At 33.9% G+C, this 144,179-nt stretch overlaps 6 protein-coding genes, 2 long non-coding RNA genes and 1 pseudogene across 16 annotated transcripts; 5 read left to right on the top strand and 4 right to left on the bottom strand.

The window, feature by feature from the left end:
• Positions 1-9,240: 9,240 nt before the first annotated feature.
• LOC126691852 (wall-associated receptor kinase-like 10) lies at positions 9,241-17,359 on the bottom strand. The gene is made up of 4 exons (XM_050387090.1): positions 17,008-17,359; positions 14,067-15,320; positions 12,387-12,515; positions 9,241-10,568 (listed from the first exon to the last, which is right to left on the bottom strand). The coding sequence occupies exons 2-4, from the start codon at positions 14,935-14,937 to the stop codon at positions 9,376-9,378; spliced, it is 2,193 nt and encodes a 730-aa protein (XP_050243047.1). The 5' UTR covers positions 14,938-15,320; positions 17,008-17,359; the 3' UTR covers positions 9,241-9,375.
• Positions 17,360-20,153: 2,794 nt separating this feature from the next.
• Positions 20,154-22,080, bottom strand: LOC126691854 (uncharacterized). The gene is made up of 2 exons (XR_007644851.1): positions 21,839-22,080; positions 20,154-20,689 (listed from the first exon to the last, which is right to left on the bottom strand). It is a non-coding gene; the product is annotated as an uncharacterized LOC126691854 (long non-coding RNA).
• A 19,524-nt stretch (positions 22,081-41,604) lies between these two features.
• LOC126691853 (uncharacterized) lies at positions 41,605-43,355 on the bottom strand. The gene is made up of 2 exons (XR_007644850.1): positions 43,080-43,355; positions 41,605-41,977 (listed from the first exon to the last, which is right to left on the bottom strand). It is a non-coding gene; the product is annotated as an uncharacterized LOC126691853 (long non-coding RNA).
• Positions 43,356-51,957: 8,602 nt separating this feature from the next.
• On the bottom strand, positions 51,958-64,487 carry LOC126691851 (ethylene-insensitive protein 2). Of its 4 annotated transcripts, none has more exons than XR_007644849.1 (9): positions 64,190-64,487; positions 62,325-62,961; positions 61,649-61,735; positions 61,378-61,488; positions 61,079-61,291; positions 57,679-57,861; positions 54,864-57,563; positions 54,003-54,479; positions 51,958-52,174 (listed from the first exon to the last, which is right to left on the bottom strand). XR_007644849.1 is itself a non-coding variant. In XM_050387089.1 (8 exons), exons 2-8 carry the CDS (start codon positions 62,571-62,573, stop codon positions 54,102-54,104), a joined length of 3,921 nt encoding a protein of 1,306 aa, XP_050243046.1. In that variant the 5' UTR covers positions 62,574-62,961; positions 64,190-64,487; the 3' UTR covers positions 53,823-54,101. The 4 variants fall into 4 exon arrangements, 1 of the variants encoding a protein (XP_050243046.1); XR_007644847.1 differs by lacking the exon at positions 51,958-52,174 and adding an exon at positions 53,823-53,872; XR_007644848.1 differs by lacking the exon at positions 51,958-52,174 and adding an exon at positions 53,823-53,869.
• A 12,188-nt stretch (positions 64,488-76,675) lies between these two features.
• LOC126691850 (synaptotagmin-3-like) lies at positions 76,676-82,935 on the top strand. Of its 2 annotated transcripts, XM_050387088.1 has the most exons (12): positions 76,678-76,975; positions 78,252-78,350; positions 78,480-78,530; positions 78,667-78,790; positions 78,926-79,044; positions 79,402-79,503; positions 79,611-79,685; positions 80,676-80,752; positions 81,051-81,300; positions 81,825-82,196; positions 82,357-82,485; positions 82,564-82,935. In XM_050387088.1, exons 1-12 carry the CDS (start codon positions 76,865-76,867, stop codon positions 82,690-82,692), a joined length of 1,638 nt encoding a protein of 545 aa, XP_050243045.1. In that variant the 5' UTR covers positions 76,678-76,864; the 3' UTR covers positions 82,693-82,935. The 2 variants fall into 2 exon arrangements, with proteins under 2 accessions (XP_050243044.1, XP_050243045.1); XM_050387087.1 differs by having other exon boundaries at positions 76,676-76,975; positions 78,252-78,530.
• Positions 82,936-87,086: 4,151 nt separating this feature from the next.
• Positions 87,087-97,790, top strand: LOC126691848 (pentatricopeptide repeat-containing protein At2g37230-like; annotated as a pseudogene).
• On the top strand, positions 96,251-99,734 carry LOC126691849 (29 kDa ribonucleoprotein A, chloroplastic-like). The gene is made up of 5 exons (XM_050387086.1): positions 96,251-96,682; positions 96,900-97,001; positions 97,591-97,908; positions 98,909-99,017; positions 99,429-99,734. The coding sequence occupies exons 1-4, from the start codon at positions 96,323-96,325 to the stop codon at positions 98,972-98,974; spliced, it is 846 nt and encodes a 281-aa protein (XP_050243043.1). The 5' UTR covers positions 96,251-96,322; the 3' UTR covers positions 98,975-99,017; positions 99,429-99,734.
• A 2,936-nt stretch (positions 99,735-102,670) lies between these two features.
• Positions 102,671-113,510, top strand: LOC126691847 (protein CNGC15b-like). Of its 3 annotated transcripts, none has more exons than XM_050387084.1 (8): positions 102,671-103,335; positions 103,855-103,930; positions 104,096-104,642; positions 105,098-105,310; positions 105,533-105,825; positions 111,373-111,481; positions 111,907-112,143; positions 112,518-113,510. In XM_050387084.1, the coding sequence occupies exons 2-8, from the start codon at positions 103,902-103,904 to the stop codon at positions 113,214-113,216; spliced, it is 2,127 nt and encodes a 708-aa protein (XP_050243041.1). In that variant the 5' UTR covers positions 102,671-103,335; positions 103,855-103,901; the 3' UTR covers positions 113,217-113,510. The 3 variants fall into 3 exon arrangements, with proteins under 3 accessions (XP_050243041.1, XP_050243039.1, XP_050243040.1); XM_050387082.1 differs by having other exon boundaries at positions 102,672-103,335; positions 111,370-111,481; XM_050387083.1 differs by lacking the exon at positions 102,671-103,335 and having other exon boundaries at positions 103,357-103,930; positions 111,370-111,481.
• A 23,099-nt stretch (positions 113,511-136,609) lies between these two features.
• Positions 136,610-141,888, top strand: LOC126691846 (cytokinin riboside 5'-monophosphate phosphoribohydrolase LOG3). 3 transcript variants are annotated; one of them, XM_050387079.1, is made up of 7 exons: positions 136,610-137,082; positions 137,792-137,889; positions 138,055-138,085; positions 138,845-138,944; positions 140,890-140,960; positions 141,149-141,292; positions 141,532-141,888. In XM_050387079.1, the coding sequence occupies exons 1-7, from the start codon at positions 136,963-136,965 to the stop codon at positions 141,622-141,624; spliced, it is 657 nt and encodes a 218-aa protein (XP_050243036.1). In that variant the 5' UTR covers positions 136,610-136,962; the 3' UTR covers positions 141,625-141,888. The 3 variants fall into 3 exon arrangements, with proteins under 3 accessions (XP_050243036.1, XP_050243037.1, XP_050243038.1); XM_050387080.1 differs by lacking the exon at positions 136,610-137,082 and adding an exon at positions 137,457-137,523; XM_050387081.1 differs by lacking the exon at positions 136,610-137,082 and adding an exon at positions 137,511-137,650.
• The last annotated feature ends 2,291 nt before the right edge of the window (positions 141,889-144,179 follow it).

Genomic DNA, 144,179 nt, shown 5'->3' with positions numbered 1-144,179 from the left:
CACAGTCAATTCCATGACGAAGTGGGACAGTCTAGCACCGAAGTTGTTAAGATCTCACCGAAGATAGTGCTTGTGATAAAGACTAAGCTGAATCTACTCTTGAAGACTTCAATACTTTGGGAGCTTTGTGCACGTGTTGCTTATTAGCTTGTGGGTTTTGAGTATATGGGTGCTGTTTTGATAAAAAGGATATTGCTTTTTAGGCAAAGAAACAGCCAAGAGTACAGATTCAAACCAATACATGTTTGAATAACCCCTTGGACAAAAGAATAGTAATACTATTGATTTGTGTTTTGTTCTCATAGAAGTTCTCAAGCAATAAAAAAACCCTAACTTTTTTATATTTGTTATGTTTGTTTTTCCCTAAAAATGTGTTTTTCTAACAGCAAAGGGAGAGGTGGGTAACAGATCCCTAACGGAAGGCACCTCAGGTGGGCAAAATATTAAGTTTTGAACCATAGATAGGTAAAGTGAAAACGGACTTAACCTCAGGTGGGTTTACTGTAATTATCCCAATATATTATATTTACTCTTTTTAAGAGTTAAATGAAGGCGTAAATACACTTTTAGTACCTACATTTTGACTTTTTTTTTTCATTTTAGTCCCTACATTTTTATTTTACCACTTTTAGTTCCTAAACCAGTTAACATGTGACATTTAAATCCTTACCGTCACCCAACTAACATAAAAAACTGACGTGGCTGAAGGCACATTAAAATAATTATTAAAAAATCTATTTTGGCATTAAAAAATACCATGTCAACATCTAAATTTAAAAAATTAATTTATTAATTTTAACTAAATAAACAAAGTTAAAAACAAAAACAAAAACACATGAATTGAGATCTAAGAGTGCCTTGAACAAGAACAATAAGATCACAAATCCAAATTTAAGATCAAGAACATTTTCCTTTATTTGACATTTTCTCTCTTTTATTTTTTCTTAGAAAACAAGCACAAGATTAAGCAAGAACACAAACACAAATCCAATAAGAACACAAACACAATGCAGACAAATCCAGCAAGAACACAAACACAAATCCAATAAGAACACAAACACAATGCAGACAAATCCAGCAAGAACACAGACACAAATCCTGCAAGAATACAAACATAAACCCATCAATCCGTCTTCAGCATAACCAACAACAACCCAATTTGCTTACCTCCATCTACACAAACTCCTAGTACAAACAAGCTCAAATGAAAAAAACCCAATAACAAAAGTCAAATCCCAATCCAAAGATATAAGTAATCGATTCTAGTGGAACCAAAATCGAGAGGCCGAAGTGTTGAACCAGAGAAACCAAACACAAAATCCACCACCAAAACTAGATCTGAAACCACCAAATCATCGATCTGAACGACCAAACCCAAATCCCAGATCCAAAACCCGTCAGGAAAACCTAACGATCTAAAACCTCCAAACCCAAACCTCCATCAATCAGCAACCTCCACCACAGCTCTCAAGGTCCCTCCCTTCTCTCACCACATCCGCAATGTGGCAGACCGAGACATCTCGCACAGAAAAATCTTCGAGACCGGACCGATCGGATTCGACTCCACCACCGAGCTCCACTATCACTGGCCCTGTGTCGTGCCGTCGCTAGCTATACCGCCGCCAGCAACAGATCACAGCATCTCTCTAACCCAGATCAAGCCAATCTCAGCCTCTTTCTATTTCAAACCCATCGCACGTGACTTCACAACCTCACCACCAACAGCTTCGTCATTTCAGCAATGGATTTAAAGAGAGAGCTCACCTTCAATCAACCCGTAGAGAGAGAGCTTGAGAGATTCCAATTGTTATTTTGGGTAAATTTGGGTTTGAAATGAGAATGTGGAATGTGAAAGGACTGTAAATTTGGGTTTGCAATGAGAATGAGAGATTCTAATTGTGTAAGGACTTAGGGTTTGTTAAAGGTGTTTTGAATCTTTGAAGGTAGGAGGGACTGACGGGTTAGAAGTTTGTGGGTTCTTCATGTTCTTCCAAAAAAAAAAAGGGAAGAAACAAAATTAATTTATGCCTTTTTTAAAATAGAACAAGGTTTGAAATTTTTTTTATTATTATATTTGATGTGGCTTTTTTTATATATAAATTACTCTGAAATAAAAGGGCGGGAAGCCCATGTGGCATGGGTGATAATTGCCTGATGGATTTTTAATAATATTTTAATTCTTCTGTTAGTTATGTCAGTTTTTTCTGTTAGTTGAGTGACGGTAAAGACTTAAATGTCATGCGTTAATTAGTTTAGGGACTAAAAGTGGTAAAATAAAAATATATGGACCAAAATGAAAAAAAAAAAAAAAAACCAAAATATAGGGACTAAAAGTGTATTTACGCTTTAAATGAATTGTTTAAATGAATTGTCTATATATTAAAATTAGAATTAATTTCTAACCTTGCATATACTTTCTCATAATGTTTCTCAAATCCACTTCAAGAAATCAGTGAATCAATATTGCTAAGAAGGGAAGATTTGAAAAAAAGAAAAAGATGAATCTTCCATGGGTTACTTGACAAGTCTTATGGTTTATTTCATTCCAAATTTGCCACTAACATTGTTTCCTAGAAAGGCTTCACGTTTTTGATAAGTAAAAAGGAGTTTCATTTTTTTGTTGTTGATAATCTAAAAAAAAAAAAGGGAGTTTCATGTTTGTATGTATTTGTCTTCTTTATTTGGTTATTGGTCATAACAACGGCACATAGAAATTTCTGTAAGGTGGTTCATTCTCAACATTTCAAGTGGTTAAATTGCTATTACTTTATAATTAATGTTGTATAAAACTTTGAGGTTGAAATTAATTTTGTGTAATGGCTTATTTGCAAGAGTATAATCTACCTTCCAGAATATTGGGGGGGGGGAGGGGGGGGGGCGGGAAGGTGCCAAAAATTATTCGGACTGATTGTAATAATAATGTGGTTGACTAACATATTGCATGACAAGGGGTAAGTAATCTAATTCCTATTATGACTTCAAAATTCTAAGAGAACTTAGTGGTTGAATGTCTCTTTAAGGTTTTAATTCCTTTGAGGGGTTATTATTTTTATGTGAGTAATGATTATTATACCTGTAGGGACACGATTATTTAACGGCCCAATAATGATGTTGGGCTCGCACGTGAAAGATCCCTCACAATATGATTTGTAGAGAGTGGGCTTAAAAGGCCTGCCTTTGATCACGGGGCGACGGTCCGGTCCTGACTTTGGGGAGGGAGCTCACGTAGGAGGTGGTTCGGCCTGAACGTCCGGGCCATACAACGATGTAGCCTAAGGGGTTGGACTCCTCGGACTTAGTCCGAGGAGCATCGAGTTCTTCCCCTTCCTCCCCCCCTTTTGTCTCTTGGCTTTCGTTTCTTTTTATACTCGTATTTTTCCCTCTCTTTAGGGTCCACGTGTAAGCTTTACCTTCGGGGCAGAGGACTTGTCCTATCAGCCCGTACCTCAAGTGGTTGGGAGTAGACGTAAAGGTTGAATTGCTTGGTCAAGAATAGGGGCTTGTCAGACACAGAGTTCCCCACTACAGTAGGAGCAGTCTTTTCACTTATCCTATCCATGCATTAAGCTTATCCTTGACAATAGGTTTCCTCAGGTCCTGGGCCTTGATATATAGAGCGGGCCTAGGCCATGAATTTTCTGGCCCACAATAGCCCCTCAAAATCCTGCTGCCCGACTTTTAGTTGGGGGAGGAGGGTTTTGATGACTTTGGGCCCACATCACGACTTGCTCAGGTTCTGCACTCCGTCCATACTTGTGCTTTCACATTCACTCGGGAGACGTGCCAAGTCAAGAGTCATCCCATTGTTCGCTAGTACTTTGGAGTTTCAGCAATCGAAGCTCACCTTCCCGAGGATCTTGAGATCCTACGGTTGTGGATGGTGTGGGAAGTTGAGCCAGAGTTGCTTTGTCTGCAGCGCGTCTTGGGAATCTGCTCAAATTAAATCACAGGTCACCTCTTTACCCTCTATATAAGTGGGATAGGTGATTGCTCTCCTGGCATATAAACCCTTTGTCCATACCCAATTCCCTCTTCCGGTGTCATCTACCCTCTGCGCCGTATGCTTGAGGCTTGGATGGAGATGGGGGAGTTTCACCCGCCACAGGGGCACCGGACCCCTCCAAAACGCAAAGTGATGTGGTCTGGGCAGGGGAGGCACAGATTTAAGGTGTCTTCCCGCTGAGACATGATGGGAACGGTACCCTCCCATCTTTTAGTCAAAATCCGAAGCAGGTTCTGGTCACGCCAGATTTTTGGTGTGTCAGAAGAAAGATTCTCTGCCATCAGCGCCGTCTGCCTTGTCGCAGGCAAGTTTTGGTGTAGGCTCCTCAACTTCTGGCTCCCGGCACCTTCTCTTCGATGGTGTGGGCCTCAAGTTGGGCTCCCTGCACCTTTTCTTCAGCTGCGCTAGCCTGAAGTTGGGCGCTCTCTGCACCTTTTCTTCAATGGTGCAGGCCCCACGCCGGGTTCTTTTGCTGCCCGAGTTATGGGCATGTAAAAGTGTTGAGGAAGAACAAAGTCTCTAGCAGTAGCCAACCTCTCCTCTGGACTTCCTCCTCGGCCTTATCTTATTCTCTTGTATCTTTTGTTTCGATTATGTACCTAGCTATAAGTTGATTCCAGCTTTTCATTGTACGCTGTATTATTTTATTGTTTTAATAAAAGGGAAATTTATTTATTTGTTTTGAATATTATTTTATATATATATATATATATTTTTTTTTTTTTTTTTTGCAACACTACTTTGTGAATGGGTGTGCTCCATGTGTGTTTTTCTTCAATGATACTTAGAGCAGGAGACCTCAAAACATAGTCTAACTAATTTTAATTTACCGACATTACCAGGCATAATAACAATAATTCACAGTAAATTAAACTTAGGAAACTAACCGAGATAGCAGCTGAATATTTCGTAATAAGTGCGAGGAGACCGTCCGAGAACGATAAACTCTAAATAATTCATCCGAGGGGGTAACCGAGCAATAAGGGACTCCGATTGTGTTTTTGGTAACATATTGCCTTATACAGCATCAATCCCTTTGGTATTGAGAATCCGAGGGCAGACGTGAGAGTCCATGCAGTTTAGGAATTAGCACAATTGTTAATGCAGAGATCTCCTCGGATAAATTCTAAGGTCCATGTAATGTAGTTTTTCTTTTAAGCAGTTGGTTTCCCCATAGGCTTGAGTCCGAGGACATGCAAGGCCTTGGTTCTGTCCAAAACTTATAGATTTTTCTTTGTACTTGGTTTCCCCATAGGCCTGAGTCCGAGGACCATGCAAGGCCTTGGTTCTGTCCAAAACTTATAGTTTTTTCTTTGTGTACTTGGTTTCCCCATAGGCTTGAGTCCGAGGACCATGCAAGGCCTTGGTTCTGTCCAAAACTTATAGTTTTTTCTTTATGTACTTGGTTTCCCCATAGGCTTGAGTCCGAGGACCATGCAAGGCCTTGGTTCTGTCCAAAACTTATAGTTTTTTCTTTGTGTACTTGGTTTCCCCATAGGCTTGAGTCCGAGGACCATGCAAGGCCTTGATTCTGTCCAAAACTTATAGTTTTTTTTTTCTTTGTGTACTTGGTTTCCCCATAGGCTTGAGTCCGAGGACCATGCAAGGCCTTGGTTCTGTCCAAAACTTGTAGTTTTTTCTGTGTACTTGGTTTCCCCATAGGCTTGAGTCCAAGGACATGCAAGGCCTTGGTTCTGTCCAAAACTTTTTTGAGTACTTGGTTTCCCCATAGGCTTGAGTCCGAGGACCATGCAAGGCCTTGGTTCTGTCCAAAACTTGTAGTTTTTTCTGTGTACTTGGTTTCCCCATAGGCTTGAGTCCAAGGACCATGCAAGGCCTTGGTTCTGTCCAAAACTTATAGTTTTTTCTTTGTGTACTTGGTTTCCCCATAGGCTTGAGTCCGAGGACCATGCAAGGCCTTGGTTCTGTCCAAAACTTATAGTTTTTTCTTTGTGTACTTGGTTTCCCCATCGGCTTGAGTCCGAGGACCATGCAAGGCCTTGGTTCTGTCCAAAACTTATAGTTTTTTCTGTGTACTTGGTTTCCCCATAGGCTTGAGTCCGAGGACCATGCAAGGCCTTGGTTCTGTCCAAAACTTATAGTTTTTTCTGTGTACTTGGTTTCCCCATAGGCTTGAGTCCGAGGACCATGCAAGGCCTTGGTTCTGTCCAAAACTTATAGTTTTTTTCTGTGTGTACTTGGTTTCCCCATAGGCTTGAGTCCGAGGACCATGCAAGGCCTTGGTTCTGTCCAAAACTTGTAGTTTTTTCTGTGTACTTGGTTTCCCCATAGGCTTGAGTCCGAGGACCATGCAAGGCCTTGGTTCTGTCCAAAACTTATAGTTTTTTATGTGTACTTGGTTTCCCCATAGGCTTGAGTCCGAGGACCATGCAAGGCCTTGGTTCTGTCCAAAACTTATAGTTTTTTTTCTGTGTACTTGGTTTCCCCATAGGCTTGAGTCCGAGGACCATGCAAGGCCTTGGTTCTGTCCAAAACTTATAGTTTTTTTTCTGTGTGTACTTGGTTTCCCCATAGGCTTGAGTCCGAGGACCATGCAAGGCCTTGGTTCTGTCCAAAACTTATAGTTTTTTCTGTGTACTTGGTTTCCCCATAGGCTTGAGTCCGAGGACCATGCAAGGCCTTGGTTCTGTCCAAAACTTATAGTTTTTTTCTGTGTGTACTTGGTTTCCCCATAGGCTTGAGTCCGGGGACCATGCATGGCCTTGGTTCTGTCCAAAACTTATAGTTTTTTCTGTGTACTTGGTTTCCCCATAGGCTTGAGTCCGAGGACCATGCAAGGCCTTGGTTCTGTCCAAAACTTATAATTTTTTCTGTGTACTTGGTTTCCCCATAAGCTTGAGTCCGAGGACCATGCAAGGCCTTGGTTCTGTCCAAAACTTATAGTTTTTTCTGTGTACTTGGCTTCCCCATAGGCTTGAGTCCGAGGACCATGCAAGGCCTTGATTCTGTCCAAAACTTATAGTTTTTTTCTGTGTGTACTTGGTTTCCCCATAGGCTTGAGTCCGAGGACCATGCAAGGCCTTGGTTCTGTCCAAAATTTATAGTTTTTTCTGTGTACTTGGTTTCCCCATAGGCTTGAGTCCGAGGACCATGCAAGGCCTTGGTTTCCCCATAGGCTTGAGTCCGAGGACCATGCAAGGCCTTGGTTCTGTCCAAAACTTATAGTTTTTTCTGTGTACTTGGTTTCCTCATAGGCTTGAGTCCGAGGACCATGCAAGGCCTTGGTTCTGTCCAAAACTTTTTTGAGTAGTTTTTTGTACTTATTCGCTTTTTTCGCAGGTCAGCCCCTTGACCGTGGCGGGGAGAGTTAGCTTGAGGTCGGAAGCCCCTAGAGCTGCTCGTGCCGTTGGCACTGCAGAACGTAGCCCCTGGCCGAAATTTATGTCGGAACAGCGACTGCATGTCACCGGAGACGGGGGAAAACCCGCGAATCTCTGCTTGCTAGAGTTGACTCAAGCGCCACCTGCGCCAACGCGCAAGCCTTCCCACAGACGGCGCCAATTGTAGGGACACGATTATTTAACGGCCCAATAATGATGTTGGGCTCGCACGTGAAAGATCCCTCACAATATGATTTGTAGAGAGTGGGCTTAAAAGGCCTGCCTTTGATCACGGGGCGACGGTCCGGTCCTGACTTTGGGGAGGGAGCTCACGTAGGAGGTGGTTCGGCCTGAATGTCCGGGCCATACAACGATGTAGCCTGAGGGGTTGGACTCCTCGGACTTAGTCCGAGGAGCATCGAGTTCTTCCCCTTCCTCCCCCCCTTTTGTCTCTTGGCTTTCATTTCTTTTTATACTCGTATTTTTCCCTCTCTTTAGGGTCCACGTGTAAGCTTTACCTTCGGGGCAGAGGACTTGTCCTATCAGCCCGTACCTCAAGTGGTTGGGAGTAGACGTAAAGGTTGAATTGCTTGGTCAAGAATAGGGGCTTGTCAGGCACAGAGTTCCCCACTACAGTAGGGGCAGTCTTTTCACTTATCCTATCCGTGCATTAAGCTTATCCTTGACAATAGGTTTCCTCAGGTCCTGGGCCTTGATATATAGAGCGGGCCTGGGCCATGAATTTTCTGGCCCACAATACCATTATGCAAAATTTTCCCATGCATCACTAGAGTCGGCAACTATTCCTAGAAAAGTGAGATCAAATTACAACACATGAGAAAATCATATATTAAAGTCAATGTATATTCAAAATCCAAATTAGCTTATAAATATAGTTTAATTTTGTGTCAAGTGACCTATTTATATTACTCAGTAAGAAAGCTAAAATTACCTTCATTATTACTATTATTCAATATTTTTGTGTAGAAACACAAGTTAAAAGCTAGTTAGTATAGTGTGTACTATGTAACAACATAAGAGTAACCTTACTAAACTTGAGAAGGTCCAAAATTTATCAAAACAAAGAGCTTCTAATGCATTACCACAAATAACAACAAACAAACAAACAAATAAAAAATGGAAACATCAAGATATTCTAATTAAAATACAAGTCTCTTGCCTTAAAAATACACAAATTTAAAGAGCAAAACACTCAAATGCTAAAGAGTTGTCAATTGAAATTCTAACATAAAACAGAAATCTACTAATAAAGCTTTACAATTGAAACTCTACTTACTACACCAAGGCCAAAAGGAACATAGGGGTTCCTTAAAAGCTAAAAATAGTTTTGGCTAATGAAGTAGAATGTTTAAATGTTAGTACTAAAGTTCTTAAGGGCGCTATTCCATTTTTTTAATAAAAATAATGCATTGGCATAACTATCCATTCTTTTTTTTTTTTTTTTCTTTTAAGATACTCAATGACCACTAATTTTTAAGAGAGAGAGCGAGAGCAAAATAATAAGAAGAATAATAAAAAATTATTATTATTATTGAATTAATTAGGTTCAAGTACTAATATATAAAACGTCTTTTGACAATTTGATAGTTACAACTTACAATAGGAATGGGGAATTTAAACCTTAGCTATCTTTATAGAAAAAACCAAGAGGTGCCATTTGAGCCAAAAACTCTTTATATCTTGTTATGACATCTTTTGTCATTTCTCGCATCTAAAAAGCTTTTTACCAATTTGGTTACCAGCTGTGTAAAATAGTTTCAAAACACTTTACAATCGAAGTTTGCTAAACCCTCTAAATACTAAAATTATACAATTAAAATTATCATAAAAGCAAACAATTAAAATTATACATCCCATGTCATTACCAAAAGGACCTAAACAAAACCAAACAAAGATATAATATCATTACTGCAACTCTAGTAGTAGGAGTTTAAAAATAGGAATATGATTTGATAATAGCTTACAACATAAAACAAAGATGAATAAGTTCATAGTTTTTAATCAATCCGATTAGATGGATAAAAGTGGCAAGACGTCTGATGATGAAGCTGAACCTGATTCTAAGCATGAACTTGCTAAAACTGAAACGTCATTCCGCAGCCCCATTTCTTCATTTCTAACATATTCAAGTTCTTCAAAATTTAGTTGGGCAGTAGAAACTTTTTGAACTCCCTCTAATTCCATCATGATCTCCATCATTGTAGGTCGTTTCTTTCCATTCAAGTGCACACATCTTTTTGCAAGGTTAGCAATTACTATGACTTCATCTTTATTACAAACCTTACTTACTTGAGTATCGAGTATATCAAAGAGGCGGTTCTCTTTTAATGAATGAACAAAATATGTAGATAGATTTCGACCTTCTTGTGATCTTGTCAAAGAAACTGGTTTTTCTCCTGTTAAAAGCTCAATAAGGACCACTCCAAAACTATAAACATCACTCTTTTCTGTAAATTGGCTCGTTTGAAAATATTCTGGATCCAAATACCCAAAAGTGCCATATATTAGAGTGGTTACATGAGTTTGGTCAATGGTCACTGATCTTGAAGTGCCAAAGTCTGCTACTTTTGCTCTATATTTCTCATCAAGGAGTATGTTTGAAGATTTTATGTCTCGATGGTAAATGGGTAGTGAAGCTGCTGAGTGTAAGTATGATAGAGCTCCCGCGATTTCTGTGGCAATTCTTAAGCGCATATCCCATGTTAGCAATGGAAAATCTTCATTTTCTTCATGGAGATACTGAAAAAGTGTGCCGTTAGGAATGAATTCATAAACTAACAAAGGAACTTCTGTCTCTAGACAACATCCGAGTAGTTTAACCACATTTCTATGATTGATTTGTGAAAGAATGATAATCTCATTAGCGAATTGTTCAAGATTTCCCTCATCCACTTTGTTGCACTTCTTAATTGCCACAATTCTTGCATCAATTAACATTCCTTTATAAACTGTACCTTGTCCACCCTTACCAAGTATTCTATTTTCATTAAAACAATTAGTTGCATTTTTCAACTCTTTTGAATTGAATAATTTTGCCTTCTGAACGTTGTTTTCATTTGAAGATAATTGTTGTTGTAATAACAAACCACCATTCCTTTTGAAGAATTTTTGCTTGAGCTTGATTTTGTTTCTTTTCTTTATCACTTTGTATAACCACCAAATAATAAGGAGTAAAAACAATAGCCCAAAGCTCGGACAAATAACTGCATACATCAAACAAATAAAATAGAAATATCACATCAACCTAATTTTTATTTTTATTTTTAAGGTTAGAAACATCGGCCTAAATTTAGGCTATATAAAAATATGAGTTAAGTGTAAATAGATTTGAACATAATTACGATGATTTGAAAACATCTTTCCTGCTAAAAGTTGCCAACTTTTTTTTATTTTACATTAATTAATATGTTCTCACAATATGCACAGCCTAAATAAGTGTTACCTCCTAATTAATTTCTTTAAAAAAAAATTACTGTCAAGTACCTGATTTTTCAGGAAACAGTTCAATGGTGTAGAGCTTTTTTTTTTTTTTTTTTTTAAATGGCACAGTAAGGGACTTGTGAGATTGAGATATTTTGTCGATTATCTAACTTTTCAACATGTCCCTAGGTCAGTCCTGCCTTAAATTGATGAATTCTTATAAAATTAAATTCCAAAAACAAATTATTTGTATACTACTGCTCATCACTAAAATCAACCTATACTATTTTTCGGGACTAACCAAAATCCTTCACTCATTTATCCTTTATACTTTCTTCCAATATTTAACACCTCCCATCTTCTCCTTAATCTTTCCTTAACATGACCCATTTTTAATAGGGTTATATTAATGGATGTCATTTTTTTCTTGAAAGCTTAATGGATGTCATTAAAGTAATTGTTAATAAAATATTTTAGAAAAAATTTGATACAACTTTTATGGAAAATAGAAAAAACTATCAAAACATTAATTTTTTTTTTCCCATAAAAACTTCCCTAAAACATTTCCCTAAAAAATATCCTTAGGGCATCTGTTAATTTTTCCTTTCTTGATACACTCTTTTAAGATTCATCTGTTTCCCTGATCACCACTAATATGCTATGTTTTTTTTATATATGTTGACTATTATCAAAACAATTAATAAGTGAGATTCTTGACCCCTTTCTCGTGAACAAAGGGTGAAAAAGATGAGGTTGTCATGGATCAATTGTGGTGCAATGTGGCTACTTCATTTTGTGTGCAGTTTTAGTTGGTATGGGTGTGGTCGTGCGTTTGAGCAGTTCGGTGAACACCTGTTGTCCTCTTTTATACAATAGTAAGGTGTACAAAAAAAATTTATATAATAATTAATAGATTCAAAAATCTAAATTGAAATGAGGAATTGTACAGCTTTAAAGAGAAAATTTATTTTTTCTAGATAAATTTGTAATTTTCGTGAAAAAATATAGAAGAGTGATGAGTAATGCAATTCAACCAATAGTCTGAAACTATCAAGTTAGAGGATGTATGCCTATATCTTTTAGTGATAGATTGCCAAGAGAACAGAAATTTAAAGCTAATTGACTTTTTACGTACTTCATTTTCTACACGTGCATTTAATTTAGTAAACTAAAAGTGTATGAAATATAGTCTTTTTTTAAAATTAAAAAAAAAAAATTATTCCGTGAACCATCTCAGAAAGTAGAATCAAGTCATTCCCTGTCTGTCATGATCTTTTGAGTTAAGAAAAACCAATAAACTAGAAGTACAAATCAGTTGTACCTTCCCTCTTAAATGTCATGAATCTTGTGCCATAGGGTATAGCGCATCTTAGTAACATATCCATGATATTATTTTTTAGTCATGTTAACGGGGTTCATAGGATAATTATTAATAAATTATATTAAGAAAGTTTTAATATTATTTTCATGAGAAATATAAAAAGTTGACAATAAAATTAATTGTTTTATCATTTTTTCATAAAATATTTCTAAAAATAATTACTAAACTAATACTCTGCATTCGTTAACATTTTACAAATTTAACAGGAATAGGAACATACCTATAATGGCTAACCTCAGTGGAGAGTCTGGAGACTTTCGCTTGTTGCAATTGAAACTGCCTTCTATATTCTCACACTCTAAATAGTAGGGACATTGGTCCAAATTCTTTGATTCGCATTCATTTATATCTGATAGGAATAAGATAACAAACAAATTAATAAATTCATTAAATTTTTTTTGTGCATTTTGATGTTTACATACATATTATTCTTTGCATTCATTTATATCTAGGATGACGGACAAATTATTAAATTCATTAAAATTTTGGGCACAATTTGGTGCTCTCTCATATAGGCAACAAAGGTTTCAAGAGTACCAAGCATGTATTTTGGTAACTGTTAATTTGAACTCTATATTTCAATAGCAGTTAATTTGGTTTATGTTATTTTCAATTTACCATTAATTTTTGTTAATGAGTTGACAGTTGAAACTTGGGACCAAATTTCTGCAAGTTGAAAATATTAGGGACCAAATTGGCTACTACAAAAATGTTGTGATCAAATTGACAATAACTCCAAAATGTGTGAACCAAAATGATATTTTCTCCTTTAAAATAACATGGTATTATGTATAATTCAAAAAATTTTTAAAAGAAAATTAACCTATAAAATGGATAATCTCTATTTCAAAGATGGATCATAGTTCTTCGGCCATATCTTAAGGGACAAAGTTTGATAACAAACTTTATACATTTAAGGCTACAACTTCACTTAATATTTTTTTTATTGGATATGAATTTTAACAAATTCACCATTGAATTACATTTTTTTTCTTATATATCATCCATGCTTGCAAAATTTTCAGAAAATCAAAGATTAATAGCTATATCATCAATCAAATGATTAAATTTCAAGTTTTTTGTAATCTAAAATTATTTATAAAAAAATATGCTTATGGATTGAATACTAAATAATATATGATTGACACAAAAATTTAACATGAGTTAAAAACACAAATAATATGCAATTTAAGATTTTCAAAATATGAAGTCATATTAAGTTTTTTTTTAGTAGAAGTTGTAGCGTTAGACTGCAACCAAATTTGTAATCAAACTCTATCTATCTTTTGGCAACCACCCCAGTTGATTATCTTTTATCCCCCTTCTTAACGTAACCAACCATGATTTTATTTAATATAATTACTCTTTAGTAACCATTCCAACAAAACACCAAGCATTATTTCTCAAAAAGCAAAGTTAGTAATACACAGAAAATAGCTGTTACCAAAAAAAAAAATAGATGTTAGACTTTTTTAATGGTCCATGAGTTAGGCAAGTTATTATGTGGGGGTAAAATGGATGGACTATTAAAAAAAAGGGTAAAATATTATTTTTGTCTTTAAATTTTATCAAAAATTTGTTTTTCATTCCTAAACTTTAAAAAAAAAAAAATTTCATTCTTATACTTTGTAAATAGTTTTTCCAATAGTTTTGGAACAAAAATAGGTATAAAAAAAAAATTTAATAGTTTAGGGATAAAAAAATAAAAAATAAATCTTTTTTAAAGTTTAAGGACAAAAATAAAATATTTTCAATAGTTTAGAAATGAAAGAAGAACTTTTCTATAGTTTAGAGATAAAAAATGATCTTTTTAAAATTTAGGAACCAAAATAATATTTTATCAAAAAAAAAACAAGTTTTAGAAGAAAAAACAAAGAAATATAAAACTGGTTTTACTTACCTTTACATCCCCTGGGAAGATAAGGATTTCCTTGGTATCCGTAAGCACATTCGCAAGTAAAGCTGTCGAAGTCCATGTCCTCGTCTGAGAAAGAACAACTGACATCGCTTAGGTTCTTGTGGGATTCAAACATGTCTCGTGAGTTTTTGGTCCGCTTTGATATCGCCCATTCCAGCACTACGGGAACGGTTTCCCAGTATTGCACAGAAGAGGGATCTGGTTTGTTTGACTTTAACCAATTTTGGTCCATTAGGAAAGCATACTTGCACTCTTCTTCCTGTCTTACTTTTGATTCACTGATACTTCTGAATTCTACATGAAATTCTTGCTGGTTTATAGGGAAATATTCTGACTGGCAGCAGTTGAAACCGGAGCATCTAGTTCCTTCGACAATATTGCCTTTATTGCAATGCGATTTGCACCCAAAAACCACAGGACCAAGTCCGGTTATTGTTGCAAAGTTGTCACAGCCAACAGAAATGAATGTGTTATAATCGAAGGAGAAGTTAAAGGGACTTCCTGAAATGTTCAAAGCTTCACCACTTCCCGAGCTCGAACAACCGTTCGAATATATGATTGGCATTTGGACCTGAACCGTAGGATAAGAATTATAGGCACCGCTACTAATATTGATTTGCAGCACCTCCTTGTCAATACTAGTTAAGAAGGCTTTAACAGAGCTGCCAGTTCCATTGCAAACAACTTCGAACATCTTGTCCATGTAGCAATGAGGTCCGATTCCAAACGGGTATGGAATTTCAAGATTTCCACAACTACTATAACATGCTGCTGCTGCTTCTGCTTCTGCTAATTCATATGTCAGCAGAACTAAAATAGTAATTCGCATTACAAATTGCACAGCCATTTTCATTTTTGGGTGTCTAAGATGGTGTTTGGATTGGAAGTATCTCAAAACTCAAAACACATAACTCAAAAACATCACTCATTTCTCAAAACTCTATCTCACTCAAAACCCAAAACTGAAAATTTTTGTTTGGCTCCAATATCTCAAAACCGTGCCCCACATCTCAGTACTCAATTTTTTCACTTTTCGGTGGAGCCCACAGCCTGCAGGGGTCAGAAGTTTGGTTTCCTATCGCGCATGTCCTCTTCTCTTTCCTTTCACCCAAAACACTATTTTGTCTTCCTATCTCCACAGACACACACACACCGAATGTAAGAGAAAGGTTTGTGGTTTTTTCTTTTCCATTTCCTTCTCTATACTTCTGCCTCCATATCCTGAAGGCCCATCACCTGCAAACAGCATTACTGAAATATCAACATTTTCACAAATGTCACCAAAACTATTTTATAAACTCATCAAATACATAAATAAAGAGACCTTAATTGCTTTAATAGTGATATCTTCACATACACATTGGATATATATATCAAATACATAAATGTCACCAAAACTATTTTATAAACTCATCAAATACATAAATAAAGAGGCCTTAATTGCTTTAATAGTGATATCTTCACATACACATTGGATATATATATCAAATACATAAATAACCTGTGCATTATCAACAATGCTTTGACATAAATAACTAATCAAATACATAAATATCAACATTCTGACATAACCTGTACGTTATCAACAATGCTTTGACATAACCTGTGCATTGTAAACAATCTAATTTGTTTACATATCCAGGAAACAATATATATATATATATATATATACCAAAAAAAAAAAAAACATACATTTCTTGTAATTAATAAACTATAGTTTAATCAAGGAAACAATATGTATCATTTCTTGCCTGAATCCAGATCTGCTACCAGGCAGCCTTATTTTTCTTTAATCAAATAAACTATAGTTTAATCAAGTAAATGGCAAACATGTTATATTTAATTTAAACACCATGTTATGGAGTAATGCATAGAAACTAATCAAAGTTATTTGTCGTTAATAATCCCAGGTTGTAATTAATACATTCTATCCGGTTCTGAGCTTCAATCAAATTTTCTTTAGAAATATTTTAAGTGGTGGTCTAAACCAACTAGACCCTTATTGGTTCTTCGTAGAAGTAGTCTCCACCACTGTCTACTCTCAAAACTACAAAATCTTGCAACTTCAGGAAACAATTTCCACAAAAACCAATTGCTGTGTATGATAACCTTGGTCAGATTTACGCTAGGAAGTAAACATGACACTTATGCTAAAAACTACAAAAGCAGACAATCTACGAGAGAGAATAAAAATCATTTCCTTACTAAGATAACTTTCTGAAATCTGTGAGGCTACAAAGTGTAACAAATATGTATCATTCAATATTACATGCTCAGGTATTTTCTCAGTTGGATAACTTTTAAAATTGCCGCATAACAAATCCAGAGGATGCAACCTCAAGTTTTATAGAATTACAAAACAAAGTTACAAAATAAAAGTGATGGCTCAATCTGATCCAAGAGAAAGAATAAACCCAGTTGTACACTTTGCTATTAGAAAGAAAGCAGCCACTCTTGTCAAGAAGAAATGACCATAGATATTGAATTTATAATAAAGCACACACAGAGTCCCTTCAAGTGATTATAAGGGAGTGCTTCAAAATAGGAAATTTCTGATAAACCATCAATATGAAGAAAAGAAGGGAGACAGAAGTAACGAAATAATTATTAAAAACTCAGCACACCCAATGGCAAACAAAATCACAAAAAGATGGGATTTTTAGCATAAACCAGTGCTGACCCATACAATAACCCATAACATATACACGAATTAAAGTTTCTCAATCCACATTTCATCACAGACAAAGTCGATTATTTTACAAAACCCATCAATGTTTAGAGAAATTGAAAAAAACATTGAAATACAAACAAAATCAAAACAGAACACCTGAACAAAAACTTTGAAATACAAACATTGAAATTTAGAGGAACACAAAACAGAGCTAGGTGGGTTTACGGAGGGAGAGAGAGAAAATGTGGTCACCTGGACAGAGGTCGGAGCTGATGAACTGACTGATGTCGGCGCAGGTGAGAGATGACGATGTTGGTGGTGCTAGGTCTTTGCTTGGATGGGTTCTTCTCTCAACCGTGCCCCACGCGTGAGATTATGATATGAACAACACCACTGGAGTTTGATATAAAGGCTGGGTCTCAGAAAAAGTCAAGGAAGTGATTTTATGTTGGTTCAGAGAGGTGGGTGAGATGAGTGTAAAAGTCAAGGAAGTGATTTTATGTTGGTTCAGAGAGGTGGGTGAGATGAGTGTGAATGGGGAGGTTGGGTTATGAGTAATGTCATCTGAAGGAAGAGAGCAAAAGCCGAGGGAAAAAGGTTGTATGGGAACAATGTGATCACCAATTGTCATTATGCAGCGCCTTAATTTTTTTGACTCTCTTTTACCTTTCATATTGAGCTCCTAGACAAGTTTGTCCATGTGACACCCTGAGAGTTAAGAGAGCAGAGTGCCTGACGAGTCTCCCATTAGGAGAAAGAAATATTACCAGTCTGTAGTAAACGCCAATGGTTTTATTTCAAGGATTCTGACACTCTGCTGTAGAACAAGAAGATAGCAATAATTTGTATGACGTTGGGAAGGTGAGGTGAGCACTTCTGTTTGGCTGAGCTGTAGGTTCACGTTAATGACTATGAGATTGAGGGATTGAGATCCCGTGCAATACCTAGGGTATTGCACGGGGTGCAATAGCTGTAATATCAGCCTTTGATTTAATCCAACGGTTGTAAAGAGTTGCCACGTCATCGATCCGTGTCTCACCAATTTTTTACTCCACTTTCTCGCCCTTTCACTCCCTTTCACTTCCTTTCTCTTTCAGTTTCACTAACTTTCAAAATTTTGCTCTCTTCTACCAAACCTTGCTGTACGTGGGACACCAGCATCGATTCTCCATGACCATGGCTACAACTGGAAGCCTCCAAGGCTCACACGAACACCACTGGCAGTGCTTGCTGGCCTGACCTTCTCCTCTCTTTAGGTCTCTGTTTTTTCGCTCTCTCAAGTCCAGCCGTGGCCAAGCTTCTTGGTTGCACCGCGACACCACCATTTCTGGTAATGCTTCTCACCATATATACCACCATTGGTTTAAATATAACAATAATTCATTTTCATCATTCGGGTTTGGCAGTAACTCAATGTTCTAGTTTATTTTAATGTTGATTTTAGAAATACACAAAAGATGTTTGTGAAAATGTTTGATAGAAACTTTGAAGTAATGTTAAGCTCACTGATGATAAAAATAATTAGGGTTTTTGTCAATTTCTGTTGTTTTGGTATATGGGTTTTTTTTCCCCTCTTGTTTGCTCACCGATTTTGGGTAAAAGGGATGAGATTTACTCTTCTAATAATGTGACTTCATTTATGCATACTTGCTGGATATGTGCGCTTTAGTCTGGTCAAATATTGCATGATAGGCTCTTACTTGTTACTTATGGATCAATGTCCCCTGGTATTTTTATAGTACCTTTTATATTCTCTACTTAGAAAAACATGATTATGTATAAACCATGGCGGTGCTTTTGTCTTGCTGCTGAAATTGTAGTGTTCAACCGTGGCTTCTGGTCATTTCTTAAGGTGTATTCTTCTTTATACACATCTACATGGCGATTAGTTCATAATCAAAGACAATCAAGTTTATTTTCTTTTATAGAGTTCTATTATCTTTTATTGGTTTTTTTTCTGTCTGAATTCCCCTTTTATTAGCTAGTATTTTTTTGTTGGCACAAATATTTTGTCTTTACATTCTTGTATTTGGGTTTCCTTTAGTTGCAGAGAAAATTTATAGATGACTAGCACCTTATGCATGGTCAAATGTTAGACACTCTTTTACCTCTCAAGGATTCATTAGCTCATAAAAATTATTCAATGTTCATGTGTTTGAGATTTTGTCTATTTCTTCTGTATTGTGCAAAAGTGAGAGCAACAAGAACATTTTACTAATACCTCTGTCTTGTTATTGTTTCCTTTGTTTTCTTAATAATTTTTTCTGTTATTGATGTTTCATCTTTATATTGTACTAGGGGAAAGGAATTAGAGAAAACAATCAATGCTTTGGATTTTAGACTTTTCATGACTGCATAGCCTAGGAAATGAAAAAACTTCTTTCAGTTAGCTTATTGCTACATATATGACCATTTTTTTCTCTTGAACATGGAGTAGCACAGGTCAAAGAGTTTCTAGATAATTTGTGCAAAATGCACCCACAAAGAGATGGAAATCAAAATTTTGGTTTTTGTGTTAAAGGATTATCCAATGATTAAAATGAAGTTGTTGGCCACATTGTGATTTTTGTTTCCCTAGATTCTTACATATACACATGAACAACATGCTTGTTGAAATTCCATTTTGAGTACATGGGTGGAAGTAAAAGGGGCTCTCTGTCAAGAGTAGAACAACTAATCTCTTTAAGAATTGGAAATATTAATGCTAGCAGAACCTATGGAGGGCTGGGGGAAGTTGTAATTCCAAGATATGTTAAATATATGTAAAAGTTGAAAATAAATAAATAAATAATGCTTTTAAATTGGAACACTGAGTGCCAAAGAGGTTATATAGGCTTCTTTAAATTTAAAAGGTTTACTTTGCTTAATTTTATGCATGTGATGTGTGGCTTAGTTATAAACTTATAATTTCATTTGTAGAAGAACTTGATCAAGAAGCTTACAAGACCTTCTTCTTCTTCTTTTCTTTTGTGGGATTTATGTATTATGAATATATGATGATGGGAAGATTTGTTTCTTGTTAAAGTGTATATTTCAACAAAACTATTGTTATATGGCCTTGTGGTCAAAGATGATGGGAAGATTTGTTTCTTGTCTACTCTCTTGAATTAAATTTTGATTGTAAAATTGGCCAAGCATCCTTTGAAGACTCTTGATATGTGTTCCTTGTTTTTAAAAGAATAAGAGTCATGTAAGCACTTTGATATAATTTGTGTTTTTGAGTTATTATCAATTTTAGTACTTGTTCAGTTGCTCCAAGCAAATTCATGCACAAAAAACAATTCCATTTAGTCTAGTTAAAAATTCGAAATGCATTAAGAAAGCGTATAACATAAACAAAATTGTATACATTACATATATTTGTCAACACAAAATCAACTTAGCAGCACAAAATCAACTACAACATGAAGATGCAACAAATTGCTCAGTTATTCAATTCCGTAGCAACAACAAAAAGCAAAAACACAACACCAGCTACCCAGAACAAGTCCATTTCGTACTTCTCAAGATATATGATGATAAATACAAGATGTCCTCATTATTGTTGACAAAGCTGTATATGGAGATAAATACAAGATGGCCAGCAAAGGCTAAATTTTTTTCTTGTTAACAAGAATCAAACCACAACACTTCTCTAATTGTATTAACTGCAGTTTGTAACCCCAAGAGAGAAAGCCTCTTATACAAATTAAATTTGCCATAACACTCCACTTATTCAGGAGTTGATATGCCAAAGTTGGTTTCCAAATTGTTTTGAGGAGTCTTCTGTTGCACGCACACCTCACCAAGCAAAAAACAAAAAACAATAGTCGGCTAGATCCTATAGAGATACATGTAGCTTTAAACCAATGGACATTCATGCTTCCAAATCATCAGGATTAGCATTCACAACAACTACCCTCCCAAGTACGGAATGAGATCCAATGAATGGTATCTACATGAAAATAAAGTTTATGAGAAAAAATTAAGATATTCAGGCTAACAGTTTAAGTAAACTAACAAGTAATAACAAGCAATAAGCTAACTGAAAGAAGTTTTTATTTCATTTCCTAGGCTATGCAGTCATGAAAAGTCTAAAATCCAAAGCATTGATTGTTTTCTCTAATTCCTTTCCCCTAGTACAATATAAAGATGAAACATCAATAACAGAAAAAATTATTAAGAAAACAAAGGAAACAATAACAAGACAGAGGTATTAGTAAAATGTTCTTGTTGCTCTCACTTTTGCACAATACAGAAGAAATAGACAAAATCTCAAACACATGAACATTGAATAATTTTTATGAGCTAATGAATCCTTGAGAGGTAAAAGAGTGTCTAACATTTGACCATGCATAAGGTGCTAGTCATCTATAAATTTTCTCTGCAACTAAAGGAAACCCAAATACAAGAATGTAAAGACAAAATATTTGTGCCAACAAAAAAATACTAGCTAATAAAAGGGGAATTCAGACAGAAAAAAAACCAATAAAAGATAATAGAACTCTATAAAAGAAAATAAACTTGATTGTCTTTGATTATGAACTAATCGCCATGTAGATGTGTATAAAGAAGAATACACCTTAAGAAATGACCAGAAGCCACGGTTGAACACTACAATTTCAGCAGCAAGACAAAAGCACCGCCATGGTTTATACATAATCATGTTTTTCTAAGTAGAGAATATAAAAGGTACTATAAAAATACCAGGGGACATTGATCCATAAGTAACAAGTAAGAGCCTATCATGCAATATTTGACCAGACTAAAGCGCACATATCCAGCAAGTATGCATAAATGAAGTCACATTATTAGAAGAGTAAATCTCATCCCTTTTACCCAAAATCGGTGAGCAAACAAGAGGGGAAAAAAAACCCATATACCAAAACAACAGAAATTGACAAAAACCCTAATTATTTTTATCATCAGTGAGCTTAACATTACTTCAAAGTTTCTATCAAACATTTTCACAAACATCTTTTGTGTATTTCTAAAATCAACATTAAAATAAACTAGAACATTGAGTTACTGCCAAACCCGAATGATGAAAATGAATTATTGTTATATTTAAACCAATGGTGGTATATATGGTGAGAAGCATTACCAGAAATGGTGGTGTCGCGGTGCAACCAAGAAGCTTGGCCACGACTGGACTTGAGAGAGCGAAAAAACAGAGACCTAAAGAGAGGAGAAGGTCAGGCCAGCAAGCACTGCCGGTGGTGGTTGTGTGAGCCTTGGAGGCTTCCAGTTGTAGCCATGGTCATGGAGAATCGACGCTGGTGTCCCATGTACAGCAAGATTTGGTGGAAGAGAGCAAAATTTTGAAAGTTTGTGAATCTGAAAGAGAAAGGGCGAGAAAGTGGAGTAAAAAATTGGTGAGGCACGGATCAATGACGTGGCAACTCTTTACAACTATTGGATTAAATCAAAAGGCTGATATAATAGCTATTGCACCCCCTGCAATACCCTAGGTATTGCACGGGATCTCAATCCGAGATTGAGCGTGATGCACAAGTAATAAGGTCTGATCTTTTTTATTCTTTTGCTGTCGTCCCACACATTTGAAGTTTTTCTATTATTTCTGTCAAACTTTCCAGTTTTCACACTCTCAGTCATTTTCTTACTAAAAATTTGTCGGTTCATATAATAATAAATTGTTATTTATAGTTTCTCGATGATATAAAGAGTTACTCGTAGTAAAAATTCATAAAATTTTGAAGTGGTGAAATGTTTTAGTTATAATTTTACAATATATAGGAAAAAATAGATTAATAATTGTATCAAATTATCTAAGCTTTCAAAATTTGTTTTGTGAAAATACTTTCAAAGAATGCTTATTTTATTTTTAAAATATAAAATCTGTAATTATGTAATTTCTTTGTCTCTTAATATTTTATTTCAAATATTAAGAGGCAAAGAAATTATGTAATTTTTTGCATTACTAGACTTTTCATTTTTACTCTTTTGCTCTCGGCCACATATTTGATTTGAATGTGAATCATGTGATTTAACTAAATGACATTTTTCTATTATTTTCCTTTAAACCTCCTCAATTTTTAAAGTAGTCCCTACCCATTAATATGTAATAAGTAATCAATTTTGTAATATTTTCATTACTTTTTTAATTTATTAGAGATAATAAAAATATTACAAATTTGATTACAAACAAATAATGACAACTATATAAAAATAAAAATGTTATATAAACATAACAAAATAAAATAGTCACATCTACCCACATTGATAACATATAATGACAAATGATAATGAATTATCTTGTAATAATTTTGAAATATGAAAACTTGTTGAATGAAATTGTAAAGCTTAATGTAATTACATTTTTTTTTTTTTGTGTTAACAACTCAATATATTTAAATTATCTTTTTATTAAATTTTGTTTAATTAAAATTTCTTAATGATCATCTTAAAAAAATTTATAGAGCTACCACTAAATAAAGTGGATGGAGTTAATGATGTGTGAAGATAGATAAACAACTAAAATATCATGAAATTTTAATATTTTAATAAAATAGACAATATAATAAATAATGGTTATATAAAAATAAAAAAAAAAAGTAGATTCTTATCTAAAATAAAAATAAATTTTTGGACAAGGTAATACAAATGTTCTTAGCGATAAATCCATATTTATTCATTTTTAAATAAAATAATAAAATCTAATAAATACATTATTATACATGCAGGTACATCCACATGAGAAGACAAAAAGAAGGATTTCATTCACCCCACAATTGATGAATTGAATGAAGCTAGGAAGTAAGGGTGTATTATTTCAAAGATTCTCTGACTATAGAATCCAATCCACAAAGATAGCAATAATTTGCAAAACGGCATTTCTTGTTTGGCTGAGCTGCTTTTTTTAATCAGTCATCAATGAGATTGAGCGTGATGCACAAGCAATCAGGTCTCTTTTGCTCTCATCGCCCGCATATTTCTCTCCATATCTTGAAAAAAAAAAAAAGACACGCTTAACACCAATTTTCAAAAACCAAAACACTTTTGTGACAGGAAATGACATAGCTCATTCATTGAGCTCTTGAGTCTTTGACAAAACCGTGAGCTGGACTTCTTTGGTAAAGGAGGTTAAGTAATATTGTTTATATTTTTTGAAATATATGTAGATGAAAATGTATGTAATGTTATTTAAAAACAAAAAATATGTTATTTAACTACTTTACCAAACATGGCCCAAAGTTCTGGTTTTTTCATAAGAAATCTTTTATTGTTTAGTGACCAAATTGTTGGTGAAAATAGCTAAATACCACGTTTTGACAAATTTTGTAGCAAACTAATACTGTTTCGGAAATATTTAGCAATCTATCATTTTTTTAGTACTTGAATTTCTCAAAATCGAGTTCTAAATAGTACTCGAGTTCAATCAACTCAAGTTCCTAGAGAGTCCCCACCGTGGCACTGCTGACTTGGAATTTGCGCAATTAAAAAAAATAATGTAGTACTTGAGCTTGCTAAACTTGAGTTCTATGCAACATAATACTCAAGCGTACCAAACTCGAGTTCTTTGTAAATAAAATGTTGTTTATTTTTCTTCTACAATACTGGAGCTTACCAAGCTCGAGTTTCTTGTAATATGGAACTCAAGTTTGGTAAGCTCGAGTTCCATATTACAATCATTAAATCTCTAACCCAGAAAAAATCATTAAACCTCTAATCTAGAAAAATCATCAAACCCCGAAACCTCTAACCCAGAAAAATCATCAAACCCACATGAAAAAACCAAACCTAGAAATTTAAAACAAATCAACACCCACAGGGAAAAACAAACCCAGGTCAAAGAGAGAGTGATCTGATTGGTTCTTTTCCCCACCCTCTTAGTAGCCAAACACCAAAATAAATAAATAAAAAATCATCTCCTTCAATTTCGTAACCCTTTACCAGACCTGATCTATGACCCACATGCCTCGACCTGGCAACGGAGCTCCGATGCGGTGACTCTGGTCTCGTGCAATGGAGGCGATGCACATGCCAATCTACTCCAAGTGCTACGACATGCACGACGACATAAAGAGAGTCCCCAAAGAATTCATGAACTCGATCAAGAAGAACAAGGTGGGTTTCTAGGTTGATCAAAGAAAGAGTGTTGATTTATTTGGCCATGAGTGTCTGGGTTTGGAGCTTGGTGTCTTTTGCCATGGGTCTCTCGGTTTGGAGCAGAGGGTTTGGAGTGGAGCAAATCAAAGAGAGAAACGAAGAGTGAGAGAATTCAAGGGGAAGAGAGAGATATTTGGGTTAGGTTTTTGACTTTGGTTTTTTTTTTTTTATAATAAGTTTTTTTATTTAATAAAGTATTAGGTTGATTTTTTTTCCCTTTTTTTGTCTAAAAATTGGAAATTTTAATTTTTGTGATGTAATACTGGTTGACTAAGAAAATTTTAGAAAATTGTTATAAATTTTTTTTATCAAATTTAAAAATTGATAAAGCTTTTTCGTTTTTAATTTTTTCAGTTTAAATTAAAATCAAGAAATTAAAATTTTTTGTTTTTATTTTTTTATAAATTTATATGCTGGTGTGGCATTTTAAATTCTGACATGGCACTTAAAAAATGCCTAATCAAAATTTTTAATATTATTTTATTAGCCACGTTAGCATTTACTGTGCAAATAGTGCATTCCGTTTGCCACCTCAAATTTTTCTATTACTAGGTTGATAATAGGGACCAAAATAAAAAATATTTTCTGAAATCAAGGACTAACCTAGGAGCAAAATTAATTTAGGAACCAAATCGAGAATCGGCTCAAAATGTAGGGACCAAAAATGCATTTACGCCTTAATTAAATTAGGGGTAATTTTGGAAGTAAAAAATGTAACAACTAAATTTCTCAATCATCTTCACAATTGATGAGAAACCTAATAGGTACTCCCCTAGGTCTTCACTAATTAAGTAATTAACCTACTTTTTCTTTTATGGAAATTAACCTTCCTGCCTCTCCAAAATTGGTTCTTGGTTTAGAACAATCATCGATATTAAATTTAGGCTATTATTTGTTAAACACATATTACCATACACACCTTTTTTTGAACTAAAATTGTGAATCGTGCCTTCAACTCATGATTTCAATTCAAAAAAATAATGTTTGTAATAGATAACAGGCATGTGTAATAGGTTTAGTCCTTAACTTTAACCCAATTGCTACACCAAAAGTTCCATTCAACAAAGATCTCATTCTTCCTTTTTTTCTTTTGTATGTGAATGCAATATTGACCAAACACTTGCTTGTTTTGCCATTTCCATCAACCTCTACCAAATCTCGAATGCATACTTCCCTCAAATTAATTAGATAAATTTTATTAAGCAAATTAACAACTTAGGTTAGTTGCTGGTGAACTTTTCTAAGTTAGCATATCACTTCCACCTTAATTATATTAGAAAAGAGAATGTCTCAAATTGTCAAAGTTATGGTCTGGTTGTTAGAATAGGATCTCTGTATTTTCATTGAGAATGGAAAATGAACTTAATGTTTAAGATTTCATTTTATAGGTTTGATGGTGTACAGACGTCATTTAAAATTTTAAATGATGTGACACTAAAAATACCTTTAAATTTATGATATTTAATTTAAAATATGAAATAGATTCATTTGAAACGTATACCTAATAGTTTGGCTCATTTATTAAGAAATGTGATACTTTAAGCTAGTGAAGATTTTCTTTTAAGTAAGTTTTATATCACTACAAAATTTCACAATTTGTTGAGGTGTCAAATTGTGATTAGTACAATATCACTTTCATATATAACTATATATCTTCAACATTCATTTTATTGTAAACTAATCATAACATGTCATTTCAACAATCGTGAAATGTATTGTGTCAGCAGACTTATTGTTTAGTTTAATTCTTAATGAATCTCATCTTTTGATATTTTTTATCTTCTTCGAACTTCAAAAAGTACTTTCGCGAAGTGGCTGGAGGGGATTAGAAACACGATAACAATATCATTGGTCCAATTGGTAAAACAATTTAATTTAAATTGGCACTAAGAAGGTATTAGATTTTGTGAAAAAAATGATAATTATAATTTTAATATATGCTTGTGCAACTTGTGAACTATTTGACGGCCCTTAAAACAATCATTTTATATATCTAGGGTTAGGAGAAAAGAAAACCCAAAGACACATTCACAGATCTCAAGAAAATCATATCAGAATTCTGAAATTCTTAAACCTCGACAGATAGGAGGTATCGAGCAGCTGTCGATCACACGGGCTGAATAGCTTTCTTAAACCTCGACACATGCTAGCTGTCGAGCATTAGTAATTCTGCACTTTCAGCTTGTTTTCTTGGACAGACTTGAAGGCTTCAACCCTTGATCTTGAAACATGATTTCTTGAAGTATTTAAACACATCATAAATCTACCCAAATACAAGTAAAGTGCGTTTTGTCAAAAAATTAGCCAATTACATAAAATCATGTCATATGTTCTTAACATGTGAAACACATATGTCCTAACACGATTCATGCAACTCAGTGACAACTATTGGTTTTCATCAAAGTCAAGCACTAACGGATCAATATTTATTATTAGTGTCTTTCTACTGACAGTTTTAAATTATTTTGTGAAAAGTATTGTAACTCTAAACTTATTGAAAAAAAATCCATCATTAAGGTTTGAATTACAATCTTTAGGGATGGAAGGACCACATTATGGTGTTTGCAAAGTTTGTGGATGAAATTGACAAAATCCAAATTTTCTGGTATCAAAATGACATTGAACAAATTACCCAATAATATCTACAACATCCCCCAAATTCCTTTTTTTTTTGGTTTTAGAGAAACAAACACACACAGGGGAGAGAGAAAGAGGTTCTAACACAAAAGCACACCACAACTCCACTCAAAATTACTGGAAAATGAGTAATATTTTAAGAACTATTTTCTATAAAACTATTAAATTTTCTTATGTTTGGTAGCAACTTTAAATGAGTCGAAAAACAATCTCTTACCTTCATTTATTTAGTTTATTGTGAAATAGAGTTGTTTTCTAAAAAAAAATTACTGGAAAACAATCTTTAAATATAAGTCATACTTTTTCTATTGACCAAAGATATTTTTTTTAACTCATTTTTTTTTTATGCTACCAAATACCAGAAAACACAAAAATCTATTATTACGCAAAGTTTTCCATCTAAACAAAGAGGTTAAAGAGTTTTACTTTTTTTTACTTGTGTATAATTAAAGGTTTTTTTCTTTACTTTAACCTTTTAACATATAGAAAGAATTTGATTTTCATATTTTTAAAAGGTAGTACAATTCAAACTTTAGGCCAAATTTATTTTCCATCCTATCTCCCATGATTTGAGGAGACGTGAGGCTTTATCAGTTATCACTTTCCTATACTACGTCCAATCGCATTAAGTCTTATCAATAAGTTCTTTGTATTCATCAGGGAAAAAAAAAATCAAGTTCTTTGTTTTTTCTTTCATACAGTACAGTGTACAGCCACTACTGCATGCATTCCAAACCCAACTGATTATATTTCCACGTTTTTTATACTAAGATTCGAAGTCGGTGACATCCTACCAACCTCATCGATGAGGCTTTTTTTTATTTTTTGAGTTTAGTATCGAAAATTTTCATTTATAACCAAATTTTCTATGACACTTCTTATATATAGTTCACACATCATAAAGGTTATAGAGTTATCAATTCACGATATATATAGTTGATATACAATACATGGTATAATTCAATTAAAAAAATAGTATAGAAATTATGTTCATAGGCTTACAATTTTGACAAGAAAGCACCTGGCCATTAAGATAGGAACATGTATTTTATTTTATTTTTTTTTAATAAAAGGAACATGGGGTAGTTTTGGTTATGTACATGGGCGTAGGGGGAAGTTTATTTGTGTGTGATAAACATTGGGCAAGAATTTTGTATCTATTTACTATCTAGTGAAGAGTTATTATATATACCGTAGGTTTTCTGTTTTTAATTTTTGTCTATTTATAGTTTTTTTTTTTTGAGGGGGGTCTATTTATAGTTTTAACCTCATTTCTTACGTCTTAAGAACAAGAATAAGTTAATTAAATTAGAGATATTTTTGGAAGTAAAAAAGGTAACAACTAAATTTCCCAATTCTCTTAATATATAGAGATGATAATGTCTTTGCAACTAGCTAACACTTGAACAAATTCCAAAATCAACTGATGAGAAACCTAATAGGTACTGCCCTAGGTCTTCACTAATTAAGTAATTAACTTACTTTTTCTTTAATGGAAATTAACCTTCCTGCATTTGCAAAATTGGTTCCTGGTTTAGAACAATCTTCAATATTAAATTAAGGGTATTATTTGTTACTCACATATTACCATACACACATTTTTTTGAATTGAAATTGTGAATCATACTTTCAACTCAGGATTTCAGTTCCAAAAAAAAAAAAAAAAGTGTGTAACAATTAACATGGGTGTATGTCATTGGTTATATCCTTGAGTTTAACCCAATTGCTACGCCAAAAGTTCCATTCAACAAAGATCTCATTCTTCCTTTTATTTCTTCTGTATGTGAATGCAATATTGATCAAAAACTTGCTTGTTTTGCCACTTCCATCAACCTCTACCAAATCTCGAATACATACTTTCCCCAAATTAATTAGATAAATTTTATTAAGCAAATTAGGTCATGTTTGGTAATGATGTTTAAACAACGAAAACTATTATTTAAACACTACAACACGTATTTTTACACACTTTTTCACTCATACATATTTCCACAAAACTTAAATAACATTACTAGAAATCTCTTACCAAACGGCCCCTAACAACATCGGTTAGTTGTTGGTGAACTTTTCTAAGTTAGCGTATCACTTCCCCCTTAATTATATTAGAAAAGGGAATGTCTCAATTGTCAAAGTCATGGTCTGGTTGTTAGAATAGGATCTCTTTATTTTCATTGAAAATGGAAAATGAGGTTAATGTTTAAGATTTCATTTTATAGTGATTTGTTTCAAAAAAAGATTTCATATTTTAGATTTTATGGTGTATAGATGTCATTTCAAATTTTAAATGAAGTAGTAGTGAATATGCTTTTAAATTTATAATATTTAATCTGAAACTTGTAATTGATTCATTTCTAATGAATATCTAGTTATTTGGCTCATTTATTAAGGAATGTGATACTTTATTTGGCTCATTTATTTGGCTCATTTATTTAGGTAAGTTTTATATTAGTGAAATATTACTTTTTAATGTGACTATCTTTGACATCAAATTTTCTTTACATTAATAAATGTAATCATAACATGTCACTTCAACAATGCCAAAATTGGGAATTAATCCTGTTTGCCAAACAATATAATTAGTAGGCAGTATTACAAAATTATATTTTTTACTAACATCTCAAGTTTAAAGGACTCGATTTAAGGCTTATAAATTGAGTCTCAAAGACTCAGTTTTAGTACTCTGATCATGTCTGATTTGATATTTTTTCCACGTAACATCTACCTAAAAATCGAGTCTCTAAGACTCGATTTATAAGCCGACCCAATTTAATTCCTAATTTTGGCCGCAAATGAAGATACAAAAGAGACCCTGTGGACATAGGAAAATTCTTAGGTAGTCCTGGAATATAGTGAAATGGTGCTCCCTCCTCTCACATTCATGGTGGAGCCCACAATGAATTTAATGAACGGACCCCACCATAAATGTGAGAGAAAGGAGCACCATTCTCCGTGCTCCGGAAGTACCTAAGAATTACTCGTGGACATGACCCCTCCATCCAAGCCAACTGGCCATAATAGACTGAGCCTAGAATTATTGAGTCCTGGTCCTACCTACTCTAATAAATATGCCTGAATAAAGCAAACCTCAAACGTAGAAAAAGAGAGAAGTTTTGAGCATCATCAACCCGTGACTCTGCAAACTCAGAAAAAATAAATTATGTTCTTTGAAATTTTTTTTTCCTACCTACTCCTTTAAATTCTGCACGACAAACCAATAGCATTCACTCTAATTTTTTTCCCTGTCCACTGTAGCTTTGCTATCTGCTAGGATGGTACAGTTCAGTGTCAGAGATGCTTTCAGTTTAGTTTTCACCCACTAATTGTTTTACGGATATAAATCGAGTTTCTAAGACTTGATTTTCAGATGGACGCCTTGTGGAAAAGCGTCAGCTTAGACCTGATTAGAACATAAAAACTGAGTATTTGAGACTTGATTTACAGGCCCTAAATCGAGTCTTTTAGATTTGAGATGTTAGTATGAAATATAGTTTCAAAACAATGCCTACTAATTATATTGTTTGGCAAATAAGGTTAATTCCCAATTTTGGCCCTTCAACAATCATGAAATGAATTGTGTAATTGGACATATTGTTTAGATTAATTCTTAACTGATATTATCTTTTGATTTTTTTTCTTCAATCTTCCAAAGTTTTTTTTTTTTAAACTAACAAAAGTACCAGTATTTTTTAGAATAACTGAAAAGTACTTTCACCTTAAAAACACGATAACAATATCATTGGTTCAATTGGTGAAATAATTTAATGTATATTGGCACTTGTGGGGCCAGGGAACTTATGATCTGGCCCACGCTCTACTAGGGCCCAAGGCCCGTGCCGAGGAGGGTATTTGCCGAGGACGAATGGGGAAAGGCCGAAATGCCGGGGGCACAGCCGAGGATGACCCTGTCCTCGGCACTCCAAGACTTCAAAGGGAAGAGCAACATCTCGTTGAAGGCTGCCCCCAAAAAGCCCCCTGAAGGAGATGCGAGTAGAATGGAACCCACGTGGGGGTACGGTGCGAAACTGGTTCAAGGTAAACACGTCCCCTCCACATTAAATGCACCCGCCAACATCCTAACCATATTAATGAGAAAATACGCCTGAACAGGGTGACTTCGATCATCGCAACTAACAAAAAGCAAGGGGAGGCAGCTGATGGAACGGGTACTGAAGTAGGCACATGTCTGATCAACAAGTGGAGGGCTAAGATCAACCAAGAAGGGCTATATAATGTGAAGGTTGATGCGCCAAAAAAGGGGGCTGGGAGAAAAGGCCAAGAACCAGAGCCTCCCAGACCGCCTCAAGGAGAAGGACTTCTCAAGCGAACACGGCCTAATTCTGTACGAACAAGACGACTAACCCTCGTCCGGTGACCAAGGCCTAGCCTTTCAAACCCACGCTCTATAAGTGATATTATTTGGGCCTTTTTACGTGCGAACCCAACATCATTTTGGGTCATTACAAATTGAGTCCCTACAGCACTAAAAAGGTATTAGATTTTGTGAAAAAAATTATTGTTATTATTATTATTTTAATTTGTGGTTAAATTATTGAGTACATGATTTTAATATATTTTTTAAAATGAATATTTCAAAATGAACGAATAGATAAACAATTTGATAACAAAATTACCTTCATAATTTTAGGGTATCTTAATTCATATTAACACCAAATAGGGAGTAGGGACAAAAAGAAGGTAGGTTGAGACAAGGACGAAACTGCTATTGTCAATCAATATATTTAACGTATGCAGTCATATTTATGCGTTATGCATAACATTACATTTGGTACCTACTGGAAAAATTCATGCAATTGTTTTCTATTTTTTTTTTGGGTCTGGAACTGGGTTAGAAGGAGGATGCAACTCTTTCATAATTATTGGTTCTTATTTAAGTCCAACATTAACGCTTCAATTTATCATTTACCATTAATATCTTTCTATTGACAGTTTTGAGATACTTTGTGAAAATTACTGTGACTCTAAAACCTATTTTATATAAAATCCATCAGTTTTGAGATATTTTGTGAAAATTACTGTGACTCTAAAACTTTGTGAAATAAAATCAACCGCAAAGGCTTGAATTACACCCTCTAGGATGGAAGGAGCACTTTGTATTGTTCACAGCATCTTTTTAAACATTGTGGTGTTTGCAAAGTTTGTGGATGAAATTTACAAAATCCAACTTTTATTGTATCGAAATAGCATTGACAATTATCCAATAATTTAAAGAGTGTTACTTTTTTACTTGTATAATTAAGTTTTTCTCTTTACCATTAACTGTTTATAACATACAGAAAGAATTTGATTATCCTATTTTTAAAAGGTCGCACAATTTAAAGTTTTAAAATTTAGGCCAAATTTATTTTCCATCCTACTTTCAATGTCTCCTATGTCTTGAGGAGACGTGAGGCTATCAAGTACCTATATTATCAAGTTCTTTGTATTTATTTCGTAAGTACAGTGTACATCAGTATATCCACTCCTGAATGCATTCCAAACACAACTTATTCTATTTCCACCATTTTTTGTACCAAGATTCCAAGTCGGTAACATCACATGATAATGACTCCACAATTGACACTCGAGCAAATTCCAAATTCGACCGATGAGAAACCTAATAGGTACTTCCTTAGGTCTTCACTAATTAAGTAATTAAATGTTCAATTCAACAAAGATCTCATTATTCCCTTCTTCTTCTGTATGTGAATGCAATATTGACCACACTACATTTGCCTGTTTCATCATTTCTATAACCTCTACCAAATCTCGAATACTAGCTTCCCTGAAATCAATTAGATAATCTCCAGATCATTCATTATTGGAGATGGACCAACGAGTCCTATTAACGTGGCTTTTGGACATTCTCTCATACATTTTCCAAGGAGAGCCGGGCTATTGAGCCACAACGAGCCGAGGTACGAGTGATGAAGTCAGAGATCCACATTGTCTAATAATGCTATGAGTGAGTAGGTAATATAATATAGTTAGGTCCCTATGGATGATACCCTGGTGAAAGAAAGAATCTCATTGGGAAAGAGAGAGCTAGTAGGTAAAACTTGTTCATAGTCTATAGAAAGGTAATAACTTACACGTGAAGGAAAGATTGTTAGATATACATGTGAAAATAAAGTTTCAAACTTATAAGTTAAAACATTTTTCCGTAAAATGTTCTTGTATTTTATATTAACATCTCATTAATTGAAATCTTCCCCATGATTCTCCAATACAGTTGTTGATGGGGCTTGGAGTTAAGGTAATAGTACTGATATCTAAACATATTAGAAGAAAACGCATGTGTTGGTTTTTATTTTTATTTTTTAGGATAGTAAGTTCTTCAATTAACCATGTATTTGAATTTAATTGGAAAATTTGAGGCCATGATGCCTAAGTAGCTTTTCCTAATTTTTGTCATTTTTCTTGTACCAATCTATCACAATATTTGATTTTACTGACATTTGAATTTTTTGATATATTGATGATTTTACACAAGCACATTACAAATTTACAATAGTTGTATAACACAAATACAACAAAATAGTACTCTTCTAAGTACAACCACCTCCCAAATTTTCACAAGCTTTCACAAGCACATAATAAATACGAATCTAGACCTGTGGTGGCTTATTATGGGCCGGAGATTTGGATTGGAATGGAGAAGGGATGGAAGTAAGCTTGGGCTTTGGCGAGCAATGCCCCCTAATTAAAAAAAAAAAAGTACATATATATATATATACATAGATATTATTTTTAGTAATTTTATTTTTTAAAATTACACTATGTCCCTCTAGCAAATTCCTATTAGTTTGTGTCTAAGCACATCACTTTTGTCTCTTTTTTACTTATTAATAACACTTACCACATCTTTAATTTATAAAACAAGTTTGTATTGTTCACATTTTTCTATTTTTAAAGGTCATAAAAAAAAATATAGATCTAAAATCTAAAACAAAATATATAGATTGGGAACAACAAAAATTACTAATGGCAAAACTAAAAAATAGATATGTCCAACCAACAAATTTTATACAAAACAAACCCCCTGACCCTTCAAAAAAATTTTAGCAAAATAATTTTATTCTTACTTAGTAGCATACACACACATCAAAAAAAAAAAACCCTCAATATCTAAGCAGCAAAGCTGGAGGCTGGAGTTACCGCACATGACTGGAGTCGCCTCCCCTAACTCCCTCCTAGCTCCATTTCCTAACGACCTTCTTCATTTCGACCACGTTTCCTACCAAGATAGTAAAATACAAATGCTACGATTATAACTATCACTATCCCTGGACCCCAAATGTAGCCATGTGCTTGGAACCCACATCTGCATGCACAGCATTGTAATTCACAGCATGGTGCTGGGGCCATACTTCTGCATTTTCATGAAAGATACAAATTGTTCAGTCAGCAGTTTCAAATTATATCAACATAAATATGGGAAAATATATATATCAACACAAACATGAAATCAAAAAAGAAATCATAGCTTGTCACTTCATACTTGCGTTATATTTGCATAATTTTAAAAAAATTTCATAGAAAGGCAATAGGCTTTTGGCAATATTTATGTAGAGCATTGGTAGCAACAGGGGTGTACACGGTTTGGTTCACAATGGCAAACAAAGAAGGCAGTAATAAACCATCAATTAAAAACTCAGCACACAATGGCAAACAAAGTCACAAAAAAGATGGGATTTTTAGCATAAACCAATGCTGACCCATACAATAACCCATAACATATACCCGAATCAAAGTTTCTCAGTCCACATTTCATCACAGACAAAGTCGATTATTTTACAAAACCGATCAGACACAAATTTCATTATTTTTACAAAACCCATCAATGTTTAGAGAAATTGAAAAACACAATGAAACACAAACAAAATCAAAACAGAGCACCTGAACAAAAACTTTGAAATACAAACATTGAAATTCAGAGGAACACAAAACAGAGCAAGGTGGGTTTACGGAGGGAGAGAGAGAGAGAAAACGTGGTCACCTCGGCAGAGGTCGGAGCTGATGAACTGACTGATGTCGGCGCAGGTGAGAGATGAGGGTGTCGGTGGGCCTAGGTCTTTGCTTGGATGGGTTCTTCTCTCAACCATGCCCCACGCGTGAGATTATGAGATGAACAACACTACTGGAGTTTGATATAAAAGCTGGGTCTCAGAAAAAGTCAAGGAAGTGATTTTATGTTGGTTCAGAGAGGTGGGTGAGATGAGTGTGAATGGAGAGATTGGGTTATGAGTAATATCATCTTAGGGAAGAGAGCTAAAAAGGAGGGAAAAGGTAGTGTAAAACTCTCTTTTTTTTTTTCTTTTTTGGTAAACAGTGTAAAACTCTTGCTTAAGAGCACCCACATTAGAGGTGGGATATGTGCCAAATGCTAAATATTTGGCACATATCCCACACCAAACCCAATTTTAGCCCATTTAGTAGATGTGGTAAATTTTTTTTTTTTTGCAACATTGAACAGTACCGTGGCAAATTTGCCACGGTACGGAAGAGATGTGGTATATTGTTTGTTGTTTGTTTATTGTGTTGATGTGTAGTAAATATTATTTTAATGTATAGAATTGAATTATAAAACATCTGATAAATGGGATGTTGTAAAATGATGTGGTAAAATAATAAAGTAGGCATTTGATGTGGTAAAATGGCATAATTTTTGGAACATCTGCTACGGATGCTCTAAGCTAGAGAGAAGCCAAAAAAGAGAGAGAGAGTTCCAACGGTCTGAAATTTGATGTGACTATAAACTGCACTGGGTTCCACATAGTTGAATGTAATAACCAAAATGCCATCCTACTCTTTTTTGAAAATCGGAGGAGTGTTTGGTGAGTGTTTTTAAATAATATTTTACATATTTTTATATATTTTTTTATTCGCGTGTATTATTACAAAAAAATTTCAACAACCACCTTTAATTTTTAAACATATATACCAAACGGGTCAAAAACACCAAAACCTGTTATCAGTTTTCGTTCTTATATCTTAAATTGGTTAGAAACAAGTTTTGGAAACAATGACCGAAAACAACGCCAAACAAAATGTAACTCAGTGGGGCCCACGATATCAGTTTTGAGTTAATTTGTTCGGCAGGAGGGGTTGGAAGAAAATGAATGTGACTGATCTGAGTGAGTGATTGATGGCCCGTTTAGTATATGTGTTTAAAAACTGAAAATTGTTGTTTGAAAATATTTATAAAAATGCATATGAGTGAAAAAATATGTGAAAATATGTAAAATGTTGTTTAAAAATTAAAAATAGTTGTTTGAAAACACAAACCAAACACCCTCTGAGTGAGTTGAGTCTGAGAGCGAAAGTTAAAAAAGAGAGAGAGAGATAAGTTAAGGGCCGTTTGGATTGAGTTTTTTGATAACTCAATTCTCTGTTTCCATAACTCATAACTCAAAAATGGTGGGACCCATAGTAAAAAGGTTGTTTGGCCAAACGATAACTCTGTTTCCATAACTCTGTTTCCATCACTCAATTCTCTGATTTTTGAGTTATGAGTTATGGAAACTGAAAACAACAAAAGGCTGTTTTCAGTTTCCATAACTCATAACTCAATGGCATTTCCGTAAATAAACACACATGAGGGACCCACAGCAGCAACTTTTGACCACTTCTTTTTTTTCTTTTTTTTTTTTTCCTGGGTTGGCGTTGGCTGTTTTTTTTTTTTTTTTTCCTTTTCTTTTCCTGGGTTGGCCGTTCAGTTTTTTTTTTTTTTTTTTTTTTTTTTTTCTTCTGGGTTGGCGTTGTTTTTTTTTCTTTTTTTTTTTTTTTTTTTTTTTTCTTTTCTGGGTTGGCGTTGTTCTTTTTTTTTTTTTTTCTTTTTCTTTTTCTTTTCCCGGGTTGGCTGTTCGATTTTTTTTTTTTTTTTTTTTAAGCTTCGGTGAGTTGGGTATTAATAAAAATAAATAAATAAAAAAAACTACTATACTGGCTGACAGGTGTGGGACCCATGAATAGTGTGAAAAAATTGAGTGATAAAAATAAAAGTGATGTTGCCAAATGAGTGTGAAAAAATGAGTGATGAGTGATGAGTGATGAGTTATGAGTTATGAGTGATGAGTTATGAGTGATGAGTGATGAGTGATGAGTTATGGAAATTGAGTGACGGAAATTGAGTGATGAAAAAAGGTTACCCAAACAGGCCCTTAGAGTCCAACTCAGTCAGGGTACGTGTGTGGCTGGGAGTAAACAAGAAAAAAAAAAATCTTTTACAGTGACCTATAGCTCCAGAAACCTCCTGCTTTTTTTCTTTTCTTTTTTAAATGCAAGACAGCTTTTTAGCCAACACTTGAATAAGATTGAGTGAGATTATTCAAACTTTAGGACTGACACACGCTAACATTTTTTAATTTTTGAAAGACACACTAAAAGTTATATTTTTTGACTTCGCACGCGGGTGAGATTGTGAGAAACTGAGCCTATTGAGAGTCACAGCGTCACAAATCCGTTTGGCTTGCGTTCACGTCCAGCGCCTTTTTTTTTTTTTTTTTTTTTTAGGGTACCAGATGCTCGTTTTGGCTTCTTTTGTGAGTTTTTTACACTGTTCTTAGATCCATAAATCTCTTTTTTAACCAAAATTTTCATTAAAAATATCAAAAATTTTATTAAAAATAAATTTCACGATATTATTTATATATTTAAAAATTATTTTATTATAATATTATCAATTTTTAACAAAATAAACAGTATCCAAACAAGCATATATCTTAAATATATTCAATGCAATTCGATTCTTGACGGTGTGCATATCTCAGCACCGATGGCCACACTGGTCTGACGTTGGTACTGAAAAGATACCGCCGACCACCATGTCAGAAACTTTCGACAGAACCCTGAAGGGGGCGAATTGGTGCAGTCAAACCGTTTTCAGTCGGTGCTGGTGAATCAAGGTGATAACAACTTCCATCAGATTTCTTCCTATTTTAAACTAAGAGCTTATTTTTCTTGTTTTAACTAATCACTTTTTTCTTTTCATCTATACCAAATTCCTTATTCTATACCTTATTTTATTTAAATATCATTCTTTATTATTTCTCACACTTTTCAAAACACTCACTTTATTTTCTCACAGTTACCAAAACACAAGAACAATAAACAGAGTGTAGGAAATAAACAGTGTTCCCTAAATATAGGAAGCCATTATTCATATAACCCATTTGCAACAGTGGAGCTAAAAAGCTATAATACTATTTTAGCTCCACCAATATAACAAAAAGAACCTGCAGCAGTGGAGCCATAGGTAAAAAATTTAGCTTATTTGCTACAGTGCACATTACAGTGCACATCTATCTATAGATGTGCACTGTAGCACTCATCTAAAAAAAAAAAAAAATTTTACTCCCACTACCGAATAAAATAATCAAACTAATCTTATTTTTTTCATCCTTTTATTTCATTCCTTCACTGCCGTGCACTCTCATCTCCCTCAATCATCAAACAGACAAACACTCATCTCCCTCACCCATCTCTAGCTCGCCGGCCTCTCTCATCCCTCAGCTCGACAATGACGGCCATGGGACCCACACGGCCAGCATTGCTGCCGAATCCCCCGTGGGGAACGCTTCTCTTCTCGACTACGCTCAGGCCACGGCGCCTGGAATGGCGAGTCGGTCGCGCGTCGCAGCTTACAAAGTTTGTTGGAGCATTGGGTGCTTCGGATCCGATATTCTTGCGGGTATGGATCAGGCCATAAGCAACGGCGTGGACATGCTTTCGCTCTCTCTCGGCGGTGGGTCCGCTCCGTATTACAGAGACACCACCACAATCGGAGCTTTCACGGCGGTTGAGAAGGGCATTTTCGTCTCTTGCTCTGCCGGAAATAGTGGGCCTATCAGAGCCTCATTGGCCAACATGGCACCCTGGATCATGACCGTTGGAGCCGGTACTATAGACCGGGACTGCTAGCTCTGATGTGGGTTTTTTTTTTTGTGCTCGTTGTGGGTTTTTTTTTTTTTTTGGCTGTGGACTGCCGGTAGTGGTGGTGGTGGTGTTTTCCGATCTGTTGTGGGCAAGTGGGCTTGTATTTGTGTTTGTGGCAGTGGGCTTGTGCTCGTTGTGGGTTTCTTTCTTTTTTTTTTTTTTTCTTTTTTTTGCTGTGGACTGCCGCCGGTGGGGATGGTGGTGGTGGTGGTGGTGGTGGTTGTGCCTGTGGTTGACGGTAGAGGTGATTGAGGTTGGTGGTGTAATATTTTTTTTGGTAGTGGAATATATTATTTTATTGTAGTAGATATAATATTTTATTGTGACGTTTATATTATTTTATTATGTTGAAAGCTAAAATAGATCCACTGCTGCAGTATGTGTGTAGGTAAAATAGATAAAGTAACTTTTAATGGAGCTAAATTGCTAAAAATTTAACTCCACTGCTGTGGATGCTCTAAGCTCATGCAAAATGTTTTTTCTTTTTTTTTTTTTCTTTTTTTTGGATTTTGGTTATTCACCCCTTAATAATAGCCTATTTTAGATAATATGCTACAATGTGCTAATTACATGAATAGCTATAGTGCAACTTTGAGTCTTTGACCATGTTTCTTGCATATCCAGATTGACAAGATTGTATTTGTATTTAGTCTTCTTCCAACATTTCTTTCTTCTAACCTTATGCCAAAATCATCAAGATCTATAAGTTATATACACATGAAGGTAATATTCATTATTAAAAAACAGCAAAAAAAAAAAAAAAAAAAGACAAGACAAGACAAAACCTTTCATGAATAGTACATCTAATTGAAGAACTTTTATGTGGGCTTATTTTGTCGAGGTGTTTTCAACTACACACATATTTCAGCTAGAAGCCGGTGTTATCAAAAAGATAAACCAACCTTCTTGTTATTAGTATTTTGGAAATAAAACCAGAATTCTAAGATTACATTTTTGAACATTTTCTATGTTGGGTGTAAACGTACAAGTGATGAAGTCAGAGATTCACATTGACCAATAATGCTGAGTGAGTAGGTAATATCATATAGTTGGATCCTTATAGTGTCTCGGTGAAAGAAAGAAACTCATTGGGAAAGAGAGAGCTAGTAGGTAAAACTTGTTCATAATCTATAGAGAGGTAATAGCTTACACGTGAGGTGAAGATTGTTAGGTATACACGAATGCTGAGTGAGTAGGTAATATCATATAGTTGGATCCTTATAGAAGATGTCTCGGTGAAAGAAAGAAACTCATTGGGAAAGAGGGAGCTAGTAGGTACAACTTGTTCATAATCTATAGAGAGGTAATAACTTACACGTGAGGTGAAGATTGTTAGGTATACACGTAGAAGTGAAATTTTAAACTTATAAGTTTAAGCTTTTTCGGAAAATGATGTTCTTATATTTTATATTACATCTCATTAATTGGAATCTCCTCCAAGATTCTCCAATACAGTTGTTGATGGGGCTTGGAGTTGAGGTACAAGTACTAATATATAAACACATTAGAAGAAAATACATGTGTCGGTTTTTTATTTTTTAGGATGGTACATTATGTTCTTCAATTAAATTCAAATACATAATTGTATTAAAGTTAATTATCCTTAAAAAAGATAAAATTATTTGTATTTTATTGGTCTACGTAACCATGTATTCGAATTTAATTAAAAATTTTGAAGCGATGATGCCTAAGTAACTTTTCCTAATTTTTGTCATTTTTCTTGTACCAATCTATCACAACAAGAGCCATGCAATCAAGGACGGACCTAAGATTTCAAGCTAGGGGGCCGGAGATAAGCGAAAAATAAAAAATAAAAAAATTTCAAATACACGTCTATATAGTATTAAGAAACTTTCAACCAAAATAAATACATAAAAACCATTGTTTCTTAATATATTAAGATGTAATCATCTACTAACAAAAACAAAAAACACAAAACATTATTATTTCTTAATACACAGGACACTATTGTTTTTTTACATTTTTTTTTTTTTTTTTTAAGATTTACATGAGCTGAGTTAATGATTCGTGATTTTGAAGGGGCCCAAGCTATAAAATAAGGGGCCCAGTCTAAATTTTTTATTTTTTACTAAAAATTAAACTACTAAAAAAAAATTTTGGGCCCATGGGGCCGGGCCCCACCTGGGTCCGTCCCTGCATGCAATACAATGGAAACAATATTTGATTTTATTGATATTTGAATTTTTTTGATATAGATGATTTTACACAAGCACGTTACAAATTTACAATAGTTGTATAACACAAATACAACAAAATAGTACTCTTCTAAGTACTACGACCTCCCAAATTTTCACAAGCACATTAAAAATACGAATCTAGACCTGTGGTGGTTTATCATGGGCCGGAGATTGGGCTTGGAATGGAGGAGCTGGAGGCCCATAATACTGAGGAACAGCTTCGCTTCGACCACGGGCCCTGCCGAGAAGGTAAAATGCAAGTGCTATGATCAAAATTAACAGTATCACTGGCAATGAAATCACAATTATGTAACCCATTTTCAGGCCCACTCCTTTCTATACTTCTGCATTTTCATGAAAGATACAAATTGCTCAGTCAACAGTTTCCAATTATATCAACATAAATATGGGAAAAAATATATATATCAACATAAACATGAAATCAAAAAAGAAATCATAGCTTGTCACTTCATACTTGGGTTATATTTGCATAATTAAAATTTTTTTTTCTTATAGAGGCAATAGGCTTTTGGCAATATTTATGCAAGAGCATCGGTAGCAACTTCCCTAAAATTTCTTCCTATTTTAAAATAAGAGCTTATTTTTCTTGTTTTAGCTAATCAATTTTTTCTTTTCACCTATACCAAATTCCTTACTCTAAACCTATTTTATTTAAAATTTTTTTATTTATTATTTCTCTCACTTTTCAAAACACTCCCTCCTTTACTTTGTCACAGTTACCAACACACAGTAACAATAAACAATTACTTTAGAAAATAAACAGTGTTTCCTAAATATAGAAGCCACTGTTCATATAACCCATTTTGGGAGTGAAATAGCCTATAAGCTCGTGCAAATTTTATTTTTTTGGGTTATTCACCCCTTAATAATAGCCTATTTTAGATAACATGCTACAATGTGCTAATTACATGAATAGCTATAGTGCAACTTTGACCATGTTTCTTGCATATCCAGATTGACAAGATTGTATTTAGTATTCCTCCAACATTTCTTTCTTCTAATCTTATGCCAAAATCATCAAGATCTATAAGTTATATACAATTCTTACATGAAGGGAATATTCATTATTAAAAAACAGCAACAAAAAAAAAAAAAAAAGAGAAAACAAAACCTTTCATGATTAGTACATCTAATGGAAGAACTTTTCTGTGGGCTTATTTTGTCGAGGTGTTTTCAACTACACACACTCATTTCAGCTGGAAGCCAGTGTTATCAAAAAGATAAACCAACGTTCTTGTTACACTCCAAGTCTATATATACCTCAAAACCCAAAAATTAAACATTAATAAAATAAAATTTCCAATCCAAGCAGCTCTCGAAGATAATCAAAGCACCAAAAAATAAAAAAAATCAAAATCAAAATAGAAATTTAGCTCTAAATTATGTATAGTAAATAATTAGACACTGAATTCAATTGGTACTTACCTTTTGGTAACCCAGAGCTACGCAATAAAACGCAGGCTTTCAAAGTTCAAACCAAACCAAGGAAGCAAAAGAAAATGAGAGATAATAATCCATCACAATGAAATAAGGAACACAAAAGAGAAGGGAAAATAATAAATAATAAAATAAAAAAAAGTGGGCACACGAGAAAAAAATGATTGGAGCTGAGGTGGCGTGTTACAAGTCCTCCAGGTGTCTGATTAGGCATTAAATGGTGATGTGAAAGTTTGAAAGAGAGATAAGCATGGTATGCCTACCGACTACATTTGAGTCACACAAATCACAATACTATTTTTCTGATCTAAACTTTTACTGGCTCCCACTATCCATTCATTTTTGTTTTTGGCACAATTACACTTAAGACTTATGTCAATTATCGATTTATTTAGAATGATATTTTAATTTTTGGTCAGATCATTCTACCTTTTGTGCATAAACATATTGTTGATCTTTAATTTTAAAATTTGCATTTTATCTATATGTGGATACCTCCATCATACTTATGTAACTCATCTCTACTCTAACAAAAATAAAATAAAAAATTGTCAGGGTTAATTAATTTAGAGTGTTAACAAACCCATATCTAAAACTTTATTCGTGTAATTGAGTTGTAGTTTTAGTGTCTAGATGTGTGTGTTGAAGATCTACGGTGAAGACACAAGAAATCAACTCACAAAGACAAGTTTTTGCTACCTCAAATGTAGTTGGATCGATCAAGGTTAAGTAAACCTGGACTCTAATCGACTGATCAAGCTTCAATTTTACAAACTTTTAAGTTTGTGGCCCATGATGACTAAAAAAAACCTAGGAATCTATACACTCGAGTTCCATAATGTATATAAAGTTAAGTCATTATAAATATAGAGTAAAACCATGCAAGTTGGGGAAGCTATTACATCATTTGTGCTCTTAGAGTTTTGTATGCATCTCTAGTCTCCATTGAAGATCCATGCATCGAAAAGATTCACAAAGTAGAAGAGTCTAATCATGTTGGAGCTACGTGTAATCATATGAGTAAGTTTTATTGTAGGTTGCAATATATGATCGAGTATATTCTGTATTATTGTAACTTTTATTCTATTATAGTGGAAGTTGGTGGTGACTTTCAAACCACCCATTAGGGTTTTTCCCATATTTTTGTATTAATTTATTTTCTGTTGCACACTAGTTTTGGTGATATAGTTGTATCAACTATAAACCGAATTGGACCTTGGCATAATCTAACTAATAAATCAACTTGGGTAATTGGTTAATTAACTTAGGGTCTAACTTAACCCTCTCAAAATCATAAAATCTATCAAAGCTAAGTCCTTAAAACTCAATCACAGGTCACATCATTATTTTAATGTAACTAAAAATTATATTACTGTAAGGACTCAATTTGTAACGATCCCAAATTGGTATTGGGTTCGAACGTTAAAGGCCCAAACAATAAATTTGTAGAGAGTGGGCTAAAAGGCTAGGCCTTGGTGAACGGACAGTCATTAGTCATGGTGTTCATAACGATCGCACAGAGGTGAACTGAATTTATCCAAGAAGACTTGCTCCGCGGCACGGCCTAAGTGGCTCCGGTCCTTGGACCTCGTCCGAGGAGCTTAATGTTCTTCTTATTCCATTTATGCTAGGTTTCAATGGTCCTGGAGACCATCCTTCATGCTCCTCCCCTTCTCTCCTTTTATACTAGCTTTTCTCCTTTCTTGAACGTCCACGTGTAGGTTCAGCTTTATAGGGCTGATACTTGTCTTATCAGCCCATACCTAAAGTGGTTGGGGGTGGTTGTAAAAGCTGAAGAGCATGGCTCTGTCAGGCGCAGAGTACTTAATTGTAGTAATGGCAGCCTTTACCTTGTTCTTTGTTGCCACACTGTTCAGGGGTCCTTTCCCCTTTAAAACGGTCAGGACATTTGTTGGCGCATTTAATGCGAAGGTGACATCTTTTCCTTGAACCGCTTCTACACTGTACTCGCCCTTTCTTCTGGGAGCACTCTAGGGGCTGCCTTTGATGGCGTGTCGTTCTTTCCTTTTAAGTGTTGGGATGCTGAGGACAGGATCGTCTTCGACTACATCTCTAGGCCATTTGGATTTTCGTTGCATGTCCTCGACAACATCTCTCTTCGACGCGGGCCTTGGGCCCTAATGTAAAGTAGGTCGGGATCACAAATTCTCTGGTCCCACAATAGCCCCTCAAAATCCTGCTGTCCGGCTCCTCGGACAAAGAGGAGGGTTTTGGTGACATCGGGCCTATGTCATGGCTTGCCAAGTCTTGTCCTTCATCAATGCCGGAGCCTCTTCGTTTGCCTGGGACACACTCCTGGTTGTGAGACATTCTTTTAGTTTACCCACGCCGCGTTCCTGCCGTTTCGGTACACGAGGCGCGCCTTTAATAAGGTCTCTTTACGAGGCGACGCAAATCCAACGGCTGAAAACTGCTTTGGGAATTGGGCGGGACATATCTCATTTGTAGTTTTTCGTGGAGATTTGTACAGATTAAATGCCGCCAGTCTTGCCCCCCCCATATAAGAAGCACAGTGGGACGTCATTCCCTTTATTTGCAGACCCTTTAAACTTTTCAAATCCCTAACCCTCCAATTGTGCCCAAAGTCCCCATTACCAGTGTGACTGAGCCTTAGGGGGTGACATAGTCAAGGCCAGGATGAGGGTGAAGAGACCACACCCTCTTCAGAAGCCATGGGTACCTTCAAGATTCAAGATGGCCCGGTCAGGGTAAGGGAGACAAAGACCCAAAACATTCCTATTCCTCGATAAGGCAAGAAAGGAGCCTCTTCTTCCTTCAGCCAAAATCCGAAGCAGGTGGAGGTCGTATCAGACTTTTGGTGCGACAACACCGAGATTTCCAATCCCCGATACCATCCGTTCTCGCTCGACTGCTGCTAATATGATACTTGCTCGATAGCTGTCAGAGCTGGTACGGGGATTTGGCATCCCTGCTTCTTCCTCTCTTCCATCACTGGTGTCATCCAAACTTACTTAGTCGCTACTAGAGTAAGGTTGTGGACCAGGTGCCTCTGCTTCTTCTTTTCTTCCATCAGTAGTGCCATCCAGACTTGCTTAGTCACTGCTAGAGCAAAATTGAAGGATCCATCGTTTCCGTGTATACATCACTTTTTTTTTTTTTTTTTTTTTTTTTTTTCCTGTAGTTAGCTCCAAGCATAGGCTTGTCTAAACCCCTTTTTTGTATGCTGTACTACTTCTTTGTCTAATAAAAGATGACTTTATCACATTCTGCGAGTTCTTTCTTTTCCGCAATTATTTTGTGAATGGATGTGCTGGTGTCCTTTTCTTTCGAACAGTACTTAGGGCCGATGCCCTTGTTAGCAAAGAGTTATCACTTTGAACTTATTAAAACTGATGGGCACAACAATGCCGACTTCAAGTAGGTTAACCATATGAGACTAACCGGGATAATAGCTGAATGTTCTGTATTGCATATGGGGTGATCACCCGAGGACGTGTAACCTAAAATGAACTGTCCGAGGGGGTCGCCGGGCACTAGGGTGCTTTGCCGCGTTTCAGACGATATTCATAGCCTTAACTTGTTTTGGGCATCCGGTCTGAGAACCGAGGTATGACTATACCGGGTCTAAATACTCGGTTGTGTTAGTTTCCTTAGAGCTGGGGGTCCGAGGACCGCGCGGGATTTCCATTCTGTCTAGGACTTAAGCCTTTCTTGATGTAGTTAGTTTCCCATAGGTTTGAGTCCGAGGACCATGCAAGACCTTGGTTCTGTCCAACACTTATATTTTCTAGTGACTAATTTCCCCATAGGTTTGAGTCTGAGGACCATGCAAGACCTTGGTTCTGTCTAGCACTTATATTTTCTAGTGACTAGTTTCCCCATAAGTTTGAATCTGAGGACCATGCAAGACCTTGGTTCTGTCTAGCACTTTCTTTTTGAAATAGCTGGTTTCCCCATAGGTTTGAGTCTGAGGACCATGCAAGACCTTGGTTCTGTCCAACACTTATATTTTCTAGTGGCTAGTTTTCCCATAGGTTTGAGTCCGAGGATCATGCAATACCTTGGTTCTGTCTAGCACTTTCTTTTTAAAGTAGCTGGTTTCCCCATAGGTTTGATTCCGAGGACCATGCAAGACCTTGGTTCTGCCCAACACTTATATTTTCTAGTAGCTAGTTTTCCCATAGGTTTGAGTCCGAGGACCATGCAAGACCTTGGTTCTGTCCAACACTTATAGGAATTCGGTGAATCGAGCTACTAGACCCGCGAGGATTAGCCCCTTGACAAAGGTGTGGGGCATTGACTTGATGTTAGGAGCCCCTAGAACTGCTCGTGCCATTGGCTCTTCGAAGTATAGCCCTAAATAGGAGCTGAGTTAGGGCAACAACCGCGTGCTATTGGAAATGATGGAGAGGCTTTCGCGTAGCTTGCACCACTGCCAAAATTATTTCTTTCAAGGGACCCTTGTTGACAAGGGCTTGATCCTACCATGACTAACCGCCACCTGCGCCAACGCACAAGCCTTCCTACAGACGGCACCAATTGTAAGGACTCAATTTGTAATGATCTCAAATTGATATTGGGTTCGAACGTTAAAGACCTAAACAATAAATTTGTAGAGAGTGGGTTAAAAGGCTAGGCCTTGGTGAACGGACAGTCGTTAGTCATGGTGTTCATAACGATCGCACAGAGGTGAACTGAGCTTATCCAAGAAGACTTGCTCCTCGGCACGGCCTGGGTGGCTCCGATCCTTGGACCTTGTCCGAGGAGCTTAATATTCTTCTTATTCCTTTACACTAGGTTTCAATGGTCCTGGAGACCATCCTTCATGCTCCTCCCCTTCTCTCCTTTTATACTAGCTTTTCTCCTCTTTCGAACGTCCACGTGTAGGTTCAGTTTTATAGGGCTAATACTTGTCTTATCAGCCCATACCCAAAGTGGTTGGGGGTGGTTGTAAAAACTGAAGAGCATGGCTCTGTCAAGCGCAGAGTACTTAATTGTAGTAATGGCAGCCTTTACCTTGTTCTTTGTTGCCACACTGTTCAGAGGTCCTTTCTCCAGTAATGCGATCAGGACGTTTGTTGGCGCATTCAATGCGGAGGTGACATCTTTTCCTTAAACCACTCCTACACTGTACTCGCCCTTTCTTCTAAGAGCACTCTGGGGGCTGTCTTTGATGGCGTGCCGTTCTTTCCTTCTAAGTTTTGAGATGCCGAGGACAGGATCGTCCTCAGCTACATCTCTAGGCCATTTGGATTTTCGTTGCATGTCCTCGGCAACATCTCTCCTCGGCGCGGGCCTTGGGCCCTAATGTAAAGTGGGCCGGGATCACAAATTCTCTAGCCCCACAATTACTATTTATAATTTTGTGAAGGATATAAAAATAAGCAGATTAGAAATTTGTATTTCTATGAAAACCAAAACATAATTAAATAAAAGTGACACACATATTGAACAAATTCAAAAAAAACAAAAATATATTAGTTAATTATGTAATGTAGATTTAAACTCTAGACAATTCCGTTTGAACTTGGCCTAAATTGAAATATAATGCATGTCAATAAGATTTTGTGTTATGTCGCTGATATCAAAAGATTTTCCTTCTTCACTACCTTATTACTATTATTATTTTATAATTCGAAAGTTGGGATTAGGGAATTTGAAACCTGAACATCTTCGTTGGAAATACTAAAAAGCATTAGTTAAGTTACAAGATTCATGGCGCTTCTTTACTACCTTCAACCAATATGAAGTGAACACTTTTAATCAATTTCTTGTCCACTCCTTAACGATTCTAAGCAATAAGTATATGGTGTTATTCTCCTTATGTAAGTGAACAAGATGTATGCATCCTATATTTGTTTTGGCCTAAAGTTGACCAAAAACCCATTAAAAAAAATGATATTTTTTTTGTGAATTTAGTTAATTCCATCGCAAATGGGGTTTATTTTGAGTTTGGAGTATCTTATTGTAGCACTGTCAGATTAATCTACGAGATTATAAAATTTCTGTCTATCAAAAAAATATTATAAAATTGCTAAGGATTCCATTTATGCATATCTAAGACCACAACCAAATAAAGCATTACTAGTCAAAAAATAATAATAATATCAGAATATTAAAATTTCTCCATTCATTAACATTTCCAAAAACCAAGTAACAATACATGCGAAACACATTAGCGATTTATCTGTGTAGATGGAAGATGATTCTCCACAACTCAATAATGTACTTTTAGACAAATATAGTTAATCTTTTTAATGATATTTCAGGTTTTCTTCTAAAAAATTTCCCTCAACTGTCAACCTACATTATTCTTTACAAACCATTGTAAAAATGTGCTCCCCCCTAGATCGAGGGTTTTACAAGGAGTCGCCACTTATTTAATTTAAAAGGAAAAACAAGAAAACCTTTAATGCAAAATACTTCTGTTGTATTAATGTATATGATCATTTACATCGAATTTTGTAACAAAAATTTACAATGCTTTTTGTTTTAGATACAATCTAAGAAAAGTAAATTACATTGCTTTATTTCCTAGTTACATTCTAAAAAAAAAGTAAAATTGTAAATACAAGGGCATTGTCTAGAACCCTTGATCTTGGTTCGGAGGCTAATTTACGAGATGGGAAGGGATTAAGCACCCATCTCGCCCGGTAAAACCGGTCTCCTAGGTTAAGGTGGCCAATGTCATGTCATGTCAAACAAATACAAAGAATATGTCATATAAACATGTGATTTGCAGGAAGTGTAAATAAATATATGTTAGGGGAATTTGACATAAAGAGAAAAATAAATAAATAAAACTTGTTAGGTAACAAAAAATGAAGGTAATGGCATGTTCATCCAAGAGATCAATATAAATAAAGAATTCCTAGCCTAGACATGTTCATCTAAGCATGTGAGGGAAAACAAAATTGTCATGTTATTTGTCATCAACATAATTGCAAAGAGAAGCAAATAAAAATAAAACCTTTAAGCATATTTGATCATCCAAGCAATTATGAAGAGAAGTAAAAGAAAAAACCCTAGACATGTTTATCTAGGCAAAATCAAAATACTTTGACATGTTTGTTCAAGCATTTAAAAATGTAAAACAACTACCTAGACATGTTCATCTAAGTATTAAAGAGAAAGTTGTGTTTTAGCCTAGAAGTGCTCATCTAAGCATTCAAAAGAAAATTGTGTATTGGCCTAGAAGTGTTCATCTAAGCATGTAAGAGAAAACCAATAAGACATAGGCATGTTCATCCAAGCATAGCATAAAAGAAGTGAATAATGATTTGTAAGCATTTATTCTAGCATGTATAAAGAATTAAAAAAAGTTAACTACTTACTAGCATAAATTAAAAGGGGAAATGATCACCTAAAGGGCTAGGAAGAAAGCAAGGAAGTACTCAACTACAACCAAAGTAGGAACAATGGTTGCTCAATAGCTTTTTTTTTTCTGCTTTCTCACTAGCTCTCTAGAGGGAATTTTGGGGTCCAGAGAATGGAAGAGGTCTTCTCTATTTATAGGGGAAGGGATGGCTTAGCTTTAAAGCTAAGTTATTAGCTTTCTTCTGAAGCTAAGGGAGGAGATAACCTGTTTAAATGAGCTGGGACGGATTTGGTGTTGATCCCCATTCAAATTTTGAAATGATGCTGCACCTGCTTCGTATTTTGGCTCTAATTTTCCGCTCAAAATTCCAATTGATTCAAGATGGGTGTTTTTTGAAAGGAAATTCAATTATCTACAACTTTTTCAGAAATAGAGAAAGCCAAATTTCAACGTTATCCATGCCAAAAATGTGTTTCAAATTGCTGTTGAAAATAGTAACGTCTTTTGAGCATTTTTGAATTTTTTCATAGGCTGTATCTGTTTCTTTACCCAATTTATTTTTCAAAAATCTTTCTTCTGAAGCAAAGGGAAAGGATAAGTCTATTAGATAGGCTTGACCAGATTTGATGTTGAACTCATTTGAAATTTTGAGAGAAAATTGAAGATAATGCTGAGTTTGTGTTATCTTCTGCACCTGTTTCGTATTTTGGTCATAACTTGCTGCTCAAAATTCCAATTGATTCGGGATTGATTTTTTTTGAAAGGAAATTTAATTCTCTACAACTTTTATAGAAATAGAGAAATCCAAATTTCAACTTTTTTCTGACCAAAAATGCGATTCAAGTTACTGCTGAAGATAATGACGTTTTTTGAGCATTTTTTTTTAAATCACACTTGATTAATTTTAAATTAATTCTTGTGAGAACCAATCAAAATTAAGTGTTTAGAATAGGACGCGATCAGGCCCATCGTGTAGGCAAGCCATGATTATTGAAAATTGTTTGTATGATAACTTTTGATCAAGTGGTCCAATCAAAACCCATGACATACCATTATGATTGTTAGAACATCAAGATTTGTTTTGTATCACAAATCTGAAGATCTACCGGTTGGTTAAATGCAAGTTGTAAAATGGGGTGTCTACAACCATTTGAATTTAATACATGTCCAAAAGACACCCTCAAATATTTAGAAACGAAACCCTTAACATAGAATACTCCAAACTCAAATAAACACCATTAGAGATGAAATGAACTACATATATGAAGTTTGAAAATATAAATTCCATAACAATTTTTTTTATTTCCAAAACTTCAACACATCAGCGAGTGTGTACCAATTTCAGCCATTTTTTTTAAATGATAATTCAATTTCAAAAAACTTAATCAGTTCCAAAATGACAATATGATTAAAAAAGATGAAGATAATGTGATTTTCTGACTGATTAATATTTGCAAAATCTTTGATTCAAGGGCTAAAACGAATGCTTTGGACTTGTTTTGAGAAAAATCTTATGATTTTTTGTTTGGGGTAATGTCTAAGCAGAGGTAGGTGACAGAAGCATAATGAAGTTAACCTCAATTAGACAAAGTGCTATTTTTCAAACCATGAATAAACAATGTATAAAACTTTCCCAAGCTACATATGAATTAAGTGTATGTTGTTTCGCATCGCCATCCTCCTGGTTAGTGCGATCCCTTGCATTCTCTTAAAACTTTTAAAATTTAGGATTATAATGCAACACAGTTGAACCTCATTGCAATGTCTGGTCTTCCCCTAGAGTCTTTTCCACATAAACAAACAAAACATTAACAGGAAAAAACAAAAGTATCTATCCAAAAATAAAAATGAGAGGAAGTACGTATGATTGCATTGTACTCAATATGGGCTTTTTCTCAACACCATAGTTGGTATAAATGAAGTTCAATAAACGTTTCAAAATTTTTGAATAAAAATTAAAATGAAAAAACATAAACAGAAATGAAAAGTTTAAGATTAAAAAGACAGGTTCATTTAATAGATAATTTATTTTTAACATATTCCAAATTTAATAGCATCTTTATATTACCGTAATATACTTCTGTAAGATATTATTTGAAAATAATTATATCCTCAATTTTTTATCTCATGCAAAAAAAAAAAAAAAATTCATATTTATTTTCGCACATTATTATTAAAATAATCTAAAATTTTATCGAAATCTAACTTCTCTCTATGTGCGGTTAAATCTAGATTTTTTTTTGGTCTATGATAAAAATTCTACTTCAACTTAATTCAAGTATATATGTGTATAAAACTCTCTCCTAAAAATTTGAACCCCAACTCTTGTCTCTCCCTTCCCACTTCACAAAAACTTATACTTGCAACATAATCATCATGACAAAGGTGCGCAGTGATTAAATCTACATGTACTAAGTTTACTGTAGTATTTGAAAATTGGAGAAAAAATTAGCGAGAGGAACATTCACAAACTAGATTTTAGAAAGTTAGAAGTAAAAGACTAGATGTCACTTGTTTTATAAATCTAGCATGTGATTAAGATGTTACATTGCATGTGATAAATGTAAATTAGTTATAGATGATGTCATTACCAAGTACCAACAACAAATTCTTAACTATAATATCCATTTCCAATTTTAATACATGCATAATTTAGATTGAAAGTGATTTAAAATTTTCATATTTGAGTTTGAATTGAGGTGTAAATTCCCTCTCTTTCTCTACCTCTCTCTCTCTCTCTCTGTCTCTCTAGGGCAGGCTTGCATGCTTAAACACAATAAAAAATTTATAATACCAATAAGAATTTTAAAATTTTACTCAAATTAAAATACTTTTGTACAAAACATAATACATATAATACTTTATACTTTTTTGAAAAATAGTTAAAATACTCATTTTCCAAAGTATTTGGATTTCATTTACTAAACATGAGCCTTTCCAAAAAAATTGAAAACTCCATACATATTTATAATATATGATATAATTTAGCATATACGATTTTCATCTAAATTGATTTAAAAGAAATTTCCTCCAACCCCCCACGAGTATAATTACTGAAATTAACATCCACATGTACTTTTAAGTTACATACATACATGACGTATTTAAATCACGTGGTGTAGTTTGACGACTTACTAAGTTATCGGAACAAAATATATACAAAGGTGGTGACTATTTAAACTGTAATAAACAGAAAGAATCAAATGATCACATATCGCAAAGAAAACCATATACTTGCATATTTAGAACTATGCTTAGCTTAGCACTACATAGAGCAGTGTTGTAAAACCTTCCCAAAGGAACTGACTTGACACCCTCCACGCATTGAGATGGTAACCTTAACTAGCAACTAGTGAAATCTGTATTGGCACTTTTAAGCATTCATGGATTTGACTCGTTAGAGGAAGTGATGAAGTACCCAAACAACGCAATTGCGATAATCAATTTTCTACCTTTCTTCTCACCATTTTCATTAATTCTGCTGCAATAACATATCCAGTAATTCTTATCCTATGTATATGTAAAATACATGGAAATAAAATTTGCAGCAAAAACTTTGATACACATTGAGAGAGAGAGAGAGAGAGAGAGAGAGAGAGAGAGGGAGAGACCTCTAACAACTGAGGACAGAGCTGATCAGGAGCATGAGCTGCTTCCCAAAATCAAGCAACCCAATAATCACTGAACCTGTTGGAAACTGAGGGCGGGAGCTACAAGATATATGGGGAAGATGTAGGAACCTTACGTGGCCCAGACCCCTCATGAGCACCAACAGATTTGTTAGATAAACGACGCTTGTAGCGTTTTAGGACAGATGCAAGATTTTCTTTACCCTTTGGGAAAGCCACATCACCAGCTGCAGTGCCTGTTCTGCCCTTTCTACAAGAGATTGCAATCTCTACATCCTTGATTATATCTAAGACCATCACTGCAGTTGTGCATTTCCCCCTGCCCGGTTTTGAAGCAGGGGGTAGCATTCCATTTGAAACAGGTGGACTTGACCTCTGCTGGTACGCCTCAGGGATATGAAGGCAGAAGCATGGGGTCATTGGAGAACGAGGTTTTGAAAATGCTGGATCAATTATCCCCTATCCATAAAAAGATATCACTAAGTCACCAAAAACTAAAAGGATTTGATTTAAAAAAAAAAAACAGAAACAAAAAACAAAACAAAACAATTTAAGAGTAGGAATTTCTTGTGCATTGCAAGGCCTTTTATGTTTCTTGTAATCATTCTTTGAAAAACAGTGCAAAACTCTGTAACAAATGAACTTTAACAAGATACCCCTAAAACTACAGCACAATATTATCATGCAGCACTACCCCACTAATGATATTCAGCACATCATCATTTTTCTTATTGGTCAACAACAGGCAACCAAGACAATGATCTTACTGCAGAGACCATGACTAACAGAAACAAGTGATGCTCACAAACACTTGCATCATAAAAGTGAAAAATAATTATTTACCTGAAGACGGTTTAATACGTATGTATATTTGCCCCACAGCTCTGGCCGGCTTTCCATGAGTGACAGGTCAAGAATCCGGTGGATGCACCACACCCCAAAGCTCACTATCAAATCTAATCTCCAAACACAGCCCTCCCCACAATGAGGAACAGAGGAAATCAAAAAGTTGTTTAAACCTGCATCACTATTCCTCATGGCAGAACCAGACTTCCTATCAGAAGAATACTGAGGCTCACCTATTTGAACCCCCCGATTCATCTCTCTAGTTTCAGCTTCATAAAGAAATTTCTCTCTTGCGGCCACTCGGTCAATTAGATCCTCATCAGCCCCATCATTTTGTTTAAATAACCAATCAGATCCTTCCAATTTCAATAGCTTCACAATACAATGTCTGAAAGACTGAAGAAGTTTGGCCTCTGAATCCACAGTAGAAGTAGCTTCTTGAGTAATTGAACTTGACCTACTTCTAACTCCTTCACTCCCAACAGTAAGATTTTTGTCAGCTACACCAAACTGCTCAAAAGGTTGTCTAGACCAGAGGGATCTGGAACTAGAATTCAACTGTGAAGAGAAACCATCTCTGTAAACTTTTGTTGGAGAGAGTTCATCAAATACCAAAGGAGCTCCTGTTCTTGATCCAGAATTTGGATATAAGGACTGTTCATAAACTGTTCTACTAACAGAGGGTCCATATTGAATAGGATTGTCCCATTGTGCACTCTTATCAGACATGTATAAGTCCCGTTGAGGGACAGAGTATCCTGACATGTCCGGCAAGCTATGGTATTTCTTCGTGTTGGCTGAACTTACAACAGTATCAGCAGGTCCAGAAGAGCAAGGATCATAATACGATCTTTCGCATTGCAACTGACTCTCTCTGGATATTGCCGGATTCTGGAAACTAGAGTTATGACTAGAGCTTAACCCATTTTGCAACTTTTGCCCTAAAGCAAAAGCCATCGAATCTCTACTATAGCTTGTAACACCCAATGGTGGGGATCTCAAAGCTGTTGACTCCATTTGACTATTCAAGTGATCAGAGTTTCTGTCTATAGCCATTCGATAGGATGCAAGCTGATAACCATGTACTGTAGCGGGCTGATAATCCAAACTTTCCACGGAAGGTAGATTGCGCACACTAGAATAGCGCCTCTCGCTGGAGTCTGGGACATTGCGGCTTGAATTCTGAACATATGCATCCAACAACTGCACATGGTTGGACCACATTGAGGAAGATCCCCTTTGAACCCCATATGCTGACTCTGTACTCCTTTGCACATTCTGCTGCTTGGGAGAGTTGTATAAACTTGAGTTGCTTAAATGATCAGATCCCCTGCCTCCCACCGATGTGAAGTATCCAGAAAATTCCTGTGCAGTGGTATCCACTTTCAGTGATGAAGAGGAAGGCTTAGAATCCACTCCCAGCAAAACATCCAGTTTCTTAGTCTTTGCTTCTTGAGTAGTTTGCCCATGGAAATCAAACAGTTGTCCCCAAAACTCATCAAGAACTCCAGCTAGCTGACGCCTTGCAGCACGTCCTAATCCTGCTAATCTTGAAAGACTTCCAGTACCACTTCCTCCTTCATCACCTCTCCCACTGAGACTCCTAAATGATCCTGGACCCTCAGATGTCAAAGATTGTGTGCTCCCAGAAACCCCTTTACCTGATTCATCATGTTCCCAAGTATCTGCCTCATCATCATCTTTTTCAGTTTGTAGATCTCCCTCCATTCCCAGAATCTTCTCAACAGGGTCCATTGATTCTGACTTCACACTTCTAGTGTCTAGCAATTTAACATCAGAAAGCACATTAGGAACAACTGAGACAGGGACTGACCCTACCGCCACTGGCATTTCCTCCACACCACATGTGAGGGAGCTAGTAAATGTAGAATTGGAATGATTTTCCTCTACAGTAGTCAACTGATGCCTGTGATCAGGCTCAGTAATAGTTTCAGGCAAGTTGATACGAGGATCTGCAACTAGTCCATCTGAATGACTCTCCAAACCCTTGCTCTGTGCCAGTGATGGTTCCTGCTTCTGAATGGGTGCCTCGCCGTGATATGCACTTCCAGTTAAATCAGATTCTTCTCTCTCGGTGGATGTATCAGGTACAGCCTTTGGCACGCCCCAATCCCACGCCTGAGCATCTAATCTAGCACTAGCAGATTTTAATGGGGTGGCTAATAGCCAAAGCATCAAACAAAGTGATGCACAAGCAGTGACAAGAAGAACTACATATGAGAAAGATATACTGCTTCCCATATTCCACTTCAAATTAGTTACCCAATCACTATTCCCAAATATCATTTCTACCACAAATATAAGCTTCAAGCCTAGCATCCCAATAAATGTGACAATGGCTAAAAACTCCACAATCTGAGAAATTTTGTAGACACCCATTATTGATCTTGATGCAGCAACACGGAAAAGGGGGATCACAGAAGATGGAAGCAGTAAAGCTACCATCACCTGTGTGAATATAAGTAGTTGATACATCCCTTCAGCTCCTAAACTCCACACACAGTAAAGGGCAGGAACAATGGCAATAACTCTGATTGTAACACAATGAAGCCAACCAGGAATATCCAACTTCAAGAAATCATGCAAAACTACTCGTCCACATAGACTCCAGGTTAATGACGTGATTTGATTTGAGAAAAACAGAACAAATAGATAGACAAAGGGGCTCATAAACACCTGTAATGATAATATGGAAAATTAAACCTGATCAGTATCTATCACTTGATTCTGAACAGTATCTTCTAGTGATACTCATCATAACAATTGCATATAAAAAAATTAAAATTTTAACCTGTTCCATTAGTGTCATTGCATCCTGAAAAGTAAGCATAACAAGGCCGGAACTGTTAAAGACAGATGCTGCTGAGATCATCAGCGCATAATTCACCACATAAATACCACTGAACACGCCAAAGATGGCAAAAAAATGGTTATGACACAAAGCATCCTTGGAAATGTTTGGTGATCCCAGATGCTGCAGGAACATAACACACAGCAAAGTCTCAGAAATTTAACAAGCACATCTTGAATGTAAGACCAGCATTGTTGCAGTCAGATTTTTTTTTGGTGGGCAGGGGAAGAGATAAGCTTGGGAAATTAGTCATATGAGTTTACATGTACAGTAAAGAAGATTATAAGGGATGACCAAGTTATGAAAATATTCTTCGGCATGTGTGTGTATCAACATGAACAAATGACTAAAGATAATCTATTCTGTAGAATATTTCCAAATTATATTTTAAATAACATATACCAATTAAAGGAAGAGAATGAATCCCAAGCATGTTGCACTTCTAAGTTATTTCAAACAGGACATGGACTACCCAGTATGATGCACTAAAAGTGTAGTAAAGTAAGATTACAAGATAAAAGCATTCAGAAAAACATTTATGGTACAATGTGTGCAATAATAGAATAGTCCAGCATTGATAGTAATAAGAACAGCCAATGCACCAGAAGAAACCATGTCAATGGTTTATTTAAAATTGCAATTTCCTGAAGTTTATCCATAGAAAATAACTGGCATACAATGAATAAGCAACATTAAAAGAAATTTCTTATATAAATAATTTACAACCAAGAGTGATATCCACTAAAGTTTTATCTCGAAATTCACAATGAGAACAATAACGTTCAATCTTCCCCAATGAAACAAACTTGTGTATCTTCCTCTATCAAAAAATTCTGTCATTAATCTTTAGCCATTTAAATCTATTTCAAGAAAGTCTTATCAAGAAGATGATCCCTGTACCCTGTGCCACTCCAAAATTCAATGAGTCAACTTTCTGCAAGCATGTATTACACAGAGGCACTAGCATTACTGACTACAAACCCTAACAAAGGGCAGAGATAGTAATAAATGAATCCACCTAAAGTGCAGAGTACTTAGAATATACAAGGATATCCGTGATGCGGGAAGCAAGAAAAATTTTATTTTAATTTACTTTTATTTAATTGTGAAGTCAATTGTATTTTTATAGGTCAATTGGATTTTATTTTAGGCCTTATTAGTTAATTAGGTTTTTAGTATTTCATTTAATTTCCTAGAGTCAACGGTATTTTTATAATTCAATCAATTTGTTTTAGAATTAGGGTTTCTAAATCTAGTAGTCTATATAAGCAGGCTATTGTACTTCTATTTGGAAACAAGTTTATCACGAATGAAATTTCTCAGGGAATTATTCCAATGGTCTGGTGTGGACTCCTGCGCTATCTGTCTTTCTTCTTCTTCTTTTTTCCTTTTTCTTTTTCTGTTCTTAAATTTTGTTATTGCATCCATTTTGATTTATTCCTGCTTCAAATTTGGTATCAGGTTTTGTTTTTCTAAATCAATCTCCTATCCCAATTGTCAGGACATGAGGCCTATCTCAGCGTGTATTCTTTTCCAACTATGTGAGGTTACAATAAATTCATTGTACTTGCCCTCAACATTAATTCCATCTTTTATCAATTGTTAAACTACTTAAGAGTCAGCTTGCTACTACATTTCCAGCGTTTCCAGTCTCATGTTCATGAGGGCCTGTATTGATTATCTAACTTAACCTCCTTTAACAAAGATTGAGATTGACTCTAAAAGATAAGGTTCTCTAAGCCAATATGAACACATACATATTGCTATGGAGTGCAATTTAGAACTCATACCATCATATGGTATGTCCCATATCAGAATCTTATAGCCTATTTGAACTCTAGTTGTGCCCTTTCTGCCACATAAAGACCTGTTTTAGATCCTTTACCCAGCACAAACACAGTGCTAACTAGAATTTACGCCCTCATTGCAAATTAAATTATGTATTAACTAAGGTGATCACAAGCATAGCCAGTGCCCTAAGAAAGCTGTACCCTAAAAAATGGTTACAGGTTCCTCTCACACTCAAAAAATTACACTTTCTTAACTCTGGTATCAAGTGTGTGATTTAATGATTTCTACCGTACAATGAAGTAGAAGGTGTTTGGCAAATTCCATTCTTACACATACAACACTAGTCGATGATCTATATGCTATGCTTCCAAAGACGATCCACTGTCAAAACGTTATCCCACACTGCTGCCCAGGCAAAAAAAAAAAAAAAAAAAAAAAAAAACCTTTCAAGGCACCTTGACACCCCATAGCTCATGCATCCCCTCCAACATGGGTATTAGTACGGGGGTACAACATTTCTTGGAAAACTAGGGTACTGACATGTCTGGGGTACAGCAATTAATTAATAATTTTTTTAGGTATATTTTATATATTTTTAGACATAATATGTTTATTTTCAGTTTTAAAATTAACAACAATAAAATGCTTGAAAACATATCTAAAATTAATTAAAGGCAATAATAAATAGCAAATAAGCACAATGACACACATAAAATGTTGTCTTAAGTACAAACCAAGAATTCAAATAAACTGAACATCTAAGTTGCACAGGTACCCACATGGGTATGGGTACGGTACTGGTACGTGGCCATTTTAGCTGTGTCCATGCAACATAGCTTTGGATGCCCCATAACTCATGCATCCCATCCATCCTGCAAGGGAGAACATACCATCCCACACAATCTACTAAGTGAAATTTTCTAATGCCCCCCATGATTAGCTATACCTATGGTCCTATTTAGCCTTCTGGTCTTATCTGACACATCAGAAATGGACATGCTGGATACCATTAACAAGTCAGAGTGCTGGCCAAACATGTTTTGACATGGAAATATTAACATTGGATTCTTAGGATTTTGCAATTATATCAGATGCGTCACATCCTAGCGAATACCTTGTTAACAATCCAAGCTCAAATCTTACACCGGTCAAACTCAACAGAAGAAGACAAGCACTCTAACTTAAGTGAACATGCATGCATGCCCATAACTCCAAGCTAACATTGTTGAAACAAGTCAAGGCTTGTATCAAAAGGCAAAAACAAGATTCAATGTTCAGACTGTGGCAACGAGGAATCCCTCGCATAGGCATTAGTGAAACACAAAGTTTCTGAAGCCAAGCATCGTCCAAGTTTAACCTCAAAGCTATAATGGCAGTCAATCTAAAGGAAATATGAAAATCCAATTTTTTTCAAATACCAGTAAGATATTTTGAAAAATGAATAGATGCCGATGTGTGTATGCAGATTTGATACATTATGTGAGGGGAAAAAACAGACAATGTGTATAGTTACAGGCAGATAAAAGCAGAGTATAGAAGGCAGAAATACCTGTACAATAGAGGAATGAAGAAAAAAATTATGAGGCATGATACTTGCCCCAAGAAGACTCATCAGTGCAAATGCACTCTCCCCACTTGAAATTGTTAGCATCCCATTCATTGAAGGTGAGATTTCTGGTTGACTAATGAGTACTCCAAGAACAATAAAAAGAAAAATAAAGCCTGACATGCATATGCATAGGAACTTTACTTTGCAGTTCTCCTACAAAATCAAAAATGGTAAAATTATACATCATAATGCAATGCGAAACAACCTTCCCAAAAGGGTATGCAATTGATCACACTTACCAAAAGGATTGCAAAAGGTGGAAATAAAACAGCATTGACAGCAGTCAAAAAGACACAAGTGAACAAGTCCCACCCAAAAAGAAGATTAAGTCCATGTGCAAGGCCCAAGATCTAGTCAATTCAGTGTAACCTTATGTTAGGTATAAAGCAAAACTGGTATTCAATAATGAAAAACACAGATAATAGCTCATGCCTCAGTTCCACCATAATTCAAGAGTTAAACATCCAAAAGAATAAAAAAAAGGCTCAGCAATATTGAATGAGAAATTACCATGGTAAGGTCCAGCGCAATCACAGAAACCTCTGTTTGGACTCCTAAGATTATGCATGTGAACTTATCGTACTCATCACTGCAAATCTATGGCATAACAATTTGGAAAGAAAAAATATTAAAAATTTACTAGCATAACAAGTACACATGCACAGGGAGAAATTGTGCAGTCAGCAACTATGAGCATTAGTTGTGAATATTTGGGTGGGTGAAGTGTTGGTTAGGGGGGGAGGGGAGGGGGGCACAGCACTTAATAATCTATCAGATAACCAGAACCAAGTAGAAGAAATTTACAACTAAGGTTGTAGCCTGGCATTGCACGTAGACCTATGTTCTGAAAACCATATTGTGGACAGATATTTATGTGTATACACCTATTCACCTAACAACCAATCTACCTAAGGACCTAAGGACCTACAGATGGAAAAGAGAGGTCTTATAACAACACTGTTGTGTCTTCTTCACATTGCAATTAACGGATCACATTGACAATAGGGTAATAGATAAAATAGATCCATACAAAATTGCAATCATTAATTACTTATTCCAAATTTATTTTATAATTTTAAGGGGAAAATTTCTGTAGAGTGACACATTTAAGAACAAGAAAAACAACCATATGTCTAGAGAGAGAGAGAGAACAATAAAAGTAAAATCTGATAGAGAGAAATGATACCTGAGCAAGATCTCTTCCAGTGACCAAGCCAATCCGAGCCGACAGGTATTGACATAAAATAGCAGCAAAATTGAAAATTAACATTAATACTACCAGCTCAGACCCAAAACGGGCACCACCTTCAACAGTTGCTGCCCACTTCCCAGGGTCAACATATCCAACTGAAACCAGAAGCACAGGTACAACAACAGGAAGTAGCCGATTAATACCATCTGGCAGATGGTAAGAATTAAAATTCTCAGCTTCCATGTTATGGATTGGTACTTTGCACAAAACAGAAGTACCAGGTTTTTTTTTTTTTTTAAAGGTACCAGTATGATACTTAAATCACATGGCTGCTAACCCTGTCTTGAAGAGACAAAATACAACATCCAAAAGACATTCACAGAGACATTGCAAATTCTGTGATAAATTATAGTTGAACTCAGTAAAGCGCAAGCCTAAGCCAAATCTCTGGAGAACATAAATAACGAGTCTGCCAGGCCCTATGGTGCAACTTGCTTGAATCGGACAACACAGCTTCAAATTGCAACTGCTATTCCAACACTAGCTGTGATCTTCAGACACCTTCAACCAAATTCACATGAATGCCACCATAGACTGACGTTGATACCCAATTGAAATTTCTATACACAACCTGAACATAACCAAAAATTTAATCCAATTTATGTTACACTTACACCATTTAGGCATTTACTTGAATCAAAGAGTATATAACACACACACGCTCTCAAACCTAACAAAATTTCACAGGAAAAATTCTGTAAAATGAATCATCTTTTTTCATGCCCCTTGTTTACGTCTAATCCTGGCTCTACAAATCACATCAATTTGCAACCAAAGAGACAAGAAACAGAATCTCAACTTCAAATAAAACAATCAAAACTTTGGGCACCAGCTGTTTAAAAAAAGCATTTCGATATTTTCAAGAACGATGCCCAACTGAAGTTACCAAAATTCAAATGCTAACAAGAAATCATCGCAAATCAGGTTCCATGTGGGTTTTATTCTGGGGGGAAAAAAAGAGCTGAAAAGATTTACAGCTAAAAACGACCTGGTGTAAAATTACAAAACTATTTGATCATTCAGATATAGAAATGACAGAGGAGCACCTTATTCAACATATTAATGTCGCTAACTCGTTCCGTTTTTACAACAACTAAAATGCTCCAGAAAAGTTCATTTTGGCCAACACAAAGGCCTTAATAATCACATTCCTTACAAGCAAATCATAAATCACCGTGGTAATTTTCTATGTATGTTCCAATTTCGTAGGAACTCCAATTCATTTGGAAGTAATAAACCAAGCTTAATTGCCCCAACAGCACAAGATTAGATTAGCTTACCAGTGAGGGAAAAAAATTAAATAAATAAGCCCAAAACAACACAAAGCAAATCTTCACTAGATACTTACCTTAAAAACTACTCACTTAGTTATTAACAGCTATAAACATAAGCTAAACAATAAATATAGCAATTAGCAAATCCAACAAAATTCAAACCCCCCCCCCAAAAAAAAAAAGTGAGAGAGAGAGAGAGAGAGAGAAAAACCCCAAGAACCCATTTCAGATCTTCACACAGAAACACTAAAAAACCAACAAAGACCTCAAATTTCCTAACACAAAAACCTAAATTTTTCCAAAACAAAAAAAAACCCAAAAGCTCCATAGAATCAAAAAGATCAGAAAGCGCCGCCATGGATCTGAGAGTAGAAGAAAAAACTGAAAAAAAGTAGCAAAGGTAGGAACTTGCACGAACACCAAGGATGAAGATGATGATGATATATATAGATAGATAAAGATTGAAATCAAAAAAATCAAAACATGGGGTTCCGTACAGCTAGGGTTTTCGGAAAATGGGTTTACCTTGCTTTCCTATTCTGGGTTTTGCAAAGCTTTTATCTTTCTGTGCCAATCTCTGTCTATCTCTGAAGTCCTACACACTTCACAACTAGTAGTGATTGTAGATCTCAGAAACGCCACGAGTTGGATTTTTTTTTTTCTTTTTCTTATATATATAGAGAGAGAGTGTGTGTGAGAGAGAGAGAGAGAGAAAGAGAAAGGCTCAAGTTTTCAGAGAGAGGAGAGAAGGAAAAGGAGATTTATGGGTGGGGATTGAAAAGAGAGAGAGAGAGAGTGGAAGTGGGGAAAAGTTCCACAAAAAAATGTGTTAAAAGGCTAGAAAGCTCCAAAGATAGTTAACGTTTCATCTACTTTTTCATTTATAGCTCAGCTCACAAGTTACTACTTGCCCATCCCTCTCTCTCTCTCACTCATATTATCCTTTCATAACCAAAAAAAACCTTACTTCTTTCTCTGTCTCTCTCCTTTTATGACAAACACAGCTTCTCTTTATTCTCTCTCGTCTTTAATTCTTGATTTTATTTCTTTCTCTTTGCTCGGTTTATGATGGCAAAGTTTCAAGAGATTTTTTTTTTTTTTTTGGTGAGAAAGAAGTTTCAAGAGATTAAACGAGCGATAAGTATACAAAATTTTCATAATGTTTTCATAATAAAGCGGTAGTAAATTATTATTAGTTCTAATTTTAATCTATAACTTAAGTTATATTTTTCCCGCCGCTCGTAACAATTTGTCACTAAAAATTTATTGCGAAAATATTGTGAAATTAGAATTTTTCTAAAGATTAAACAATAATTGTAAGACATACTCTTTTACACATTCTTTTCCACAATGTTTTTATATGGCTAATTGCGAGAATAGAAAGAAAAAAAAAAGTTTATGTATAAATGATAAATAATTAATCATAATTTATCACATAAAATAATTACAATAAAAAATTTGGTATAATTTTTTTTTAAGAACAGTATTTGAAAGTATTTCTTTTAAAAAAAGTGTAGTGTTTAATGCTTCACTCTTTCTAGAAAAGGAAAAAAAAAATCCAATCGGTCATTAAATTGGTGGAGATTGTTAATGAAACTTTTACATAAATACCGTACCTTACCAATTGTACATTTTTTTTTTTCGCTAAACACCGATTGTACATTTGTAGATCTTTGTATGGGTACAAAAATATGTCAAATCTGTTTTATTTGTAAGAGAGTAAGGTGATTTTATTAATTCAAATCAATCAAGTACAAAGGAATAAAGATCCAAAAGTTTTCAATCTTGAGATTCTTTAAAGCTCTACAAATTATAAAATTTTCGTGGTGGACCATGTCACTTGTCTACTATTTTATTAAAATAGACAAAATTTAGATATAGTATTTTGGTGTTGTTCTTTAAGTTTCTCTCTTAAGATTCTGTCAAGCAAATTTTTTCCTCATGAGAAAGAAGTATATTTTTTAGTTAAGTAACCACGTGGCAAAATCTTAAAAAAAATATCTAAAAAAGAGCACCTAAAGTACCGTACCTAAATTTTGTCCTACTAAAAAACGCTCATCTATTTAAAATTATTAAATCAAAAAATATATATATATAAACTGACTACTAACTCAGCAATTTTAAACAGGTGTGAGTTTTTTAGTAAAATGGTGAACAAATAACGTAGTCTACCATAAGAACCGTATAATTTATCTCCTAGCTAATGAATATGCTAAGCATCTATTTGGCATTCTGTAATTTCGATAGTTTATTTACTAAATATAATAAAAAATATATATTTTTAGTAAGTTTTATACTAAATATGTGACAAAAACCCAAACGTTAATTTTTTTTAAAGCTAATTTTATTATAAACAAATTAAGACAAAAGGCAAATGCTAAAAATTAAAAGTATTTTACATGAAAGAATAAATGAGTCTAGAAAAATTGAGCCAGTATCTGAATTTCAGTGATGAAGTTGTCGTAAAGAGTCAACTATGGTGATCGCTTCTTCAAAATATGTCGATCAATATAATATCTAAATTCAATAGGACTTTAATACATATGTTATCTTATTATATCTAGATCATTCTTTTCTTTTCTTTTTTGTTATCTTATTATATCTAGATCAATTTTTTTTTTTTCTGGAAATAGATCATTCTTATTTAGTTGTACATGCCATGTTTTCTATTTATACGAAAATAAAATCATCTATCTTCCCATAAAATAAACCATCTATCTTGTTTTAAAGTTTGATTTCTTACTAAAATATATATATATATATATATATATATATATATATTTGTTTGTAAGATATCCTAATCATTTTTATCGTGTTTAGAGTTAAACTCAAAAAGTATATATTAACAATATCCTAATTCATATAGCACACGGTATTCACATATTTCTGCAGAGAATATGAATCATTCTTATTTGGATATAATTTTCCTCTAAATTAGTTTAGATGAAAATTATTCTAACTCACTATGCAATGAGTATCCACATGTATTTTTAAGTCATTTATCTATACTATTAATAACATGATTTCGGTTTGGTTTTCAATTGTTTGCGTATTAAAATATCCTCACACAAATTCTTAAACTCTCTAAAATACCTCTATCATTTAGTTAAATAATTTTAAATTAAAAAACACAAACTGGTTAAAAGAGTAATTTACTTTTCCTAAGTTTTAGATTTTTTCTTTTATCTTCTCCATTCAGCCTAAAACTTAGAAGACTATCTCTATCTTGTCTCTTTCTTAAAAAAAAAAACAAAATACACACGGTTATTTATTTATTACTTTTAAACATTATAAAACTAAACAAAAATAAATAAATAAAAAAGAAAATTATTGCACTCACAAAGTGCGTGTTAAAAGTAATATGACTTAGTTAATATTACCTAAAGAGTTATTTAAATAAAATATACATAGATGATCATCTGAACCGCTACATAATAGATCAAATTAAAACTTTATGCTAGTTTATTAAAGAACCATTTGTAACAAAAAAAATATATAAATTTAGTGAGGTTACACAGGAAGTGATTTTTATAAAACTAAAATTTAGGATTTGAAATTGAGTAAACTGTTGGATTTAGTGTTTGCTAGTTTTTAGGGAAAAAATGTATCAAACTTACATGAGATATGTTTAGATTGAGAGTGTGCTAAATTTTAGGAAAAAAAAATTTTCTGGTAGTTTTTTTTTAAAAAATTTTAATTTGTTTGAATTACAATTTTAACCCTATTTTTTATTTTTTTAAGAATAATGATTATCTAATTAAATTAGGGGTATTTTTGATTTTTTTGAAGTCATAAATAATTTTTTGAATCCTCTTAATATATATATTTGCACGTGCGACGAGGCTCTTTTTTTATTTGGAGTTTAATGTAATTTTTCAATTTGAATTTATCTATTATTAGTAAGATTACATCGGAAGAAATTTTTAAGAAACTAAAATTTAGTATTTGAAATTGAGTAAACTGCTGGTTTTAGTGTATGCTAGTTTTTAGGAAAAAAATTGTATTAAATGTGTATGAGATATATTTAAATAAAGATTGTGGTGATAATTTGTAGGAAAAAAGTTTTTCGGATACATATATATATTTTGAATTTTGTTGAATTACAATTTTAACCCAATTTTCTCGTTTTTAAAAATAAAGATTATCTAATTAAATTAAGGGTATTTTTAACATTTTAAGAAGTCATAACTAATTTTCAAAATCCTCTTAATATATAATAATATATAATGCACATCATTAGCTTGTTTTTATAAACAATTTCAGTCATTCCGTTAATTAAAGATAATAATCTCTATCAAAAAAAAAAAAAAGATAATAATGAACTTGAAAAAAAAAATAATAATAGTTACATGTCAACATGAAAAATAAGGAAAACCATATAAATTATACGATCGCATTTGTTTTCTTTTTCTTTCTTTGTTTTTGGTAAGGTAATTGTATAAATGAAAATTAACTCATGAAAAGTAATAAAGTAATTAAAATTAATATGCGGTCTCATCCATGCAAAATGGAATATGCTTCTGTAGCAATATAGCATCAGTGAGGAAATATTATAATAAACATGTGCTGAAAAGAAGTCAAAAGCTATTTAAGTTCTATATATATTATAATAAAAAAAAAATTGAAAGTAGTGTTTTACAAGAAAATACTAACCATTCATTTCTTTTAATCATTTATTAATTAAGGTGGAATGTGAGATGCCTTATGCTTTTTAAATTATTTTGTTATCTAAACAATATCAATGATCATGATAATGACATTCACTTTAAGATTAGACAGCTTTAATAAAACAAAAGAGGGAAAAAATGAAGCATGGTTGAACGAGTAATATTAATTAATGCTGATGATTTATTTATTTTCTTGTTAAATATTGAGAGGGGGGATATGTCATTTCCAGTAATCATTTTTTTAATGAATAAATGACATCTGTGAGAATGGCTTTTGTTTATATATGCAGGGTTTGATGATAAGGTTGGACTACAAAGAAAAAGAGGAAAAAATGGAAGGAATACTTTGTTTTTTACTGACAAAAGTCTCCAACAAGGTGCTGTTTGAATATTAGTTATTGTTATAAATTGAAATTGAAAACAATGTAATAAAATAAATTTTAAATATGTGAATAGTATCGTGGGATCCAGTTTTAAAGAAAATTTTATTGAAATCCGTACTTGCGGACCCTGTAAACGGTGCACGGGACCACACAAAAAACGCAGCTACCAACACAAACGCAAACGCGTTGCTATCTAAACTAACACTTAATGTGATGATGAAACATTTTTTTTTTCTTTTTACAATTTTTGATCGGGTTCTTTTGTGATTAGTATATAATATAAAATAAAAATATAATATCAAAAATGGGTATTTTTATTTTATTTTTAGATAGTTATAGTATTCTACGGTAGTTCAAACTTTTTTGTCTTTAAACCTTCAAGCACTTTGTGTATAAGAAGACGTTAATTAAGCTCTAAGGTTCTAGACTATTAGTGATGGACTTAGAGAAAAGTAATGTCATTCTAATCGCGGCAAATTACTTCTTAAATATGGCAATGTAATGATGTATGCTTCTATTCACTCTAATAACTTGTTTCATGAAAAGATCCTAATATCTTCATGCTAGCATCATCAGCATTATCCAATTCAAAATGCATTTAAATAAAAACACAAAAACACAGTTAATTATCTTTAATTTTATAAGATATTCAGTCACTTGTCTGGATTGTTCTTCGAATCTTACAAACTTCAAACGATTAAAAAAAAAAAATTGTCCTTTTTTCTAGGCAACTAAACAGTTTAATTGGTGGTACGAATCAAAGCAATACATACGTGGAAGATTTTGTAAAAATGTCATAAATTTTTCATTGCATTGCAATGTGTCATAGGGTCAATTTTTCACTCAAATTTTTTTAAATTTTTCTTTTTTTAAATGTCAAATTGATTTTTGACTTAGACATCTTTTATATATGTGTATATATACACACACACAAAACTCTTTATAAACTCTTTTTATTTCCTTAATTAAGTACAACTATACCAATTTTTAGTGAAAATCAATTAATAAAAAGCCAAATAAACAGGTGCCAAGTGAAGTGAACACCAACATAAAACCTTGCGAAATTTGTATTTTTGGTAAGATTTATAATATGTTGATAACGCTCCTACCTTTACTTGCATCATATCATCTCCTCGTCATCTGTGTATTTTGTAACAACCTATACTAACAAGTCAGCTGATCTGTTGTAAATTTGACTTGTCGAAATAATGCCAAAATAAGTAGGGATGACTATGAGGCGATACAAGGTCGGATCATGTGCAAACCATGGATAATTTTGAGGTATGTTACTATCCCTAATGATGTGATTCGACGTTGATGAGAGAGAAATTAAAGGGAGTATAAAGAGAGAGGTACACGTTTTTTTTTTTTTTTTTCTTTTTCTTAAGTACAACTATACCAATTTTTAGTGAAAAAAATAATAATAAAAAGCCAAATAAATTGGTGTCAAGTGAACACCAACATAAAAATTGACGAATTTTGTATTTTTGGTAAGATTTATATAGGATTCATTTATTTTGTGTGAAGTGTTTCCTATGGAAAAATAATTTGTTTTTCATTGTTTGGTTGTAAACTATAAAATTAGTTTTCCAACATTTGGTTGTACTAAAATTCCCAATGACGATTGCAATTTAGGGAGGAAATCCAGGATGGTGTCATGGTAGTTGCAATTGATCATAGAAACAAACATAACGAGTAAGTGGTGATGGTGGTCAACAATCGGTGGTGGCGGATATTTGGTGGTTGAAGATTAATAAGCGGTGGTCAATAGTTGAGCAGAGGGTGAGGTGAGTGGTCTATGGCCAGCTATTGGTAGTGGCATGGATGGGCTAACATCGATAAGTTGGTTGAAGCTACAAAATTGCCTACATTTTTTAGAAGTGTAAAACTTTTTTTTTTTTGGCCAATTTTGTACTCCATTGCCTCATAGTTTCGGTTACACCAAACACTAAAAAATAAGGAAAAAAACATTTATGAAGTTCACCAACCTTAGCCTACATGCGCAAGCTTGATAACAAGTATACTCAGAGGCTACGTAAGCATGTATCCAAGTTTGCGTGTGCAAATCCAGGAGTTTTTCCATCTATTATCATTAGTTTTAAATTTTTAAAATTTAGGATCTGTTTGAATACCGCTTATTGCTAAAAACTGAAAACACTGTAGTAAAATAATTTTTAAATGTATGAATAATACCATGGGACCCAGTTTTAAAGTTTTTTTACTGAATAAAGTACTTGTGGGTCTAGTTAACAATGCACAAGACCCACTGAAAAACGTACAACGCAGCTGAAAACACTTTTCAACTCTATCCGAACGTTCACTTAGTAATTTTAAAAATAGCAAAACATTGTTGTTTTAGGAGTACTTATCGGCAACTCACTTAATGGAGTGGATGAAAGGACTACATTGAACACAAATAAAACTTATAGGATTGAAATAATTAAATTGGAAGTCATAGGACTAAATCAAATTTTGTACAAGAGCCAATAACCTAATACTTCAGATGCAATAGACAGGGAAAGAAGAAATAAATGGGGGAATTCAGAATTGGTGTGTGTTTTTCTAATCATAATTTGTATTTGTGTGTGGGGAAACACTTGAGAAAGAGAGTAAAGCATCCCTGCAGTGCAGGTTGCAGGTTCAACAACGTGTCATACATGCATTGGCTTATTCTCTCTTTCTTTCTCTCTCATTGATCTAGTCGTTGGCAATTCAGTGCATCAAACTACTTTTCCTTTCTATAATCATGCTGTTTATGTTCAGTATCAAGATTAGAAAGCAATATTATAATGCATTACATTACATGTCACTACGCCAATCGAAGCAGGAAGACTTAGCTGAGTTGAACATATTCACTGAACTTTGATTAATTATGTGAACCCTGTAAAACTAAAATATATTCCCTAAGTATACCTTTTAGATATAACAAATCAAAGAACTACGTTTGAAATTACAAAACTACATTCATTCATCTATCTCATTTAGCAGTTAAACTTATCAGTTTATGGAGACAAATCCCCATAGAGACCAACATGGCCCAGATCACCAAGCTACCAAGAATCTAGTTTGCACAGTTTAGTTTACTAGATTGAGATTTTTGGGGCTTTGTGGCACAAGTTTATAATATGAGTGTTTCACTGTTTTTGTTAGTCTTGTGGGAGTTGATTCATTGTATCTTATCTAAATTGAAGCATTAATGGTCGACGTGTTTATAAACTTTGAACGTACAATCATGTTTCTTTTTCTTTTTCAAATACACTTATACAAACAGCTTTACTAGCTGAAGTGTCCCTCTTGTGTTTATTTATAATCTTAAATGATGAATGATCTCTAGCTAATTGACTTTAGGCGCAGCCAAACGTGCTCAAAATTTCATTTGTTTAATAAGTTATAGGTAATGTGATTTTATGGTAGAGTTAAAATTTGTGAGACTTCTGCATGGTCATTGTTAATAACTTATAATATATATATATATATATATATTATCACTATTTTTTTCTATGAGCTCTAATCACCCACATTAACAAAAAAAAAAAAAAAAAAAAAAACAATTTTGTTGGTAAAACTAAAATATTTCTTGTTTTTTTTACTATTATTAAAGAAACTTTTGGGCAAATTTTGTTGGTCAGATTTTTTTTTGGGTTTTTTGACCCAACCAAACCTTAGATAGCCAAACTTTTGGGTTTTTTTGACCCAACCAAACTTTTGGGTTTTTTTTTTTTCACATTTTTAAATTCGTTAGGATCTGGGTTATATACCTTAGATAGCCAAACCTAACCTGATTATTAATTTAAATTACTATAATACCTCTATTTTAATTTTTTGTTACACAAAAAAGTAAAGTTTATATAATAAAAGTTAGTGTGCCTTTTTTTGGGTTTCTTAAAATACTACTGTACTTAATTGAATGTAAATGTGCTTACTAAAGACTTGTATTTTGTTAGATAATGTTTTTTGAGCAAGATTTAGGTACAGTACTTAAGTGTTGTTCCTTAAGTTCCCCTTTTAAAATTTTGCCATATGAATTTTTTCTCATGGGATGAAAGTGTTTTTTTTTTTTTTTTAAAGAGGATGAAAGTGTATTTTTAAGTTAAGTAGTCACATGCCTGAATCTTAAGAGGGAAACCTAAGAAATAGCACTTAAGGTATTGTACCTAAGTTTTGTTCATATTTTTTTAATGTTCAATTTTATGTTAGCAAGATAAACAAATGTATTTAGTACAGGTTTGAATTTTTCAAATATACTTGGAATGAATTTTGAATAGGATAAATTTAACATGATGGTGTATACAAAATAATTTGAATTTGAAAATTTTTGTTCTTACATTTTTGGATTTATATATAAATGGAATGAATTTAGATTAGAATTCCTAAAATTTAATGCGATGATGTATATCAAATAATTTAAATTTGAAATTTTTTGTATTTAAACCTAACACACCACTGTTCCAATGACCTCCTGTAACACTTCCATCACATAACATTCTAATGAATTTCAATTTTGGGCGTTGACTTGTCATTTCAAACCAAATTTTGGAACTAGATTTCTGCTGTTCACTTATAGTGGATCAAGTTTTTCTAAGAAATTGCATAATATTTAACTTAAAAAAATATTTATTTGTTTATTAAATTTTACTACAAATTTGCTTTATTTTTCTTTAAAAAGTACCATCTAGCATCCAAAAGCTTTTGATAAAAGTACATTTTAGTTAAAATAAAAGTATTTATTTGTTTATTAGCCTTTTCTAAAGTAGTGGAATCCACTTTATTCTTCTTTAATGAGTACAATCTAGCATTCAAAAGTTTTCAATAAACTTAACACAAGTGGAGTGGGTTATAGTTAACTTAACCGGTAAAGTCTCTAATAGTTGAATAAGAAATTTATAGTTCAATCTATACCTATATCAAAAATTGATTAGCATCTTCATCTTATAATAAAGAACTATCATCTTGAGCAGACGATATAGGTTAAAATAATTTTTTTTTTTTAAAACACAAGGGTAGTTTTTGTTATACATACTGTTTGTAAATATACAGTGCTCAAAGAAAAGTGTTAGGACCATTATAAAGTTCACAACTTTTGCTTTAACTTGTCACATGGCGAGTTGTGACAAAAGTTGTGTAAATAGTTGTGGTCCTAGCATGGTTCCTGCCCAAATACATTGAAAACACTTGGATTATGATTGGCTCCAATTACCCCCTTCTCACTCACAAATTTTTACAACATTCACTTTTTAACTTTTATTTTTATTTTTTACATTTTTTATTTGATGGTTGAAATTGAAAGTTACTTTTTTTTTTCAACTTTCAACCTCATATATTAACATTAAGAGATGTTACATCATGTACATTGCACCTTAGATATTGCACCTCATCTCAATTCGACTTAGAGTCTATTTGGATGCTGTTTATTGTTGAAAATTGAAAATACTGTAGTAAAATAATTTTTAAATGTACGAATAGTGCCATGGGACCCAGTTTTAAAGTTAGATTTACGTTTTTTCATATTTGCGGGTCCCGTGAACAGTGCACGGGACCCAGCCAAAAAACGCAAATGCGATGCTATCCAAACCCAACTTTAGAGTCCGTTTGGGATGTGATGCAAGTTTCAACTTATTTGAATTTTTAGCTTCTTTTTTGTACTGTTCATGGGTCTTATTATACTATTCAGCTAACTTTTAGGGTGTGTTTGTTTGGAGGTGATATAGGAAGGATGGAAAACTTTTGAGAAAAAATGAATTTTGTGTGTTGTTTGGTTGGAAGGAGAGGAAAGAAAACTTTTGTGTGGGGTCCAGGCATTTTCCACCCAGGCTTACAAAAACTTTTCTCTCCAAAATGGAAAGAAAATAGGGGAGAAAACGTTGAGGCATGCTGTATAACAAAAGAGAAATGATATGTCTACAATATTTTTACAACAAATCCTAAGTGGCAGGTTGTTACTGGTTGTTATTGTTAGGGTAAAAAAATAATCTTAGTGTTAGTTTCAAATTTGAACCAATAACAACTAACCACCTGTGATTTGTTGTAAAAATGTTGTAGACGTAGCATCTCTCATAACAAAAATACCCTCACTTTTTATTGCTCTCACCTACCCTTTTCACTTTCTCACGTCTTATGACCTATCAACCTTATTGCCCCTTCATCCTTATCTCTCAGCATCTTCACAGTAACGTGAACTCCATGTTCTTTTTTTATTTTTGCCTTGCCCAGTTTTTAGTGTAAAGGGCCATTGTATTATTGAAAAAGCTAGTGGATAAAGTTTTTTTTTTTTGGAAAATGTCTTCCCAGTTTAGATAACAATGGTAATGTGGATAAAGTTTTTTTTTGAAAATGTCTTCCTAGTTAATGCATAATCAATTTTTGTTGCCCATAAATTTTAAATTATATATAATAGTAATAAAGAAAAGTAATATAAAAGTATATGTATTTGTGTTAATTTTTATATTATTTATGAAAGATGCTACATCTACAACATTTTTTACAACAAATCACAAGTGGTTAGTTGTTATTGGTTCAAATTTCAAACTAACGCTAAGATTACCTTTTTGCCCCAACAATAACAACTAGTAACAATTTGCCATTTAGGATTTGTTGTAAAAATATTGTAAAAATGTTGTAGACATATCATTTCTCATTATTTAATGAGTGTAAATATATCTATTTTTTTATATATTTGTATCTGTATATATTAAGAGGATTCAGAAAGTTAGTTATTGTTTTTTTTCCTGTCAAAAATACCCCTAAATTAATTAACCAACAACTTAAAAATGGGGTTAAAATAGTAAATTGGCAAAAAATGTTAGTTATTGCTTTTTTTACTGTCAAAAATACCCTTACCTAAAACTTAAAAATGGGGTTAAAATAGTAAATTGACGAAAATATAATAAATTCCTACTTCTACTTTTAAATGTCTTCCTGATTCTAATAAACTCCTACTTTTACATTAATTTAAATTCCTATTTCTACTCTCTAACTCTCTACAAAATAGGATCACTTTTTTGTTAGTTTTAAAACTCCTCCAATCTACCCACGTATTCATTTTTTTTTTTACCCAAAATAGGATCACACGCATGCTCAGAGGTTTATTTATTATTTATCTATAATACTAACTAGCGTCTGAGCACGCGCTCACGCGCGTGCTCAGATGCTCTTCTATTTTTTAGGTAAAATTTAATAATTTGCATTCATTATAATTTGAGATTATTATATTTTCCAATCACAAAAAGATCTAGGGGTGTGATGAAAAAATTATTTCACTCACAAATGCATAATACTCATCACACCCCTAGATTTTTTTTTTTTTTTTGTGATTAGAAAATATAATAATCCCAAAATATAATAAATGCAAATTATTAAATTTTACCCAAAAAATAGAAGAGTTTCTGAGCACGTGCTCATGCGCGTGCTTAGAGGCTAATCATATAATAAGAACATAATAATCAATTTATATAAATTACACTTTTCATCTTCCCATTTTTCTCTCCAACTAAATAAAAGAGTTTTCCACCCTCTCACTTTTCCACTTCTCTGACCAAATACACATGTGGAAAAACCAAATATTTTATATCCTTCCACTTTTCCACTGTTCCAACCAAATGGACACTTAGTTTTTTTTATAGTATTTTCAATAAAAAATTTTCAATTTTAATTAAATAAGTTATTTTCAAATTGATTTTAAGACATTTTTAATGTATTTTGGCAGTGGGGAAATAAACACTGTATAGAACAGGATTTTTCGTTGAACACAAAAACTGGTACACACTTCACTGTGCAGTCACTATCCCCACATTCCTACGTGGGCCTCTCACATGGAGTTATTAACATAATAAGTGCACAACTCCACAAGACATATAAGGGCAAAACCGTAATTCCAGTTATATATATATAAATTAAAAAAAGGTACTAAGTTGTCAGATACATACGTGGATTTTGCAACGAAACGAGAGAGACTCACTCTTCTTTTGGCACTTGGCAGTTTTCTTTCTCTCTTTTCATTCGTAGCTTTCAACCGTTACGTTCCTATGTCAATTTTCATGCTTTCATTTTCACTTTGTGTTTTTTTTCTTGTTTTAGTTTTACACTGATTCTTAATAAATGCCCTTCTTTCCTTTTTCATTGTTTTTTAATGTAATTTTGGGTTTCAGAGGGAAATGGGATTTCTGGGGAGTTTACTAGGAATCATTGGATTTGGAATTGGAATCCCACTTGGTCTTTTACTGGGTTTTTTACTATTCATTTATGTCGAGCCTGGTGAAGTTAAGGTAACTATTTTAAATTACTAATGCCTTTTATCTCTAAGACTCTATCTTCTTTCTTATAATCAACTATATATATATATATATATATATTGATTTGATCAAATTGGATATGCTTTATATGATTCGGGGATGTTTATGTTATATAATAGTGATCAGTGACATTCTTAATTATACTATATATTTGAATTTTTGGGTTAATTTTATGGTTAGTGTTACTTGGTATTGGTGTTTGTTTTTTTTTTTTTTTTTATATAAACAAATTTCTTGCTTCGGAAGGTTTATTATGTTTGTAGACTATAGTATTACTTTTATACTTGCGTGTTACCCCTTCAATTGTGCCATTCAATAGAAATTATTAGATATAATATTTGATGCATGTGTTGAGTAGCAAGTTTGTCTCCGCAGAAAATTTTGGCATGGCCGACATCGACAAGAACAATGTGACACTCGTTATTTGCAGTTTTTAATCGGAATTGCATGTTGATGAATCTCTTTGAGGTCTTAATTAGATGTGTTTTTTTTTTTTTTGGTTCATTATTCACAAAAGTTGTTTTTATGTACTGTTTTAAGCGAGTGGTAGTTCTTCGAGACTTTCTATCATTCATATAGATGAGGTCTAGAAGTTGAAAGTTGAAACCATCGAGACAATTGAGAAGTAGTCTAATGTATTTGATATATGCATTTTCCTTCTCACAACATGTGGATCTCACATGATTGTTGAATCCACACGTTGTGGGAGGGATGATCTTATATAGGGTATTGATTCTCACACATTTCTTATTGTATATCGTCCATTCACATCACCAATTTCATGTTTTAAATGTGAACATGGCATGTGAAATTATGGATTTTGTATGTATGGTGTGTACATTAACAAATGTGAGAGAACAATTTTCGAATTCTATATGCATTGTTTATTTTTCCACAGTGTTTATAGTCTTTTGGCAATTAATTTTTATTTTTAAAAAAGAACCAAAATGTTTGACAAATATGGATAAGATGGATGCCGGATGATTTAACTTGTTTTTTGACATGAGTGTTATCTGTCATTACGTCTCTAGGATACTTAAACATAGCAGCTCATAATACTTGTTATATGAAACTTCCAAGTGTAATACCCCTCTTTGGGAAAATCTCTTATAGACTTCTATCATGTGCATTCATCCTCAATTATTATTATTATTATTATTTATTTATTTATTATTATTTTTTTTGTGTGGAAAATAATCTTTGTTGTGATTTGTCAGTGAAGTTAACTCTTTTGAACCTACATTCGCAGGAACCAATTAGTAGACCAATTCATGAGTTTGACACAAACTCATTGCTTGATATTTTGCCTGAGATTCCCTTGTGGGTGAAGCATCCTGATTATGATCGAGTGGGTTCTAAGCTCCTGTCCCCTTTCTTTTTCTGTTTAAATTTGATAAGTTACATTTTACATTATGTTGTTCATACATTTTATTTATGTTTTACCATTATTTATGTTCAAAATTGTATAATTGTGCAGATTGACTGGTTGAACAAGTTGCTGTCTGATATGTGGCCTTACCTTGATAAGGTGATCAGAAGTTTTTGGAATAAAACTAATTTTTCTTTAATAAAAAAAAACCAAGCAAGTCAGTTCTAAATGATAATAGTACCAGGGGAATTTGACATAATTTTTATAATGATCCATTTAATGCTCAAGTTTGCAGGCAATATGTGGTGTTATAAAAAGCACGGCAGAGCCTGTATTTGCGGAGTACATTGGCAAGTTTAAGTTAAAGTCAGTAGAGTTTAAGAACCTGAGTCTTGGAACTATCCCCCCTTCAATTCATGGTAAGTAAAATGAATTGAATTTTGAAGCAACTTAATCACAGTATTTTAGACTTTGTAACATGTACCAGAACCATCTAATTTAAAATTTTACTTATTCTTTTATTTAATCGTGGGATTTTATTCATCGATTGGCAGGTATCAAAGTGCATGAAACTAACGAAAATGAACTATTATTTGAGCCTGCAGTTAGATGGGCTGGAAATCCCAACATAACTCTGGTGTTGAAATTATTGTCACTTCGGATTACGGTGCAGGTGAGAAGATATTTCAAATAGTTTATGTGGGTGTTTGGGAACTTGATGAAAATATGACATACTTGCATTGTGATTTTAATATCATTTGACATGTCTTCTTTCTCTTTGTAGTCTGCTTAAGTCAACTTACTTTTTTCATCATTTAAAAATAATGAGTTCAGTTCAACATCTTACATATTGACCTTCTATGGTTTTATTACTTTATTTGCTTGATGACAGTAGTTTAGTTGATGAAGCATTAAAATGGGATAAAAATTGGTTCTAAATTATATCAGTCTGTTGTGGGTTAAAATGCCAAGTTATTCTTTATGGTTATGTAAAACAATTTTCAAAAACTGTTCATGCTTTTTCTCTCAGCTGGTGGATGTACAATTATTTGCAGCGCCCCGCATAATTTTGAAACCTCTGGTGCCAACATTCCCATGTTTTGCGAGCATAGCAGTGTCTTTGATGGAGAAGGTAACTGAGACATGAACAATTTGCCAGTTTCCATATGTAACGATGTGAATCTAAGTTTTTGCAGTTATCTCATGTACTTTAGTGACAAGTATGTTTTATATGTGCAGCCACACTTAGACTTTGGACTGAATTTACTGGGAGGGGATGTTATGGCGATTCCTGGTGTATATCAATATGTTCAGGTGCTCTGTCTTTTGGGTTTCAAATCAGCCATCTGCTTTAAAGTTTTATATGATGATTTATTATATTATGGTTAGATGAGCTATCTTTTAACTGCACAGTCAATCACCAATGATACAGTAATATTTGTAAGATAGGCTTCATTTTGTCAATCCGTCTTATATAAAATACTCTAATTATAATTTTTTAAATTATCTTGAGTATTGGTTGAGCTTTGGAGTATGGCAAAACAGCTAACATGATTCCTTAGAAATAGATTAAAGTACATGTTTCAAACTAATAATGCAAATTTACCCTAAAAAACACACAAGAATCCCAACTACCTGTCTAATCCTTTTGTATATTAAGTTGACTTTTAGTATGGTTTCTATTGCATTATGAGGGATAAGATATAGTTATAATCTTCTATTATTTTATTATTCCTCAAGAAAGCCATGTTAAGTATTGGACCTATAACCTATTGGTTGGCCATCTTTAAATTTTTTTGGGGGGGGTGGGGGGTGAGGGAAGCAATGGATTTTTTTTTAGTTTGCATTGCTGACTAACTTACTTTATCTTGGTAAACTTATGAACCTAAATGTAAATTGAAAAAGGCATAGCTGTCCATCAGCACTCATTCACATTTGAAAACTCACTTAGAAGTGTACTTGGTAGATAACTGTCAATGAGATTCAATCTATTATGATTAAGTACAAAATTGGACATTTTACTTGGGAGGAGTGCAAAAAGAATTTTGTATCCCTCAAGATTTGAGTTGGATGTGAGAATGCATGCACTCTTATTTTTACAGGAAATAATTTATGTATTGCTAAGGAGTGTGTACCAATTTGTATTTGAATGTTTATTTGTAAGTATGAAGGATTCAAGCGCATATTCTTTGAAAGTTTTCGAAGTCTTCTTTAATTTCAAAATGGAATATCACAAATATGATTATCATATAGTAACATATTTTTTATAAAAAAAATATATATATATTTCTCTGTTGCTGGCAGGATGCCATAAAAAAACAAGTTGCAAGCCTCTACCTCTGGCCCCAAACTTTTGAAATACCAATTCTTGATGGTTCAGTGTAAGTTCATATATGCCACTGTAAAGTTAAGGATGTATGATATTCAGTATCAAGGAAAACACTGTTATATGGATTCAGACATTACTTTATTGGAAAATGATTTAGTGGGATACTTGTGAGTTAAGGATTCAATGACAATTAATTATTTTAAAATTGAAATGCTAAATATCTGCCATGTGATTCCACATAGGTTCTTCACTACCTTGCAGATTAAGAATTGGTTGAGTCAATTTTGGTTATGGTGGTTTCATTTAGCAGAAATTTTCAATAATTTATCTGTTCTTTTCTTTGTCGATAGAGGGTCTACGAAGAAGCCTGTTGGCATACTACACGTGAAAGTTGTGCGTGCAATCAAACTCTTGAAGATGGACTTATTGGGAGCATCTGATCCTTATGTTAAACTCAGCCTAAGTGGAGATAAGCTTCCAGCAAAGAAAACTTCTATAAAGATGAAGAACCTGAACCCTGAGTGGAATGAGGACTTCAAGATTACAGTAAAGGACCCAGAGTCTCAAGTTCTTCAGTTACATGTCTATGACTGGGAGAAGGTTTTGTCTTTTGTTTTCCACTTATAATTTATTGCTTGAGTATTTAAATTTATAGTATCTTGTAAATGCCCAAAAAATATTCTCTGTTGATTTTAAGTTGGTCCTATTGGAAGAGTCAGCTATAAATCATTGCAGCATTTATGAAAAAAAAATTCGTGCAAGGACAATGATTGCGGAGAACTCTCGATACTGTCCTCTCCATAGAGTTTGATGTTTAGTTGAGGACTTTTCATGTCATCTTGGTCTTGAAAAAATTAATCATATTACTTTTCCTTTTTTAACTGAGAAGTGTTTCCAATAACATAGGTTCAATATAGTAGCATTATCTGATCTTTATATTTATTCATTAACACATCGTCTTATTATAAGTCATGTGGAACTTGTATAGCACTACCAAGTGAACTTGTTTTCTGGTATTTAAGAAGGTTCTAAGTTAAATTTAGGATTTAGTGTTAGGAAAACTTATGTGGTCGTCTGGTAAATATTTTGGGATTGTAAAGTTTATATGAGCATTAGTTTTACAGGTGGGGACACATGACAAGTTGGGAATGCAAATAGTTCCACTGAGGTTGCTTACCCCACATGAGACTAAAGAATTTACACTTAATTTGGTCAAGAACACAAACCCCAATGATCCTCACAACAAGAAATGGAGAGGGAAACTTGTGGTGGAGTTAACATTTAAGCCTTTTATAGATGACAGTGAACTGTTTAGTGGATCATTGCATGGATCTGGGAAAAGAGAAGACATGGTTGGAAAAGGATCAGAAGATGTGTCCTTGAACAGAGCTGGCTTACTTCTTGTTTTGCTTCAAGGCGCTGAAGATGTTGAGGGGAGTCATCACAACAACCCTTATGCTGTAGTCAATTTTGGAGGAGAACAGAAGAAAACCAAGGTGAATTTTAACTTTTAACACTTTTTTTAACTCTTAGTTTCTGACAGAAATGTGTAAGTTGTACATTATATTTAAGATTAGTAGTATGAACCTCTCATTACTTTAATTATAGTATAGATACATTTTGAGGTGTCCTTCTGATTAAATGTACTTTGTCTAGACGATCAAGAAAACCCGGGATCCGTGTTGGAACGAAGAGTTCCAATTTGTGCTAGAAGAGGCTCCTTTAAAGGAGAAGATCCGCATTGAAGTCATGAGCAGGCGGACAGGCTTTAGTTTCCGACGAAAGGTTGGATCATTTTGGTTCTTGATTACCTTCTTTTTATATCTAATTCATTGCAATTTCTAAATTCTATACTTTGTCTAGGAATCATTAGGATATGTGGATATCAATCTAAATGATGTAGTACACAACGGACGTATCAATGAGAAGTACAATCTGATCAATTCAAGAAATGGAGTCTTACATGTTGAAATACGTTGGAAGGTGATTTGAGACGTGCCACCAACACTTTATACTTCACTACTTTTAGTGTCTTACATTCTTTTGGTTATATTTTATACAAGCATATTCTTTTGTATCACATTATGGAGTACAGAGAGTCAAAATAATGGAAAAAAGAACAAACAAATCTGTATTTTATTGAGTCCTATTTCTTGTTAATCTTTATTCTTGTATAACACCTATAGAAAGGTGTTGATTTTTGTAATTTGATACCCTGTAATTTCACTGTTTTAATATGTTCTGTAATTTGTGACAGTGATCATGAATTTTTGCTGAAGCAGATTTTCTGTATCATGCGAAATCTTTATTGGCCAAAGCCAGGAGAGTTGTCAAAAGGCATTGTTAAGCTAGTTATATCTTTTTTCCATGCACATTGTCTGCCCAAGAAGCTGTTTATGGCTCACATCATGATTTTGTTGTCCAAGTTGTTTATAAGGGGGAAGGACGCATAGCTGATGGGGGAAGCACAGTATAAAATAATGAAAGTAATGTAATATAGTAATGTAGATAAATAAGTTAGAACAATAATAAGGTGGTAGAACCAGCCAAGTAGTATATATCAAAATTAATTCAATGTAAATGAAAGTGATAGTTCAAAGTAAATGAAAGCAATTTAGAACCGTCCGTTATGGCGGTAATCCGTCCAAGGTGGCGGTAGCAACAAGTAGAACAATGAACATAAAACTGAAAATACTTGTTATTGAAAGTAGTACAAAACACTTACAGCAGTAGTAGTAGTTAATACAGGATTTCAGAATAGGTTAACAGTTACAAAGTTTGAACTAGTCCTAGTTACAAGGTTTGTAGTGAACAAGGTAGTAGTAGTAGTAGAAACAAGAAATTCTCTTTCTAAGAAAGCTTCCTAAAGGAAGGAGTTTTAAGGAAAGAAAAATCTAAAGTAAAACTTGTTTTAAACATAAGGGATAACCCCCCTTAAATAAGCAAAATTCGCAGTGAACAGTGTCATGAATAGTAACAGATGAATAGTGACAGTGAATAGTGATAGATGAATAGTGACAAGTGAATAGTGACTGAATAGTAAATTTTCTTTTTTGTCTCCAAATTTTGGGGAATCATTCGTAGAGCTGGAATGTCTCAAAAGTTGAAAACCTAGGCCAAATAGTGGGTGTCTTTAGATTCTAGACCACCTTTTAGGCCATATTATTGGTGCCCAAAAGAACCAATCACAAGAGACCAGAAGAAAGAAACTTTGTCATCTTGTGCCAATTGAGAGTAATTATTAAGAATCTTCAGAAGCATCATATTGGTGGGAAACAAGCTTTTAGCAATAGTAAACATTGAAGTTTTTTTGCCATTGTGTAGGCTAGACAAATAGGAGAATCAAAATCTTCTGCTAAATTTGGAGTATCTTGAAACAGTTCTAAATTTTTAGCAACATATTCTTCAAAGCAATTGAAGTATTTTGGCTTTTGTGCAAGCCGGTCAAATAAGTAGCAGCAATTTCAAACAGTAGAAATCTCAGGAATGAACTCATTAATCAGTGGAAGGAGCATCGGATGGATAACCATCAAAAGGATCAAAAGGGCTTTGTGGAGAATCACATTCATACTCATGGTAAATAGCATATTGATTACAGAATCCACAATATAAAATTGGCTCAAACATTGGAGTTTTCCCTAGAATGAGAAGACTTCTTGGATTACAATGATCAGCAATTCGCAAATGAGCAATGGCATCAGAATATGGTCTGGGACCAAAGATAGAAATCCTGTCTGTACTTCCCATGAAATGATAATTTTTCCATAAATTATGAGCAACATTAATAATTTGGCTATTAAAATAATTTCTCCAACATTTTGCAAGAGCAAAAGGATCATCAAAGGACAATTGAGAATTTCCTTCAAACCATGGCCCTTGGTGAGTGTGACCATTAATGAGAATGAGATGCTTTGAGGGTTGGACATTCATCCAGTTATCTCTTTCCCATTTTGGCAACGTACTCCAGCATCTGATGGAAACAAAAGGACTGTTAAATCCTTTAATAGCCTCTTGAATAATTTGTGGGAGTTGGCTGACTTGATAATGGCTTGTTAATTTTATGAACTTGATAAAGCCATATTCAAACATTTGGGAAAGCCAGTTAGGGTCCCTGTCATCATCATCATCTGAATCATCAGCAACATATGAACCATCATCATAATTTATCAAGAGGCCAGGAAATGGGTGTTTCTTTTCATACACTTTGAGAGTACTCCCAAAGTGTTCTTTCCAATCAAGTTGAATAAAGACATTATCACCTTCGTCTAACTCATCGAGATCAGGAATAGTGGTAGTAATAAGTTTTTTGAAATATTTGAACCATAGGTCAACAGACCTAAACATAGCCTTGATTCTCAGAATACGTAATTGTATATCTGTTGGCAAGTTGGCAACAACACTTCTTAATAGAGATTGGGTCTTAAGACTCAATCTAGCATAATCAGTGCCCATTATAGTCTCATTATCCATTGAATGGATTTCCTCTTTGCCAAAGAGTTGACTAATGTAGGCTTTAAGACGACTTCGAAGAGCCTCATTTTCTGCAACAGGGTTATTTTCTGAAACAAAATTGTTTTCTAGAGCAAGGTTATTATGGTGGCTAATATAAGCCTCATTTTGAGCAGTAAGGTTAACAAGGTGGATTTCAAGGGCTCTAAGGGTTTTTTGGAAAATATTATGGTGATTTCTAGTAAAAGAAAATTGAAGGTTATCAAGAATGAATTTAATAGAATCTGGTAATTCTGAATAGATTCTATTGTGGAATTGTAAATTTCGTGACAAAACTTCTTGTAAAGCAATTACCATATCACCACTGGAGTATGTCACCTCTGCCAGGACATCTCCTTGAAGGGATGTTGATCCACTAGGTTTTAATATATATATATATATATCATAGTTTTTGAAGGTTCTATTTATAATCAGAATGTGGCAAAATACTTTATTATTTAAGCTAATTGGAATTCATATTGTATATAGCAATAATTATCTTATACATTTGATTTATGAATCATCTCTCTTATAATACGTAGGTCACTAGCCTAATCTAAGTGTATATGTATGTAAATTTTCCTCTTAGATGTTTGAACCCTGACCCTTTTCCCCCACACCTCATAAACATTTATATTTGTAGATGATCATCGCGCCAAGGGTGCGCAGTCGTTAGTTTTAATTTTTTAATATTTGACTAATGAATACATTTTGATTAAGATCAAGCTTGTTCTAAATCGGCTAAATTTAAGGGATTGTGTCAATGGGTCCAATATTAGCAGGGCCTTCTATTTTTTTCTTGGGCAATGTATATCGGACTTGTCAAAAATGGGCACTTACAAAATTGATAAAAGGAAATGTGGAATTTATTAAACAACCCAAAACTCCGCCCCTTCTTTGTCAAGAGCTTGTAGAGGGCAAACTTGTTGCAGGCTGTGTACCTATTTATGAGAAAACTGAAAACATGTGGCACAAATACAATAGGAGAAAAGCTCAAACTAAGAGAAAACAATGAGTACAGTCAAAAAGTGTGTATGCTGAAGCAGGTGTTGCACTTGCACCATCGGTGGCTCTACCCACTTCCATATTTGTGTCTCCCCACAGTTCCTAGCAATTTGCGCTACCTCATGTGCCACACTATTATTCTATCTTCTCGTATGTTGGAACTTCCACTATCTGAAACAATTCAAGCCATTTCATTTCACACCTCCTTCAAAGTTTGAATTTCAAGAGCTTTCATGTAAGCTTATACAAAAATTACTGTTTATTTTCTGAATAAGTAACTACTATTTTTCTATTTTAACTAACCATTTCTTAAAATTATCTATTTTATACTCTATTTCATTTAAATATCAAAATTTTAAATATATTTTAATCGTTTCTCTCTTCACTTTCTTCCTTCATCTCCGAAAACAAAAAGAAATAATAAAAATATGTTTCACATAAGCTACCTTGCCTCCTAAATTTAGACAAGCGCTACAACAAAATCCTATTTTGCATAAATAGTTCATGATCTGATGCGGATGATTTTTGAGTTTCATTAGTAAGAAAATTCTCTATATTACTAAACTTTTTATCTAATAAGCAAGGACACAGGTACATGTACGGTATGACATGAGCAATTTCTAAAAAAATTATAATATGATAAAGAAGATATAACACCAGTATGACACGGATAACGCACCCAAAACAGAGTTGCAAGACAGCCTTTTACTGACCTGATGGATCTTATGGCCCTCACTTGGGCTTAGCAAAACAGAGTTGCAAACTTGTAAGTTCTAATGATCAAGGTTATGATGAGTTTGGGCTATGCCTATGTTTAGTCTCACCTTCAAATATTAAGCCCAACCCAACTCTAAAACACACAGCAGAGTCCCAACTCACCAAAAAAGATAATCAAAATAGGGTTGCCTTAAACCTTATTTAGCTACACAACAACACTCTCATCTCAGCTCACTGTTCTGTACTTCCTTACATGTAGATCACTGAACACCAACGATTCAAAAACCCATTTCAGACTCACTTCTCATTTCTCAAAAACCTATCTATGGCTTACATTTCTGTATCTAAACCCTACCAATGGTCTCCCAGGGTTTTTCCCACCATACCCAGAACCTTAAACCCTTCCTCCACCTTCAATCTCCTCCGCTTCTTCACTTCCACCGACGACTCTACCTCCTCTGTGGATCAAAACCCAAACCCAGATCCGGGTCCTGAAGCTCCACGGCCCGAGAACCCGAACCCGGAAAATGTGGAGGCAAGGGTGATTTAGCGAACCCCACGAGGTAATTTTCGAAACCCAGAAAAGATAGAGGATGTTATATGTAGAATGATGGCGAGTCGGGCTTGGACGACCCGGTTACAGAACTCGATCCGGGCATTGGTGCCCGAGTTCGATAATTCATTGGTTTGGAATGTGTTGCATAGTGCTAAGAACTTGGAGCACGCGCTCCAGTTCTTCAGGTGGGTCGAGCGGGCCGGCTTGGTCCGCCATGACCGTGACACCCATTTGAAAATGATTGAGATATTGGGCAGAGCTTCGAAGCTCAACCATGCTAGGTGCATACTGTTTGATATGCCGGAAAAAAGGGGTGGCATGGGATGAGGAATTGTTTGTTTTGATGATTGAGAGCTATGGTAAAGCTGGGATTGTTCAGGAGGCTATTAAGATTTTTCAGAAAAATGAAGGAATTGGGTGTGGAGAGGACTGTGGAGTCGTATGATGCTTTGTTTAAGGTGATTTTGAGGCGTGGGCGGTATAAGATGGCGAAGAGGTACTTTAATGCCATGTTGAATGAAGGGATTCAGCCTACTCGACATACTTACAATTTGATGATTTGGGGGTTCTTTTTGTTCTTGAGGTTGGAGACGGCAAAAAGGTTTTATGAGGATATGAAGAATAGAGGGATTTTGCCGGATGTGGTCACTTATAAAATACTATGATTAATGGGTATAATCGGTTTAAGATGATGGATGAGGCAGAGAAGTTGTTTATGGAGATGAAGGGGAGGAACATAGCTCCTTTGGTTATAAGTTATACAACCATGGTAAAGGGGTATGTTTCGGTTGGGTGAGTTGATGATGGGTTGAGATTGTTCGATGAGATGAAGTCTTTTGGTATTAAGCCTAATGATGTTATGTACACCACCTTGTTGCCTGGGCTTTGTGATGCAGAGAAAATGCCTGAGGCTCGAAGTATATTGAAGGAGATGGTTGAGAAGCATATTGCTCCTAAAGATAATTCCATCTTTATGAAATTGTTAACTTGCCAATGCAAGTCCAGTAACTTGGATGTGGCTACAGATGTGCTAAAGGCAATGATTCGGTTAAGCATACCCACAGAGGATGGTCATTATGGTGTCTTAATTGAGAATTTTTGCAAGGCTGAGGACTATGATCAGGCCATTAAGTTGTTAGATAAGCTTATTGAGAAGGAAATCATCTTGAGGCCACAGAGTTCTTTGGATATGGAGCCTAGTGCTTATAACCCAATGATTCAATAGCTGTGCAAACATGGGCAGACAGGGAAAGCAGAAATCTTTTTCCGGCAATTGATGAAAAAGGGTGTTCTGGATTCAGTGGCTTTTAACAATTTGCTCTGTGGTGATTCTAAAGAAGGGAATCCTGACTTTGCTTTTGAAATTCTAAAGATCATCGATAGGAGAGGGGTCTCTAGAGATGCAGATTCATACAAATTGCTTATCAAGAGCTCCTTGAACAAAGGCGAACCGGCTGATGCCAAAACAGCTTTGGATAGTATGATTGAAGCTGGGCATCTTCCAGATTCATCACTATTCAGATCAGTGATGGAGAGCTTATTTGAAGATGGGAGGGTGCAAACTGCAAGCCGGGTGATGAAGAGTATGGTGGAGAAGGTGGTGAAGGAAAATATGGATTTGGTTGCTAAGATCTTGGAAGCCCTCCTCATGAGAGGTCATGTTGAAGAAGCCCTGGGATGCATTGATCTATTTATGCATAACGGGTGCTCACTTGATTTTGACAGTCTTTTGTCTGTTCTTTGTGAGAAAGGGAAGACAATTGCTGCTCTTAAGCTGTTAGATTTTGCTTTGGAGAGAGACTATACCATAGACTTTTCAAGTTATGACAAGGTTTTGGATGCTCTTTTGGCAGCAGGGAAGACACTCAATGCATATTCAATATTGTGTAAAATAATGGAGAAAGGAGGGGCCTCTGATTGGAGTAGTTGTGCAGATCTGATCAAGAGTCTTAATCAGGAGGGAAACACAAAGCAAGCAGATATTCTCTCTAGAATGATTAAGGGTGAAGAGAAGTCCCATGTGAGCAAAAAAGGGAAAAAACATGCTACTGTTGCTGCCTAATGTCCTGTCTCTTCACTTTTCTTCTGCTGTTTTGAGGTGAGAATTCAGGCATGAACATTTTTTAAATGATGAGAAAAGTTTCATTCTTAGGGGAATAAGTCGTTAGAATTGAAATGTAATCTGTTAGTGGCTTTGTTTCAGTTCTGGGGTTGTAATTCCTCTTGACAAATTTCATGTTTTCCTCTTCAAATTACCGTTGAAGTGTTACAAGAAAGAGAGTAACTGACCCTTTTTTGCAAAATTTGGATATTAGTTACATCAATCTTCTTGAGGATTTTTTTTTTCCTCCTAATTTGTTAATTTGATGGGTCTAGTGCCATCATATACAATCCCTTGGTCTTTTGCAATCATAATTTTGGTCAAGATTACTAGCTGCTTACTCAGCTGGCTAGAGTTTGCAGAATATCAGTGGAAAGACTATCTTGCTTTGAATTTGGGCTCAAATGTGCCCTACTCTGTTGCTAAGGAAATCAACTAGGGGAAAAATTCAGAAAGGCATATGGCCATTGCTTGAGCCAATATGCCCTCGCCTGCAGGTCCCCAGATTATGCCAATGAAGAATGCAGAATGATAGCAAATGTATTTTAAAATAAAAAAGGTTTATTTATTGTAAAATTTAATCTTATGATTGTTATTGGTGTAATTTAGGCAATTTTCCAATTGAATTTATACTCAACTCAGTTCAATGAAGGTAGCCTTATTAGTTCTTTTGTTCGCAAACATGGATCTGATTACTGCCTATTATTGAATTTGAATTTCGCTTCTCCTTATCATTTGTTTATATTAGACTTATCTCTTCTTTTTGCTAGCTGAGGCTAGGCCCAAATTGTGGCTCCCTCACACTGTAGAAAATGTTGGCAAGTTTGTAATTATGTATTCTGAATGTAGCTTTGCTGCAAAATGGCAGCAGTTTTGATGATGACAATTACATAGTGATGTCATTATCCATGGTTAATTCTCAGTGACTCAACTTGTAAAAAAATGAATACATCATCATATGTGCCAGTACTGTTTGAAGTTCAATGTGGCTAGTGCTTGTAAAGTTTGGAGTCAATTTGAATTCAGGATTGGACCCAAACTGGCTGAGTCTCAATATTTTGTAGGCAGCATGGTTAGCTTTTGCTATGAGCTTCAGAGCTTGATTTTTTCCAGAAACAAGACGATCTTTTTTATTTATTTATTAAATTTCTTTGGTAAATAAATGAGGCATGAGATTAGGATTGATCTTTACACTGGCCCAAGCTAGGCCTGGAACTCAGTTCAAATTAAAAGTTTTATGCTAAAAAATCTGACCAAGCTTTGCTTTGATCACTAACTATGCAAGAAATCTGGAAGGCATCAGCTGTTGCTAAATAATTCGGCTGCAAGCTGAAGTCATTGAGCTCATTTTGGCAGACTTGGACCTAAATAAGCAGCAAACTGCAACGTCCCGAAGATGTTAATCCATAAATCCATTGTCAGTAGAATATCTCAATGGTTTTGTCCATTAGCTCTTCCCCCCTCTCCCTCTATTCTTGATTGATGAAGACGTGCCTGGCTTTGCACCTGATCTCAAACTGTGGGTAATCTTCCTTTCAGGGTGGACAGTGCTCAATTCACCGACTTCTTCGAAGGTGCTGGAAATGTTGAAATGGTTGAGGTACTATACTAATGTAAATTCCCAACTTCTCTTTTTTACACTATCTGTGTATATGTGGTGAAAAAGAAATATGGGTTTTCTTTTTTGTTTTGTTAACCCCCAAAAACAAAACAAAAAGAGAATGTTGAAAGGGAAGAAACCAAATTGGTTAAAATAGGATTTGGATTTGTGACCGTGTCTACGGTTGAGGAAGTGGAGGCGGCTGTTCAACAGTTCAATGGCTATGTAAGTAAATCGTATTATATCTACTTGATTTGGTAATGTGTTCTATTTCTTTATGGTATTTCTTTATGGCTTTTCTTATTCCCTTATATACCTTTTTTTGGGTATATCAACTGCTTATTCAATTGTTTTACTGAGTTCAAGCACAAAAACATTCTTGTGTGCCAAAAAATTTATTGTTTCTAGAGAGTTTGATCAGAACTACAAACTAGGTCAAGTTTGGTTAAAGGGAAAAATGAATTTGGTTCTCATTTGGTGCCAGGCAGGCGTTGTGACATAATTTTTTATTGTAGTAATTTCTTAGTAGCCAAAATTTCAGTTTACGTATTATGGTTTGTTCTTCTTGAGCACTGGAATAAGGGGTTTATTGCCATTGAGCAGAATTTCATGACATTTGGCAGGAACTTGAGGGAAGGGCATTAAGGTTGAATGCTGCAACTCCTCCACCTCGGAGGGAGGATTCCTCCTTTAGAGGTACCAGAGGTGGGGGAAGTTTTGGTTCTTCCAATCGTGTTCATTTACAGTCACCAGCCATAACTTGTTTCTATCTTGTTCCAAACTTATTTACATTTTGCTCTTTGAAAATTTGTTGGTGTAGGACTAGAATGGCAGACCATTGCGAGTCAGTCAGGCGGACATAGTCCCCAAGACGTCAATTTCAAGTTTTGAATCATTCAAATGTCCATGGCCATCAGAAGACATGGGGTATACTCTTAACATGCTGTAAATTAAATTGGGGTCTTTGGTGGGAGAGGAATGCTTGTACTTTTGAAGGATGTGAGAAATCAACTCATGACTTGAAGCTGTTTTTTCTCTAGACATTGCTAGAGTGGACAAATGCTTTGGGTGTTTTTACTTTTAATTCTTTGACGGATTTGTTAGATAGTTGTACTTTCTTTGCTTTATAGTTTTAGCTGTTTTTTCTGGTTCCTTAGTACACTGCCTGTGTTCTCTGGTTCCGTGTATTGATTTCTTTATTAAATGAAGTTTTATTACTTATAAAAAAAAAAGGGGGGGGGGGGGGGTTTAGTAGTCGTTTATTTGATGAAATCATTGTGTTCTAAGTTCTAACCCCTTTGTTCACAATCCTCTGATTGTGTTTACTTTGATACGTAGAAACATTTTGCTGGAGATTACTTAACCCCCCCTCCCCCCCTCCCAACAAAAAAGTTATAAATATGTTTTTTTTTTTGCTTAAAGATCTTTTGTCTAGTTTTGTTTTTGTTCTTTCTTTAGCTGCTCAGGTTCTGAGTTACTATTAACTGTTCGTTTTCTAAATGATTATGAACTTACGTGCTTACCTATGGGTCTTGAACTCATAAGGGAAGAGGTGTCATTTGAACAAGAGCTCTTTGGCAAATTTTTTTTTTCAAAACCATAAAATCTACTTATCTTTGTTACAGGGACTTGAAGTTGTGCAAGCTGGAACCTATTGCTGTCCATCAAGAATGTACAGAAAATGGTCCTTTCACTACTGTAGTTTCTGGGCCTACAGATGGACAAGCTGAGACTTGTATTTTTTGAAAGATGATTATGTATGTTCTGAATACCATAAACATAATCCTGATAAGAAACTTATATTTGTTTGACTTTTGGTAGATCCAGTACATGGGTATTTTAATGGCTCTACTAAGAATGTTTGAGATGGATTTTGGTTGATCCTTTTAAGTTCTTTTGTTCACAAACGTGGATCTGATTACTGCCCATTATTGAAGTTGAAATTTTGCTTCTTGTTATCATTTGTCTAAATAGGCTTACCTCCTCTTTTTGCCAGCTGAGGCTAGGCCCAAACTGTGGCTCCTTCACCCTGTAGAAAATGTTGGCAAATTTGTACTTACATGCATTGTGAATGTAGCTTAAGTTGTGAAGTAGCAGCAATTTTGATGTTGACAAATGACAATTACATAGTGATTACTTTATCCACTGTTAATTCTCAGTGGCTCAACTTGTAAAGAAATGAATACATCATCATGTGTGCCAGTAATGTTTGAAGTTCAATGAGGCTAGTGCTTGTAAAGTTTGGAGTCAATGTGGATCCAGGATTGGACCCAAACAGCCAAACTGGCTGAATCTCTGTATTTTGTAGGCATCATCTTGAGCATAATTAACTTCTGCCATGAGCTTCAGAGCTTGATTTTTCAGAAACAAGACTTATTTTTATTTTTTGGGGGTAAATAGATGAGACTTGAATTTATGACTGATCTTTCCACTGGCCCAAGCTAGGCCTGGAACTTGGCTCAAGTTAAAAGTTTTATGCTTAAAAATCTGACCGAACTTTGCTTTGACCAGTGATCACTCAATATGCAAGAAGTCTGCAAAGTATCAGCTGTTGCTAAGAAATGAATGGGCTGCAAGCTGAAGCCATTAAGCCCATTTTGGCAAACTTGGACCTAAATAAGCAGCAATCCATGGTGCTGAAGCTATAGGCCCAAACTCCCCTGATCCTCTTCCTTTCCATAAGATGTTAATACATCAATCCATTTGTCAGTAGAATATCTTAATGGTTTTGTCCATTTGCTTAGCTCTTCGATACACTCTAGTCTCTCCCTCTACTCCTGTTAGTAAAATTAGATACGTGCCTCCTTGATAAGCCTTTCAAATTGGACGGTCATGATCTTCCAATCTCTCAGTCCATAAAGCAGGCCATGTGGACCAAAAAACAAACACCTAGTCACCAACCAAGAACCAACAGACAAGTTGACACACATTTTGTGAACTGTGAAGCCTCACCGCATCCTATCCATCACTCTCTTCCAATTTCCAAACCAATATATGTTAATAGTTTCAAATAAGTCTAGATTTTAAATAAATTTCACAATTTTTTCCCAACATGGAAATGTAATTATTTTTTTTGAGAGAGGAAATGTAATTATAATTAATGTATGATAGAGATAATATTAGTATTAGACTATTATTTTTTTATAAAAATTATGTTGCACTAATCACAGTCTATTATCTCAATGATAATAATAAAAAATCTATCATCTCAAATCTATATATTACTAAAAACTGAAGCGTAGCGTTTAATGCTGCTGCTCTCACGTTGCGCCACATCAGCTGCCACATCATTCTTTTTTTCCTTTTCTTTTTTAAAATATAATTTGTCCAACAATTTTAAAATGGTTTTTACAATTTTTAGCCCTATAAATGCAGCCCACTACTTATTTATTTACTTCCACTATCACCCTATAATAAATCTGTATAATTAATCCAGCCCACCTCTTATTTATTTAGTTTCACTATCAAGCCCAATCCAAAACCTTTTCAATTCAACTTTAGGGTTTTGTGTGAGCCTTTTCAGTTTAAAGGAAAAAAAAAAAAAAAAGTTGAAGCCTTTCAAGCTTTAGGGTTTTTTTTTTTTTTTTTTTTTTTTTTCAATTTTCCAATTTTCTTATAATTGTTTTTAACATTTATTTTGTTTCATCTTCCCACTACTTCTTCAATCTTTCTCCCTCCCTTACCATTTCATCTCCCCACTACTTCTTCAATCTTTCTCCCTCCCTTACCTTTTCATCTCCCCACTATCCTCTACATTAATATCATTTTTTCTCTTTCCCTTCATCTTCCTTTATTTTTGTCTCTTCTTATTCACACCCTCTTACTATAAATTTGTCTCTATCTCTTCTATTCTATGCATAGTTTTCCCTCACAAAAAAAAGGTTCCCTCTCTCTCTCTCTCTCTCTCTCTCTCTCTCTCTCTCTCTCTAAATTTTTTGGTGGATTTTTTTTTTATTTTCTTGCATCTCTACTTTAGGTTGATAATTTTTTATATTATTTAAAACTCTATTTTGGGTTAATGTGATTTAGTTTTGTTTTTTAAATTGTGATTTAGTTTTGTTTTTTAAATTGTTGTTGTTGTTTTTTTTTTTTTTTTAATTATATATATATATATATATATATATATTCTCTTTGATTGTTAAATGTTATCCTATTGCGTTCTAAAGAATTAAGTATAGCATATAAAAATATAATATTATTCTATTACATAGCATGATTTGGATAATTTGGTATTTATTCTGTTACATAGCATGATTTTTTATAGTGCTCAATTTAGATGTTAAACTATGAGACTTTACTAATTTTTGTTTATTTTCTAATCCTTTGTGGTGGACAAAATACTCTTAATAGTTGTATTAGAAGTACTCTATAAGAAGTACTCTATAATGCCATTTATTTAAAGAAAAGCAAAGGTTAGCCAAACGAAAATAATTGGATAGGTGACAAATTTTAACTTTTGCAATTTTATTATTATTATTATTATTTTATAACAATGCATGTATAGAAATCTAATTCTTAGATTTTGTTAATAATTTTTTATTTGATAATATGTTTTGGGCGGCCGAAATTATAATTTCTACAAATAAAATAACCTTAATAGATTATCAAAAATAAAATTTTATCCTAATATTGGTTCAATTAATCATTGTTAAGTTTTATTAATTTTTTTTAGTTTACGTTTTTTTGGTGTTTTGGATTGTTCCTATATTACATTTATGATTGTTCCTATAATAAATAAAAATATAATTACGAAAGACATTACTCATTATTAGATTAGTTTAAATTATAAAAAAAAAATTAATAAAACCACCATAAAAATAATTATTACGTGCAACGCGCGGGTTCGCAGCTAGTATTGGGTAAAAGTTGTGAAATTTTATCTCCTAAACTTCAAATTCTCACCCATTTATTGAATTATAAAATAAAAAAAATTGTGATTTTTTTTTTTTAGAAATTTCAATCAATACAAAGGCTGTAAATATTTTATTTATATTTATAAAACTCAACAGGATCTTTTTCCGGAATTTTTTTTTTTTGACTTTCCCATAAATATCTCTAGGTTATAAGTATCACCGAGTGTGAGTATCCTTCACTTCAAAACCCTCTCTTCATTCTACCTCAAAACCTTATCTGTTTAGAAACGGAGAGAGCAACCATGTCTACTACAGCCTCTTCCTTAGCTCTCCAATCTCTCACACCCAAAACCCTTTCTCTCTACAATCCAAAACCCACTTTGGTCTCTCTCTTCTCTATCACTCCCTCTACTCTCAGGCTTCACTGCAAGCCCATTTCCATTTCTGCTTCTCTTTCAGGGTTTCGGACCCTTTCGTCTCGGTTTGTCAGAAACGTTGCCGTTTCTTCTGAGTTTGACCAAGAAGAGGACCTCTTGAGCGATGAAGACGTGCCTGGCTTCGCACCTGACCTCAAACTCTTCGTGGGTAATCTCCCTTTCACTGTGGACAGTGCTCAGCTCGCTGGTTTGTTCGAAAGCGCTGGAAATGTTGAAATGGTCGAGGTATTCTACTATTATTCATTTCCAAGTTTGGTTTTTTACACTGTTTCTGTGTATATTTGGTGAAAAGAAAGATGGGTTTTCTTTTTTGTTCTGTTTTGGGGGGGTTAAATTGTTTGTTGTCCAACATTGATTTTGAGAAAGTATTGTAGAAAAGTTGAAAGTAAAGAAAACCCAAATTGGTTAAATGTGCTGAAGTTATTGTTGTTGTTGTTGGTAGGTGATTTATGACAAGACAACTGGAAGAAGCAGAGGATTTGGATTTGTGACCATGTCTTCGGTTGAGGAAGTTGAAGCTGCTGCTCAACAGTTCAATGGCTATGTAAGTAAATCATATTCTATATACTTGGTATGGTAATGAGTTCTATTTCTTTATTGTATTGTCACTACAATTTTAAAAGTAAAAAAAAGACAAATTTATGGCTTTCTTATTCCACTATATACCTGTTTTTTGGGGGAAGGTGAATTTCTTTTTGTTTATTTATTTTACTGAGTTCAAGCTCAAAAACATTCTTGTGCCCCAAAATGAATTATTTCTAGAAGAGTTTGGTGCGATGGCAAGTGCCTCCCACCAAAAGCGATATGTCGCATGTTTGAGTACTGGGTTCAGTCTCTTCAAGCAATAATTGGGGGTAAGGTGGTCTACCAAACACCTCTCCCAGACCTCGCAAAACTGGGACCTTTGTGCACTAGGTACAATTTTTATTTTTTATAAAGTTTAATCAGAGCTAGAAACTAGGCCAAGTTTGGTTAAAGTTGAATAAAATTTGGTTTTGAAGCTTTTTTGGTGTGAGGCAGGCGTTGCAACCGGATTTTGATTGTAGTAATTGCTTAATGGACAAATTTTTAGTGTACTTATATTATGGTTTATTCTTCTTGAGCATTTGACTGATATGGTTACTGCATGGCAGGAATTTGAGGGAAGGGCACTAAGGGTGAATGCTGGACCTCCTCCACCTAGGAGGGAGGATTCCTCTTTTAGAGGTGATTCTTCTTTTAGAGGTAACAGAGGTGGGGGAAGTTTTGGTTCTGCCAATCGTGTTCATGTGGGTAACCTTGCATGGGGCGTTGATGATTTAGCACTTGAGAATTTGTTTAGCGAGCAAGGAAAGGTTATGGAAGCAAGGGTGGTTTATGACAGGGAGAGTGGTAGATCAAGAGGTTTTGGTTTTGTAACCTACGGTTCTGCTGAAGAGGTCAACAGTGCTATTGAATACTTGAATGGTGTTGTAAGTATATTATCACTCCTCTCTCTCTCTCTGTCTCTGAGGATGTCGTTTTGTGGGCAGATATGTTACATATGTGTATGTGTGTTTCTTTTATTTATGAGTTGCTTGATACAACCCGAAGACTCATAGAAATAATTAATTATCACAATGTCCAATATTGCTAATTGGCAATATTTTTTAGTTTCTTTTCTTTCTGTTTGGTCCATTGTTCAACAACATTTACCACATTACAAGTCTTAGTGTATAATTAAATTATTTGGTAGCCAGTATTTGCTTTATGATAATTTACCTGTTTGTCATCTGAATGATGGTTATGCAGGGCACTTGATTAGTTGATGTTCACTGAAATAGTACTTTTACAACCAAAATTTTTGTCAACATTTTCTGAATTTCATTCATGTTCAGTCCACGAGTGGGGTTGTAAGATTCATTATATTCATGCTATATGCTTGTGTGTGTGTGTGTGTGTGTGTGTATATTAATTATGAATTATTTGATTGTATCTTGTTACCAACCGGATATTATCAATCTGATATATATGTCCAGGTTAGGTTAATGAGAACTCTTGATATGTCAATATAGATAGCCACTAATGTTGATGGGCATATAACTCTGAGGATGCAAACTAGTTTGTTTAATATGTGGTAGGCTATTTAAAAAAATGTTTCAATTGAACTGATGCTAATATACGATATGTTTGTAGATCAGTGATATATTTATATAATGTGCATTCTGAGATTAGAGTGTCATTCATTCTGCAAAACTGAAACTCTCTTAGAGTTTGGAAGCTATTTTTGACTTATTATTGAAATATTTTAAGATATGGTAGATAGTAAATACGTGTTACATGTCTGATCTCATTTCTTACTACTAAATCGAATCACCATTCATGGACTGGATTTGATTTTGGTGACAGCAGCTATGCGATGTCACAATAACTTGTTTATATCTTGTTTCCAAACTTATTTACATTTTTCTCTTTGAAAATTTGTTGGTGTAGGACTTGAAAGGCAGACCACTACGAGTCAGTCAGGCAGACGCTAAGCCCCCAAGGCGTCAATTTTGAGTTTTGACTCATTCGAATGTCCTTGACCATCAAAAGACATGGGGTATAACTCTTAACCTACTGTAAATTAAATTGGGTTTAGGAGTTATTTATTTCATGAAATCATTGTGCTCTAGCCCCTGTTCTCAATCCTGTGATTGTGTTTACTTTGACATGTATGAAAGAGAGAAAAAGGAAGGAAAAAAAAAAAAAAAAAAAAGCTGCTGTAGATCTTTTATTTTGTTTTGTTCTTTCTTTAGCTGCACAGGTTCTGAGGTACTAACAGTTTGTTTTCTAAATGGTTATGAACTTACCTGCTTACCTTGGTGCTGCAATTTTGCACCCAATGGGTCTTGAATTCACAACCCACAATTCACCTTGAACTTACAAGGGGAAGAGTTGCCAATTGAGCTAGAGCTCATTGGCATTTTTTTTTCCTTTTCAAAACCATAAAATATGCTTATCTTTGTTACAGGGACTTGAAGTTGTGCAAGCTGGAACCTACTGCTGTCCATCAAGAATGTACAGAAAATGGTCCTCGCACTACTGTAGTTTCTGGGCCTACAGATGGACGAGCTGATAAATGTGTTTTTTGAAAGATGATTATGTATGTTCTGAGTATCATAATCCTGATAAGAAACTGATATGTTGCCTATCTGTTTGACTTTTGGCTGATCCAGTACATGGGTATTTTAATTGTTTGTCTTTCCCAAATATGTTTTAGATGATTTTGTAATTGTAGGATGAATGAAAGAAATGAATTTGATAATTTCTTGGATGAGTGTTCTAGCCTTCTAGCTCTGGTCAACCATGAAACTCTGAATCTTGTGAGAAAAAGTACCATGCTTTCTTTTCATGGTGAGCCCACTGGAAGGCCTTATTGATTTCACTGTCAGTTTCTAGGCCTTGACCTGAAGAAATGACCTAAAGAGATATATATATATATATATATATATATATACATATATATATATATATATATAAGGAATAAAAGGAGTGTAGGGTTCTATTTTTGGTTTTTGGAAGCTAAGAGGAGTGTAGCTTTAATGCTAGGGTATTGGGGTTGCATAGTTTTAATAAGGTAGAAGTGTAGCTTTAATGCTAGGGTATTGGGGTTGCATAGTTTTAATAAGGTCTTCAGGTTTCATTTATATATTTTTCTCTCCTCTCCTTTGTGAATGTTAGGCTGTTGTGTTGAACTAAAGAATTCCTTAGAGAACGAAAGATACTAGCTGGCTATAGAAGAACGCTTAATAAACTGTAATAGTGAGTGGCTCACAATCCATGTGATTGTGTGTGGATGACTTTGGCATGGATGTCTTAATTTCTTGTTTGTTTGATTAATACCTATATTCTTTGGCAACTTGGGTGGCTATGGATTGTCTTTGGATGTTACGGTTTTGCGTGTGGCTGTCTAGATGATGACTTAAATGGACTTGAGATGATATCAGGTTGTACAAGCCCTTTGATTAAACCCAATTCAGCCCATCTGGGGGTCCCCCACCCCCCCCAAAAAAAAAAAAAAAAAATCTTACATTTCGAAGTTTAATTGTCAGTCAACAATTGGTCAACGATAATCAATATTGAAGGAGTTTATTATTGTGAAACTGGTTTGTGGTGATTTCTTAAGGTGTGATATTCTGAAGAAAAAAAACCTGATTAAACTGTTTTCTGTTGTACTAAACTCTAGCAAATGTGAAAAATGTTTTCTGATCGAAACAAAATGGAACTTACAGTCACAAATTGAGTTTATCATCAACAACCAAAAAAGAAAACTTAAAAGAGTTACAAATTGTTTCTTTGTTATGTAAGCACGATTTAGGGCTTGTTTGGTTGTATTGTTTAAAAAACAATTTTAGTTGATTAAATAATATAATACGTATTTTCATAATATTTAAACAACGCTACTAAAATAATATTACCAAACGAGCTTTACATGTTATTTTGGTTAAAACATATTCACATTATCTGTGTTTTGATATAGTTTTATAGACACCCTCCCTTTTTTAAGTTCTCAATTTTCCTAATCATACACTTTCTTTGGCACCAATTGTTTGTTCTAATCAATTACTTTCTTCTACTTCGTCAAAATTGTTCTCGGGACCCTATTCATATCCTGCTCTATCTGCTAGCTGGAAGAAAATAAAAAATGTTGTTTATTGATGGAAATTAAAAAGAAGCTACTGCCTACTGGTACTTCACAGTAGGCCTGTTGGGAATTAATACTAGTACTTTTGTTTCTCCATTCTCAAATTAAATTTGGCAGTTAAGCTTTGATGCACGGCCACCTCTGTCTTCAATGCAGGTCGGTCACAGTTGTGCAGTCACTCATCTGCCTTATACTGATTCCCATACTCCCTTTCATATCACTTTTACAATTTCCCATTTTTTTTCTTCTATAGAAACCAAAAAGTGGCTTTTCAAAGGGCAATGAAACTACTTGTATTTATTAGTTCGTGCATACAAGAACATTGATTGGTGATCTCAGGCTTCTAGAATTTCAAGTTTTAGTGTTGAATTTTACTCATGCAGCAGGACTGCAAAATTGTCATTTATTGTTTATTTGAAGCAGGCCCAAGTTCAAAAATTGGAACTCTGACTAACTAGATTGTTGTCTTAGATCCCTACACTGTATACATTGACAGTGATCCAACTCTCCAAGGCTAGAATAGTACACAAGCTATAAAATCATGCAGGTTTATAACAAGAAGATTATTAAGTCAAACCCAATTACAGCAGGGTTTAAAGTGAAGCTAAATAACTGTTACACACACTAACATACACATTACACACACCCTACATACACCCTTCTTTTTAATTGAAACTGTGAAGTCATGATTTCAATTAAAAACAAAGATGTGTGTAATAACCATTGTTCGTAAGTAAAATTCTGTCTAAACACTGGACCCGAGCTTAGTAAACTTTGGTAATGATAGTAAATGATGGATGTAGATACACACAGCTGTAAAATGACTTTGGAAGATACTCCGTGTGGCCATGTTATTGTCATCTTACTGTCAAAACCATAGTCCTTCTAATAATTATGACATCCCAAGCAATTCTTAGTACCTCACTTTCTATTAGAATTTTAGAACTTAATTGTCCTCTTCAATAATTTTTCCACTGGGGCCTAGTAAACTGTTCTAGAATGCTAATCTCCCAGTGGCTAATATTCGATCTCCCGAATCAAAGTGTCATTTTAAAAAAGACACATGTTTGACGCAAACGCCCACGTGAGAAGAAGATAGATACTACATAATCTAATAAATGGCAGCTGACTTTAGTCTTTACCATGTCTTTGTGAAGAATCTTTCATCTTTCTTACCTTTTGGCTCTCAATAGCAAATCTATAGCTTCATGATGAAGTTATGTGTAGCTTTTGCAAATTACTTTATTCTGTACAACCTTTGTTCCCTACCACCAAAAAAAATATATGTATGAAACTAATCTTACTCAAGATTATATTGAGTTTTACAGTACAATTGACATTATCTAAAATACAGTAACTATTTGTGACCAGAAAAGCCAATAAATTTTAAGCTTTTCCAATATATATATATCTATCAGGTTATGATCAAAATAGAAATGACCGATTGTAAGCTTAAAGGGGAAGCATATCAGCATGGCTTGGACTATGGTGTGGAAGTCAACGAGCAGTGACCTCACAACTCTTTTTTTCATTTATTTATATTTTTTCAAAAATTCGACTCCCTCCTCCGTCGGTTAGGAAACAGTGAAAAAAGAAGTCCCAACTCAACAAGTGCTGAAACCTATTGGTCAAGATTCTCTAAATCATCACAGTTCCATGTGGGTCCTCTACTTCTTATTAAAACCGCGTGCTTCCCATTTTTTGGCTGGAACCTGAAGCTAAGTTTAACTCTTTCATTCACCTAAATTAAAGCATCTTCTGTGTCCCTGACCACTGGTTTTAGTACTTGGGTACACATTTCCATTGTCGAATGTTGTACAGTTTTAGAATAATTCACTTTCACACATTTTTTGCCACAATTATCTTGCGTGATAGATTGTAATTTGTTGTAACATGTATGAAAGTATGTGATACTTGAATTATTCATAGTTTTAATGGCCAAGATGCTAAAAAATAGATAATTTTGAAACCCAAAGTCCAAAACAAGTTGGTGTCGACAAAAACAAGAGTGGTTACTAAACAAAGTAAGAAAATTACAAACTAAAATGAGTTATACGTGTTAGTTATGTGAACTGCCCCATAATCCTATATGCCTTTACCTGTTTTTTTTTATGGGTTTCTTTATACATAGTTATAAGTTCCATGAGCTTCACACTCCCTTATAAAGGTTCCCACTGAAATGGTGAAAACCCATAGATGAAGATATAGAGAGAATATTCAGCATTCCTTAATTGTAAGTTTTCATGTCTGTCCTTTTGAATTGTTCAGTGGACTCTGTGCCTGCTTCATTCTTAACTTCATGGGTTTTGTTTTGTCTAATTAATAGATTTTTTTTCTTCTTCTAATTTTCTGCTTTATTATTTTTATTTTGAGTGACCCTTTTCTCCTTTAAGCTGTCATGTTAATGCAAGAATTAGTAATGACCACTTTACTTTGTTCAAGATTTTTGTGGTTCTGGATTGCATCTGGTGTTACTTTACATTTCATCTGAACATGAAACAATGTTATGAAACAAAATAAAACATTTATTTTGTTGCAACTTGCTAAGAGGTAATGTGACGAAACTCACAGGTTAACTTCACTTTCTACATGAAAAATGAGATAGTACTTATGGCTGGTAAAAATTTGGTATACTTTTCCTTTCACATGATTCGTAACAAGTCTATGTACGGAAAAAGTTGCTTGACTCGTGTGTCTTGAGTGTTCTTGTGGTGGTTAATAAATTTGGTGCGCCGGTATATTTTCATCGTAGATCAAATCCACTGGTTGAAGACACATCTCTGCTTTTTCTCAAACGCTATGGCTACTGGTAGATCAAGATATGTGAGGTATGTTTGCTCTAGCAAGAATCATGACGTAAAGCTGATAGTATTTTAGTTATAACATGCACTGATAATCACTTTGAGCATTGATCATCAAAAGTGTAGAGAATTTGGTACTCACAATTCCCTATTCAATATTGTACTGAAATTCTTAAGATTTTGAACTTTCAGATTTCGAGATGATCTTGAAACTGCAAACTGTACACCACCCAATGATAGTCATTTGTTAATGCCAACTCATAACATCAATGATAAACAGGCACCTGATATGTGCCTGAGGAGTATTGAGAAAGATGCAATAGGCAAGTACTCTCTTGGAAGAGAACTTTCCAATGTCTTCTCTGAGGATTATGATGTGGTGGAGAAGATAATATTGGATCCTCAGGGACCTGTTTCAAACAGATGGAACAAAATCTTCTTGTTGGCATGTTTGCTTTCTCTTTTCGTGGACCCCTTGTTTTTTTACTTACCAATGGCTAAGGAAGAGGCGTGCATTGAAGTTATGGTGTCCCTTGAAGTAGCCCTTACTATCATTCGGTCAATGATTGATGCATTTTACGTTGTTCAGATTTTTGTTAGATTTCGAACGGCTTATGTTGGTCCTTCCTCTCGAGTATTTGGGAGAGGAGAGCTTGTTATTGACCCTTCAAAGATTGCTTCAAGATACCTTCGCAAAGGCTTTTGGCTAGACCTTGTAACTGCTCTACCCCTTCCACAGGTATGTAGCTAGTTTTCTGTACATTTATGCTTTGAATATACCAAGATTGGAATTCTACTTCTTCTTGGGTTCTTGTGCAAAATTTGCTTGAAAAGAATTCATTCTTCTGTGTTCCTTTGCATTCAGAAAGTGCATAAAGGCCTGTTTGTAGGTATTCTTGGATACTATCCAATTATACTGTCGAAAAGGACATGATTGACTCAACAAAAAAAAGGGGGCCACTATTAATTGATTAGTCCTCTTCTGATTTTCTAATATACATTTTGAGAATTTATATTTTTTTCCCTTGCTAAATTAAACTTACAATGCCACCATTACAGAGAATGTTAAGTAGGTTCACGAGACACAGTTGTAAACTTGTAATATATATATTTTAAAATTTTTATTTGGATGAATGTAGACTTGTAATTCTACACATCATAGCCTCATATGTTTAAGCTTCCATATTATGGCAGATATTGATTTGGGCTGCAATCCCAAATTTAAGAGGTTCAGAAATTACCCCTTCAAGTATTGTTGTTCGCTTCCTTATCATTTTCCAGTACCTCCTGAGATTATATCATATCTATCCGCTCACATCTGAAATTGTCAAGGCCAATGGGGTTATGATGGAAACAGCATGGGCTGGAGCTGTATACAATCTGATGCTCTGTATGTTGGCAAGTCATGTAAGTTACAATTAAAAATGACTTTCTTGACTGAGACTTGTGATGCAGTCAATAAGTACCTGTAAATGCTAAAGTATTTTTAGACAGTCTGCATTGTCTAAAAGATTTTATTTTGTTTAATTTTTGAGAATGTGGGATTTCTTATGAGCTTGATTGGTTTCTGTGATTAGTTCAGAATTATGTAAATTTGACTCCACTTGTTCTTTCTTTTTTGTTGAAAAGGTTTTAGGATCCTGTTGGTACCTCTTATCCATTCTACGACAAGAAGAATGTTGGATGAAAGTTTGCAGTCTTGAACAACATGATTGCAAATATTGGTTTTTATATTGCAGTAATGTAGATAACCCTATAAGAGCTGCTTGGTTCAAATCCAGCAATATCTCAAGTCTATGTGCTGGAACTAGTGACTTCTTTCAGTTTGGCATTTATGGTGAGGCAGTGACTTCTGGAACTACAGCCTCAAGGTTCTTCAACAAGTACTACTTCTGTCTTTGGTGGGGCCTGAGGAATCTGAGGTAACTATCTCTTTGGCTGGACTAGACATTACAGGATGAAAACTGCCAACTGTTTCATTACGTTACTCATTAGTTGAAGGAAATATCCATCCTTACAAATGGTACTATTACAAGAGAGAGGATCAGTATCAATCCCGATAATAAATTTGCAAAAACCTCATCCTTTTGAAATTATTAGAGTGAATTGAAATTTGTTAAGTAATAGTTTCATTTCAAATGCTATTAGAGACAAGATGCATCATCCTTATGTTTTATGCAATGCAATATAGAATGGTTTATATCTGTTAAGAATATAAAGTGTGAGAAAGACTGAATAGTCTGTATATTGATGTGTGTAAAACAATGTACAATAGAGAGCCTTATATAGGCTAGATATGTGTGCAGTACAAGTAAAAGGAGTAAACTACAAGTACAGTATATTGGGCTAAGCCCAATGGGCTAAACTAGTCTAAGCTATACACTAACATCCCCCCTCAAACTCGAGGTGGCAAGGAGGAAGCCAACTGGAGTTTGGATATAAGATCTCGAAGACGACCAGGCGGGTGAGTCTTGGTAAAGATATCAGCAGGCTGGTCAGCAGAGGAGATGGAGAATAACTGGAGATTTCCTTTCTTAAGATGCTGGCGAGTGATGTGGCAGTCGATCTCAATATGCTTAGTGCGTTCATGGAAGACATCATTATGAGCAATGTAGATAGCACTACGATTGTCACAATAAAGAGGAGTGGCAGTGGGCTGTGGAGCATCCATGTCAGCCAAGAGCCAACGAAGCCAAACAAGCTCACAAGTGGTGTCGGCAAGGGCACGATACTCAGCCTCAGTACTAGAACGGGAAACCACATCCTGCTTCTTGCTGCGCCACGAGACCAGAGAAGTACCTAACAGGAAACAGAAACCTGTGATAGAGCATCGATCAGTCGGATCACCTGCCCAGTCAGCATCTGAATAAGCATGAAGCTCGAGAGAAGATCGAGAGGAGTAATGCAGACCATGATAAAGTGTGCCTTTGACATATCGGAGAATCCGAAGAACAGCAGCATAATGGACAGAACGAGGTGCATCCATGAACTTACTAACCATACCCACAGCATGTGAAATATCTGGACGAGTAACAGTGAGATAGATCAAACTGCCAACCAACTGACGATAGCGAGTAGCATCGGATATAGGTTCACCGTCCAAGGGTGTGAGCTTTGCATTATATTCCAAAGGAGTGGAAACAGTCTTGTTGTCAGTGACACCGGCTTTAGAGAGAAGATCAGAAGCATATTTAGCCTGGGAAAGATAGTATCCATCAGAGGATGAGGTAACCTCAAGCCCAAGAAAATAGCTGAGAGTGCCCAAATCTTTCATCTCAAAATGCTGACTAAGGAAGTTCTGAAGAGAGCGGATACCTGCAGAATCATCTCCAGTAATAATCATATCATCAACATAAAGAAGAATAAGAGTGATACCAGCAGAGGATCTTCGAACAAAGAGAGCAGTGTCATGAGGACTCGAAGTGAAACCCTGCTGAGCAACAACTGAGCTAAATTTTTCAAACCAAGCTCGAGGAGCCTGCTTGAGGCCATAAAGAGCACGGCGAAGGCGGCAAACTTGATTGCCTGAGTGTGGATAGCCAGGGGGTGGTTGCATGTACACTTCTTCATGGAGGTCTCCATCGAGGAAAGCATTCTTCACATCCATTTGATAAAGAGGCCAATGGCGAACAACAGCCACAGCAATGAGACATCTAACAGATGTAAGACGAACAACAGGAGCAAATGTTTCCTCATAGTCAATACCATACTCCTGAGTAAAGCCCTTGGCAACTAGGCGAGCCTTGTATCGTTCAACAGATCCATCAGCCTTGGTCTTGATCTTGTAAACCCACCTACAACCTACTACAGACTGACCAGGAGGCAAATCAACCATATCCCACGTGTGATTCTTATGAAGGGCATCTAGTTCTTCATTCATAGCTTGCTGCCAAAGAGGGTCAGTATGAGCCTCACGATAGGTGTGAGGTTCATAGAGAGTGGCAAGAGCAAAAGAGCAATGATAATCAGTGAGATAAGGGGGAGGAATGCTTACCCGAGTGGAACGACGAAGTTCAGGACCAATAGGAGACTCAGGAGAGGGTGGTGCCACAGGATCCAAGACAGGCGGGTCATATGCCGGAGACAGAACCGGAAATGAGTCGTCTGGAGAGGCAGTCGATGCTGAAGAATCCTCCACAAGTTCAGGATAGAGAGGGAGGAAAAGATCAGTAAAAATGGGAGACTCTGAGAAAGAAGATGTAGGAAACTGCTGAAGACTCGTGAAAGGACGATGTTCCCAAAACTCAACATGACGGGAGACACGAAGGCGATGAGAAATGGGATCATAGCAGCGAAACCCTTTTTGAGACACACCATAACCAAGGAAACAACAGAGACGAGTACGAGGTTGAAGCTTTGTTCGTTCATGAGGAGGAAGAGAGACAAAGCAAGCACAACCAAAAACCCGAAGAGAGGAGTAGTCAGGAGTTTGACCATAGAGAAGCTCAAATGGTGATTTGTTGTGTGTAGTTGGTGAAGGAATACGATTAATAGTGTGCACAGCAGTGAGTGCGGCCTCACCCCAAAATCGCTCAGGAAGAGAGGCAGAAATGAGAAGGGTGCGGACAACATCAAGAATGTGACGATGTTTTCGTTCTGCACGACCATTTTGTTGAGAGGTGTAAGGACAAGACCGCTGAGGAAGAGTACCATGTCTGTCTAAAAAGGATAGGAAAGATTTATCATTATATTCTTGAGCATTATCTGATCGAAAGACTTTAACGGTGCGATTGAACTGTGTTTCAATCATTTTATGAAATGTTTGGTAAATAGACACAAGTTCAGACCTATGGTGAAGCAGATAAATCCAAGTATACCGAGAAAAATCATCCACAAATATGACAAAATATTTAGATCCCCCCTCAGTGGGAACAGGTGCAGGACCCCAAATATCAGAATGTATAAGATCAAAAGGAGCAGAAGAAAATGAGTCACTTTTATTAAATGGCAATTTTGTTTGTTTACCAAAATGACAGGAAGTACAATCAAATTTTGAAAACTGAACTGAACCTAAATGACCTTGAGAAGCTAACAATTGAAGACGAGATAAGGATGGATGACCAAGACGAGCATGCCATAGATCAGGTGAGGAGGTGGCTGTGGTAGCAGCTGCAGAAACAACTTGTGAAGGAATCTTCAAGTCATGAACCTCAAACATGCGACCAACCTTACGGCCTGTCCCAAGCACTTGACCCGTCCGGGGATCCTGCACATCCACACCATGATTAGTAAATAGAAGATCTACGCCTAATTCGCAAAGTTGACCAACAGAAAGCAAATTGAGGGATAACTTTGGAATATGAAAAGTGTCACTAAGGGATAAACAAGGAGAAGAGATTGTTCCTTTATGACTAACAGGCATAGGAGTTCCATCAGCAGTGTAAATGGTGATTGGATGTTCTAAGGGTGCCTTATCAGAAAATTGGGATTCATCAGGAGTCATATGGTTACAACATGCAGTATCAAAAAACCAAGGTTGTTTACCTGAGGTGACAGAAAGGGCAGTGGAAGTGCGGGATAAAACCTGTTGAACAACTGCCTCAATATCAGCCGTAGTAAGTGAGGAAGCCAAAGATGGACCTGTAGGAACCGATGGATCTGAAGGACATACAGCAGCTGCCTGAGGAAGAGAAGCTTTATTCTGCTCTTGCACAAATTTCTGTAGCTTACGACAAACAGAGATGTCATGGCCTTTGGCACGGCAAAACTTGCAGTGAGCACCTTTGGAAGACTGAGAGGTGGGACGCCCGGAGTTTACTCGCGGAGGAGCAGTGAATGCAACAATGGGAGGCTGTGGTGAGGGTGTAGCCAAGACATGATCAGATGATGTCATGTGATAAGTGGGCCGACGATTCTCCTCAGAAATGAGCTCCTTTACTGCAGCATCAAGAGAAGGAGTAGGAGACCGGCTAAGTAGAGAAGCCCTAGTAGGCTCAAAATCCTCACGTAAACCCATCATGAAGTGCATAAATCTATGGCGATCCCGATATTTGACAAAGAGCTCAATGTCCTTAGAACACACCAGTGGAGGATCTGCAGCAGAGAGTTGTTCCCACATAGTAGAAGTCTGAGAATAAAAATCAGAAATAGACTGACCTGTCTCTTGGCGCATTTGATAAAGTTTTGATTCAATGTGAAACTCCAAACTTGAATCATTAGTGCAGTTATAACGATCGGCCAAAAATTTCCAAGCAGCCTCAGCAGTTTCAAGACGAGGAAGAAGATTATGAATGGAGGGAATAGAGGTATTGATAAACCAAGATAAAATCTTACTCTGAATACTCTCCCATTCTTCTAGACGTTCTTCATAATCATCTGTTGTAACAGCAGTCTTGGAAGACTCTTCAGCAGCTGTGGCTTTGGACTTAGGGTTTGGTACTGGCTTAGGAATTGAACCAGTCACATATCTCCACAGTTTACGACCCTTGAGAAAGATGGTCATATTCTGAGACCATGCATGATAGCTAGTAGGACCATCCAACATAATGGTGATAGGACGTATGATATCTCGTTCACTTTGTTGAGCCATAATGAAGAAAATGATCAAAAAGTGATATTTAGATACCTCAAATGCAGAAACGGAGTCCAAAATCAGAATCTACGCGAAAAACTAAGCAAGACAGGTCCTGTTGAAAAATTTTGACTTGGTCAACGGTCAACGGTCAAAGTCAACGGTCAAAGTCAAAGTCAACGGTCAAGTCTGGTCCAGTCAACGGCTGACGTGGCAGGGTGACGTCACACTAGGGCTGACGTGGCAGTTCGCGAAACGGATTTGGCGCGTGGGGCGCGTGTAAGCGCGTGGGGCGAGTGGATGAAGTCTGATCTGGCGCGTGGGGGCGCGTGAGAGAGAGGGACGGCGCGTGACGGCGCGTGACGGCGCGTGGAGCGCGTGCTCGTGAGGCAGAAACTTCAGGCGGCGCGTGGGGGCGCGTGTGAAGTGTTTTCTGGCCGTTCTTGGTTGGGTTTTGCTCGGGATTGTCTGTTCTGTCACTCAATGCCTTTGCTTTGACAGTTGGATGAGCAGAACAATGAGATCCGAGATTTGCTGGGACTGTGGGCGTGACGGCGGTGACTCGCTTCTGACAGTGGCTACTGGATGAAGGCGAGGGCAGCGGAAGAACGCCGGAGATGTCCACAGGAACCAGGAAGTCAGAGGATTGGCTCTGATACCATGTTAAGAATATAAAGTGTGAGAAAGACTGAATAGTCTGTATATTGATGTGTGTAAAACAATGTACAATAGAGAGCCTTATATAGGCTAGATATGTGTGCAGTACAAGTAAAAGGAGTAAACTACAAGTACAGTATATTGGGCTAAGCCCAATGGGCTAAACTAGTCTAAGCTATACACTAACAATATCAAATCTGATCCCCCCCCCCCCCCCCCCCTCCCCCTCTTTTGCTCTCAGAAAATGAAATTCACTCTCCCATATTTCTTATTCTAACCAAATCTATCAATTTTGCAGTAGTTTGGGACAGAATCTCTTCACAAGCGCTTATATTGGAGAAATAAGTTTTGCTTTTGTGATCGTGATCCTTGGATTGGTGCTTTTTGCACTGCTTATAGGGAATATGCAGGTAGGTCTAGCTGTTAGAGAACATCTTTTCAGGTCCTAGAAATTCATCTTCAGAATGTATGGCTCTGTGCTGCTAGTGTTAGGCCTCATAAAAGGTTCACACCTAGATAAATTTATATGTTTTTATGCAAGGTTCATACTAGTTCTTAGTTGATGCTACATTCAATTAATTTCAAGTTTCTTTGGTGTTCTGTAAAATCATTTCATTATGACAAAGAAATAGATGTTAAAACAGAATTGTTAATTAGAAATTGGAAGATCACTACTTGCAGCACTGCTCTGTTAAATTTTTCAGTAAAGTTTCTAACTTAAGCTGCTGGATCTTGGATTTTTTTTTCCAGCTGATAGAGTTCATTTTCCTTTATGAAGGTTATTCACACACTTTATCAAAAATTTTAAGTCCTCTTTTGCCATTTATTTTGACAGATGTACCTCCAATCCACGACTGTGAGACTGGAAGAGTGGAGAGTTAGGAGGACTGATACAGAACAATGGATGCATCACAGGCAACTACCAAGTGACTTGAAGCAGAGTGTGCGAAGGTATGATCAATACAGATGGGTTGCAACTCGGGGAGTTGATGAGGAAGCCATTCTTAAAGATCTCCCCATGGATCTCAGACGAGAAATCAAACGCCACCTGTGTTTAGATCTAGTTCGGAAAGTAAGTTTTGGTTTCCTCACTCGCTTTTCCGTTAATAGAACAATTTTGTGAACTTCTCAACAAGTTACTTAAGCTCAATTCTTGATGGTGATTAAAGTAATCTATTTGTTATAAATAATTTACTAATGCATGGATGGAAAACAAATATCACATTTTCTGGTCAGAGTACAATGTATGCCTTGTTTCATTTCAATTCCTTCCTTGCTTTAAATAATACCTACATGACATACTATAGTAGTTACAATCAGAGAGATCCCTTTCTTATCCGTCTTTTTTTTTCAGATTAAATGGGTCACAATGAACTTGCAATTACAAACAAAACAGTCATCAGACCTTATTCTGATATTGAACTTCTTGTTACAAATGTAAAACAGGTACCACTTTTTGATCAAATGGATGACAGGATGCTAGATGCAATCTGTGAAAGGCTGAAACCTTGCCTATGTACACCTGGCACTTGCCTAGTTCGTGAGGGTGATCCTGTCAATGAGATGCTTTTCATTGTACGAGGCCACTTAGACTCTTGCACCACCAATGGTGGTCGCAGTGGTTTCTTCAATTCATGCAGCATTGGAGCAGGGGACTTCTGTGGTGAAGAATTGCTAACCTGGGCCCTGGACCCTCGTCCAAATGTTGCGCTTCCTTCATCTACACGCACAGTAAAAGCCATCACCGAAGTTGAAGCTTTTGCTCTCATTGCTGAGGACTTGCAGTTTGTAGCAGCCCAATTTCGCACTCTGCACAGCAAGAAAGTCAGGCAGACACTTAGGTTTCACTCTCACCAATGGAGGACATGGGCTGCATGTTTTATACAAGCAGCTTGGTTTCGATATAAAAGACTGAAAGAAGCAGCTGAGCTCAAGAAGAGGGAGAGTCTGGTGGCATCTGGGCCTAAATCTGCACTAGAAGAGAGTTCATCCTTCCCTCCATATGGCTCAAGCTTTACAACGTATGCAGCAAAATTGGCAGCAAGCACTAGGAGAGGTGGAAGCAAGAAGTGTGGAACTCAATTTGACATTCTAAACTCATTACAGAAGCCAGTTGAACCTGATTTTACTGTTGAAGATAGATGAAGAAAAATCCTTGTACTTTGTGAAGTGCCAAATATCAGTATATATATATGTATTTAGTTCTCTTTTGTGTTACCTTACTATTCTGCAGGTTTGGGCACGAAATTCATGGCAATGCCTTAGTGGTTCAGTCTTTACATTGATTATTCTCATGTAGGTTTTGTTGCTTAGGCATTGTTTCATTGTTAAGAATGATAACTTATAGGGTACTCTAGGTTGTTGTTTCTCATCTTGTATGTGCGGCATCAGTAATGGATGTAACCACACTTATTCTTTATTCTTCTTTTCCTCCTATTATATTGTTCCTTTGTTTGGGAGATGGAAAATCAGGGCTGGCCCAACCTAATTTGGGACCTAAGGTGAAATATATATGTGGGGTTTTTTTTTTTTATATAAATATTAATTAAATAAAATTATTTAATATAAATCAAATTGAGGTTAATTTGATGTATTAAATACATAATTTAATGAATAATACTAACTAAAACTAAGGTTTATTTCATATAGAGAATTGAATATTATAGTTGAAAAATTAATTTAACAAAAAGAAATTAAAAAAAAAAAGAAATAGAAAATTAATTTATCTTGAATATAAAACAATACATATATAGTTAATTACATTTATAATTTATGATATTGATTGATGTGTGGCTTTGTAGTAGATTAGTTTACAAATATTAAAGTTTCAAACTATTAGAGAGGATTAATCATCATTGATGATTTAACACATTTGCAATTTTTTTTTAAAGCCTTGTTAGAAATAAAAAAGGAAAATATTAAAGGTACTACAAAATGTTCACAATATAATGTGACAATAATAGTGAAGGATGAGCTTCAATAATGTAATTAATGAATATTTAAAATACTTTTTTGTGATTGGTAACATTTTAGTTTGTAAATCTATAATAAAATTTGTGATATCACTAATATCACTAATAATAAAAAGTGCATAACAGTTTGAAAAAATTCATATTTTTTATAAAATTTTGGGCCTTTTACAATGAGATAGGGGCTTTTTTGTAAAGGGTAAATATTTATTTGTGGTGGGGGCCTTAGGCCTAGGCCTTGGGCCGGCCCTGGGGAAAATAAAACATAGCCTGTGTGCTTCTTGTTGGATATTTTTTCTTCTCCCTTATTTATTTGTCTGAAATGATCTTGCTCTACTAGCATCTTTGGTGTTAAGAACAGACAAGGGTCATGTAGCAAGCACACCCACAGAGCGATCACAAGCAATTTGAATATTTACATGTGACAATGTTTTGCTGGAAGAAAAAGGGTGAAGGAGACCAGTCATGGCAACATCTATCTATTGATGAACCAATACTGGAGAGGCCTAGACAATAAAGAATTTTACATGTGACAATGTTGTTCAAAACTATTCTCCAACTTTCATTGACTTATGCTAAAAAAAAAATAAAAAAAAAGGCAACTTTCATTAACTTAAATGTTAGACATGAAAGCTAGAAACATGAGGCCCTGTGAACCACTAGAGTTGTGGACTTGCCATTGAGAAATTTTTTGTACTCCATAAATTAGATTTTCAAGGAGTGGCCAGAAAGTTTTTGTTTATATTTCCTTGCAACCGCAAGAAGTATTGGCCCCAAAAAAATTGAAGGCATGAGTATAAGGGCCTGCCTATTCAGAGAAGCAGCTTTTGGATCCATTATATTCTGGCCCAATACATTAGTGCATCTATTCTTCTTCTTTTTGGTTAGTAGTACTTCTATTCATGTAGATTTCAGTACTTAACAAAATGATGTATATAGTCGAATCCTATGTTGACTATAAGCAGTAAGCACTCTTAGTTGCTTCACATACTCTGCATTGAAGTTAAGGGAATCATGCTTCACAAGTTACATTGTGATATGAGTGCACTCAATACTTATATTCTTCATTCCCCTATGGAAATTTTCTTGTCTTTTGCTAGGTCTTTATTAGGATTGTTAAGTTTTAGGCTGTCCAAGTAGACCAAAATGGAAAATAATTGTGAGCTTAATGATTCTAGAGTAACTTTTGAAGTTCATAATCTTTGACTTGAAACTTAAGAGTTAAGACAGGTGATAGCAAATAATTTTTAATGTAGTCCAAAGCTTTGCTATATTTATTTATAATATAAATGAGTGACTGAGAGCCAATGGTCTTTTTTATTTCAAATAAATTATATTATAGCTCTTGTCCTTATTGAGTTTTCATTTCTTTATTAGCAGAAACTTTCTCTCAAATTGATGATGGGAAGAAAAGTTAATGGAAGAGGTGGAATCCAATGTCTATTAAACTAGAAAAGAGGGAAACCTGTCCTGAATTGTTTTATGTGCCTTTTCTTATAATGGCTAAGCGCCAAAGTGCTATTCCAATTTGGATGACAAGATGAAAATGCTCATTGAAAGGGAAAGGAAAAAAAAAAAAAAAAAAAAAATGGAAACCATGGGTGAGAAATACATTAACTTCAAGTACTTATTTTGTAGAGGAACAAGTCATATGGCTGTGCTTCATTTTTCTTTTTAAGTAATCATATTTCATGTAAAAAAGAAGAAGAAGAAGAAAGTAATCATATTTCACGACACTTTTTGGAGCTGTCCCTCTAAACATGAATTAATTACGACAAGAAGTGCACAACAGACATATTTCTTTTTCCATGCATGCTTTGAGAATGAGTATTAAGCTGAACCCAATGAAATCAAAAGAGATTAAAAAACAAAAAACAAAAGTTTATGAGCTTACGTTTCCTAGAGATTAGTAGGGAAGATTGGTTGACATGAAAAGGGAGGCGGACACTTTATGATGGTGGAACATATGATAGCATCTAAAAGTGGGACAAGATCAGCAACAGGGGGAAACAATTACGGGTCCCTAAACCTAGTCAGAAACTTCATATTTCTCAATCAGGAAATCCTCTCTCTCTCTATTAATGTTTTTCTAGTAAGTCTCTAAGGATACAAAAATTTTCATTAGTAGTGATTATTGATTCATAATAAAAATAATGTATTTATTTGAAAATTAATATTGTTATATATCAATTACAATTTATCGTCTTAATCAATTGTAGAAAAATTGTGTTTTTAGTATTACTCTTTTATAACCTGTTATGTGATACTAAAAATTAGAAAGATAGTTATCAACTTATTAGGTCAAATGAAAACACGAAAACATGCTAAATCTTGAGAAAAAAATGAAAAAGACAAAACACTGAACAGTTAGTCTACATAAATGCAAGCAATATGAAAGGGAGAAAAAGAGAGAGAGAGAGAGAGAGAGAGAAAAGCAGAAGGAACAAAACAATATAATAATAAGCAGAAGCAATGTTTGTAGAAAGTGAGCAGTTGATCAAATTTGAAATTCATATGCTCCTATCCATAAGGCCCTTAGACTATAGAAACCAACGTCATAGAGAATAGAGACACATCACCTCTAATAACAAAGATAATTTTGGATAATGTAGAACCCAGGTCCCACAGGGACATGATTAATTGCACATTTTTGGACTGGTAAATTGTCACTTTGCCAGGTTCAAGAGAGGGTGTGCCGTGTGGGATTAGGGAGGAAGCCACTAACACTTGGCATTGGATAAGGCAATGTTGTTGCCTATTTGAGTATCACGTTGTGAGGACTCATTATTCATTATAGGGTTGGAATCCAAAGGCATCTGAATTATGTCCCTTGACCAACAATGCAAGGTTTAAGTTAAGACGATTACCTAACTATAATAATTGTTTTATCTTCCAGACCAAGTTTAACATTTGATTTCTTTTACCTTTTAGTACGTGAATTCTATTACAGAAAAATATTCATAGATTAATAAAAATATTACTTTGTTAGAGATAGATTTTGCTAGAGGTCAAGAAAGAAGTTTGACTCTAATACTATGTTAAATATGCTAAAATTGATGCAAAAGTAAAAGCGGCAGCATAAAATAGAGTAATACAAGAAAACAAGGGTTATGTGATTCAGCTTAATGACTTAAGTTCACAGAGAAAACTCTTAAGGGCTACATCTTTATTATTAGTGTAAAATACAAATCTTATATTACAATGAACCCAACATGGGTATATATAATAGGCTAAATTCAAGACTAATCATATACAAACTATGGTTAATAGACTCACAGTACAAATAAGAAACTTAACTTATATACAAAATAAAATTGAGCTTGGGTCGATACTATTAGGCTAATATATTTGTAACATACTTTCTTTTGTAATCTCATGAATTTCTATTGTTGAAATGGCATTTTAGCTTGAGATTGCCTTTTCTTCCTCATTGATTTAATAAGTTATACATAAACTATGTTTATTATATTTAAGTTAACATTAAAAAAATAAAAATAAAAAATAAATAAATTTCAATTGAGGCACAGCATTCAATAAGCAAAATAAAAATTGAAGCATACATCATTCTTTTTTGCTAAGCTAGCATTCATCATTCTTAATTTTTGAATATTAGAGACTTTCTAGCTAGACCATCATCAATATTGTTGTGCAATGTGCAAGATGATAGGACCAATAGAAGGAGGCAAAATGCCGGTGGCAAGGGAGTCAGGGACCACGACTTGGCAGGACTGTCCTCTTGGGAAAAGGGACAGGTGTTGATGAGTAGACTCTGCATTTAGAGACCAATAATCCCTACAACATCCTTTCAGTTGTATCTTGTAATCAAAGAAAATAAAACCCACAAACCCACAATATACTTTCTTTTCCCCCCCTTTAATTTATGAGGCAAACTTAATCATCATTTCATGCTATTATGCCATAACTGACAATATAGTCGCAAAACAATAATGCATGCATGCAGACATAGTCATTCATATTCTATTATATTATACTTTATTAAAAATTTATCAACTAATTGAAGTCAATTTCTTTGAATCATTTAACAAAGTTTGTTGCTAGAATGCTAGTATATGATAAAATGGGCTTTGATTAATGTACGTACATTATATACTATATTTTAAAAGTTGGGTTTTCTTAATTATATAGTTATATATATTCTGTTTAGAACTTTATATCATATTGCTCAATATGCATTTTGTTATGCACGAATAATAATTGTATTAAAATTATTAATATAGTCTCTATTGCTTAAGTGTTGAGAAGTTTATGAGATGAAATTGGTGCAATGAGAATGGAAGTTTATGCAGCAAAAGAAGAGACACTAAAAAATAAACTATCTATCTAACAACTTCAACCCTCATGAGCTGACAACATCTCATTTAGCAATATTCAACTCAGAGAATAACACTTATTTGCTAAAACGATTGCTAGACTTTATGTTCATCAGAACAGGAGTTGTCGTTTGGGCAAGAGCTACACATCACATTTCAACTGTTTAACGACACGTCGACCATTATATTTTGTTCTAATGGGCAAATTGGAATGGAATTGAATTAAACCAAAAACAGCTCAAATACTGGTAGAATAAATATAAATCCCATTGCATATTGTTTTTGTTTAAAATTAAATTTGATAAGAACCCCTGACCTTTAAAAACCCTAAAAAGAAATTGATGTGCAAATTGTTACAAGGAACATGTAAGCGGATCTCTTATTTTGGGTGTATTTTAGTATCTTAGTACGTAAGAGGTGTGTAATTGGCTAAGAAATCAGACGGGATGTAAATGAGTTGAGACTAATATTAAAAGTTCATGATTGATCATTTAATTTTGTTTGAACTCATCATCAAACTATCTTAAAATTGAAGCAAGACGTGTAGTCTTGAAGCTATATCAAAATGTAAATTTTCCATCAAACAAACAGCCTTACGGTGGGATTTAATATGCTTTTAAGGTTTAGAAACTCAAAAAAGCGTGTTTTGAGTTTACTTAATTTTGTAAATCCAAAGGTTTTTGCTAAAACATTAAAACTCACCCAAAAAAAAGAAAACCTTTAAATTGTGACTGATGATGTTGCCTGGGGAGGGCTATACATCTCGGAATGGCAACAATCTGATGATGGAAAGTCCCCTGGATCATCAATGTGTTCCAAAAATAGGAGACATTTGGTATTTAAGGAAACCATATCAATTGCTCCTCATTTCTATCGCCCACTTTTTAGATTCTTATAATCTTTCTGAATTCCTTATAATTGGTATCACTTTCAAAGTAAAGGTGAGTTTTTTATTTTATTTTTTTATTTTATTTTTAATTATTTTATCAAGTTTAAATTTATGATTCTAAATTATGCAAAAGAAATTATTATTATTTTTTTTTTAGAAACAAGAAAATAATGTTTAAGAGGGTTTAGAATAATTTATTTTCATTGACTTATTTTTATTTAATGTGTTTTTTTTTTAGGGAATTAAAGTTTTTATTGTGTAACAATAAAAGTGTACTTAGGAAAAATAAAAGTTTTAAAAAAACCATACCTCAAACTTATTCTTATTTTTAAGCTTAAGGAACAAATGTCAAGCAATATTGAAAATCAACTTAAATAGAAGGACCAAGTTTAACTAAAAATTGTTTCTCCAAAAAAAAAAAGTTGAACTACAAACTTATTTGTAGCCAATGACTACAACTCTATTCAATATTTTTTTAATAGATGTGAATTTTAAGAAATTCACGATTAAATTACTTTTTTTTTTTAAAATATTAATTCTTCATGCTTATAAATTTTTCAGATAATCAAAGATAAATATCTATGCATGTCATCAATCGAATATTTAAATTTTAAGTTTTTATAGTCTAAAATTATACATAAAAATAAGTTTATGAATCAAATATTAAATTATTTCTGATTGGCATGAACTTAGATGTGCATTTTATATAAATAACATGCAATTCAATAGTTATATTTAAAATAATAATAATAATATTAATTTTTTTGTTAAAGTTGTAACCCAAGTTTGATTGATGAGGGTCCTACAATCTATAATAAGAGAAGCTTAATGTAAGTTACTATTAAATTCTTCAGAAACCCAGCCAGGCACAGCTTTAGCATCAAGCTCTATTTCAATTGCCAAAAGGTTTAAACTAATACAAAGCATTAATCCATGCTAGTGGTTTTCTCCTAACTAGGCATGTGCATGGGTCAGGTTGGGTCGAGTTGAGGGGATTTTTTGACCCAACCCACCATGGTGGGTTAAAAAAAATTCAACCCAACCCACATGGGTCGGGTTGAACCCATGGGTTGTACAACTTTTTTTTATTACTATTATTATTAAATTGAGTAGAAAAAAATATATCACACCTGCCATCTGAGTTAGTAAACAAAAATATACATTAATACATGAACTAATATTCCAACTTAGTTATACATTAATATATGAATTAATATACATTAATATTGACTTTTATATAGGGTAGGAGGAAGAGCTAGTTATTTAAAAAAAAATTATTAATTATATAATATATTTTAAATATATGGGTGGGTCGGATTGGGTTTGGCGGGTTTGGAATTTTATGACCCAAACCCAACCTAACCTGCTATCAAAAAATTTTTTGTAACCCAACCCAATCCACCAAGTCCTAAAAATCGACCCAACTCAGTGACTTGGGTTGGATCGGGTCGGTTTTGATAAGTCGGTGGGTTGACTGCACACCCCTACTCCTAACTACTCTAACATGTCTATTATGAAGTTCTACATAGTAGTGTAGTACTACCACCACCACCAACAAATAGATACTAGTGGGCCATAGAATATCCGAAGCTATATTCAGGTTTATTCTCCTTAGATCATTGAGTAATGCTATAAATGGGGTATATACAAAGGTTGAAAGTTTTATCTTTTTGTTCCACCCCCACCTATTAATATCCAAAGTTTCTATAATTCTCATTAATTATTAAAGAACGAAGTCTTCTTTCAAACCCAATTAAAATTTTTTCTTTCAACTCATTACATGATGATTCATAATTCATAACACCATTTACATGTATTTAATTATATGAGACATTAAATCATTTAACTAAGGTTATATGATTTAAAGAAGTTATATGATTGAAACTACATTTGAATGGTCTTATGAACCAATACCATAAAATGGTACGTTAGGAGGAAAAATATTTCATGCCTATTTGAAGGATGTATTTGCAAGTCTTTATGGACATATTAATGGTTGTTGTGAATGTTTTTAATATGATTCAGTTTATTGAAACCGATTTGTGGTGGATTTATTTCGATCAAGACCGATTTGTGGGTTCTAGTTAGTTTAACTGATAAAATCTCTAATGATTGAATAAGAGATCTAGGGTTCAATATTTGCCTATACCAAAAATTGATTAGTGTTTTAGTTTGATGATTTTATTATCAGAAGCAGACGCTATATATTGAAATTAAAAAAAAAAAAAAGACCAAATTGTGTGTGTATTTTCATGTATTTATTTTCATTATTTTTCAGTATATATTTTCTTTTTTATAATTGTTTCTCTCTTTTTCTCATAAAAATAAAAATTACATCATATTTGGGGGTTAATCGTAGAAGGTTTCACGTGAATATCATTAATTCATTATGATATTTGAGGATGTATTTGCAAGTCTTTATGGAGAAATTATAAGGTTAACATGGTGGATAAGTGATGTGATCCATCATTCCACTAAAAGACTCACACTTATTTAAAATTATTGAGTTAGAATTTTTTTTTAAACAGAAACTGATTATTGATTTAATAATTTTAAACAAGTGAGAGTTTTTTAGTAAAATGATGGACAAATAATGTGGTCCGCCAAAAGAATGTATAATTTTTCTCTTTATGGTTGATGGGCAATGTGCAAGACTGCAAGTAACATCAAACTTTGAGGATATAAAATTCATTATAGCCCCTCTTTTATAAAATTTAAAAAAGTCTACCTATAGCCTTTGTTTTTATATATAATAATAAAACTTCTTCAAAAGTATTATGAGTTTTATGTTGAATATCAAAGGACGCATGCTATAAATGCCAAATATAGTTTACTCCTAATCATGCTCTTTGATTGTCGGCAAGCATAACCAGTCACTCATCACATTTTCGAGGAAAGCAAATAAGAAAGAGAAGCGTATACGGAGTACACTTGATTCCAAAAGAGAGTGGAGCATTTGCATATATTTTTTTCTTAGAATTTATTTTTTCTATTTTAATTACTCACTTTTTAAAATATCTAATATTTAATTATTTATTTTATATTATATTTTATTAAAATATCAATTTTTTTTTAAAAAAATAATTTTTTCTCGTTCTTCAAACACAACATCATCTATTCTATTCATTCATTCATTCTCGAGATACATAAAGAAAGAATAAAATATTAAACGTAAAATGAATAATATTACTGTAAATTTATACAATTATTATAGCAAACATATGACTTTACACAATCAATTATACACTGACCATTCTCGAGATACATAAAGAAAGAATAAAATATTAAATGTAAAATGAATAATATCACTGTAAATTTATACAATTATTATAACAAACATATGACTTTACACAATCAATTATATACTGACTATACGTGAGTCATTCTACACTTCCATTTTATTTTATTATACACCCACTGTTTGTAAGTGATCTGAACTGCTTGCAAATCTAATTCCGTTATCCTTCATAATTAACCAAAGTGTTAGAAAAGTCTTGATCTCTATTGTCAGCACAATTTTGCTTTTTCTTTCATTCAAAGTTCAAACACAAAGCTTTCTTGACTTGGCAACAATGAAACCAGGGGAAAAAGAAAGCTAGCTTTGTTGATTCTTCAAAAGTGAAACAGCAAAAAAGAGATCTGCTTAGGTTTATAAGTACAAGATGAGGTAAAAGCAAAATAGAGAATACCCTCTCTTTTTTGCAAATTGGTCAAACCCCTCGAAATTAGGCTTTTGTGATTTTTCATTTCTTGGGCAGGGTGATTTCAGAAAATCCACTTCCCTTTTCCACCATTCCTTGCTAGCATGCCATGACGCACATATAATAATAAGAAGTCTAAAATTACAGCTAATCCTATCAAAATTAGTGTTTAATTTTTTTTTTTTTTATAATTATTACAATTAATCAATTTTTAAGGATTCAACTTCATTTCATTTCGGATTCGTTGGAGAACAGTTTATTTAGTTGAAATTAAAACATTTTGTTAAAAATAATGTAGATAAAGGTAAAAACTAGCTGAAATAGTACAGTTTGACTCATGAATAATATTAAAAAATGCAGTGGGACTCATGAATAGTAACAAAAATAAACTGAATAGTAATAAAAATAAGTTAAATAGTCAAATAAGTTGACTTTAAATTCTAATCCCAAACGTAACCTTCTTATAAAAAATAATTATTATACATCATAATTAATAGTGCTTCAGAAAATTTGTCTTAAAGCTATTAAGCCTAGATAAAAATATATATATATATATATATAATTATTCTTAGTGTGCGTTTGACTCTAAATTAAAAAATCAGTTTATTTTACTATTTAACTTATTTTTGCTACTATTCATAGGCCAACTGCATTTTTTGGTACTATTCATGGGTCTCACTGTATTATTTCAATTAACTTTTACCTTTATCTACAGTACTTTCAGCAAAAAAATTTCAGTTTCAGCAAAATAAGCGGATTTCAAACAGACTCTTAATATGTTAATATTATAGATTAATAAACTTAACCATTCTTTATTTTGAAGCCTAGACCTATTATAACTTTACACAGATTACTGTTCACAGTATTAGAATTTCAACTAGGCTTTCCTTTTTTTCTTTTTCTTGGTAAATAAAGGATCTAGGATGATGATTAAGAAATGATTCGGTCAAAGTACAAGCCAGAACTATCCAAAGTAACAAAAACTTGATCTAACATAATACCTTTATTAGCATTTAGCCAGTAGATCTGCATTTACTCTCTGGGTAAAGCTAGCATGAGGTATTGTGGTTCTATGAAAGAGATGGGACCCACAATCATCAATAATAATAGAGTATGAGCAATGTAAGCAAATGGAGTCAAAGAAAGTTTTTAAAAGTTAAATATATCAAAAACAAATTAATCAAAAAAATACTTTATTATATATATAAAATATATTTGTAACATAATTTAATACATTTTATTTTCTCATATATAACAAAAAAAAATTACATGAAGGGTGCGTTTGGGAAGAGATTAAAAATGAAAATTATTTCTCTATTCAGCTTATTTTTGCTACTATTTATGAGCCCCACCATACTTTTTGGCACTATTCATGAGTTCTACTGTACTATTTCAACTAACTTTTACCTTTATTTACAATATTTTTAACAATAATTTTTCAGTTTCAGCAAAATAAGTGGTATTCAAACACACCCAAGTTAATTTTTACATAATTTTTTTAAAAAAAATTCATCAATTAGTTTATAAGATGTGGTCTTTGTTTTAAAACATATTGATCATAATTAATATTTTTTAAACAAGTTAAATGGATCAAAGATTTTTGTTAAAATAATAAGCATATCCGCCGAAGTAGCTTTAGCCCAAATTCCCATGTGCACAAGCACAATGCTTTGTCCATGCAAATATTGATGTGGAAACATGATCATGATGCTCGGGTGACGACCAAATGAGAAAAACAAAACAAAATAAAAGGATAAAATAAAGAAAAATAATCTATAAATCTAGACATACAATATGCTTTTTAAAAAAAAAAACAATAATTATTGGTCACATATTGTAATTGTAATTGATGCATTATTAAAAAAAATCATATTACTTTAAGCATAATTTATCATTTAAGCATCTTTGTAAAAAATGCATAGTTCTAATAATTGAATCGGACTGAATTGGCCAGTTCCACCCTAATCTAGTCCAGTAAAAAACCTTAAATTGATATAATTAAAATTAAAATAAAATAAAACCTATCAAAACCGATTAAAAATCAATAAAAATTAAAAACCAAATTTTTTTTTTTCTATTTTTTCACCGTTTCGATTTTTAAAACCAGAAATGTGTGTTGCGTGCATAAAAGTAACATTGCTAAAAAAGGGAAAAAAGCGACAGCGAATCATAATGCACAGTCCAGACAGAAGTGCTCTGGTTGTGATTGCCACGTGGAATAACCCTTTGGATGGAGTTGGAAGTTCTGAATTTGGGCACGCACCTTTCCCACATTCACAGGATTTTATTTTCATGGAACCTGAAATTCAACCACAATAGCATTAGCAGAGGGTTTTTGTCTTCTTTGGTCCTTTTCCACCAAAAAGCATGAGATAGAGAGCATCCCCTTGCTTCTAGTACATGCTACCCACTCCAAGCCAAACAAATTTGAGCATCCTTATCTTTTTCTTATACATATATAGTACATCATACATTTCTTTTATACTATAATTGTTTTGTGTATTATTGATCCTACTTGAAATATTGGATAATATTTTGAACCTCAAATTATTTTCCTCTAAAAAAAATAAAGGAATTAAGCAAAAGTTTGTGTTTTTTAAAGTACTACATTTTTTTTTTAAGATACAATTATTTATTTTTTATTTTTTATTTTTTTTATGGTTAACTAAATAAGTGGGTAAAAACCAAAGTTGTTTTTCCACTAACAATTTGCTGCGTAGCCTCTTTAGTGTTTTCAAAATATTTGTGATTCAAAAAAAAAAAATTGGCTGCATGGAATGATCCGTATTTTTTTATTTACGATATTTTGCTAATCCGAAAGTTCGAAATCTTTTTTTTTTAAACTTTCAAACACTTTACATGTGAGAAAGTGTTAATTTAACTATAAGACTGTAGACAAACTCTGGTAGAATATACAAAAGAAACATTTCAATTCTCTTTTAATTGTCCTACATGAGTGGAAATCTCATAAGCGGACAAAAGCAATCCAAAATTTCGGAGAAAATATTAAAGACCGAAATGGGTGGAATTCCATGAAAGGAATTGAAACATGAGTGACATTTTTGGCTGACCAAAAGGATGAAATTTAAAAAGTCTATGTTGAGCCAACCCTATGTTTAGGGACAAAACGTGACCTCCCTTATCTTCCAAATCTTGTCCAAGAATGCAACAAGTATGAAATGGCGGAAAGTGTCTAAAATTTAGAAGATATTTCCCTGTTGTACCCTAATTTTGTTGTTTCTAAATTAGCAAGATTTTTTTCTCTTGACATGAAGCAAGAGTATAGTTTTTTGTTTCTTGTCTTATTTTATTTTTTATTTTTTTGGTGTTGTTTTGTTTTTTAAGACGAAGCAAGAGTAGAGTATAGTTGAAGACTAGAAGATGTTCAAATTTTATTATTATTATTATTATTATTCTGTCTGAAATGATACAGTTAACTGACCAATGACCATAAACAATAGCAGAAAAAGCAACTAAACTAATACAAAGAAAGAAAATTAAAGGTGTACAAGTGTTTTGTATTTTCGTACTTGAATCCAAATAATTCAGTTAAAAAACCCATTTTTGTATTATTAGTAGTAGTAATAGTAGTCTCTCTCTCTCTCTCTCTCTCTCTCAAAATGGGTCGTCATCTCATTTTAAAATTAAGGCATTGACAACTCTGCCCATTCAATACTTCTATTAAAAATTAAAACAATACAATAAAAAGTTTTGACGTTAAAGCTTGAGAGTTTTCCAAATTTAGCATAAAAATATTTTTTTTTTAAACTTTTTTTGGGGGTAGGGTGGGCTAGATATGTAGGGTAAGTTTTGTTTTGCTATAGAGCTTTAGGCCTCTCATCAAATTTAATGCAATGCCAGACAGACCGTATTGTGCTAATGGGGTATTCACGTTTACTTACCTACACAATAATGGTGTAGTTTGCCAATTAAGTTCTTCAAAGTTGTGTCTTTGATTTTCTTGGTGAATTAATGGTGATATGCTTTCATAGTTACCAAACATGGATTAAGTATATATGGATCCATTTGAGGAGTTTAAATGGCCAAGTCACAGTTCTAAAGGTCCAATGTTTAAGCCAATATAATATGAATAGCCATTGTGTAAAAATAAATGGCTGAAGTTATAATTGAAATGATTTTTATGTTGATTTACTTTTCTATACTTTTTAAAGTGTTTAAAAGTTAAAAACTGGTCTTTGACTACATTAAACTAAGCTAAAATAAATTATTAGTACCAGTCTATCAGCCACATGAAGCTTTTTAGTACTATCAACAACTTTTGCCATGTGTACAAAGGCATGCAATTAGGACACTTTTGGAAAAATTGAGCCCATATGATTATGCTTAAATAACTTGATTGGTAGTTCCAGTTATGCTTTAATTTGTTGGTAATCAAGTCAAAAAGAAGCAAATGACCAATCAAACATTATAGGTTTTTGTTGGTATGAGAACCCTCTGAGACATGTCTGCTTTACATTTGGTATTTTGGTTTGACACACAGACCCTTCTCTTGCTCCATCTTTCTTGGACCAAGCCAAGAAAAAGATAAAAGGAGTTGCAATTTTTTTGAATAAGCACACTTGGATAAAGGTGACACATGTCACTTCTTGTTGGGGGCAAGAAACAAAAAAAGCCCGCCAACAAAATTATATGCAAATATGCAACTTCTTTCCATGTCATTTGCCAACATAATTAGTGAACAAACGTTTTTTTTTTTTTTTTTTAATTTTTTTTTTAAAGATATGATAGAGTTTTAACTTATGACATCTGCTCTATGATGATCATTTTTTATTATCAGAGAAAAACATCAATTGATTTTTTATATAAGCGGGATTAGAATTTTGAATCTCTTATTCGACGACAAAAAATCTTACCAGTTGAGCTAATTAAATCCTGCAATTAGTGAATGTCTCAAGCATGGCCACTTTTCAGGCAAGGGATGAGTAATTATGTGATGGACGAATATCATGGCCAGCCTTTGAGACAAACATGACTGCATTGCAATAAGTTAAGGTTATAATATATGGCTGTCTCTAGATCTTTGAGTGAGTGGCCCAAGGATAAGTGTCCAAGAGTATAATTGCTGCTGCTAATTGCGACCTATTAAAAAAGAACAAAAAAACATGGATCCCTTCAGAAAATAACTACATTGTCAACCTGTAAAGAAACTCAAAATTTACACTTTTATTATAGTGTTGGCTGAGAGAGATCCCAACACTCAAATTCATCAGTTTTCAAATAATTGACTGTATTATTAATTTATTATATGAGAATTCAATTCAAATTAAGTTATTGAATAAAAAAAATACCGCAATTCCTAGCTCTTTCCCTTTTATTAGGAATTAATGGGTATGGGATCATTGTTTTTATTTTTATTATTATTATTTTTTGGAGATAGGGATCATGTAATTGAGATAAAGTGAAAAGTGCATACTATTATGGAACATGGAGTAATAAAATTAAAACATATGTAAAAGTTAACTAACCTTCTGTCTGGACCTAAAATTGACCAATTGAATGATCCTGACCAGTGTTCTTACTCATTCTACATATATAAATAAACATGCATGGATAGAGAGTAGAGACATTTTTATGAACATAATTAAAAGGTAAAATTATTCTTAAAAAAATAATTAAAAGGTAAAATACATGCATTTTTTAAAATATTTTAATGGAATATTTCTCTAAATTTGGATTTTTTTATTTTTTCTTTTTTAACTTCTAAGAAATTTTAGTGGATAGAACTAATTGATTTCTCATGTTCATTGTTGTATATTTGTGAATATACGTGTAAGTTGTAATATACGAGTGATCTTACTTTGAAAGTAAAAGAATTAAGAAAAATAAAATAAATAAAATAAAAAAGACAAGGAATTAATGACTTGCTCAAACTCGAAGTCTCTATGCAAGATAAAAGAATGAAGATAAGTTAAAAAAAAAAAAGAAAAAAAAAAAAAAGAAGAAGAAGCAAAATCACTATGCAATGCGATGACAATTAGGAAAAACAAATGGTTGTATTATGTGGGTGATTTGCATGAGACACAATAGCGAAATCAAATTGAGTAGGGGCAAATATCATCTTAAAGAAAATGATTAATTCGTCCTCGACTCCTACTTTTATTTTATTTTTTAGCTAACTTATTAGTTTTATTAGCTTCTCTGTTTATATATAATTCTTCAAACTTTAAACAAATAAATAAATAGGTTTCTCAATAAAATAAAAAAAATTTTAAAAAAAAGTTAATCCAAAGATTCCAAACTTACTCTTAAGTCTTAACAACTCCATGAAGGAAGAGGTCAAGGCCATAAAAAGAAGGTTATCGTTACATAACTAAAAGTTAATCCAAACTTTCTTAAAACAACTCCATGAAGAAAAAGGTGAAGGCCATAAAAGAAGGTTCTGGTTTTACATTAACTTTTATGTGCATGCAGAAAGTGAGACGAGCGAAAATCCGGATTCAACATTCAACATTTTTAACTTTCCAATGCACCAACCCAAGACCCAATAAAATATCAATTAGGTGTGAGATATGATTATGGTAAAGATAAAGCACAGAGCATGTGTCACTTCTTAATAATAACAATGAAAAAATTTTAAAAATCAACTCAATTTTGACTTCTAATTTCATTAGCCATTTAACGTACATTTGTGTGATGTACTTATTGTTTGAATTTTTGGGTTTCATTTTTTTTTTTTTTTTTTTTACCCTTTGGCTAAAGATTTCACTCTAAAGCTGCCAAAAATCTCTGCATGTAAAAGACTGCATTTTTACCATACTTTCTAACTAAAAAATGTAGCAAATTAAGGACTTTACCACGGAGATTCAAAGTCTCACATCGGGAAATGGGGGTAAGGTATAAAAGAATTGGCCAGGTGTTGGTAGGTGTAGGACTAGAAGTTGGTGACAAATCGACCTCACACTTATGTGTTTTGACTCAAATTCCTGCAAACACGTGCATGAAAGGTTTCATATATTTTGGTAAAGAGTAATTATAGTTACGCATCGAATTTGTACGGGACACATCGTTCTACATTTGCTGAAATCGTATCTTAAGTTTTCGCTATTTGACGATTATAATTAAAATTTTAATTTGAAAACATTATTTCAAAGTACAATTATATGTAATAATGAGTGCGTAACAAGATTTAACTGTATTAACCTAATGGCAATTGCTTCTTGATAAATTTAAGTGTCCTAATGGCTAACTCTTGTGTTTATTAAGCACCAGTCTTTTCTGAGAGTCTATTAGTTTATTTATTAAAAATTAGTTAAAGAATAGTTGTACTCAGGAAAAAAAAAAAAAAAACTTTTATAAATCTGTACATAACAAATAAGTTAAACAGCTAAGGAATCTATATTATGATTTTTTAGTGTTAGGTTAATTTCACTATAAATTTATTTGTAATGGTTCAAAATGCGTTCAACTGTATTTGTATGGTGTAATTGAGTTTGAAGACCGAAGAACTGTTGTTCATTGTGTTATTATGAAGATGTTCGCAAAGTTGCTTGTTAGTCAAATGTATTAAGATTTTGGATAGAAAGTTTCTCCGGACATTTGTGCTACTTTCAGTCAATTGAACTTATTTTAGAAAAGCCACACCGACCTCGGCTTTCCCAGCTTTTTAGTAGCCAATCAAACTTATAAATCTACACTTATTCACGATCACACAAAACTAAAAATGCTTGGAGAACCACCGTACATCCTTGATGCGATGGTTAGTCTACAAGTATAAGTGTTTATGGAGTGTGGGGGGTAAAAGCCGGGGATTAAGTCTCCAAGAGAGAATTTTACACACATTTATACTTAGATTAGACTGAATTTCTATTTTGTATTAAAAAAAAAAAAAAAAAAAGCCTAGAGAAAACCTTCCTCTGTCTTCCTACCTCTCCAATTGAATATCCTTTAAGAGGTATATTCTTCCAACCACAAAAATGACCATAATAGTGTTTGAATTGTTGTTGAAACTAAGGAGACTACATCAAATCTTCAATAAGTCTTGAAGTGATTGAGAGATCGATTTTGCAGACAACATATCAACTTAAGGCAATAAATAACTTTGAAGGTACAGTACCTCAGACCTGCATTTTGCAGTCACAAGCCGGAGTTTAGAGGGTTTACGTACTTAACTGTACAAGAAGTGATATGAGTATCGTTTGTATTGAAACAGCCTTCAATAGAAGACTTGTTAAGTTGGGCTTGGTCCCATAGTGTTTTTACCGTTTCCGTGAACAAATTATATTCTCTATGTGGGTGTGTTTATTCTTCACTGTTTTCCATGTGTTTATCCATAGTTATTAGTGTATTTGAACATTGACTAATTATTCTTGGTGAATAGTTAAAATAATCAGTTAAAATTGGTAATTAAGTTGTTATAAGGGGTCTATAAATAATCCTCAGTATACGTGAGTCACAATAGTTAATTTGGACCTTAAAGGTAAATGAATCTTAAAACCTCACATTTAAGGTAAATTTATGATTCAAAGCATTCTCTACTGTGCTTTAAACATATTTCTTGCTCATTTGATAATTAACTCAGACCACAGTGATTCATGTGATTTGTCTCTCACGTCCATCCTTAAATGGAGATTTTCTAGGATTAAAAGCATGTCTATGTCCATATATATGACCAAAAAGAAGATTGTGAAAAGCGATAATGGCTGAAAGGTATTGAATAAATTATCCTCACAGCAATGCAGATCCAACCAAAAGGAGAAGGGAGATGCGTTCACTTCCAATTAAAACTCAACCAATTTCTTCTTTAGGGTAAATAAGAATTTTATAATTTTATATAAAATAATAAAAAACCGAAATCATGTAGTCATATGTACTATGAAACAACTTATAAATTGTCGCGAACACGCACACACACGCACTCACAACTCACAAACACACAAAAACATGCGTCAAAATGCGCATGCAGGCATGTAGGAGTTTACAAATAATATACAAGTACGCCCTCGATCCCCCTATTAAGAATTGTAATTATGAGTTTATAATCTCTAAAAACATAGGGTATGGACAGAAAGTAGACAAGCAAAAGAGAGCAGTAAACAAAAAAACAAACAGAAAGGCCAATTTTGGGGATTGGGGATGTTCAATCAATAAAAAAAAACATAGACAGTATTATTATAAGGGTATGGTTCAGTTCCTGCAATCCTGGCATTGTATAATAGAGAGAGAGGAAAAAAGAGTAGGGACATCAAGTTAATAATTATATGAAGAGAGAAAAGAATAAGAAAATAGCAAATGGGGTCAATATAAAAATGGTGTTGAAGGTATAAAAAAATGTGGGTTAGATGTGTGTGACAGGTGGGAGCTATGTGGGTAAGAGAGAGCAAAGCAAAGCAATTAGTGAAAGAAGATGAATGGGTTTGGGGACAGCATGCTTATAGAATTGAAGTGTGGGGAATATGGGGAAGAGAGGGAGCGTGTGAAATAAAATGAAAATGTTTCCTGTGCATACAGCAAGTGTGTCGACTAAGGAGTGTGAATGAGGGTACAAGCTGATATGCTATAACCCACTAATGTTTTTATTCAATCATCAATGTGCATTGCACATTGCTCAATAGCTATAGCATATATAGCAGTATAGCACCCATCTGAATCTGATCACTCTTCAGAAATTTTAGTCATTTTCACCCATACTTACTTGCAATTGCTCAGATAAATATATATTTGTACTTCCCATTATTTTCTATTAATAAAAAAAATAAAAAAAGAGGGAACATTTGGTCAATAATGGCCATTTCACAAGCATTATAAAAATACACCCATCTTATTCGTCCATTATTATTTTTTATTTTTTACTTTCTTTTGGTTCTTCAGGTATAACTTTCTGTCTCTAAATTAGAAGCGGCATGCCAACGAGGCTAAAAAAAAAAAAAAAAAAAAGTAAAAGTAAAAGTAAAAGTTAGGATGTCATAAAAGCATTGATTTAAGAACTATTTTTAAAAACTTTTTATGAGAAAAGAAAAAGGTAACTAGCTTTTTTGATAACTTTTATTTTTCCACAATGCTTTAAGAACTATTTTTAAAAACTTTTTATGAGAAAAGAAAAAGGTAACTAGCTTTTTTGATAACTTTTATTTTTCCCATGAAAATGGTATTAAATTTTTTTAAAATAGTTCATTAACAAATATCTTAAGGGCATCTGTTAACGGGACACAGAAAAACAAAATGAGCAAATTAGTAGATAGTTAGATACTAAGGTTGCATTTGGGATAAGTTTATATTAGACAGCTTTTTTTACTGTTTAGCTTATTTTTGGTACTATTTATGAGTTTTATTGTACTATTTCAGTTAACTTTTAACTTTATCTATAGTACTTTCAACAACAAAATTTCAGTTTCAGTTAGATAAGTTGTTCTCCAACGGAACCTAATAAAATAAAAATATTTCATGTTGCCACTTGTAACACTTTTAATCTTGTTCCGTTGTGAAAAACCTTTATTATCTAACCAATGAAATAACTGATTTAATTGCATGGTTATGTGTTTTTTTTTTTCTTTAAATTTATCTATTGGAAAGTTCATGAATCACTTATACAGTTTGAATTTGGCCACACACATAAATTGGTTGTTTGTGGATTGGCGTTATGGTTTTCTCGAGATACTTTCACCAACTTGCCTTAAAGTTAATAAAATTAGTGGCGGGCACAAAGGGTGTTATCTTGAGAATTTTATTTATTTATTTTCATATTATTAAAATTTTGTAGAACATATAAAGTTGCTTTTTGTTTTTTTCTAAGCTTGAAGAATGTATAGGCATGAATTTTTTTATTTAAAGAATATATAGGTAAAAACTCGACTTGCCCTAGTGGTGTCTCAAAGAGGTGAGTTTGGGTCCGAGCCACCGCTTCTCCTTGAACTTGACTTCCTTTAAAAGAAAAAAAGAAAACTTGAAGATTGTATAAATATATAAATTTTTTTTTTTTTGGAGATAAAATTTTTCTATTATGAAATTTTGTACCAATGTTGTAACACGGATTAGAATGTCTCACATAGATGGAGAAGATGATGTAAAACCCAAAAAAAAAAAAAAAAAAAAAAATCTTGGGGTTAATTTTTATTTTTATATATAATTTTTGAAATTTTAATATTTAAAATTTTATTTTCTATATTTCAGTTTTTTTTAAGATTCCTTTTTTTTTTTTTTTTTTGATGAACAAAAAATGGGTAGAGGGAGGCGACCTGAGTTGGCATCTTCTATCTGGATGTGATCATAGTTACACTCTACCTGTTACGCCTGAGCAAGATTCTCTAATCAAAGTAAGGTCTTATACGATAATATTGTATCAGTTACAATATTCTTATTATTTTTTTGTGTTGAAAAATAAGTGTTTTACATATCTAAGTAGGCCTATGAAATCAAAATAAATTATTCATTAGTTAAAAAGTGTATGTTGTGAGTATTATACTTGCTTTATAATCTCTTAAAAGCTATCATATTTTTTGTATAATTCAATGGCGGCTCCAGGAATTTTGTTTAGGGGGTTCATTAAAAAATTTTAGTAAAAAAAGAACTTGAATATATTGAGTTACTGACAAAAAAAAAAAAAAAAAAAAATTAATACATGAAGTTTTACAATTTCCTTCTACAAGTATTCAAATTTTGAATTATGAGTATTTATTGCCAATGTGGGTAGGTATGAGCCTACAATCATTTTATTTTGTTAAATTTATCTAACATTTTTATTCTTATGTAGTTTTTGTTATCTATTTGTTATTGTTTTTATAAAAATATTTTAAACTAAATGACTAAACTAAACTCATTAGTTTTGTATTAATTATTGACGCAGACAACCACAGTCATTTATACATAAAATTATACACTAGTGTCTACTTAACCAATCAAATGCTTGGACAATCACTAACTTTACGATTTTTTTTCTTAAATTTTACTAACTTTATATCAAAAAGTTATTATAACATGATAACAATACACACACATGTAACAAACCATCTCTATTTCCTAATTATTAAATTATATAAATTTATATTATATTTATATTGTACACACAAACATTCACACACATCATAATTCACACAAATAACATTATAACAAAAAATAATGCACACAATCAATATTAGATACACTCATACACATAATATAAATTTATAAAAAATAGTGACACTTATAATTAACAAACACTTACTCTTTATTCTTAGAGTTGGAAATACTTGTAATAAAGGTGTGCAAAATTTAAATCAGGATGTGCAAAAATATTTTTAAGAAAAAATTATAGTATTAAACTAACGAAAAAAAATTATATATATAATATTTTTTTTTGAAGTCAGGGGCGGGTTCATTTGAACCCCTGAGAATAATGTAGTGCCGCCCCTGATATAATTTGTGGAATAGTTTTGTATTAGAATCAAATTCCTACACTAGTGAGATTGTCTTTATTGTTTTGGTGGACTTGGAAGTTCTTTTCTTCGTGGATTTAAGAACATTTAAGGAATCTACATATTTGTATCTAATTAATGAATCTAGTTTGTTTACGTCTTTCATTCTACGTCAGAAGAAATGGTTAGGATGTAAGGAAATAGTGAGTGTAGCTTTCATTCCATTACAATCAACCCTTTTGTATAGGGTTTACATGCACAATAAGAAAAGCAAAGACAATTATTCGAATCCGAATAATTCCCATGACATTATAAATATATATAAAAAAAAGTATTCAGACTTTGAGTTTATACCATAAAAGATTCTTTCTTTGAATTCCCTTTAAAATTAAAAACTTTCGACTCCTTCCTTTATTCTCATGAACTTGTCTTGGCTGCAATCTAATCCTAATTTCATCTAGAACAAAGGAAGGATTAAAGGAACTAAGGAAGTAAGAGAATTTTTTTTTTTTTTTTTTTTTTTTCTGGATTCCTGAAATAAGAGAATTATATATATATATATATATATATATATATAATACTTTGATAGTGGGATTTTTTAATTGGGTAAAATTTTATTTGGGTCCCTAAATTTTACTAAAAATTCGTTTTTTGTCTCTAAACTATTGAAAATGTTTCACTTTATGTCCTTAAATTTTTTTTAAAAAAAATATTTTTTTAATTCCTAAATTTGTCACTAAACCATTGAAAATAACTCTTTACCTGTTTAAGAACGAAAAAAAAAAAAGAAAAAAAAAGATGAAAAACAAACTTTTAATAAAATTTAGAAACCAAAATAATATTATATATATTTATATATTATATAAATGATTAGAATGACATTAACATATAAACCTTAGAAGATTTTCCTAAAGAATATGCAAAAGATATGGATTGAATTACAGGCCAATTTGGCCGAAAGGGCAGAGAGGGGGGAGTAGAATAATTTGCTGTCAACTCTACTATATTCTTCTTTACCCCCTCCATCCAAACTAGTCAAGACTAAGATGTTTTTTTTATAAGAAACATTAAAAAAAAAAAGTACCAATTAAATTATAAGACTAAAAGATTTAACATAGAAAATTAATATATATATATATATATATATATATAAATAATAAATAAATAAAAAAGAGAAAAAAAAGTGGCCCACGCATGCCAAATGCCGATATAAGTTAAACGTGTGAGGCGGAAGGTGCAAGCGTGCTAAGTTAGAGTCACGTGTGACAAGGTTTATATATTACGCATGAGCAGACGCACTAAAACAGCAGAAACAAAAGAAAAAAAGGAAAAAAAAAGAGTTTGTAGTGGTCAGGGTCAAGTCAGGCAATCAGGTCTAGTTCATACTCGATCGTATTGTTTTTTGTTTCTGCAGTGACATTTTATGTAAGGTTAAGAATTTCCAAAAAAAGAGAGACACAACCAAGAGTAAGGGAGATTCTTCTTGTTTTTCTTACAGGGATTCTAGACACAAAGCCAAAACAAACAAACACAAAGTCAGATTCTCTCTTTCTTTGTTTTCTTTCTTTTTTTTTTCTTTTTTTTTTTTTTAAGAAAAAAGAAAAACAAAGCAGTGTGTTTGTGTGTGTGTGAGAGAGAGTTAGAGTTAAGAGCAATGGAAGTAGGGAGTGAAATGAGGCAATCAAGGTTTAAGAGCATTTGTGTTTTCTGTGGGAGTAGCCAAGGCAAGAAAAGTAGCTATCAGGACTCAGCCATTGAGCTTGGCAAGGAACTGGTATATATATGTTCATTGCTTTTGTGTACTTATTATGGTTTCCATTGTGGAATGTTGGGTCTTTCTCTAATGCCCTTATTGGGTTTTTTTTGAAATTTGTATGCATGGTATGGATTGTGCAAGAAACCGTTTTGAAATTTGCTCAACCATTGTGTTTATTATAACTTGTTTGTGACTTGGTTGGTTGGTAGGCTTTTTCTTTTATACATTTTTTGAAATTTTTTGGTTTTTTGATTCCTTCAATTTGAACTTTCTTCTTTGTTGGGTTTGTCTTTAGCATAAATTATTCAATCTCTCTCTCTCTCTCTCTCATATGTCTTTATCAGGTAACTCAGCTACGTTCAAAATATGCCATTTTAGAGATGAAAAAGTTATACCCTGTTTCCATTAAATATGTTTGATACTTTTCCCAGGTGTACCTGTCCCTATTTTCATTTTTGGGTACCTCCCTCTGTTCTTCATTTGGCTAAGAGGCTGAGAGTTAAATGTTCTAGTCAGTGCCATTCTGGTTGAATGAGCATTGAACAATCCCTTTTCAATCCTTGTTTTACTTTCTCCAAAAGTCAAGGTGTACAGTGTACTCCTTAAGTATACTGTTTTTCCAAATTGGTTTATCAAGAATGCATTTTGAGCCCAAACCCACATAAAAAACTCAACTTTTTTGCTCATATAGTCTCTCTTTGTTGATTTGTGTATGGTTTCTTTGAAGGTTGCAAGGAACATTGATCTGGTCTATGGAGGGGGCAGCATAGGTCTAATGGGTTTGGTTTCACAAGCTGTTCATGATGGTGGTCGCCATGTCATTGGGTGAGTCTCTCTTTTTTCTTTTGCTTCATCCTCAAATCTCTAATAAAAAAATATAAAGAAAAATATAAAGATTAAGAAATAAATTATTGACCTCTTTCTGTTGATATAGGTGGTTTTGTTTTCCATTACAACTGATTTTTTTGTCATATAATTGTCTCTCTGCAGAGTTATTCCCAAGACGCTCATGCCTCGAGAGGTATGTCTGCTACAACCAGAAAAAGTTTTAAACCTTTTCTTGTTTTTTTTTTTTTTTTAAGAGTCTAATTGTTTATTTGCTTTGTCTCCACCATGGTATTGGGTTTAAGCTTTATTTTATTTTTTTGTTGGAGAAACTGAGTTTAGAATGATGTTTTCATTTCTTTTCAAATATTTTGATTTCTGTCTTTGCTCTTATTAGGCTGTTAAGTCTTAGCCTCTTTAGCTACTTTCTTTAATCTTTTACACACTTGTTTCTGCTTTTTCTTTCTTTCTTTCTTTTTTCTTCTTATTTTATACATATTCATATAGCTATTTACGGTACTCAAGATCCTTTTTTTTTTTTTTTCTTTCTTTCTTTCTTTCTTTCTTCTTTTGATGAATGGTTGGCTTAGTAGTCTTATCCACGATACTACTTGAGTTGTTGACACTACCTCATTATTATGTGTATATCTCTGTCTCTGCTGTTCCTCTGATTTCTTTTTACTATATCAACTTTATGTTATCAGTTAAAGCAATGAGTATTCTCTTGTGTTTTTTCTCCTTTGGCTTTTTATAAATTCGAATTTTTTTTCTTTGATAAGATATTAAAATTACTGGCTAGGGAGTCACTGAGTTAAAGATTTTGGATTCACTAAGTCCACAATTCCTGCAACACCCATCATTTCTCTCTTCACTGCACAAAACTCCAAATCCTTTTCTCTCTCTCATTTTCAATTTCTAAAATTTTGGTTTTCCTCTGCCTTGGTACCTTTTGCAGTTAACTGGTGAAACAGTGGGGGAACTAAAGGCAGTTGCTGATATGCACCAAAGGAAAGCAGAGATGGCTAAGCATTCTGATGCCTTTATTGCCTTACCAGGTTAGGCTCTCCACTGCAAAGTGATATCCCCACTACGATTTCAAGGCAAATTAAGAAAACTTAAGGTCCTTTGGGACTTAAAATTTTTACTAATTTTAGCTTGTAAGATTGACGATATCTCATATTTTGATTCTTTTGAGAATTTCAGAAGTCCCTTTTCTTTCTTTGATCTCTCAGTTGCTTTTTTTTTTTTGCTCTAATCTCTAACTCTCAGTGGCTACTTTGTACTCAAGAAACTAATTATGTGAACAGAAATGAAAGCACTGACAGTCTCAGAGTCCAGCCACAAAAAGTCCAATTAGTAATCTGACTTGGCTTCAGTTTACCCCTTAAAAAGTTGCAGCCTTTTTTTATTTATTTATTTATTTATATGAAATGAATTTTGTTGCAGCCTTTTTGTTTTGTTTTAAATGGAAAAACTGATCTCAAAAGATAAAAGAACTTACTGGTTTTGTTTTCTATGCCAAAGCTATTGGTTATATTATTACTAAAAATCCTTAGCTTAATCCTTAGACTTGCTAATCAAAAGTATAATGACAATTGAAAGGATTATCTGTTTAGTTTGGATCTTGTTGGTCATTGAAAGGATAATCTTGACCTTTCCTCAACTTAGCAGATACTTGCGCATATTCTTCCAGGAAGGCCATGTTAAAGTGGGGAAAATTTTCTTAAGAATAAGTCAAAATCTCGCGATATTTTGCTACTGTGGCTGTTTTTTATATTTTATGTTATACTATCATATATGTGGCATTGATAAATGCTGTGAAAGGAACTGGGTGAAGCCTAAACTTATCAAAAGTTTCTTAACCTTCTTTCACAAACCCCAAGATCCTTGATTCCTTTTGAACCCTAGTTCTTGACCCATCAACATCTTACACTAAAACTATTGCTACTGATGAGCCCTGCTTCTGTGGTTAATATCCTTTTTTCCTTTAATGTAGTACCATAGCCTGTGGTATCTCTGTACCAAATGCCATACATAAGGAAAAAGACACAAAGTCAAAACTTTCACCGAATGGTTTTGCCAACTAGGTGCACCTAACAAGGAATGATGCTAAGCCCATTCAAAGATTTCTTTTTTTTTTTTTTTTTTTTTTTTGATAGGCAAAGAATTCTTATTATCCTTTTACTTTTGAGATGGAAAATTCATCAATAAAATGGAGGACATGGAGGGGCATAATAGTAGTTATCCTTGTATCTACCTTGGGAATACCCACCTTCTCTCACCTATTGGGGACACCTCATGTAGAATAAAGAGGAAAAAGAATATACAGCCTACTAACATGATAGTTTGAGACCCATTATTGCCTGCATGGGTTGTCACAAGATTATGCCTCAATTTTCACAAAACGATGGAAGCAATAAATACCATTTTTAGGGGTTGCAAAAAGCTAGAGGCTCAATACTCGTACATGTGACATGAGTTAAAAACTGTAGCCATCCAACAAATGCTGGTAAAAGTGGTCTGTGAAAATACTGTAGACTTATACTGTAGCCAATATAAGTCGTTCCAAACTTCAAATGTACAGTTTCAAAACAGAGTTCAAACAGCTTTTTTCTTAAAATTATTTGTACCAAGGATGTTCTGATTCTAAATGTCTGTTCTATTTTTCTTTGGCTCAAATAAATATATGACCAATTCAGCAAAAAATAAAAATAAAAATAAAAATAAAAATAAAAATAACCAGACCATCATTACTACCACTAATAATGTCAGTCTTTTAGCTCTCTCTCTCTCTCTCTCAAAGGGTCTGTAGTCCATATATTTACAATGTTGCATCTACTTGTCCCTGAAATGTATTGGGCTCTAATAACGTTGGAAGATGTTGTACTTTTTGGATGATATGATTGTTCCAAACATAAGACATGGTCTTTTTTTAAAGGTATTTGATGATGACTTAGAATAGAACTTTGGATTAACAAAGTCCATGTGGTGTTTCATTAGGTGGTTATGGGACTCTGGAAGAACTGCTTGAAGTGATAACCTGGGCTCAACTTGGAATTCACGATAAACCGGTAATTTACATTTTAATTGAGGATCCATAGCCAACCTCAACAATTTGGGACTAAGGCTTGGTTGTTGTTGTTGTCCACAACTTAAACTCCTTTAGTCTATGGGAGTTTGATTTTTACCTTAACTTTTACAACTTCTTTGTTTTACTCATCTATATAACTACTAACATAAACATTTCAATAATCTGCAGGTGGGATTGCTGAATGTTGATGGATACTACAATTCGCTTCTGTCATTTATTGACAAAGCAGTGGAAGAAGGGTTTATTAGTCCCAGTGCCCGCCAAATAATTGTATCAGCACCAACACCAAAGGAATTGGTGAAGAAACTGGAGGTACCCAAATGTGTCATATTGTTATTTATAAATTCATGCAACTTGTTGCTAAGTTACAGGCTTGAAAGCCTAAAAATGCTGTGTCTGTTCCCTCTTAGTATAGTTAGGGAAATGAATTACAACATAGCCTCATTTATTTTCCAATTTTTTGAGCTGAGAATATTTTGCTTTATTGTAACTTGTTTGTTAATTGTTCAGAGATAATTACATGTATCTTACATTTTGTCTTCTTGTTATAGGAGTATGTCCCCTGTCATGAAAGAGTTGCATCAAAGTCAAGCTGGGAGATGGGACAGCTTGGCTACTCTCAAACCTATGATATCTCTAGGTGATATGCTTCTTACTGCATTGAGGAGAAGATGCATGGAATTTTGGAAGTGGCAGGAGCTAATTTGAAGAAACTCAATATCTGTCATGGAGAATTCTTTTGTCTTAATTTTGTAAATTACTGCAATTGACCACAATATGTGAAGCTTCAGAACTCCTTTTCAGAACTTGATTTCCTTTTAAGTAGTTAAGTACTACAGGATTATGAACGCTCCCTTTAAAATGTTAACTGATTATATGATTAAATGATTATTAGCCTTCAAATCTTATGTTCACTTCTTTTTATCCCCTCTCTCTCCATCCAAAAGAGAGGGATATATGAATATATATATATATATATATATATATATATATATATATATATATGGCACAATTTCTCCTCAATGACGTCCGCCTTTCCTCAAAGTTGTGATTCGTTTCAAATTAAACCCTAAACTTCAAAAAGTTCCAATTGAAATCTTAAACTATCTAAACCGTTTTAATTCGCCTATTAAGTGAATCCCTATTAATTTAAGGTAATGAAAACACTAAGCATTTGTGTAAAAAATGATGGCATTTCATGTTAAAATTCAATCCTATAATTCACGTGGATAGATTTATGGTGTTCAATTGATTTCTATTATAGTTAATAGTGTCTCATTTTGGGAGTGAATTGAAAAGATTGCAAAAATTTAAAATAATAATGAATACATTTAAAATTTAGAGTCCAATATATTCGAATTAAGGAGAGATGTACATACCATCAAAGAGGAAGATGGGGGTGGGGGGGATTTAGAGTATTCCCATCAGCATAACATAACTATTTCACCTTTAGTTTCCCCCAAAATATTAATTGTTCCATCAGCTGCTTAAAAAGAGTAAACTTTTCTAATTGTTTTTCCATTAGGCTACTTATTAAGAGTAAACTTTTCTACTTGTTGCATTAATTTTTCAAATGTCTTGTAGAGCAACTAGCACTTGGTAGTATTTCTAATGGAGATGTCCAAGGTTCAAATTCCTCCACCCCTAACAATCAAATTATCAAAAATGAAATTTTTCCTTTTTTATATATATATATTTCTTAATTATAAACTACACCGTCTAAGTTTAGTTTATTTTCTATTTTGGGCCTAATTTTTTTTTTTTTTAAATCCTTTAACTTTAATCTGTTTTAAATTTAATTGTCTAGTTTCATTCAAATCTCATTATTAAGATTTTTCTTACTTAAAAAAAAAATGGTGTGCTTAAATATTTTTCACTTTCCAAATATGAAATAGCAAAAAGTAATAATATTTATTTTTAATTTTGAAAAAATAATAAGTAAAAAAAATTAAAAAAAAACTAAATGATGTCGTTTTGGTGGTCTAGAGACTGTGAAGAACAGACCAAAATAGACAAAAGGACTACATTGAAAATAAATAGAAGTTAAAAGAATGAAATTTAACATTTTTTATTTATTATTCTCTCTCTCTCTCTCTCTCTCTCTCTCTCTCTCTCTCTCATATTGGCATTAGGATTTAGGAGGTCAAACTTGGGCGTTGGATAGGAGATTTGGGGATAAGGTGATCGAGTTTAGGCATTGGGCAACTGAACTTGGCCATTGGGTGCTTTAGTTTGGCCATGAGGAGGCCAATCTTGGCCATTGAGTGGTTGATCTTGTCGGCAAAGTGGCAACTTGGCTATGAGATGGTCGATCTTGGCCATGGAATGACCAAGTTTAGTAGTTGTGTGGTCAATTTGGCTATGAGGTAGCCTATCTAGTCTAGTAAATAAAAGGGTGAGCGATCTTTGTTGTTATATTTGGAATACATAATTGTGAATAAAAACGAATAAAATAAAACAATATATAAATATAATCAAGGACCGAGTGGAAGTGTACGTTAAAAGTGAATTAGTTAGAGCAAAGCTTGGGTCCAGTGCTCTTGTGTTTTGTACTCAACAAAACGCTTACACGTGATAAATAATAATTATTCGAAACATGTCAAATCCTATTGGATCCAAGCCACTTCCCATTAATTGATACGTGAAAGTTAACTTTATAACTAAAATTTAGCTAAACTTTGAAAAGAATGTGATGTGAATGCCCCATAAAAGTGTCATGGACGAAGAGAAGAAGAAGGCGGCAATTATGTTGTGGCAATTATGTAACAACATTGTTGTCTACAACCTTCGTTTAGTTGCTATCAAAGTACCTGTTTGGGGTGTAGTTTTCCCTTTAGAGACAACAGACAAGAGTAAGTGAGTAACCCAACCAACGACCAGTAACGGAAGAGGGGCCAGTTGATGTTGGCTGAAAAGAATGAAGAGAGCCAGGGTCCTCTTTCTGCAACCTCTTGTGGAAATAAAAACAAGGGTCCATAAATCTACCGACAAGTGTGACAATGACTTGTGTTGGATAGGGTCCACTTTTCATCAATGTAGAATGAAAAATAAGGCTTGGGCTTGTGCTACCACAGAATATTTATGACACTTTTGATAACCATTCAAGGTCCCAGTTTGTTCTTAACATTTTCTTCTGGTTGACTACACTGTTTTGTACCATTGATTTGATGATCAACCCCAAGAGCATTTGGTGGTTGAG

Source organism: Quercus robur, chromosome 7 (genome assembly GCF_932294415.1).
Source record: "Quercus robur chromosome 7, dhQueRobu3.1, whole genome shotgun sequence".
Taxonomy (NCBI): Eukaryota; Viridiplantae; Streptophyta; class Magnoliopsida; order Fagales; family Fagaceae; genus Quercus; species Quercus robur.
Note: the sequence above shows the minus strand (reverse complement) of the source record. Positions and strands in the feature narration are given on the sequence as shown.

Excerpts from the sequence above, each read along its gene's own strand:
- LOC126691852 (XM_050387090.1), bottom strand. The coding sequence starts at position 14,937 with ATGAAAATGGCTGTGCAATTTGTAATGCGAATTACTATTTTAGTTCTG. Across the intron at positions 12,516-14,066 it reads TCTTCCCAGGGGATGTAAAG|ATATAAATGAATGCGAATCA; the intron begins GTAAGTAAAACC and ends TATTCCTATCAG. Across the intron at positions 10,569-12,386 it reads ACTGAGGTTAGCCATTATAG|TTATTTGTCCGAGCTTTGGG; the intron begins GTATGTTCCTAT and ends TGATGTATGCAG.
- LOC126691851 (XM_050387089.1), bottom strand. The coding sequence starts at position 62,573 with ATGGAAGCTGAGAATTTTAATTCTTACCATCTGCCAGATGGTATTAAT. Across the intron at positions 61,489-61,648 it reads TTGCGCTGGACCTTACCATG|ATCTTGGGCCTTGCACATGG; the intron begins GTAATTTCTCAT and ends TGAATTGACTAG. Across the intron at positions 54,480-54,863 it reads ACGTATTAAACCGTCTTCAG|GGGATAATTGATCCAGCATT; the intron begins GTAAATAATTAT and ends TTTTATGGATAG.
- LOC126691850 (XM_050387087.1), top strand. The coding sequence starts at position 76,865 with ATGGGATTTCTGGGGAGTTTACTAGGAATCATTGGATTTGGAATTGGA. Across the intron at positions 82,197-82,356 it reads GAGAACAGAAGAAAACCAAG|ACGATCAAGAAAACCCGGGA; the intron begins GTGAATTTTAAC and ends TACTTTGTCTAG. Across the intron at positions 82,486-82,563 it reads GCTTTAGTTTCCGACGAAAG|GAATCATTAGGATATGTGGA; the intron begins GTTGGATCATTT and ends TACTTTGTCTAG.
- LOC126691849 (XM_050387086.1), top strand. The coding sequence starts at position 96,323 with ATGTCTACTACAGCCTCTTCCTTAGCTCTCCAATCTCTCACACCCAAA. Across the intron at positions 97,002-97,590 it reads CTCAACAGTTCAATGGCTAT|GAATTTGAGGGAAGGGCACT; the intron begins GTAAGTAAATCA and ends ACTGCATGGCAG. Across the intron at positions 97,909-98,908 it reads TTGAATACTTGAATGGTGTT|GACTTGAAAGGCAGACCACT; the intron begins GTAAGTATATTA and ends TTGTTGGTGTAG.
- LOC126691847 (XM_050387082.1), top strand. The coding sequence starts at position 103,902 with ATGGCTACTGGTAGATCAAGATATGTGAG. Across the intron at positions 105,311-105,532 it reads TCTGTATGTTGGCAAGTCAT|GTTTTAGGATCCTGTTGGTA; the intron begins GTAAGTTACAAT and ends TTTGTTGAAAAG. Across the intron at positions 112,144-112,517 it reads GTTTAGATCTAGTTCGGAAA|GTACCACTTTTTGATCAAAT; the intron begins GTAAGTTTTGGT and ends AATGTAAAACAG.
- LOC126691846 (XM_050387079.1), top strand. The coding sequence starts at position 136,963 with ATGGAAGTAGGGAGTGAAATGAGGCAATCAAGGTTTAAGAGCATTTGT. Across the intron at positions 137,083-137,791 it reads TTGAGCTTGGCAAGGAACTG|GTTGCAAGGAACATTGATCT; the intron begins GTATATATATGT and ends GTTTCTTTGAAG. Across the intron at positions 141,293-141,531 it reads AATTGGTGAAGAAACTGGAG|GAGTATGTCCCCTGTCATGA; the intron begins GTACCCAAATGT and ends TTCTTGTTATAG.